The sequence below is a fragment of the Homalodisca vitripennis genome, chromosome 8 (assembly GCF_021130785.1).
Source record: "Homalodisca vitripennis isolate AUS2020 chromosome 8, UT_GWSS_2.1, whole genome shotgun sequence".
In the NCBI taxonomy this organism is placed as follows: Eukaryota; Metazoa; Arthropoda; class Insecta; order Hemiptera; family Cicadellidae; genus Homalodisca; species Homalodisca vitripennis.
Genome location: NC_060214.1, coordinates 120,074,618 through 120,218,796, shown reverse-complemented (window position 1 = coordinate 120,218,796; position 144,179 = coordinate 120,074,618).

Genomic DNA, 144,179 nt, shown 5'->3' with positions numbered 1-144,179 from the left:
GATCCACCACCAATGGCCGGACAGGCGGACTGCTTGCAAGGATCGCTCAGCGGTCACCCATCCAAGCAGCAGCCACGCTTTACGTTGCTTGATTCTGTTATCTTGAGATAACCACTGAAGATACCTGGCGGAGATATAGAATTGTAACCGTTATCCCATGAAAGGATGTTTGGTAATCTATCGATATCGATATAAGCCTCTTCACTATTAAACTCGTATTTGAGCACTCGTTTTTTTCGTGCGTGATTCAATGATACTGGATAGGACGCGGATACCGAAGCTTCTTCCAATGGTCTTCACTGGCTCTGGATGTTTAATCCCTTAATGGATTAATTATAAATTAATTATTTTTAATTAAATATCCAATCCTGTATCATCATCAATACACGAAGCCAATCGTCTATAGCGCGTCCATGGTACAATAAACTCTGTAAATAAAACCACAAAATACTCCAGTTTGAATGATAATACGCACTAGCTTCCTACAGTGTCTCTCGTGACAGGGGCGAAGTACTAACATCGAGTAGAAAACGCCGTAACTACTTTCGTGGTTGTCATAGAAATGATTCTTACGCAATATTACGGCATACAACGAAATAAAACAGTAACAGTATACCGATGCGTAATAATACGTCATCAACTCACTTTTACGCAATCGCTTTGGACGTAATATTACGTCAAGAACCGTGAAGTCAATATACGATGTTCCAGTTACCTATGGACCCCAAGACGATGCGTCTGGCCTATGGACATGATGATTTGGTGAGTCAAATGTCACCATTTAGGAATTTCCCATGACAGCTATTGTACTAGATGGACTCTTTCTTTCAGCGGTTTCTAGTGTTCATATAGGATCTTACCTGTATCTAAACTGACTAGAAAGTTTTGGTCACACTAAAATATAGAAAAGGATTACAGTGCGCCTATAACTAAGCCTTTTACACAAAATTGGCGGAGTTCTTAATAATTTCGTAATAGAATTACATCATGAACTATATAAGTTTTCCTTTATAAAATTATAATAGAAAACAATTTAAACTAATCAAGATTTAACAAAACCCACAATTCCTGTCGTTCTCTTCTAGCTCTGGTTCGGGCCACCCTATCGATCCATAAAATAGTACTGCAGTATGTACTATTCTCAGAGACAAAAAGAAAATACTCAGTGTGAGAGATACGTATTGGAGTGAACTCGAGGGTTGCTAAGTGAATATTGGTTTCCGATCTTCTCTTCATTATAAGGATCTGAGTGTGCGGCACGGAGATGTATTGCTGTCTGGTACAATGCACGTCTCTAGTATAATGGCTTGATCTGATCCTATAACCTTCTCCTAGCCTTTGTGACTTTAAATTAAGTTCAAACACTATCTCTTTAATCGATACTGTTACATTGTGATTTTTATATCCCAATATCAAAGAATAGTAATTGAAAATAAAATTAACAATAATAGCAAACCAAATTTATATTATCAGAAAACCTTTGCTCTTGATTTATTCTAATACCTTTTGTAATTATTCAGTTGATGAACTCGATTATATGATTCGTGATGATTTAAAACATTTGTATTCTTCTCATATTTCTGCAAGAATTGTTTGAAAAGGTTTAAAATTTAAAAAATGTTATCTTCAGAATCTTATATTTTAGTTTCTTAGTGCTAATGAATTATTGAATGCACTATTATATATTAACGCTAATGACTTATAATCATTCAGTATAAAGTTTTTAAGGGAAGATTTATGAAATTGGGTGAAACATTACATGTTTCAAGCAGAGTACAGTATCAACTGCAAGAACGGTAGCTAGTAAGGGTGTCCTTGTAAGTATAGGCTCTTAGTGAAATGTATATATTTAGGTTTATGCGTGTTTAAAGTATTTATTGGCATTTTAAATTTTCCCATATAAATTTCCTTTTTAAAAATAAAATATTTAAAAAATCCTTCAACCTATTTCAAAACGGCAGACTTTTAAATTATTCCATAAAAATAATTCAAAACCGACTAACGTCCGCCATTTTGAAACGGGTTAAAGGATTTTCTTAATATTTTATTTTCTTAAAGGTCTATCAAAGGTTAGTAAAATTCTCAAACTTTATCTTAACTGCGTCAATATATATTATTAAAACCCCATACAGAAAACTAATGGTTTTAGAATATACTTTCTGATGGGCTTTCTTGCTCAATTTTACGTGTTTAACAAAATCACAAAGTAACACTTTGGATCACTTTTATCGAACACTCTGTATAAGAATTGCAGTATTTCTTATTACATGACAATAGTCTACAAAAAATAAACTTTATTTTCCCATATAATATTCATAAAAAACAAAGGATTCAAGGAAGTTCTGAGGACATTTGCGTGATGTAAGCTTCGAGTCTCGACAACAAAACAAAGCAAGCTTCAAAGCCACTAATTTCCAGGCATCAACTTAAGCTGTGAACTTCTTCATGTAGACTGCATTTCCTTATTGTGAAATCTTCCTATATTTAGAAACTTTCTAAGATGCCAAAGTCAAAATATATTTCACATAATACTATAAAATATATTCAGCTATAAATTAGATGAAGCTATAATTAAAATTGTCACTAAGTCTATTTTTTCACCATTTAAAATACATAATATAAAAGTTCTAAGCTTACACAAAAAACGAATCAACCATACTTATATAGTGATTTGTTTTACTTGGGTTTCCACTACGTGAACTATACGGAACCATACTTATATAGTGATTTGTTTTACTTGGGTTTCCACCACGTGAACTATACGGAATTTTTGGTTCCCATTGTCATCAATATAAAAAGTTCAGTAAAACAGGGCACTTTATTTCGATTTGAGAAAAGAACCATTGTAATTCTAAAGTATTTATAAGTGTACAATAAGAACGTGTACATTAAGGAGATGATTTTATATTAAATCTAATTTAATTATCTTTTTTGAACATGAAATTATTGTCCATAATATTATTTTATCACTGTATGTATTTCTAAACATTTATGTTAATTTTAAATTTCTATTTTATTCTAATATATTCTTTCTTTGTATCTCAACAAATATGAGTGATCTGAGAACAGAAGAAGAATAGGCTTTAGTCGAATAGTATGGGTCATTTACTTTGAATATAGCTTAGTAAATCGTTCTATATACAGCATGAATTATATTTCAGTAAAAATATTTCAATAAGGCAGTAAAGAGTTTTAGAGAATGAAATTCCAAAAAAAAATCAGGACGAACAGATCCTGACTCAGAGGATAATAATACGCAGATTGAAGGGTCTGGGTTCGTAGTAATCATAATAAGGTAATTTAGCTGGAATTATGCAAACTCACCCACGTTGTTTCCGCTTCATGCCAGACACACGAGGTGGAAGAACTCGCTCGGGTCCTCAGGGCCTCCACGGGAGTCGACCGACGTCCATGGGTGACCGTCACTGCTATCACTGTACGGAACAGCTACTGGTATCGGGGTGGGTCACGTGGTTCATCTATCTATCGCACACTAACGGGTTATAACCTAGAGGACCTCAAAGCAACTCCGGTACACTGACAATGGGGGGACAATGTGGCGACATACCGTGTATCCGCTGCTAGTGGGATACAACATCTAAAAAGGGGGTGGAGGGGGTACAAGATACCCCACACCTGGATAGAAGAGAAAACGAGACCGAATACGCTAGGACATAACGAGGCGAGGACCAGAGCGATACTGGGGCCGGGCGTCTAACCGACGATTTTAGCAGACAGACCACGCCATATAAGTTCACAAGTTAGCAACGATCGCTTCATCGAACGATAGAACTCAAAGTGCATCACGGCAGTTTAATGATTTATGTAGTGGAATGCACCGAACTATTTAAAATGATAATAAAGAATCTTATTTTAAGTAATGAAGCTAAAACTTACTCTACCTAAACATACTGTAAATATTATACACAACAGTTAGTTGACCTTCATATATTTTTATCATTACCCCCATTATAGTACCTACACCAAATGTATTTTTATATCTATATCGGGTAAATATTTATAATAGGCATGTCACAACGAGAAAACCATTGTTTTTTTAAACCTGTTGTATCTTGTTATTGTGATGGTGGAGTAAGTTTTATTAAGGTCTATTAGTTAATAAATTGCACTTGTACCGTTTGTTTAAATTTTTTTATTAAAAAATGTCGATTTTTCATTTGTTTTTTCCAGAGTTACATAGTTTTTCCAGTATCTGTAAAAATAAATACGAGTAAAAACAATAAATTTAATCAAATTATTTATCGGAAAATACAAGGGTAATTTAAAGGTATAATATTAATCGAATCACATATGATAAATTTTGGTTTTTTAATATACTCTAAATGTAAGTATGTATACTTTTTTAACTCTTATGTTATATACTTTTTACTTTCAATATTTTTGTGTTTCTATTTCTTTTTATATTCCTATACTATTTAAAATTTAAAATTATGTTTTTGAAGTGGAAACAAAAACATTTTTTCGACCCCATCTTCAAATTCTTATACTAAGTATAAGAATTTCAAGATTTATATAAGTCTTACATAATGTACAACAAGTAGAATCAGTTAGCAGTGCGTTATAAATAGACCAGTATTTTACAAAATAAACTGTTGTACAAACATATTTCTTTCAACGTTCAGAGAATATACCAGAATTTATCAGAACATAAAAATATCTATAGGTCAAACTTGTTTCATAAAGCAAATAGATAACGGACAGGAATGTCGAAGCTGTCAAAGGAAAAGCTCAGCGGAAACCAAACTGGACTTTAATCTGGAAAACGAACGGAACGACTTTACCAGTCGTCTTTCTTAGTGAACCCTTGCTGTGGTGGCTTGTAGAAAGTTGCTCTTTAATAATATTTAAATATTAAAATAACTTTACCAGTTACTTTATACAGTGTGTTTTGTATAATGAGCCTAAAATATATTTCTAGAGAACGAACAAACTAAATGGTTTCTCCACGAAATCAATCTTCGAAATTAGTTTGAAAAAACTTACATGAAGTATAGAATGTGCGAAAATTAGTAGGTCTGGAGGTTGATTCTTGATATTTATAAATGTATCTATTTATAATACGCAAACTTTTAGAAAGATCTTTTTTATTAATCTTTAAATATTACGATAAGATTGCACGTTAATGTGAATCTTGAGTTTAGCTCCTGTTCACTTTCCTCTTATTGAAGCCTCTGGAGTTTGACGCTGTCATAGACTTGAGTCATGTTCGTCTAGAGAGTTCCAAATAAAGTAGGCGAGGAAGAAGCTCAAAATGTACTATCTACATCGTTTCAATATCGTTTACACTACAAAATATAGTGTAATGTAGATGAATAGGTATTCTCATTGTCTCATCAGATGCACAACATTCTCATTACACGTTAGTTTATACAAGGTGTTTCCAAACGATCGAATCCACGAATCGTAGTCCTACCTTGTTCATGTATAAGCTGGAAAATCGATATAGTTATCGTAAGCAATTTATCCATGGACTACTCAATTCTATAAAAGAATGATAAGTGACGTAATGAAGTCCAGACTGGCGATAATTGACCAAAACAATGTCTGCATAGACCACCAATACGCACACAATACATTAGCACAAGTGAATGTGGAAGACTGGTAGCTGAACTGAGATTTGACATCATTGTCACCATTTTGGACTAGTAATTTTATATATAATTTAACAAATATTTACAAGCCAAACAGTTTGGTGGAAGTAAAACTTAACTATCTTTATTCGTTTGTAAATGGTATCCGAATAATTGTGGATTGTATCACTTTACGTATTTGCAAACAAATGTGAAGTTGTCAAGTCAAAATTTTCTACATATTTACTTTCACGATAAGCTCTAATTCGGTATGCAAAATCGTAGTTTCCCCAAAATATTTTGCTTCAGGTCCAAAAACAAGTTTTGAAAAACTTAAATTATCACATCTCAAAATGTACAGGTGGAAATATTATAGACACATTACTGTTTTTGTTCTTAAACAACGCGTTCTAATTCTTATAACAGAGAACTTTCTAAGAAGCAATCCTTTTTTTAGTTTAAAAAATTCTATTTTATCAAAAAATTATATCTAAGGTACCCAGCCTCTGAGGTCTTTTTGAACTTTTAGAACTCCGAACCTTAAGCTTTTGGATGTTCTTGGCTTCTTAGAGGTTTTGCCAACTGAGTACCAACCACTAACAACCTCCCGTCTCTATTACCTTTCGATCTAGAGGTTTAAGGGAAAAGGGACCACACTTAAATTACTTCATCTACGAGATTCCGGCCTTTAGATGTTCCACGCGCATGTCAAGCTTCTCCTCTCCAACGGCTGTCAATTTATAAGATCTCGTGCCTAATGGAAATCTCTGGGAATTCCAGATCTTTGAGAATGCCCACCTTTGGAAGATACCACCAACCTTTTCCATCGTTAAGAAAAACACCACGTTTCATGGATTTAAATCTAGCCTCTTCTTCAGGTGTCAAAGTCAATATGTGGCGTTGAACTTTACAGAGTCTAACTTGACCAGAGAACAAGTTATACCTGAAATAATATACCAAGCGTGCACCTGTATGTCCAGGCTAGTGAAAATGAACCCAACCAATGTCAGTTCAATAACCAGTCTCTCACCATCTCTGGCGAGTGCGACAAGTACTGCTGCGCGATTATAACCAGTCTGGACTTACAACATGTAACTTATCATTCTAAACCGGTAACTCATGAATGAATTGCTGAAGATAACTGTACGAATTTGTCCTGTGTATATATGGACGAGGTATGAGTACGCCAGACTACATCTGTTATAACAGATTCGTAGAAAGTCCTTGCGAAATTGCAAACCCAGAATTCAATTCTTTTTTCACATATCCGGCAGAAAATAGACAGAGGGAAAGGAAAAAAAGATTAGAGAGAAAATTTTAAAAAGAAAAGTAACTTAAAAAACTTAAAAAGAAGGAAAAAAGGTTAGGTTTTGCTTCGCTAATCCACATTTAATTGATGAACATTTACAACAATATAACGTTATTTTCCAGATGTAGAAATTAATTTTCATGTAAAATTACAAAATCTACATCTCAATCATATTCCTAAATTATCGTGTGGATGGTTAGATAGACAGGGAAATTTTGCTAGATTCCTGAGTTCAATAACTGAAGTGCTAACTAACTATAGAATGACATGTTCTAGTAAACAAATAAAAGTTACTGGACCCGAAAAATATTATTTTTAGGAATTAAAAGTTTCCTTTTCATCGATTTCAGTATCACAATAATGAAACCGATACCTCTGCTCGGGATATTAAGCCTTCGTCTATTAGAAAGTCAATGAAGTGATCGGCGAGTCATCTGTTGGCCTTCGTCTCAGTCTCATTACTCGGTCGTTAATTTATGCGACTGTCTTTAATTATCTTTAATTGGAATTAGTGATATTGACTTTATTTTATTTGGCATAAAATTAGGTTTTAGTTGATGGCTTATACGTTTTCAGTAAGGAAATTCAGAAGTAAACATATTATTTACTTGCATAATTTGCCAAAGTAAACCGGTTTACAATACATTCAAGGCTTTCCATGTTTATTATAAAAATTAAAACGTAGGCTTAGTATTAGTAATAATATATAATTTCAGTTTTTTTATTTAGACTCCAGCTCTCTAGAAAAATATCAGTCAGGAGTTTGTAGTGGTGTGGATTTGGCGTATCTGTCAATATAATTTTATTAATGCTTAGGAAAAATAACAACATAACGATGACTTGGAAAACTATGATACATGCTGTTAAATACTGACATTCAACATTTTCTGATAAGGGATTAAAAAAATGTACAAGTGAAGTATATCATGTCAAAGTATATTTTTTGCGTGACAATTGGATTTCTAAGGTAAGAAGGTTTTGGACCTGACACTCCCCCTCCAGCACCTCCTCCAGCGGCAGCTAAGGATTACTGTAAGGTGCTTACTGTGACGTCATTCAAGGCGTATGACGTCATATCATCTCTGTTCTCCTCTTAAGCACCGTCATTAGCATTGGTCTTTCACTGAAATTAATGAAGGTGTTTAAACCTGATTATACTTAAATATGCCACTCAAGAGTCAGGGTTACATGTACAAAATCTTAAAATTTGTATTGTACATATACGTACAAAAAACAAGTTTATATTTTACTTCCTTATTCCTACAGTTCGTTAAGCAAGCACATATTTATAAATAGCGATAAACTCGTTTCATTTACAAGAATTAAGAACAGAATGAGTTTTATGATAAACAAATCTAAGCATAGAGCTTCGGTTCAAGAAGCACAAGGCTGCGTAATGCGTAAACGTAATAAGGTTTTTACATAGAGCTATCTGTACGCCAGTGGCGTTTTACACCAGACGTTTTTAGGAGGAAACCCGATCGCAAATATTTATATCCTCTCCGAAAATTGAACTTTATTACCTCTCTGTTATAAATTCACAACCTTACCATTAGGGTAGGCATGTTAATGGTCAATTAAGATTTTGAGAATACTGATAAAAAATATAATCTAAATATTACTACGTACTCACAACCTGTTCGGTGATTTAGGTGCTACCTTGGAGCAACCATTAAAACTAACCGACTTTATTATTGCTAATATTTAATATTATTTTAAACAATACTTATAAATGGAGTACTTAGTTTATTATCTTCAACTTTAAAAAAGTGTGTATTTCCAGATATGGAATTACCTTGTGTACTAATAATGATAAGGTTTACTGCTGACTATAGGGGCGATACAAAATGTCGTAGTTTTACTTATTTATTTAGACACCACACGTCTCGAGAAGTATCAAAGACATCATGATAAATTGCGGATAAATTATGTGTGCAGTTGTCAATATAAATTTATTGATCGATAGGGTAAACAATAAACAACTGCCCAGTGACCTGGAAACAGTAACACCAGCTGTTTAAAACTAATATTAAATATACAAAGTTTACAAGAAAATCTTTATATAGTAAACATGCAAGTTTTACAAGATACATCCCAGATATATTATTGTTATGTTATGTCAAAATATCGTTTAACTCGTTAAAGGGATTCCTAAAGTAAAAGGATTCTATACCTCACACCCTCACTCCACCCCTTCCTCCAGCGGCAGCTAAGGATTACTGTAAGGTGCTTACCGTGACGTCATTCAAGGCGTATGACGTCATCTCATCTCTGTTCTCCTCTTAAGCACCGTCATTAGCATTGGTCTTTCACTGAAATTAATGAAGGTGTTTAAACCTGATTATACTTAAATATGCCACTCAACAGTCAGATTATGTACAAAATCTTAATTTCATACGTACAACGAAAAAGTTTGCTTTTTTATTTCTTTATTTCTGGAGTTCGTTTGATCTACCTTTATCGCCAATAATGTCTTCAATTGGTTTTAAAGGCACTTTGGGAGATTTTATTTGAAATTTATCCTACGACTTTCATATTTCTCTTATATAAAAATATTTTATCTTAATTTATCTTGTCATTTCAATCATAGTTTGTCATAAGAGTTTCAGTATAATAATTGCATATTATGTAAGCTAAATATTTCAATGCACAGAAGTGATCTATAGAAGGTAGAGGCTGAGAGGTAGCGGACAACTGTAACACTAATGTGGGGTCGCTTTACACGTATCGATGTCCGAACGTCCAATCACCGGATGATCGGATTACACTCAGTGGTATAACACGGGTCCCCAACTGAGTGGTTGGGGTGAGAGGGGGAAGGTTTCGGTTTGTCGTTTCATCATTGTGAGCATAATCTTAGACCATTTATCATTTTCAAAGTCAGGCCTTTATATTTACGGTGCGTTAGGTAGATAGTTTTTTATAAATATTACTTAACTTAATTTTCCTATTCAGAAGGACATGCATATGAAAATTTTTAAAACTGTACCACAGCAGATAATGTAATCGTCCAATAGCAACGGAATTAGTGAAAATGTTCCACAATGTCGAAGTTGTCCTTTAGCACCGAAATATTAATTAAATGTCTCATAACTACGAAATAACTTGTGCAGTCCACATAAACTGTGAGATAATACTTTGTATCCCAAAAATTATAAATCTGGATACGCCTGAGCCTTTTTTATTTTAACTTCAAGGCTAGTGAGAACAAAGTGTTTTATAACAGTAACTAAACTTATTCACAAATATTACTTTATCTGTTATGGTTTTAACGCTTTTCCATTTATTACATTATAATATGATTAACAAAACATTGTATAGAACATCTAGAAAGGGTTGAGATAAAATCATATTTAATAAAATATTTTACTACTTAGTTGTCAGAAATTAATTTTACTCGCAATATCGCTATTTAGTTAACTTTTTATGTAGTACAGTAAATACACCTTATTTACATATCAATAGTAACAGAGAAACAGATATATCAGTTACACAGTACTTGTATATGCTCCTATAGGTCTCGATGATCACTGAAGGACTGTTGAAATGTCGTAAAGTCAGAACCTATTTACTTTACTCTTGATAAACTGAAATGTGCCAATTCAAGATTCGTTGAAGTGAAAATAGCTTAATAAATATTTCCTCTTAAGTCCAACTTGAGACAAAGCATTTACTTTAGCCTTTTTACTTGTTATTCAAGTTATTTTATATGCTATGTTAATGCAATAAATCTCAAATAAATCTAGTTATTCTAGTTATATCTACTACTCTAAAGAACTGTATAATTTTTCAATACATACAGAAATTCGTTTCGGAAGTGAACAATAGATTTCTGTGTTTATTTTATAACAAATGTGACTACATTTCTTTCTATCCTGTTCTGTAAACAGCTCGTATCTCCAACTCCTATTTGAAGGAAAACTACGTTTCTTTAACTCTGCTTTATATGGGAATATGAAAAACTTCTTTAGTATAGAATTATCAGTGATCAAAGTTACCTTTCTTTGAAAATGTACATCATGTATCATTGTATACATGAATATACACACTTGTTACTTTTTCTGGCATAGTAACAGCGACGATATACTTGCAAATCTAAGTAACCTCACATGGTGTCCCAACTATCCCAGCGGTCTGTGAAGACTCCCGGGGAAAATATCTTTCCGTCTTTATGTACAAGATTCAGGCTTCCAATACGGTTACTATGGGGAAAGCAATACGGATACTTTTTATCTAAGTTAGAGATAGAGCAGGTTCAAATCAGACTTGCGCCCATCCACCTTATATCATTACTGTCACACTTCTACTAGAGGTACTCTCCTCATTTCGTTTGGCCAATGGTCCAACACTACGGGCAGAAAACACTAAAAAAGGGACTAAAGGGGAGCCTTGACTTTACGCTCAATGTATTACAAGCACTTCTTGAGGCCTTTTCACACTGCAATCCACAGCGTCCATGGACGCCGTGGACGTGCCATTTCACACTGCATGTGGACATATTTGTAATAGATGTGTCATTTCCCCCGTCTACTCTTACAAACTTCAGTCTTTGACAAAGAGGGATGTCTTCAGACGTGCCGTGGTGTAGTGATGGGTTTTGTGACGTCGTACCGTGGCTTGATTGTGAAAGTAGCAGTAGTGACGAAGAAACAGTACTGTTGTACAGTCTTACAAATAGATCTAAATCTAATAGATCTAAGTGGTGGTCTTATAAAAGTAGTTCACCTTGCATACACAATGTTTAAATTGATATGAAATTCAAATTTCGTATAATATATTAACGTTATTATTTTCAAACCCCACTCTGAGGAAAGCGTTACCAATTTTCTTTATGATTTCGGATTCACATTAATAAAAATTTTATCTGAAGTTAAAAGCAATAATATAAAAATAACCGATGTTATTTAACGAACAACTGGTGTCCTGGAGTGCGCTTTAAACAATTAATAATCCTTTTTATACAAACCTTTCATGTAATTAGATTACTTGACTTTGTAATATCTATATTGAAATATAAAATAACAAATTCACAAAGAAATTTTCAATCACTATATATATATATATATATATATATATATATATATATATATATATATATACATACGTCTATTGGGTATGTTATATATCAGTCTTAAATAATTAAAAATGTAATCAAAATACTTGTCTAGTGACGAAATACTAATATATCTACAAAAAGAATTGAATTTTAAGCCGTAAACTTACACAACATTACATTACAAATCTCTATAGCTAAATCATGTCACCCTGATACATGCATTACCTAACAGCTAACACTGAGATTTACACAATAGAATGATTAAATTACTCCAGTACCTGTCTAATTTGTATGCAATTGTATCACAATAGAGACACAATAGTTTAGTTGATTAGGCAGCTCATTGTTTCATGTTTAAAAACTCATCATACCAATAAATTGTATTACAATCCATAATATGCTTAAATCGAGTCAAACTTTTGTTATACAATATTAAAGATGGTGTAGTGTACGAATCAAATCAAAGTTTAAGGCGTAATGTTTAACATAATCTAATTAAAATGTGATAACAAAAACGCGCTATCTCACATTCTTATTACCAAGCATAACGTGACTATTATACTGAATAGTTTTGTTATACAACTAGAGAACGTTTTGAACATTAATAAAAGGTTTTTAGGTTTTCCAGGTGGTATGATTTTGTCTCTGGCGTGAAGGTGTGGGCCTGGCTTTTTCTAGATATATTTCATACTTGTTTCTAATGTTAGGACAAACATTTTAACGAGTTTAAATACTATCTAGTAGAAAAATGAATGCACAATCTTAAAGGTAGGTACTATTGTATAGTCAAAACAAATGTTGCCCACGTCGTGTTATAATTAAGTAACTGTTATATTATAAATATAAGTTAGTGTCGTTACTATAAAATATATAGTGAGAAACTACTGAGACAATTTAATCTGTATTTGATCAAATAATTTCTAATTTTACGTTGTACTGCAATTTTAGCTCTGTGATTATCACGTATAAAAACATGAGGCTGTATACAATTAATTTTGTATTATTTAACACAATATTTAATAATACACCCTTATCACAAAATCAAGTCATCCTGATTATACGTACTATGTACTTAACACTATAATTACATGAGGAATACAATATAACAATCAATGGAGTACCTGCCTAATTGAAAGGCAATTATATTGCTACAGGGGAGGAATACATAATTAACAGTTGATTATTAGATAGTAAATAGTTTTATGTTTAAAACTATACAACCAATGGATTTTATTACGCTTCATGATCTTTTTATATCGTGTAAAACTGGGATAATATGTACGAACCCTATAAAATCAGAGGCGTGATGTTTATAAGAACTATTTAAAATGAAAGAATAAGAACAACACAATAATCTCACATATTTTGGTACATAACAATACGAGTATACTAAATGGTTTCATTTAAATTCTACAATAAATGTTGTAACAGCAATAGTTTTTTGTTAGCATTCTGTAAGGGTGAGCATGATAACAACTTTAGTTAAAAGTTTTTATTGGCAATGAAAGGTTTGAAAATATAATAAATTTCAGACATTTCCATCGCTATATGTTAAAAATTGTGCACCTTATGAGATAATGAGAGTACGTCTTCACCTACATTATGCTATATTTTTATATTTTGTAGTCTAGGTATCTTTGATGTCGAAATGATATAAAAAGTTCGTTTTAAGCTTCTTTGAGCATTTTTTACTTCTTCAGACGAACATTCCATAAGTCAAGTCGGACTCCAGATTCCAGAAGTCAAGTCTGACAGCGTCAGATTCCAGGCGTTGCACTGAGAGGAAGGTGAACTGGAACTAAACTCAACATTCACATTGAATCAACCCTTCCTACCATAGCTACTTAATGTATATAAAATGAATTTGATGAGAAAATTATGAAAAGAAAATTAACTTTTCTCACGTGATGAAGAAGATAGATTTCATCCTCGAAACGATGAGTTATACAGTTTGTAACATATAACGATGGCAAATGATATTAATTTTGTACTTTGTTCGTGATGTTATTAATTTCCCCAAATGACCAAGACACTTTTAGTTAGAAGTAGACTGACGCAAATGGTTGAGCAGAAGTGATGGCTTTTTTTCTATTTCAAAGACTCTTCTACCATTCTGCTCTATTATAGAGATACATAATAATAAGGGGATACTCACTCAGGAAACACTCTCTTCTCTAACTGTCTCAGTATCATCTTAGCTACATTTACACAATTAATTTAATTTTTTAAATAAATTGAAGAAGCCAACTAAAAAATGCAATAAAACTTTTGTAATTGGTTTGTAAAGACGCGATATAAAGCAGACAATTTACAGGAAGATTGCAGCCCTTAGAGAAAAGGAAAATACTGATCAGTTGTTCTACCCGTAAACAAAGGGTTAGGAGTTATATTTAACCTGTAACTGGCGAAGCTGAGAAGCAATCATACTTATGGGAACCATTGGAACGGATTAGTATGAAAAACCAGTATCGGGATATTTGACTCTGTTCAGACGCGTTTTTGAGAGCGTTTAAAGCGTTTTTTGTAGTATTATCTTCAGGCATTTCTGCATGGAAAATTGTTTAAGTAGGCAGCTCATTAATTTTGTTATAGTATAGAAAATATGATTCGTAAATTTAATAGCTTATTTAATTCCAGGCAATTCAAAACAAACTATTGATAATGGTAGAAACTCTTTACAATTTTGGAGAAACCTTGATTTAATGACGAAATTATTCATCAATATGAGAAAATATACCTTAAAAGGTTTGTTTAAATTGGACTGGGAGTTAATTAATTCAATCTTCATTGAAGGAAAGTGTTTTGGGATGGTATATAATATTAATAATAAAATTCTACGTCGGCCTAAATAACAAACCACGTAACTACAAAACATTCTATTATGGGGTTTTAATGATTTTGCATTTGTGTATGGTCTCTCCATATAGTTCTATTAAACCTTATAACTAAAATATTTAAATATTTTGCGGAATGATAAACCAACCACGTGTATTTCAAGTGGAAAATCTTTTATTGAAAAACCAAGTACAGTAGTTGCAACCTGTTCCCATGCTTGTGGCATAAGCAGTGGTGAATCAATTTCATATGGTTTTGAATAGATTAATTGAAAAGATCAGAATTGCACTCAACGTTTTTGAAGGTAAATTGTTCAGTAATTAATATTTGAACATGTTAGATTTTCATATTTAGTTATAATAATTAATCAAATTTTACGCATTAATATAGTCTTTTTACTAATAACCAGAATTGTATGTTATTTAGAACTGCTCTTTGCCCACCATTGTTCGATACCATTTTTATTATAAGCCATCTATTTCCACTTATCTTTGTACACACACACACACCCACCTGCATTCCAAATCTATAGTGGTCCGATTGTCACGTAGTATGAGGTGACTTCTGTCGACCAATCAGGCGTCCAGGATGCCGGACAAGAAAAGCTCCCCAAGGTATCTCTCCAGTTCTTCTAAAGACTCCGTCTCGCTAGGTTGTACGTCAACACAAGCTTTAACCAAGTTCGGGCCGTGCCCCCTTGTCTTGTCTCTTGTGAACCGTAAGCCGTTCTATGGCAATTAACAGTCCCCTTGCCGGACATTATTTGGTTAACGAGCCAAAAGTAACTTTGTCTCAACGTTCGTGAGTGAACCGAAAACAGTGTCAAGTGAAGGTGGAATCTTCATGGTGGAATCTTCATCCATCAACAAGGACTCCCCCTGCTCAACGTTCCTTGGTAGCAACCCAGGTCGAACTACAATCAACCCAACTTCATGTGTGTCGAGGTGTCAGACAATGGACGGTGCAAGGTAACAGTGTTTCATCATTCTTATCATGGTCCTTGGCAACTAAAGACAATTCTCTTCTCAACCAAGATTTAAAAATCCTCAACTAATTCGGACATTTTTGGACATTTCAATAGAAAACGAAAATCATTTTAACACCTGTATTTTTGCTTTAATTGTGTGCCTTTTTTCTAATACTATGTTTTGTGATCTCATTTCGTATTTTTATTTTTCCCATTCGACTAATAGTTACTCTTATAAAATCAACGTATGGGCTCCACCTGCTCAGCTATCGAAGTATGAGTTTTTAAATATTAGACATTTTTACTGGTCCTTCGAATATAATTGCGGTCCGCCAGACCGGATCTAAGAGAACATAATAAATTTGAGGATGACAAAAAAATTAATAATCTAGAAAGAGTAATGGAGTTCAATGTTTTATTTACAAACATATTATACGAGTGGGAGTAGGTTATCGTTGTGAAGGAGTTACGAGTTTTGGTTGTGTTTAATTTACAAGTTTATTTATTTGAAATTACTGTTATTTGAGTAAATTAAGTTTTCAACTATATCTTTAAGAATCTGGAATGACAAAAAATTGTTTGAACTGTGTTCCAACAGCTGGATTTTACTCTTTTAGGGTTATGGTTCTGTGTTATTTAATTTTAGTGGAGTTCCGTTTGTTTCAAAAGTTCCTCTGGAGTTACTTGGTTTGCATGATAAAAATATAGTTTGAAAAACGTTTCTGGGATTTAAGTGGTCTGTAAAATATGTTTTACTGACCACTAATTCCGTTCTTTGTCCTTTTTCAGTTCTGAAGTGGAGAACAAAATTTATAATGGATAATCCAAGAACATTAAAAATAATAAAACTAACTGAAAAAGCGAAAATTAATGAGATCTAATCAGATCCTAGTAATTTCCTAGTAAATTATAGTAGCGCTGTTGAAGGAAAGGTACGAGTAGTTCTGTCTAGGAAAAAAATATGACAATCAATAAACTCTCTTACACTAGTAAATACCTGAGCTATTTTTTTTCATGAAACTAAACAAAAAGTGATGATACCAAATTAGATATTTTATTCAAATCCGGTACATTCCTTGTAGATAAACACAGTGCTTTTTTGAGCTTTTTAAAAGAAAATTATCAACCTAGTTAATTTGAAATAGATATAGATGACTTTAATGTTGCTACAGGACAAAAATATCGAAAAAGCTATACTAATAATACACATGTTGAGGCAGAACTAAGAAACAGTTTTAAAATAAGTATTGTTACATTATGAAATATCAAAGAAAGGAAAATAGATCACCACCATTCACAAGACGGAGAGGAGGATAAAACACAATAAGTAACAAATTATGGACTTTGCAAACGTAAAAAAAGAAAGACACACAATGAAAACTATTGCAAATGTAAAGAAGCCAAGATTTTACGAGAACAGGGAAGTTAACATTGGGAGAAGATTGGCAAATGTAAAGGTTACAGGATATGTAAAAAGGCCTAAGAGAGCAATGACAGAAGTTAATGGTAAATATTAGGCAAAACCGTTGTAAAGCTTTATTGCAATCCTAAAGGGAAAATATATTTGATTTTAGGAAGTTGAGTTGGAAAGAAAACTGTACATCAAAAGCGCCATTGAAATAAATTTAACTCAGGGAACTAAAGGCAGAAGTAGTAACATTTCCTGACAAAAATTGTTTTTCAAATTTTATTTAACTTTGCTCTTGTATCAAACCAATATTGTATAGTAAATATTTAGTGTGATCATAACATAGTAATGTAACTGAAAATAATATTTTTGCAAATTAGAAACTCTTTTCAAGTTAAATGTGTTGATGGTGGAGTGAAGATAAAATAATTTTTTGTCAATTTAAATTCTTTTATTCATATACGAGTATGTAAGAATATACTTCATTCAAAATTGGCTTATAGCTAGCAAATTAATGATAATTTATTATTTAAATTAACAATATTCTAAAAATAATTGTCTTTCTTAAAATATCAATGTATTGATATAACAATAAATCCAAGGATGTAGAATCTCATAAATTCAATGTCATCCTGATTACACGTAGTGTGTACTTAACACTGTACTTACATAGGGGATGCATTTAACTCGAATAATTAATACAAACACTAATGAAACGCTTTGTCTCAAGTCGGGCTCAAGACAGATTAAATATTTCTTACGCTGTTTTCACTTCAACGGTGGAATTATGAATTGGAACGTTTCATTTCATCAAGAGTGAAGTAAATAAGTTTCAGCAGTCCTTCAGCGATCATCGAGAACCTATAGGAGCACATACGAGTACTGTGTAACTGTTATATCTGTTCCTCTGTTAGTATATTTACTGTACTACATAAAATAATTAAATAAGTAACGATATTACGAGTAAAATTAATTTCATACACCTAAGTAGTAAAATATTCTATTAAATATGGTTTTATCTAATCCTTTTCTAGATGTTCTATACAATGTTTATGTTAATCATATTATAATGTAAGAAATGGAAAAGCGTTGAAGCCATAACAGATAAAGTAGCACTTGTGAATTAGTTTAGTTACTGTTATACAAAACTTCGTTCTCACAAAGCTTGAAGTTAAATTGAAAACATAATAAAAACGCTCTGGCCTATCCAGAATTTGAACTTGTGGGGTAAGAAGTATTATCTCGTATTATCTCACACTTTATGTGGACTGTAAAAGTAAATTCGTAGTTATAAGACATTTTATTAATGTTTCGGTGATAAAGGACAATATAATTTCGACGTGTATAACATCCTCCGTCGATTACGCTATCTGGTAGAATATTTGAAATTATCATATGCATCTCCTTCTGAATATTATCTTGTAGTAATGTTGTAGAAAGTTAAAGGTAAGTCATTGTTATTTTTTAACTATCTATCTAACGTACCGTACAATTGAAAGCCTAGCCTACATTTTAAAATCGGTTCACAAATAACCTCGGTTACGTGCACAATTAATTATGAAATTATCGACACCACCCCCTCTCACCCCAACCACTCAGTTGCGGACTCGTGTTATACCACTGAGTGTAATCCGATCATCCGGTGATTGGACGTTCGGACATCGATACGTGTAAAGCGACCCCACATTAGTGTTACAGTTGTCCGCTACCGGTCAGCCTCTACCTTCTATACATCTCTTCTGTATTACATTTACTTTTTAACTTACAAAATATACAACAATTGTATCGAAACTCTTAAGGAATATAGCTTGAAATGACTAGGTAAATTAAGATAAACAATTTAATATAAGAGAAATGTGACGGTAGGTAGGTCAATTTGAAATACAATCTCCCAAAACGCATTTAAACCAATTGGAGAACCCACTGACGATTTAATCTAAATCAAACGAACTGTAGGAATAAGGAAGTAAAATATAAACTTGTTTTTTGTACGTTTGTGTAGAAATTGTAAGATTTTGTACATGTAACTCTGACTGTTGAGTGGCATATTTAAGTATAATTAGTTTTAGTAACCTTCATTCATTTCAGTGAAAGACCAATGCTAATGACGGTGCTTAAGAGGAGAACAGAGATGAGATGACGTCATACGCCTTGAATGACGTCACGGTAAGCACCTTACAGTAATCCTTAGCTGCCGCTGGAGGAAGGGGTGGAGGGAGGGTGTGAGGTATAGAATCCTTTTACTTTAGGAATCCCTTTAACTTATTTTTACATAACATAACAATAATATATCTGACGCACGCACTCGTTTTAGTGGTGCAAGGGATGTATCTTGTAAAACTTGCATGTTTACTGTATACAGATTTTTTGTAAACTTTGTATATCTAATATTAGTTTTAAACAGAAGGTGTTACTGTTTCCAGGTCACTGGGCAGTTGTTTATTGTTCACCCTATCGATCAATAAATTTATATTGACAACTGCACACATAATTTATCCACAATTTATCATGATGTCTTTGATACTTCTCGAGACGTCTGGAGTCTAAATAAATAAGTAAAACTACGACATTTTGTATCGCCCCCATATTCAGCAGTAAACATCATCATTATTAGTACACAAGGTAATTCCATATCTGGAAATACACACTTTTTTAAAGTTGAAGATAGTAAACTAAGTACTCCATTTATAAGTATTCGTTTTGAATAATATAAAATATTAGCAACAATAACGACAGTTTGTTTTAATGGTTGCCCTAAGGTAGCACCTAAACCACCGAACAGGTTGTGAGTACGTAGTAATATTTAGATTATATTTTTTATCAGTATTCTCAAAATCTTAATTGATCATTAACATGCCTACCCTAAGGGTAAGGTTGTGAATTTATAACAGAGAGGTAATAAAGTTTGAGTCTCGGAGAGGATATAAATATTTGCGATCGGATTTCCTCCTAAAAACGTCTGGTGTAAAACGCCACTGGCGTACAGATAGCTCTATGTAAAAACCTAATTATATTTACGCATTACGCAGCCTTGTGCTTCTTGAACCGAAGCTCTATGCTTAGATTTGTTTATCATAAAACTCATTCTGTTCTTAATTCTTGTAAATGAAACGAGTGTATCGCACGCTATTTATAAATATGTGCTTGCTTAAGGGGACTGTTACCGCCTATCTTAGTCCATATAAACTTAATGCAGGTTTCTAAAATAATGAGTCATGATAGAGCTTTGATTTTTTTTTTGTCTTTTAAAGCACACCTTTTTATACTTCATGACCAACCAAAATAACAATTTATCATCTTTTAGTATTAAAAAAACTAATTTTAAAAATTCACCTTTTTAAAACTAAAGAAATCACAAAAAATATTTTATTTCTAAGATAATACTTTTTATTTTGTAAAACCCTTTTTTTTCCTTTGGGATATTGGGGTGGATTCATAGATTCTCACACGTCAACCTGAGCTTATTGTGTGCCCCTTTGATGTTAGAGGGGTAAGCCTATCTTCGTGCCCTTAATTAGGCTAAGAAGCTTTTCCCCGATACTAGCATCTGGTTCGTCGCCTGGTTGTTTATCACCGAAAAGAGCCCTTCTCCTTGCTCCCAGTCTCTCACAGTCCAGTATTATGTGTTTTGCAGTCTCTTCAGACTTATTGCAGAGTCTACACTCCGAGTCCTCATTTCGTAAACCTAGAGTGTTTAGGTGTTTCCTGAAGTGGCCGTGTCCAGTGATCAAGGCAATCACTTGCTTAACCCGATCCCTGCCCAGCCCCATCAGCCATCTGGTGAATCCGGAGCTAGAATCGGCAAGCAGTCTTTTGCCGAGTGCTTGTCCTTGGTGACTCTGCCACCGCAAGCGGTGTGTCTTCCTGGACCATTTGTTTATACTTTGGTAAGCGGCTGACTTGCTTATACCACAACTCGGTTCTGGACCGGTGTATGGCATGCTTGCTCCGCTTTTGGCAAGCCTGTCGGCGCATTCGTTGCCACCTATGCCTGTGTGGCCCGGTACCCAACCAAGACGCACACAGTTGCGTGATCCAAGCTTGCAGAGAGTGTTAAAGCACTCCCACACAAGCCTGGATGAAATGCTGTTGGAGTCAAGAGCTTTAAGAGCTGCCTGACTGTCTGACATTATACAGATGTTCATTCCCTGGTACCTTCTGGTGAGGCCTAGGTTGGCACAGGCTAGGATACCATAGATTTCGGCTTGAAATATGGAGCAGTTCCGACCCAAACTGCCGCTAAGGGCAGTTCTAGGGGATTGACTAAACACTCCATATCCAGTTCTACCCTTAATAAGCGAGCCATCCGTGTACCAGACAAAGCTCTTTCTTATTGTTGGGATGTTATCTTGCGATTTCCACTCATCTCTGGAGTAGAAGTCAACAGAGAATGGCTTATTGAATACGAACTCCGTTCTCATTGTGTCGGAGACCATTTCGAGAATAGCGCTTGGGTTTACAGCTTCAGTGATGGCGCCATGGCTCGCGTTAGACGCGCCATTCCTCCACAAGCCAGCAACCATCAGCCGATAAGCTGACTTACGCGCTTCAGCTTTTATATGGACATCAAGAGGTAGAAGTCCTAAAGCCACCTCGAGGGTCGCTGAGGGACTGCTCCTGAATGCTCCGGTTACAAAGATTGTGCCAAGCCTTTGTAAGCTTTCAAGCTTGGCTTTGGCAGTTACCTGATTCACCTTTGTCCACCAGACTAATGAACCATAAGTGATTTGAGGCCTTACAACTGCTTTGTAAAGCCATAGTGCTATATGGGGTTTTACGCCCCATGAGATTCCTGCAAGTCTCCTGGACGTCATGAGCGCCCACTTTGCTTTGTGCAGGATATTATTAAGATGATCATTCCACGTAAGCTTATGGTCTAGAGTCAGTCCTAAATATTTGACTGTCTTTGACCACTCCAGCTGAGTGGATGCGAGTTTCAGCCTAGAAAGAGACTCTAGGTTCTTTTTTCTAGTGAATGGTACAACTACTGTCTTAGAGGGATTTACTTTCAGTCCCTCTCCCTGACACCAGTTGTGTACATGTTGAAGGTTGGTATTCATGATATCAACAACAACATTTGTATATTTTTCCTGTACCATAAGGACTATGTCGTCTGCATATCCTTGGACATAGATTCCGTTGTTAGTAAGGTCCTCAAGTAGACCATCTACCCCTTTGTAAAACCCTTTGGTCACGACCTAGATTATAGTACAAAGTACAAGTGGTAAAAATTTGAGAAGTAAGTTCATAAATGGCTGAGAAAACTTGCATCTACATAGAAAAAAAACCAACTTACGGGAATCTAAGAAAATGTCTTTAACTACAATAGCCTAGTAGTTTCCTGAGCTGTAGGATGGATTATCTGGGTCTTCACTTTGTGTAAACATGTCTTCAAGGCGTTTTCTTTTCAAAGCTCTCTTGTTCCTTATTTTCTTCTCTAGTTCTTGAACTTTCTTGTCCGCTTCCTTCACTCGCACTATCTCTAGGCGCTGCATCGCTTTTACAAAATTTTTCCCTGGACGTAGGTTTAATGCTTCCAAAACTTGTAATTTACTAGAAAAGCCGTCATTAAAGCTACAAACTGCAGAGTAAACACCAAATTTAAGGTTAGGCAGAGTTACAAAAGTTCTGTTTGGTATTAGGGACCAAATGACACTATTCAATGACTCATTTTGGTTTTGAGTTTTCCCTTTCAAACAACGCTCCAACAGTTTGGTTTCTGAAAGGTCTTTGAATATGGGTTTTATAAAACTCATAACACACTCAGGGATGTGAAAATGTTTATCATGGCCATCCATTTCATTGGTAAGTAAACTCAGGTTATATTTACACCATGTCTCATTGTCTTTAGGGCATAGCTTATGAGTAGGTTTATCATTTGATGACATCGTGTGAAAGTACACTGCCCATATTGCCTTTCTCATCTCTTCAACACTCTGCACATTTCGCCTTATGGCCAGGCCATAATAGGTCTGCAGTTTTTTAATATTAGGCTCACTTAGCCTACCCTGCCCACCTAATCCCTTACCATCCTCAAGTTTTACTTTACCCGAGACAGATTTTAATTTTAAAAGCCGCTTTCCCATCCTCTTTTGACAGTAGTAACAATAATAGTAACCTGAAATAAAGATGCTAGACAGTATAGCCAACATAAAAAGTTAAATACAGCAAAACAATGATGCGGGGTGAAATATATGAAAGTGTTAGTGGAACATGACTGATGTTCAGTTAGTGTCGAAAAATGACATGCAAGGGTTTCAATAATATTTTTTTACCAACTTATAGTAATCATAGGAAAAAACAAATTACTGCAATGAAATCAGTACATTCCAAAGAAAAGTAAGGAAAAATAAAAAAATGTATTATTTTATTTATTTTTTTGGTAACAGTCCCCTTAACCTAATTTATCAGGTTTTTTGACACTTTTTTTGAATAATTCGGTAGATTCTTGATACGTCGTGTTATATTCTTGTAACATATAACATTACTAAATAACTTAAATCCTATTATGTTGTCACATTCTTAGCAGTAATCTTGAAACATACTGAATTGCCAAATCCAGATTTTTCAATATATTTGTGAACTCTTTCTCGACTGTTGAATTCAAACAAGGAATGTTTCTAATTTTAAAATGAATGCCTACTATTAATTAATAAATTACTTTTTTATATGACCATATTTAAAGATTACATGTTCAGATATTTATTTTGAAGAAGCTGTTTTCCGTGACGTAAAATTATCAAAAACTATCAGCCCTTAAAAATCACCTTTGGCTCACGAATATCACGAAAGCTGAAAGGTAAGCAAACTGGCGAGAGAGGGTTTCTGCTAAGTTCAAGTTAAACGCCGGGACATAGATCTACAGTAGATCCGAGCACATTAGACTAATCTGTATGCGCAGCAGTCCTGCATTAACGAGGATTAAAGATGGAGGGAAAAGTTTACATTTTATCCCGGAAGGAATTTTTAATTCTTTGAATTTAGGGTAAACAGGTATGAAAATATCAGTTCTGTAATAATATTAAGTATTTATTGTATAGCCGCATTTATTGTCTTCCAAAGTTACCAATTTCGTATTTCAAGTTCGGACTTAAGCTCAGCTTGAGCTTTAAAAATAATGATTTTATTTTAAAGACTCACTTTCGAATAGCTGTTGAATTTTCGTATGGATTATATAATTGTAAATATTTAAATGGTATACCGACACAACTCTACTGCAGTTATCGGTTCTACGTTCTCTACAAGGACCTGAGAGATCGTAACGAAGGAGTTATCGCACAGACGGACAGACAGACCGGCCTAAAATCCTAAAATCAATAGTTCCTTCCAAGGAACCAAGTTCCTCCTAATCCATTAGGAGGAATGTACAGCTAACTTTTGTAAGAGACTTCTAAGCATTTTCTTTCAAAAGTTATCAATCAGACGGAAAACGACTTGATTTTAATAAGGCTTTGTGGGATCCTTAATAAATATTGCGGTTAATACATGATTTTGGAAAATATGAATTCAATTTTTATTCTTGTAATATAAAAATAATATTTACTTCAAAATGTTAACTTAGTGATCGAAGCAGAGTCATCCGACCGGAAAAAAAGTTTCCAAATTATAAATTCTTGACAAATTGTATGGGTTAATGGTCCAGTGAATTAAATATAATAACAATTGTTGTGATCTATTGATAAAAATAAATTCTACTATGTAAAATCTCATGAATAAAAAGGATACTGCCCATAATAATTATAGTTAGGTTCTTTTAACCTATTGACATTATAGGTTACAAGAAATGCGCACATGGTAATAAACTCACAAAAAGTCGTAAGTTATTTTTAGATGGTTCTAGAGTTATTTAAAAAAAATTAAGAAAATAAGAGATAAAAAACCTATGTTTATAGTACATCTGAATTAGACACAATAATTATAATCATCATAAATTTCAATAATAATAAACAATAAAATAATCCATCACTTATGGAAAGCTGACTGTGTTATTCGAGTCAGAGTGAAGTGCAACTTGCGGTAAATGGTATTCTTCTTATGATATGGCAAACCTAAAGATTCCAATATTTTTTCACTAATACTGACACATATACACCACATAATGCATTTTTTAAACCTTAAATTTACTTTTTTATTCACATAAAAAGGGTATTGAGAGAGAAACTATCGAAGTAAACGTAATGGTTTCAGTTGCGTAAATGAAGGAAAACATGAAGAAATGAAATACTAGCCAAGTATGGCATATCAATAAGTAATTAAATATGTTTAATTTCAAATCTCCTTATTACCACACCATGCAACCTTCAATTTTATAGAAGAAATAAAACTCTTTATAATAAATTTTAATTTAACATAATTAAAAAATATTAAAGAGATTGTAGTGAAGGAAAACAGATGGCTCGCCGATCACTTAATTGACTTACTAATTGAGAAGACTAAATATCCGAAGCAGAGGTATCAGTTTAATTATTTTGACACCGCAATTGAATTCTTATAAAAAAATTCAATTCTTACAATTAAGTTTGGTGGGAACAATAAAATTGCATGATCAAAATTATGCGCAATATAAATGCCTTTTTATAATTTTCTAGTCCTAAGTGGTTATCAAATTTGAGAAACCCCAAACAAGCTAATTGCATGACGTTAAATAGCCAACTTGTTTCACAATTTTTAACCAATCTATTTTTACATGATTGTAATGGCCCCACCTACTTACCATACTGAACTTGCGATTAGCACGTATTATTTCCTACTAGATTCTCGTAGAGCGGACCCTTGAGGACTGAGAGTGAATCCATAAGAAGTAAGAAGTACTTTCTGAATATTATACATCTCTATCGTAAAACAAAGCTGTATAAATGACCTGAAAACCCAATGAACCTGAACATAGCCCGAGAGCTATTGACCTCGTGGGCAGGCAGTTTTTTCCAGCGGATCTGTCTTAAGCGTGTCAAGTCTTTATAACAGTAACCGACCCCGCTACCCACACAAAACGTGTCACTCATGTGGAAACCTCGAAAGATCGGAAAACTCAGTGGTCCGGAACACGCAACACTTTACAAGAGTAGAAATTGATTTTGTAAATTGTGAGAGTAATTTGACACATAGCTCAAATGCGATGACTTGACTTTGTCTGTTCCCGAAAATCTGTCCCATCTTGGATCTAGCCTAATATGAGACACCAGGAGCTGCTCGAAATCTAGTCCAATGAGTAGTTTAACTGTATAACGCATAATTTCTGTTTCACCTTGGCTCACATCTTCAACATTCAAAAAGGAGCCAATAATATTAATTTTTAGTTTAATATTTAATTATAATTGTTTCGATAACTTTTAGGAAACCAAATCTGTGTATTTTCATATCTTTAAAAGGAAACCTGAGAATGACTTTGTTCAACTGTAAACGATTTTCCAAAACTTGATTTTGCAACACACGAATAAAACAGATGTAATTTTTAAAATCACTAAAATATAATCTGGAGCTTAAGATCAGTGCACTTTTCATCCTCCCGGAATTCTAGGTGATTTACGAGTAAAACTATAACATACCTTCTCTATAGAAATTTGTAAATATTTTATTTCTTTATTTATTTTTATTAATGCAAATTAAATAAGCTCAGTGTTTATTTGCAATGATTTACGATTTTTGTAATGAAAGAAAATTACTAAATGAGACAGGTACATTACAATTAAAACGATTTTTATGTATTTATTTATACTATATATTTTGATTGTATATGCGTAGATTCAAAGTAATACAATTATTTATGTATACTATGTATTTTGGTTGTAGCTATAAAATATTTTCCATGAGGATTCGCTCCAAATGTTAGGCAAATATTTGGCATTATATAGATGTTAAAAAATCTATATACAAAAACTTACCAATTTTGACTTTTGATGCATTTTTTTCTAAAAGTGCTAAAAATGAAGATAATAATTTATCTGTATGTCATAATATGACACAATAAATAATAGCATGGAGTTATTTAGATATGTAAAATCCTTTATTTGGATATATTAAACAAATACGTTATTGGACACATTAAATCAATAAAATATAAAATTAAAAAACACAATTAAAAAGTAAACCTATTAATTAATGACTACAAATTGAAAACTTGTAAAACTTATTATTTTGTTAACAGAGATGGCTACTTATAAAATAAGACAGCTAAAATTTGATTAATTTATTACACTAGTGCTAAATAATCTTTTAATTACAATTTTATTTAATTGTATCTGTAATTCTGAAGTGGAATGGGAATATTGTCCATATTTTCTTACGTAGCACTTTACAATTACTTAAAATATGTACAGCATAAACAAGGATAAATATTATATAGAATTCAAACTAGATACAAGTGCCGAGGGCGCTCTTTATAATAAGGGGTTTCAACTACAAACCTCTTTATTTTTACTGAACTACATTATTCTGCAAGTTTTAAGTGTTCAGTTTTTATTCAATCTAACAAACAGTCTTGACACAAATTGAGGCAATTTTAAGAGCTGGCACTTATTGCTTAAGTGTGACTCCAAATAAATTTCTCGACTTTAGGTTGTTGAAGGACAGAAAAACTGTTTCAATCGTTAAATTTCAAAATGCTAAAATAGCTAAAACCCAAATTGCAAAATTCATATATTAGTAAGGTGAACTTATTTCATTTAAGAGCATCTTAGAAATTCTGTACACTATCTAGTGAAATACAATTTAGTGTAATGGTAGTTTAAAGTTTAAACAGTTTTATGCTGGCTTTAAAATGTAGTTCATAAATTAGTAAAATAAAATCCAATATGGAATTTTTGGCTTTGCTTTTGAAATAAATCCAGCGATACAATAATAGGTGCATGCCTTGGAAATCAAGTCACTAATAATTGACTAAGCGTTGTAGTTAGGCCTTATTATCGAGGCGATGCCAGGTGTGGCGGAGGCTATTCTCAAGCCTACTTAGTTGAATTTCTAAAAAATAGGCATTAAGACTTTATATTTCTTTGTATTGAACTTGTACATATTAGACATATATTGACTAAGTTACTGCTACACAATTTCAAACTGGCAAGACGATTGGCACCAGAATTATGTCGGTTGTTTAATTAATGTGATCATAATGTTCTTTAACAGAACGTTTTATAAGTTTAATGTTGCAAACGTTCAAGGTTTGAGGAAACATTCAAAAAAATGTCTTTGTTTACACTTCTGATTTTGACCTGAAAGTGACCTTAAAGTTTACAACTTAATATTGTAAACTCGTGTCTGTTTTTATTGCTTTATGTTTAACTTAAGTTTTAGGGTTTCATACCTGAAAATTACACCAGATACCACATATCGAAACGTATTGGTTCTGTTGTAACATAAATACGCCAAATATCCGTCAGTAATGTCATTCTAATAGATCAATAACGGAGCACTTCATGTTATTATTTACTTGTTATTGTTAATAATTTAAGTACACATCATTATATGGGAACAGTATAACAGTAAATCATAGTGTTGCTATTCTTATAGGTTATTTGTTGTCGCTATAAATATATGTGAATTTAGAGTGTTATTTTATATAGGTTATTATAGGTTTGCAATGCTATACATACAAAAAAGAAAATTTTGTTGGAATGAAATGATATTCAGTATGAAGGGATGATGAAGGAGAATCCAATAACTCAGGATATAAAGGACGAGGGACAGCAGGAGGGTAGCGACTGGACTGATGTCATTTTGATGAGAAACCTTTACCTGTCCAGGACACTCTCTCCCTCTCTCTCACTCTCAACAAACACATTTTATAGAGAAACTCATCCTGCCCATCCCTTTTTAAACGGAACTTTTCTCATTTGAAACGCGCAATTCCATTTCAATGGACGGACATTACAAAAGAATCCAAATAGTCTTTTCAACAAAAGAGGATTTTTTTTTATTGCAGTGATGCAAACTATTCAATTACACTTTACAAATACGAGTAGAAGAGCTCCGATTTACATTAACACAATTTCGTTATAGACATTCGAATATGCAAAAAAAAAATAACTAGTTATCTCGCCAGTTGTTTTTATAATGTCTTGTACATTTTTATGAATGTTTATTTAATCTCAAAGTATGTTAAGATTGGTGACGCGTTGAGGTTAACATTAAGTTTCAACCTGGAATAAAGGAAAAAGTTTGAACAAACTTCCTTTGAATATTTCTGAATCATGTTTGCATGATTCAGAAATAGAGGATCAAAGATGATTGTCTAGGAAATACAAACTCATGAAGTTGTGATATGTTACGGAAAGTATATATTTCTTTACTAGAAGTGGCATGTGATAGGTCAGGCGAGGGATCCACCCTTCAGGTTTGCATGATTTAAGCAAGATGATTTCTGTGGAGATGCAAAGAAATAGTGACTGAGATGACTGGGATGATGATCGGTGTAAAATTGGGTGAAGACTATGAGAACATGATCCAGGGTATTTAGAAATCTTAGTGTGAAGAGGCGAAACGTGGCTTAGCTTGTGATTTACAGGTGGTGAAGCAGGAGCATAGTGGTTTTCTGTGTTGCAGGAAGTAGGTCATGGGTATTGAGATCAATGTGGGTTACTTCCACAAAGAGCTCTGAGATAGCTAAAACCAACCATTTGTGTTACCACCTATTTGGATTACAGACTGATATCTTATAAATCTTTTACGTTTATTATACTTTCCTCGTTATAGTTATGAATTTCATATCAAAGTTCAAGTTTGTTTAAATACTTTTAAAGGTTTAGTTCCATTCAATATTATTTATATACACTTGTTATACAATATAAATAAATCACAATGAGACCGGATGTTCAGTGAAATGGTGATTTAGTCTCAGTCTCACATAGTCTTGAAAATTGAGATAAAATACCGTCGATTTACACTACAAATGGCGTAACGAAGTGAATGTCACCACATGATTGTAACGTAATTCAACTTGAAATCTTTTATTTTCCACCACCTTATTCCTGTATAACTTTGATTGTAAACTCTGTATAACTAGTGAAAATGCAACTATTAGAGGTTATATGCTGGATTATATTACAAATTAATCTAAATTGATGCATTCTTACAGATGCATAAAACGTGTGTGACTATTAATTATTACTTATATATTTTTAAATTGTGCATGTGTATATTAATTAAATACAATATTTAAAGCCTAGACTTCCCTGTGGCTGGAAGTCAGGATAAAATTCAGGACTAGAGATGCATTCTAATTGGGGAGAAGACGCAGCTTCTAACTCTTAGAAAATAGATGAGAAAACTTTAGATTACCAGTAAAAGATGTCGTATTGATGATAAACCTATGTAATAATATACCAGTAAGTTATGTTGTAAAAGTTTGGATTACTGCAATGGTGCTGGAAAAAAAGTTTGCTATCTACAACGAGGGTCAAGCAGTAACTTGTGCAGAAACTATGGGAAATGACTAAACCTATGGTCTGTTGATAATTTAAATTTTAATAAATCGTGGAAATATCTAAATAGAATAGAATAGAAACATTTTTTATTTCCAAAAAACATGTACACCAAGATATTAGATTTATTTGCAGTTGATAAATTGTAAATTACCCTTGTCCTATACTTACTAAGTGGCGATAAAATAAAACAATTTAATTTTAAGTACAGTAGTTGGATAAATATTATTTATATAAGTATGAGTTATTAAACTATATATTACAGTTAACATATATTCTACAATGGAAATTAGCCTACATGGGCAAGCAGCCTGTGCGTAGGCTAAAATAAACGGCAGTTTGTTTTAATGGTTGCCCTAAGGTAAGCACCTAAACCACCGAACAGGTTGTGAGTACGTAGTAATATTTAGATTATATTTTTTTATCAGTATTCTCAAAATCTTAATTGATCATTAACATGCCTAACCCTAATGGTAAGGTTGTGAATTTATAACAGAGAGGTAATAAAGTTTGAGTCTCGGAAAAGATATAAATATTTGCGATCGGGTTTCCTCCTAAAAAAACGTTCTGGTGTAAAACGCCACTGGCGTACAGATAGCTCTATGTAAAAACCTTCTTACATTTACGCATTAAGCAGCCCTTGTGCTTCTTGAACCACTATGCTTAGATTTGTTTATCATAAAACTCATCTCTGTTTCTTAATTCTTGTAAATGAAACGAGTGTATCGCTATTTATAAATATGTGCTTGCTTAAGGGGACTGTTACCGCCTATCTTAGTCCATTATAAACTTAGTGCAGGTTTCTAAAATAATGAGTCATGATAGAGCTTTGATTTTTTTTTTTTTTTAAAGCACACCTTTTTATAGTTCATGACCAACCAAAATAACAATTTATTATCTTTTAGTATTAAAAAACTAATTTTTAAAAAATTCACCTTTTTAAAACTAAAGAAATCACAAAAAATATTTTATTTCTAAGATATACTTTTTATTTTGTAAAACCCTTTGGTCACGACCTAGATTATAGTACAAAGTACAAGTGGTAAAAATTTGAGAAGTCTAAGTTCATAAATGGCTGAGAAAACTTGCATCTAAATAGAAAAAAAACCAACCAACTTACGGGAATCTAAGAAAATGTCTTTAACTACAATAGCCTAGTAGTTTCCTGAGCTGTAGGATGGATTATCTGGGTCTTCACTTTGTGTAAACATGTCTTCAAGGCGTTTTCTTTTTTAAAGCTCTCTTGTTCCTTATTTTCTTCTCTAGTTCTTGAACTTTCTTGTCCGCTTCCTTCACTCGCACTATTTCTAGGCGCTGCATTGCTTTTACAAAATTTTTCCCTGGACGTAGGTTTAGTGCTTCCAAAACTTGTAATTTACTAGAAAAGCCGTCATTAAAGCTACAAACTGCAGAGTAAACACCAAATTTAAGGTTAGGCAGAGTTACAAAAGTTCTGTTTGATATTTAGGGACCAAATGACACTATTCAATGAGTCATTTTGGTTTTGAGTTTTCCCTTTCAAAACAACGCTCCAACAGTTTGGTTTCTGAAAGGTCTTTGAATATGGGTTTTATAAAATCATAACACACATCAGGGATGTGAAAATGTTTATCATGACCATACATTTCATTGGTAAGTAAACTCATTTGTGTTACCACCTATTTGGGTTACAGACTGATATCTTATAAATCTTTTACGTTTATTATACTTTCCTCGTTATAGTTATGAATTTCATATCAAAGTTCAAGTTTGTTTAAATACTTTTAAAGGTTTAGTTCCATTCAATATTATTTATATACACTTGTTATACAATATAAATAAATTCACAATGAGACCGGATGTTCAGTGAAATGGTGATTTAGTCTCAGTCTCACATAGTCTTGAAAATTGAGATAAAATACCGTCGATTTACACACACAATTCTTCGTTACAAATGGCGTAACGAAGTGAATGTCACCACATGATTGTAACGTAATTCAACTTGAAATCTTTTTATTTTCCACCACCTTATTCCTGTATAACTATGATTGTAAAACTCTGTATAACTAGTGAAATGCAACTATTAGAGGTTATATGCTGGATTATATATATTACAAATTAATCTAAATTGATGCATTCTTACAGATGCATAAAACGTGTGTGACTATTTAATTATTACTTTTTAAATTGCATGTATATTAATTAAATACAATATTTAAAGCCTAGACTTCCTGTGGCTGGAAGTCAGGATAAAATTCAGGACTAGAGATACATTCTAATGGGGAGAAGACGCAGCTTCTAACTCTTAGAAATAGATGAGAAAACTTTAGATTACCAGTAAAAGATGTCGTATTGATGATAAACCAATGTATAATATACAAGTAATGTTGTAAAAGTTTGGATTACTGCAATGGTGCTGGAAAAGTTTGCTATCTACAAACGAGGTTCAAGCAGTAACTTGTGCAGAAACTATGGGAAATGACTAACCTATGGTCTGTTGATAATTTTAAATTTTATAAATCGTGGAAATATCTAAATAGAATAGAATAGAAACATTTTTTTTATTTCCAAAAAACATGTACACCAAGATATTAGATTTATTTGCAGTTGATAAATTGTAAATTACCCTTGTCCTATACTTACTAAGTGGCGATAAAATAAAACAATTTAATTTTAAGTACAGTAGTTGGATAAATATTATTTATATAAGTATGAGTTATTAAACTATATATTTACAGAATTAACATATATTCTACAATGGAAATTAGCCTACATGGGCAAGCAGCCTGTGCGTAGGCTAAAATAACGGCAGTTTGTTTTAATGGTTGCCCTAAGGTAGCACCTAAACCACCGAACAGGTTGTGAGTACGTAGTAATATTTAGATTATATTTTTTTATCAGTATTCTCAAAATCTTAATTGATCATTAACATGCCTACCCTAATGGTAAAGGTTGTGATTTTATAACAGAGAGGTAATAAAGTTTGAGTCTCGGAAAAGATATAAATATTTCGCGATCGGGTTTCCTCCTAAAAACGTCTGGTGTAAAACGCCACTGGCGTACAGATAGCTCTATGTAAAAACCTTCTTACATTTACGCATTAAGCAGCCTTGTGCTTCTTGAACCACTATGCTTAGATTTGTTTATCATAAAAACTCATTCTGTTCTTAATTCTTGTAAATGAAAACGAGTGTATCGCTATTTTATAAATATGTGCTTGCTTAAGGGGACTGTTACCGCCTATCTTAGTCCATATAAACTTAGTGCAGGTTTCTAAAATAATGAGTCATGATAGAGCTTTGATTTTTTTTTTTTTCTTTTAAAGCACACCTTTTTATAGTTCATGACCAACCAAAATAACAATTTATTATCTTTTAGTATTAAAAAACTAATTTTAAAAAAATTCACCTTTTTAAAAACTAAAGAAATCACAAAAAATATTTTATTTCTAAGATAATACTTTTTATTTTGTTAAAAACCCTTTGGTCACGACCTAGATTATAGTACAAAGTACAAGTGGTAAAAATTTGAGAAGTCTAAGTTCATAAATGGCTGAGAAAACTTGCATCTAAATAGAAAAAAAAACCAACTTACGGGAATCTAAGAAAATGTCTTTAACTACAATAGCCTAGTAGTTTCCTGGCTGTAGGATGGATTATCTGGGTCTTCACTTTGTGTAAACATGTCTTCAAGGCGTTTTCTTTTTAAAGCTCTCTTGTTCCTTATTTTCTTCTCTAGTTCTTGAACTTTCTTGTCCGCTTCCTTCACTCGCACTATTTCTAGGCGCTGCATTGCTTTTACAAAATTTTTCCCTGGACGTAGGTTTAGTGCTTCCAAAACTTGTAATTTACTAGAAAAGCCGTCATTAAAGCTACAAACTGCAGAGTAAACACCAAATTTAAGGTTAGGCAGAGTTACAAAAGTTCTGTTTGATATTAGGGACCAAATGACACTATTCAATGAGTCATTTTGGTTTTGAGTTTTCCCTTTCAAACAACGCTCCAACAGTTTGGTTTCTGAAAGGTCTTTGAATATGGGTTTTATAAAACTCATAACACACTCAGGGATGTGAAAATGTTTATCATGACCATACTTTCATTTGGTAAGTAAACTCATTTGTGTTACCACCTATTTGGATTACAGACTGGATATCTTATAAATCTTTTACGTTTATTATACTTTCCTCGTTATAGTTATGAATTTCATATCAAAGTTCAAGTTTGTTTAAATACTTTTAAAGGTTTAGTTCCATTCAATATTATTTATATACACTTGTTATACAATATAAATAAATCACAATGAGACCGGATGTTCAGTGAAATGGTGATTTAGTCTCAGTCTCACATAGTCTTGAAAATTGAGATAAAATACCGTCGATTTACACACACAATTCTTCGTTACAAATGGCGTAACGAAGTGAATGTCACCACATGATTGTAACGTAATTCAACTTGAAATCTTTTATTTTCCATCCACCTTATTCCTGTATAACTTTGATTGTAAACTCTGTATAACTAGTGAAATGCAACTATTAGAGGTTATATGCTGGATTATATTACAAATTAATCTAAATTGATGCATTCTTACAGATGCATAAAACGTGTGTGACTATTAATTATTACTTTTAAATTGCATGTATATTAATTAAATACAATATTTAAAGCCTAGACTTCCCTATGGTGACTCCAGTCAGGATAAAATTCAGGACTAGAGATACATTCTAATGGGGAGAAGACGCAGCTTCTAACTCTTAGAAATAGATGAGAAAACTTTAGATTACCAGTAAAAGATGTCGTATTGATGATAAACCAATGTATAATATACAAGTAATGTTGTAAAAGTTTGGATTACTGCAATGGTGCTGGAAAAGTTTGCTATCTACAACGAGGTCAAGCAGTAACTTGTGCAGAAACTATGGGAAATGACTAACCCCCATAATCTGTGATCTGTGTGTGTGATCACCTGTGTCTGTTGATAATTTTAAATTTTATAAATCGTGGAAATATCTAAATAGAATAGAATAGAAACATTTTTTATTTCCAAAAACATGTACACCAAGATATTAGATTTATTTGCAGTTGATAAATTGTAAATTACCCTTGTCCTATACTTACTAAGTGGCGATAAAATAAAACAATTTAATTTTAAGTATAGTAGTTGGATAAATATTATTTATATACGTATGAGTTATTAAACTATATATTACAGATTAACATATATTCTACAATGGAAACTAGCCTACATGGGCAAGCAGCCTGTGCGTAGGCTAGAGTCGTACTAAAAAGCTTTGTTATCTAGATGTCGAAAAAAAGTGTTACTGTTACGTGTCGGTGTGTTTTAAGGCATAAAATGTAGAAATTTAGTTGTGTGACGAAGGAGATAAGAGATAATATTGTCGTATTAGACAAAATCATCGGTAGAATTAAGACCACATACACAAGACCGTGATATGACGAGCGCCGGGGGATGAGGAGGGATCAAGGTCAGGTTGGTCCCCAGTCTGAGTGAATGAAAGTCTCGGATCCTTGGACTCCAATTTGTATCAACAGTTCTGCGACATTATATTAAAATGGGGTTGTATCAGTTTTAAATTCGCGGTTTACATTTTAGTCCAGTTAGTGCAGTTCTTCCGGTTAACTCTAGGCTTACTGCGATTTATAATATAAATGAAAGAATTATAAAGAATTAAGTAAGGGCACGAAAAGTATTTCCTAACAAGAAACACAAAATTTGGTTTTTGAAAATTTACTTACAGGAAACGTACATCATCCTATGTATGGTGCAAGTGATTTAATTGTTGAGATCCATTCTCAAAAGTCTGTACCTAGATCATGTAACTTATCGTACTGTGTCCATGGATAACGGCTGAAGGTAACTGTATGAACTTTTCCTATTTATTCATGAACAAGGTAGGAGTATGCCAGACCAGACAGGAGTCGCTCAACAGGATTTCAAACACCTTGTACAAACTAACCGTGATTCAATGTGAATGTTTAGTTTAGCTCCAGTTCTGAGTGTCCATTGTAAGGTGTCTCTTATGACGAGGCGATGTAAAGAGTTTTTTTTTGAGCTCCTTCGTCGTCGACACTTTTGTATTTCTTAAGAGAAAACATGCCTCCAGGTTCTAGGAGTCACATCTATGACAGCGTCAGATTCCAGAGAGAGAAGAATTGTAACTAAACTCCTGATTATATAATCTTACACAAACCATTGTGGCAATCAAATTAATCGGAAACATTATCCCTTAATTGCGATTGTTACTTCCTAATATCGAAGGGAACGTAATTGAAAATAAAGTTAATACTAATGCCAAACTGTACTAATATTACCAGAAAATCGTTTGATTTTTTAAATTTAATCGAATGATGGTTGAAAGGAGTTGTGTTTTCCTCATCTTTCTGATAGAACTGATTGATAATTGTGTTAAATCCTTAAATATTTAACTTCGTACACTGATTTTTGTTTCTCAATGCTAAAAAACTGCTAAAAACGATTGTTTTTTAACACTAATGGTTTATCATTTAGTACAAAGTTTATATGGGACAATGTGCAAATTTAGGTAAAATATTAATAAATATGAGGAGTGTCCGTATTGATAACTGAATTTAAACCTTAGCTCCATGTCAAAAGCAGAGTCTCAAATTCAAGCCCGGTAGTTAGTCAGATTCAAGCTTTTCTATTGTCCCTCCTGCGAGAAATGTTTATTTTGAGGTTTGAGTGTTTAAGTATTAATTGGCATTTATTGATAATGTGTCATAGAAATTTCTGCAAGATGTGTAATTTTTACGTTTTAATTGCCAGGTTTTAATCAATGGAAGATATTTTCGATTAGGCAGAAATTGGCGGATGAAGTAACTGTAGGTTATATTCACATAGGCAGGAACGTCAAACGAATACAAGCAGTAAACGCCAGTACAGATAGTTTTGAATACCAATCGAATTAAATTATATTTTTGTAAACTAAAATTATTGTATGTATAAAGTGTTCGTATGTTCTTGTGCATTTTCTTCCATGCAGTTAAAATATGCATTAAAAATACACATTGAGAAAGGCAATATTGCAGCTTATTTACCATAAGTTTACTTTTTTATCAAATTACTTAACAATTTCCAGGATCAATAATGTAAACGTTCATATAATGTATATCCTGTATAACTCTTCAAACGCGACTGTGATTCCACTGTACAAGTTCGTTCATGTTATTGGATTCCTGTAATTGTGAGCTGTGAATTCGTTAAAAAATTCGTCGTACAAGTTACTGAAAATAAGATCTTCTAACTTTCAATATCACCAAAGGTTTGTGTATTGTGGCCCCACCAACTAATAAAGAGAATTAAAAGAAAACTCTTAGTAGAAAAGGTTAGTTCAATCACAGTAAGCAAACATATCAGAATTCTAGTATATGTTATTATAGATGATAGTCTACAAAATAAACTTTACTTATTCCAAATAAAGCTGATAAACAATAATAAAGGATTCAGGAAAGTTCTAAGGATCAACATTCGTCTGATGTGAGCTTTGAGTCTCAACAGCAAAACAAAGCAAGTTTTCAAAGCTAGTAGTTTCCTGACGTCAACTTGATCTGTAAACTTCATGCAGACTTTGTTTTTGTTTTTTTGTTTTTTTTTGTAACTGCATAAAAAGATATTTCTGAGCTTACACGGATAATGAAGAACCGTACTTTTTGGGAATTGTTTACTTAGGTTTCAATCTAGTGAACAATAGATAATTATTTGTACACACTGTTATAAATATAAAGTTCGATAAAACCAGAGATGGTATTTCGATTTCATAAAAAGAAAAATTTTGAATTATGTCTTAATCTAAAAAATATATAATAAGCATGTGTGCTTTAAGATTTTATATGTATAATATATTAAGTAAAATTATTACTTTTAAAAATAAAACAATGCGTTTTTAAAGTATATACTACAGTATCAAAATATAATTAGTTAACAGTACCTTATAAATATACCTGCATTTTACAAAATAGACTTTTGTACGAACGTATTTCTTTTACAACGGTTCAGAAAATATACCAGAATGTATCATAACATTAAAATATCTATAGAGAGAGGTCAACCGTATTTCATAAAGCAAATAGATAACGGACAGGAATGTCGAAACTGTCAAAGGAAAAGCTCAGCGGAAAACAAACTGGATTTTAATATAGAAAACGAACGGAATGGCTTTACCAGTCGTCTTTCTCAGAGAACCCTTGCTGTGGTGGCTTGTAGAAAGTTGCTCTTTTTTAAATATTAAAATAACATTACAAATTTATAGTGTTTTTCGTATAAGGAGACTAAAATTAATTGCGAGACAAGGAATTTTCGAAAAATTATTAACTATTTATATGGTTTCCCGCAAAATCGCCCTTTGAATTCAGGAAATACTTTCATTAAGTACAAAATGTGCCAAGACTAGTAGGCTCATTTATTGACGTTTCCAAATGAAAGCAAACATGTAGGAAGTTGTTATAATTAATATTTAAATATAAGATTATACGTTAATGTGAATTGTCAAATATTGTATAAAAATAAGTTATATCTGGTACATCAAACAGCCTTAACTTTCTCGATAGGTGGTCCTACTTTTAGCAGTACACCGAGAAATATATGTTTTATGTATCAACGGTTATTTTCTAGGAAAATGTTTATCTACTTTTCCTGGCAACCAGTTTTGCATGAACAACGTTTATTTTTTTCAGTATAAAGAATTCTATTTTTGCTTTGTTTCTTAATTATTTGTTTTATTGCTTTGTAATGTATTATATTACATTGTAAAATCAAAGAAACCTAGAGGGAAATGTATTGAAATTTAAAACGCGAATTTAAATCTCCTAGCAATTCTCTCAACCGTATTGAAATGTTTCATAAAACGTAGGCCCATATTCTATGTTCACTTCTTCTATGTTTTCCACACAAGTTAATGCCTGACCTCGTTGAAGACAGCATCAGTGTAGGAATCCAAAATTGTAATACTCTGCATAATACACAGCGGTTACTATCAATATAACATTTTGCAGAACAAAATATTGTATTTACTCACAATCCAAAGTCTTGTAAATTATTTAATAAAAGGCACTCATAAGTAAAGCCAAGCAATACAGTAAATAAATAAAATATTAAGACTTTCATATAAACTGAAACCTAATATTCAGAGTTGAAATATAAATCTCTAAATTACCTCTACGTAGATAAGGTACAGGAATGAGACCAGGAAAAGCTACCCCGCTGGTTCTTCTATTAAAGTCCAGTTTGGTTTCCGCTATGCTTGCTTACACAACTTCAACAGTCTTATTCGTTCCGCCATTGCTTTGTGAATCTCTTTTCAACTCTGACTGTACTTATTTTTATGGTGAGATGAATTTCTGACCAATTCGCTGTAGACCTTACTGAAAGTACTAAGGGAAATGTAGAAAGGGATACTTTTATAACATGCGAAGCAAGTGGTGGATTTCCACTGAGATTAACCTGTGAACCAAGACTAAAATATAACTTAAAAGTAATAAATATGAACGAAAACTTTTTATTGTATATCTAAGAAACACATCCTCTCGAATGACTTCGATTGACAATAATTCTTGTTTATAAACCGTAATTTACAACAAACACTAAATTGCTACAGTAATATAAGTCAGTATCTTCAGTGGTTTCATTATTTCACGCGTTAAACAGTATTCCCCGACTCAGCTTTAAATTGAAGTAAAGCGATTAAAACTAAAATTTTTCTAAATGAATTACGTTACTTACAGCTTTTAGTGGTATTATTCAGTAGTGCCAACCAACGGGTTTTCTCCAGTTTTCGGGTCTATGAGACGAAATCAATATCTCACTGATCATCTAGTCTCAATTTGATTTATTAAAGCGTAAACCGAGTAAGAATAAATACATTTTACAGTAAACAAAACTTTAATATGGAAAAGTATTGAAACAAACTTAAACTTTAATACTGAAAAGTTTGGCGACAAAAATTAGAAAAATATAATAAATGTTCAAAATTTATACGATATCAATAGCCCATAATCCCAAACACTTTACACATAAAGGTTGGCCTTAGCTATATTAATGCTCTGAAAAAGTATACCACATTGACCTCAATACACATGACCTCCTTCCTGCACGTTCCTTCTTAGAAACAATCTTTCATCCTCACCTATATTTAAAAACTTTTCAGCTATAAAAAGGCATTGTTTCCGTTCTTTCTTTCTTCAAACTTGAAGACTCAACTCGCCACATCATTAAACTCGGAATTTTAAGTATTTGTAAGCCTAGCACTTGAAACATGCCACTATAGTTAATGACATGAGCACAGAGATGGGTTTAAAAATTGAGAGGTGTTTATAATTTTAGAATATAGCCTATGTAATCTAAACTTAAAAACCATTCAAACAAATTTAATAGAACTATATATTCAATAGATCATTGTGGCCTGAACTTAATCTACATAACATTTGTGCACAAATATAAACAACTGACCTAGAATATTAATTGGTGGAGATAGTTTACAAAATATTTCAAAGGAATATCGTCAAGTAACATTTAATAGATTAGGAATTATGGCAGTTTTTGGTTACTGATATATTTATTCTTCTTCCAATTTTAGCAGACTAAGATTATTGAAACCTTACTGATATCGAAAAACTACGTGTACAAGTTTTACATAACTGACGATAAGAAATCAAATAACTTGTTATAAAATATCTGGAAAATTATAAAAAATATGTCTAAAATTCCTCTTTACATATTCAAATATCTGTGAAGACATCTTAGCTCGGCTACTATTATTTGTAAGATTTAATGGAATTTTTAACATTACTACAATTAAATCCTTTTTATAACAGTGTTTGTTAAAAAGTTCTTTTACTCTTTTGTAACTGTCAGTTGAAATGGAATTGAATGTTTCAAAATAGAAAAGATTTCGTTTAAATCGAGATGGGCAGGACGAGTTTCTCTATAAAATGTTTTTGTTGAGAGCGAGAGAGAGGGAGAGAGTGTCCTGAAAAGGTAAAGGTTTCTCATCAAAACGACATCAGTCCAGTCGCTACCCTCCTGCTGTCCCTCGTCCTTTATATCCTGAGTTATTGGATCCTCCTTCAACATCCCTTCAATCTGAATAAAATTTGCTTCCAACAGGATTTTCTTCTGTACAAATAGCAATGTAAAATAACCCTCTACTATACTGTTCCACTGTTATCACACAACTTTTCACTTACATTTACACCAATAAAGAATTTACGAAATTCGACACTTTTATTCACCGTTTTCATTTAACGGTTGACTGATTTTTAATCAATAACGTGATAAGGATAACAGTCACCGTTCCTGTTAAAACGTTACCATTCATGAATTCACGTATAAATAATAAATAACAACAACACTCTTCGTTATTGTTCCAATTAAAGTAAAACAGTATTATGGATATTACATTACAAACGCAACGTTTCGATGGTGGTGTCTACCCTCTTCTTCAGATATTAAGACCTAAAGCTTGAGGTTAAGGATGAAAAATGTAAATAATAAATACACTCCAGAGCGAGTTGTCAAGGTAAAGTTGCAAATCCAAAACCTTGAATTCATGGCAGTTGTGTTATGGGCAGTTAGACTTCAAGAGTTACTATGTTACATTTTATTGTGGCAGTTTAAAAAATGTTATCGTTGAAACCATGGATTATCTCGTCATCACCCAAAAGACTAATGTAAAAAAGTTCTCTGACGCGAATTTGATATTACTCATACAGAAATAAAGCTTAATGAAACATGTTAAGTGTATAAGTATTTTCACTCTGATGATACCATCAGACAGACAGACAATTATATTTTCCAGCCCCTCCGAAGATAGGCTTCGCTAACGTTCAAGTAATTATTAGCGTCTTGATTTCCAAGACATGCATCTAATGTAGATGGCTCAATTTATTCCAAAACCAATCTCTGCAATTCAATATTGAGTTTTATGATATTTAATTTTGGGATCTTTTCTAATATGTCCCCGCATTCACAAAGATCGGTTAATTCATTGTCAATTGAAAAGCGGGAAATCCTGAAACTCTGCTTGGTCACTTTTAACCGACGGATCACGAGTTTGGCCACCTCCTACCTATATAAGGTGCGTTTTCCACTCACCTCAATATATACTATCTCCACGCACATGCTCAAAGAGGAAATTTCTACAGATGGACCAATCGGAATACAGAAACGATAGGATTTATCGGGAAATTGGCGAGAAAAATACATAAATGAAACTTGAAGAAGAAATAAAGTGCTTTATTTTTTACGGGGATACGGTATTATTTTAAGGATAAATAGGAATTGTGTTTGAAAGAAATTTGGGGTAGTGCATTTAATCGTTTTTTTTTTGGGTGTTCCTAGGGCAGTAGTCCAGGTACTACTTCTAGTATAAACTCGTCTTATCTTATCAGTGATAAACGCGCGCCGCTTGATCTGAGCTTGGACTTTGCAAGCTCGAGTTAATTTTTTTCCTAAAAGAGCAAGCAGCGCCAAGCGCTGCGCAACAGGCAAGCATCGCATGATCTAACCCATTCTGAAAATGTTGTTGATCCTACAACAGGAGCACACACAGAGAGAATCGAATCGCTCTGGGCGTCGGCAAAACGGCGTAATAGGAACAAATGCGGTACAAGTCGCAACTTGCTAGACTCATACTTGTGTGAGTTTCTGTGGAAACATCGCCACCAAAAACACAGATTTGTTCGAACAAATCCTGGAGGAAATTAAAGCGTTCTGGCCACCAGAATAGTATATTATTTTAAAAATCTTTCATTACTAATTTGTGTTTTTTCGTACAAATTAATAAACTCGTTTTTAAATTGTTTTTGCAAATTATTGTCAAACATCTAGCTTAACCTAACCTCAATTACCTTTAGAAATTACATTTGTAGCTCTAGTAACGTAATCTAACTTATAGAAATTACAATAGAGAATGCGGGGACATACTAGAAAAGACCCTATTTTTTAATTAAATCTGAAGCCAATACAAAACTGTTTTCGGTTTAAAACAACTGTGACAGTAAACTGTACGTCACTAGAAAATATACTACATCATTTCTACAGTGTTTGCGTAAAATAAATTCTAACAACTAATACATATCACATCTATAATTATAGTAGCGTGAATGTTGAGTTTAGACCCAGTTTATCTTTCTCTTAGTACAGCGTCTAGAACCTTGTGCTATCACAAACTTGACTCTTTTAAGTCATGTACGTCTGAAAAAAATCTAAAAAAATGTTCAAAATAACTTCTTGCATCATTTCTACATCAGAGACACCTAGACCACAAAGCAAAGTGTAAACTAGGTTAAGTGGTATTCTCATTGCATCTATCAGAATAACAGGAAGTTGAACTCGTGCTTAATACAAATTTCACATTGATTTAACCCTGACCACCATAGCTACATTAAGTATAGTCGTGTGATACCATTCTGTAAATGGGTAATCGCTATTTTCTCATGTTAATATACAGTGATTGAAGCACTTTTTCTCAGAACAACCTAAAGACAGGAAAGTTATTTTAAATCACACTCTGACGTATGTCAACTTGTAAACTTGCTTCGCCTTGTTGTCAGGACTGAGTGTCAGATTTAACAAAAGCTGAACTCTTCAAGTTTACGGAATATATTAGTCCAGCAAATAAACAGAGATGTATGATAGAAAATCTCTTTAAATGTAGCGTCTTCGAAATTTGATAATAGCTTACCTACAGCTTTAATTAATACAGTAATCAATAATGTTAAAAAATCAAAATAATAATTATGAGTTTTTCATTTCCGTATATACACTATAGGTTGGCTACTTACAAAGCCATATAGTACAAAGTCTTTGACGAAATGAATTATAGATTTAACTTATCACAGAGTTAGCAGTTTTTATGATTTTTCACGAGACAGGCACTTGGTGTTAGCCCCACGGCCAGTAGCTTCTTGTACACCGGTACATATATTATTAGGCTCCCTGAATATTTATAGCAATTTATAATAGTTTTCCTCAAGGGGAACAGGGAATAACCGATCCCCTTTTATGCCTTATTCTGCCCGTCCTCATCGGTCACTGGTCTGTGCGAGGATCGTATCAAGCAGAATAAGGGGTAGAATGGATACAGTACAAGGTCGATGGTACTGATAAATAGTGCAAGGGTCACAGACAGGATTCGAACCTGCGCTCTAACTCATAATCAAAGTCCAACGTCTTAGACCGCTGGGAAATTGACACTCCCCTCAGTGACATTATAAAGTTGGTAAGGTTATTCATTGTTCATATAAGAGTATCGGTTAGGGTCAATCGTGTGCACCGTGATAGGATTGACAGGATCCATCAACCGTTACCGTATAACAGGATCGGCAGCTCTATTCTTTTACCATTTAAAAGGATCAGTATTACCATGTATTTACCATATTAGAGAAACAGCAGAATTATTTAGTAAGAAACGATAGGGCACTTGATTTGGTTTTAATTCCATACTACAAAGTTGATACTAAAAAAACTTAGAATGTGTTTGCATCAGTATTTCAAATTGCACAACTAGTAATTCATACTTTTAATTCTACAAGATATATTTATACCTTTGTTTCCATTCCATGACCAAGATAAAAACACAAATAAAATATAATTAATAGATAAAAATCTACTCTTAGTGTATAAAAACTAAGCTAGCCACAGTTAATTGTCATATTTCCATCTGCTAACAAAAAAGAAGAACTTCATTTGTTTTTGTTTTTTTTCATTTAGTTTATAATATAATACTTTTTATTCATTTCCTGAATATTAAAAAAAATTATTGATTATTGTAATCGTATAACATACGGAAAACCCCTTTTTAAGAATAAGTGCACCAAAAAGTAAAGAAAGGTAATTTTGGAAAACGCTTATCTAACGTAAAATGTTTTATTTTATGCAGGACATTTAAACAATAAAGTATAAAGAAGCGTATGACTAAATTAAGCTATTTTTAAATTTTGGTATATCTGTAATCAGAAAATTAAGAAACATTAAGGACAGTTATGAAATTAGTATATAAAAATTATTTCATTTTCACCCATCAATGTGATTTCTTTTATCGGTAAAATTACAATCTTAAATTGTTCCAAGTAAAAACTGAGATTATAATTTACACTAATTATCACATTTCTGTAGACAAGATAATAATATAGTTGTTGCCTTTCTAAAACACCAAAATCCGGTGAAGTCAAAAGTATGCCTATCTTAAGTTTCAGAAAATTGTTGAGGGTTTCAAAAAATTATATACAATTTATTAGCTCTTCTTCGGTTAACCAATGACATTCTTTAGTTTCATTAAATATTTAAATTGTAGTAATGTTGTGCTCTTAAAATTTGAGAAATTGAATGTTAAACAGAAACAAAAAGTAACTATTGGCTCCATATGTTGTCGATGTGTTCCGATTTAAAAATGAATTATTTGTTATACAGTTTTAGAATTTGTCGGAATAAATTTCGAGCAGTTTCCTGATTTTGAAATTTAGCCCACTATATTAGGTAACATTGCAAATGGTGAGCCACACAGATTTTTTGGGAATGGGTAAATTTCGTGAATGCATTTGAGCTATGTGTCAAATTACTCTCAAAATTTACAAAATCAATTTCTACTCTTGTAAAGTGTTGCGTGTTCCGGACCACTGAGTTTTCCGATCTGCCGAGGTTTCCACATGAGGCACCGTTTTGTGTGGGTAGCGGGGTCGGTTACTGTTATAAAGACTTGACACGCTTAAGACAGATCCGCTGGAAAAATTGCCTGCCCAATAAACCACGAGGTCAATAGCTCTCGGGTTCATAGCCATGTTCAGGTTCATTGACTTTATAGGTTATTTATAGCGCATTTTTTGAAGGTGTAGATGTTCGTTTATAAAGTGTTCAGGAATTTTTACAATTTTATTTGTTTTTTTATGTGTCAAGTTTAGTCCTCAAGGGCCCTACAAGAATGTATAGGAAACTATATAACGAAGAAAAGGAAATTATGTCGAATTTAAAGTGCGATATTAGCATATTCAGTATGTACAGTAAGGGGAGCGAGTACAGTGGTATACAAATATCCATTTGAAATTAATATTAAATGCGTTGGCTATTTAACGTTGTGTAATCCGCTGTTACATATTTTATTTTTATATTGATGTACTCACTGAGGGTTGGAAATATAGAAAAGAAGTATGTCAATCAGAAAATAAGTTTTTGTAGCAATAATTTAGACCATATTGAAATCAAACTTTCGAAAAATTGTTGGAGATAAGAAAATGCTACTTTTTACACAATTAATATGAAAGAAATTACCATTTTAATATGAAAATACTATTTTCTGTAACTTATATTATAATGATATCGTGTAATTTACAATGGAGATTTATTAGCATTTACGTTAATTTATCCAAACTAATTAATAATTATGATTGGTATTTTTTTATTGATAACATTCTGAATCCTAGGATTTATTTTTATGTCAATAAATTAGGTATTTTAATGACAGAATACTACCCTAAATTTACATTCCTTCTTAATTCGATAGCTGGGCAAATTCTAATAAAGTGACTCTGTTGTCTTTAAATAAAGAATTAAAATAAATCAAATAATTTTAATATAATCCACCGTAAATCTATGCAGCATGAGAAAAATTTATAATTTGAAAAAAATATATTTCAGTTACATTGCTATGTTATGACCACACTAAATATTTACTATTCTGCATTCAGTATGATTGTTTAATACAAGAACATACGTTAAATTAATATTTTTCAAATTCATGTACTAACCGCAATAACTTTAAAGGATTCGAGATGACGTTATTAAAACCGTGTCCCTGTCCATCTGTCTAACCGTCTGAGCTACACTCAACAGAAACTAGGAATTCTCTCTTCCAAAAAAAGGACGTACGTTCCCTTTAATCCAAGGAAGAGAGAGCTCTATTGATTTTAGGAAAAAAATGTAAAAAAGCAGTCTGTCTGTCCGTCTGTATGATAACTCTTTTGTTACGATATGTAGTGTCCTTGTAAAAAATGTAGAACCGATAACCGCCGTAGAGTTGTATCGGTATATTATTTAAGTATTTACACCTTATATAACACGTAACAAAGTTCCAACAACTATTTGGAAGTGAGTCTTCAGAACGTAAGAATTATTTTTGAAGATAAAAACGAGAAAATTCGTCTCAACTTGAAAAAAAACAAATCTTAAATCCGGAAGACGGTAAATGCTCTAATACAGTTGCCTTATGAATACTTAGCAAAAAAGTTGATAATTTCTGACAAGAGGAGTATATTATTAAATCATTACAGACCTGACATTTCCATACATGTTACCGTAAATTCATGGATTAAAACTTCCTTCTGGGATTAAATGTCCATCCTTCCAGTTTAAACCCTCGTTAATTCAGGACTGCTGTGCATACAGATTAGTCTAATGTGCTCGGATCTACTGTAGATAAACGTCCCGGCGTTTAACTTGAACTTAGTAGAAACCCTCTCTCGCAAAGTTTGCCTTATAGATTTCGTGATATTTATGATAATTTAGTGTAAATCGAAGGTAATGTTTTTACTGACAGATTAATAAATGTATAGTTTTTATTGTTGAAAAGTTATTTGTAGAAGGAATTATCAACAAAGCTCGATCAGTAATGAATAAATAGTATTGATTATAAAATGAAAGCTACTTATCAACCGCGTACATATTTACTTAAAACGTACTAATCAATTTTAATAATTACTAGCGTAAAAAATATGACTATCAAGTATTAAAAGCGAACGGAATTTCTTTCAGGATTGCATGTAAGAAGGAATTTCAGATGAACAAATTTCACTAGTTGTTACCAAAGTCAAGATATAGGACAAAACTCAACTAATCGTTTGGTTCGAACTAATCCCTCTTGCTGTTGTGTGAATTAATATGTAATTAAATCTGAACTCTGCAGTGCCAACGAGAGACAAGCTGGGATGCTGAGATTTTATAAACCAAGGCAAATCAGTTATACTTGGCTACCAAGTTTTCTTTGCATTGTGAAAAGAGAGCCGATGGTCACAATTTAATTAAATAGCAGAAATTCCACAACAAAGAGTCCACAAGTATGTTACAACAATTTGGAATTGAATTTTTATCTATTTTAGAACTATTTAAACTAATAAACGATGTCAAAGGATTTAGTTTTATATTTGCAACTATTATGGGTTACAAGAATAGAGTACCACATTTGGAGGATTAGAATCTATCATCTTCTTCTGGTACCAAAAAATCCTTATACAAGATGTTAAGCAGGCACAAATCAATAAATGTCAAAGAACTGGCCAAAGTTACAAAGGTTGACAAAACAACAAACGCACGTCAACCATAAGACAACACAATACACACGTACTACACAACACGTGTTGTGCAAACCAGAGAAGATGGGAGACTAACGATATGCCCAGGATCGTAAAACAAAACTGTTAATACTGTTTGTGCTAAGTGTGCTCTTATCCAGTATTTTCTTTACTAAATCCCGCTAACTACATTCTCTAGTAAGATGTTGCCGGTTATCAAAGTCACACAAAATATTTAAAAATTGTATGAAAAGTCTTAAGGCTATTTTGCCGAATCATCTAAATTTTTACAAAATAAAAGTGGAACGTAAACCCATATGCAAGTACGAGTATTTTATGAAGTAACAGAGGATTGAACCCATGATTTCTGTTTAGGAAATGAGGTGGAAGTCAATTCACACAACCTCAATCGTGACTGAGCATGTAATCTCCAGATTCTAGATAGGAGCAACCGTTAAAGATCATACATTTTTTTCCATTTTCTTGAATGCGCGATATTATTATATTATTTATTATTTGAAAGTAATACTTAGGAATTGAGTACAGCATAGAAGCGTAACTTAATATATTCAGTCGTTAAAGAACTCTCTATCTAAAGTATCCAATCAGCTGAACTCCTCTGTAACTTAATAATTACATGGGATTTAACCCTGAAATGGGGAGTGGGTCCTAAATTTTCTACCTCACAAAGTATGTTCTTCTTATTTTATTGAAGTCTTACAAAATGTGATACCTTGGGTTTGGAATTATTGTAGGTATTAATACAGTTGCTTTCATTCCTAAGAATAAGTAATAAAATAGGTGTTCAAACGATAAACTTGCTATTTAAAATGGATGTGTTACTCATTTTCTAACAGCGCAGCGTGTAAATTATCGCGGTAGAGAAGTGCGTTGTTACAAAATATCCTTTCTAAAGTTAAGTTTATCTCTACGGTAAGAAGGATTTGTACCTCACAATCTCCCTCCTCCTGCTAAAGCTTAGGATTACTATAAGGAGATTAGCGTGACGTCATTCACGGCCTATGACGTCATCGCACTTCTGTCCTTGTCTTCTACACAATCATTAGCATTGGACTTTAAAAATGCCTTAAAATTAATTAATGCCTTTATATATAGACTCGTTTGGTAAAACAAGGGCAGTATTTTGATTTTTTTATACGAAATAATATTGATTTCAATTATATATAATTACGAGGTGTGATCAAAAAGTTCTTCCCGAAGCTCAAGAGACCCCTGAAAGGACGAAGATTTTAAACAGTTGAACGAAATTAAAAGAAAAAAAAAAAACGACGCAGCTGCTAAACACCTTTACAAAAGAAGAGTTTTCTGGGGCCTTTGATCAGTGGGAAACACCAATGGGAAAAGTGTGTAGCTTCCCAAGGGGAGTACTTTGAAGGAGGCAAATTCGAATAAACCTGTATGTTGTATGAATAAATGTATAAAAATTCAGTCCTGGAACTTTTTGATCACACCTCGTACATCATGAAATCCACACTGTGTGACATATTACAAATATAACCATGTTATATAAGACGCATAACTCATATTAGGAATTGAACATTCCCGCTGGAAATGTGGAAAGTGAGCAATCATTGTACCGGTTCGGTATTCTGCTAGTTGACTGCGGACGCAAGAGCTTTGTTATTGTCTACTGTGGTTTTGACCACAGCAATCTAGCGGTCCTGCTGTTATTTGGGTCGACCCGGGATTATGTGGCAGTGATTGAATTTCCATAGACTAGGCCTATTTTTCTTTTTTTTATTGTGTTAGTTACCTCAGTTTTCTGTTTTATCCTTATTCTTTCTAATTGGTTCCTACGTATTATTATAATATTATAAGACAATAATCTAAGAGTGAAATGTGGTAGATGCACTGAGATTAGTAACGCGAATTTAAATTTCTCGTTAACTCCATTATGATATGGGCTATGATTAATTTATATGATGCGATTTACAAGCCGTTAAAATATGATACTCTTATACAAGTTTCTGCCAGGTCTCGTTGTTAGATAGCAAACTTTTCCAGTACTAGTGCAGCAATCCAAACTTTTGCAATTTGTACAACCACGGTTAACATGGAAATGACATCTTGCAGAACAACATCTTTTATTTACTCGCAATTTAAAGTTTTCACATATGTTTCCCGGCGTGAGAAGCTAGTTCTTCCCATTTGAGTTTATCCCCAGTTCTCGATTATAGTAGCCTGGTTTCAGTTGCCATAGAGAAGTGCAGACTTTAAATACTTTATTTTATTATATACATGCAATTTTAGCTTTCAATTAATTCCATTACAAGCAATAAGGTCATTTGATAAAACAGCCCCCTAAAGCAATGCTAGATACTATAGTTAGTAATTATATAAAGTATTACGACTTTTATGTAATCTGTGTGTCTGCCCTCTTCTTCAGATATTAAGACCGAAAACTTGAGGTTAAGGATGCAAAATGTAAATAATAAATACACTCCAGAGCGAGTTGTCAAGGAAAGTTGCAAATCCAAAACCTTGAATTCATGGCAGTTGTGTTATGGGCAGTTAGAGTTCAAAAGTTACTATGTTACGTCTTATTGTGCCAATTAAAAAACTTTTATCGTTGAAACCATGGATTATCTTGTCACCACCCATAAAATGTTGTATGACCAATGTAAAAATGTTGAACACGATATTACTCATACAGAAATAAAGCTTAATGAAACATGTTAAGTGTATAAGTAACTTTCACTCTGTTGATACCATCAGACAGACAGACAATTATATTTTCCAGCCCCTCCGAAGATAGGCTTCGCTAACGTTCAAGTAATTATTACCGTCTTGATTTCCAAGACATGCATCTAATATAGATGGCTCAATTTATTCCAAAACCAATCTCTGCAATTCAATATTGACTTTTATGATATTTAATTTTGAATTAAATCTGAAGCCAATATAAAAGTGTTTTCGGTTTAAAACAAGTGTGGCAGTAAATTGTATGTCACTAGAAAATATACTACATCATTTCTTACAGTGTTTGCGTAAAATAAATTCTAACAACTAATACATATATTATATAGTAGCGTGAATGTTGAGTTTAGACCCAGTTTATCTTTCTCTTAGTACAGCGTCTAGAATCTTGCGCTATCACAAACTTGACTCTTAAAAGTCATGTACGTCTGAAAAAATCTAAAAAAATGTTCAAAATAACTTCTTGCATCATTTCGACGTCAGAGACACCTAGACCACAAGGCAAAGTGTAATCTAGGTTAAGAGGTATTCTCATTGCATCTATCAGAATAACAGGAAGTTGAACTCGTGCTTAATACAAATTTCACATTGATTTAACCCTGACCACCATAGCTACATTAAGTATAGTCGTGTGATACCATTCTGTAAATGGGTAATCGCTATTTTCTCATGTTAATATACAATGATTGAAGCATTTTTTCCCAGAACAACGTAAACACAGGAAAGTTATTTGAAATCACACTCTGACATTTGTCAATTTGTAAAACTTGCTTCGCCTTGTTCTCAGGAACTGAGTGTCAGATTTAATAAAAGCTGAACTCTTCAAGTTTACGGAATATATTAGTCCAGCAAATAAACAGAGATGTATGATAGAAAATCTCTTTAAATGTAGCGTCTTCGAAATTTGATAATAGCTTACCTACAGCTTTAATTAATACAGTAATCAATAATGTTAAAAAATCAAAATAATAATTATGAGTTTTTCATTTCCGTATATACACTATAGGTTGGCTACTTACAAAGCCATATAGTACAAGGTCTTTGGCAAAATGAGTTATAGATTTAACTTGTCACAGAGTTAGCAGTTTTTATGATTTTTCACGAGACAGGCATTTGGTGTTAGCCCCACGGCCAATAGTTCTTGTACACCGGTACATACAGGGTGGCGCAAAAGTCAATGGGACACTTGGTTGAAAGAAGAAAAAAATAACAGCAAGACGTAGTACAATAGTTTTCGTCCGTGATATTGGTATTACTAAATGTTGGTAATTATGCCTTTTTAAGTTGGCAATACAATGCAATAAACACAACAATCGAACTAGTGAGTTCATATGTGACACGTGTTTAAAGCTGACACGTGTCAAAAACTTTCAACACGATGGTGCTCCACCACATTACGCCACTGCCGTTCGCGATTATTTAAACGAACGTTCCCAAAGAAAAGTTATTGGTCGAAGGGCAGATATTGACATGCCCCCACGTTCACCAGATATCACACTAATAGATTTTTTCCTATGGGGAGTAGTCAAGGACTCTGTTTATTCTCGAAAGCCTCATACTAATGACGAACTGAAAGACTACATACATGACGCATTTTATGATTTAGACAATGATCCCGCACTATGCCGTACAATATGTAACAGTATTCCAGAAAGACTTCAAAGATGTATTAATGAAGACGGAAAACAATTTGAATATAAAAAAATAATTGTAAGTATTGTTTGTAATAAAAAATAATTTCAAATAAATCTAGTCTTGTTTTAACCAACTGTCCCAGTGACTTTTGCGCCACCCTGTATATTATTAGGCTCCACTGAATATTTATAGCAATTTATAATAGTTTTCCTCATGGGGAACAGGGAATAACCGATCCCCTTTTATGCCTTATTCTGCCCGTCCTCATCGGCCACTGGCATGTGCGAGAATCTGATCAAACAGAATAAGGGGGAGAGTGGAAATAGTGCAAGGGTCACAGACAGGATTCAAACCTGCGTATATAACTCACAATCAAAGACTAACGTCTTAGACCGCTCGGCAAGTGACACTCTCCTCGGTGGACATTAGAAAGTTGGTAAGGTTATTCATTGTCCATATAAGAGTATCGGTTTAGGGACAATCGTGTGCATTGTGATAGGATCGACAGGATCCATCAATTACCGTATAACAGGATCGGCAGCTCTATTCTTTTACCATATACAAGGACCAGTATTACCATTTATTTACCATATTAGTGAAACAGCAGAAATTATAGTAACAAACGATAGGGCACTTGATTTGGTTTTAATTCCATACTACAAAGTTGATGCTACAAAAACTTAGAATGTGTTTTGCATCAGTATTTCAAATTGCACAACTAGTAAGTTATACTTTTAATTCTATAAGATATATTTATACCTTTGTTTCAATTCCATGACCAAGATAAAAACACAAATAAAATATAATTAATAGGTAAAAATCTACTTTTAGTGTATAAAAACTAAGCTAGCCACAGTTAATTGTCATATTTCCATCTGCTACACAAAAAAGAAAAACTTCATTTGGTTTTTTTTTTTCATTTAGTTTAATATAATAATTTTTTATTCATTTCCTGAATTATTAAAAAAAATTATTGATGATTGTAATCTTATGATATACGGAAACCCCCCTTTTTAAGAATAAGTGGGACCAAAAGTAAAGAAAGGTAATTTTGGAAAACGCTTATCTAACGTTTTTGTAAAATGTTTTACTTTATGCAGGACATTTAAACAACAAATAAAGTATAAAGAAGCGTATGACTAAATTAATCTATTTTTAAATTTTTGTATATCTTTAATCAGGAAATTAAGAAACATTAAGGACAGTTATGAAATTAGTATATCAAAATTATTTCATTTTCACCCATCAATATTGATTTCTTTTATCGGTAAACGTTTACAATCTTAAAATTGTTCCAAGTAAAAACTGAGATTAAATTTACACTAATTATGAATAGTAAACTATTATCACATTTCTGTAGACAAGATAAAAATATAGTTGTTGTCTTTCTAAAACACCAAAATCCGGTGAAGTCAAAAAATATGCCTATCTTAAGTTTCAGAAAATTGTTGAGGGATTCCAACAAAAATTATATACAATTTGTTAGCTCTTCTTCGGTTGACCAGTGACATTCTTTAGTTTCATTAAATATTTAAATTGTACTAATGTTGTGCTCTTAAAATTTGAGAAATTGAATGTTAAACAGACAAAAAATAATTATTGGCTCCATATTATATGTTGCCGGATTTAAAAATAAATTATTTGTTATAGAGTTTAAGAATTTGTCGGAATAAATTTCGAGCAGTTTCCTGATTTTGAAATTTAGCCCACTATATTAGGTGCATTGCAAATGGTGAGCCACACAGATTTTTTTGGGAATTGGGTAAATTACGTGAATGCATTTGAGCTATGTGTGAAATTACTCTCACAATTTACAAAATCAATTTCTACTCTTGTAAAGTGTTGCGTGTTTCCGGACCACTGAGTTTTCCGATCTGTCGAGGTTTCCACATGAGGGACCGTTTTGTGTGGGTTAGCGGGGGTCGGTTTACTGTTATAAAGACTTGACACGCTTTAAGGACAGATCCGCTGGAAAAATTGCCTGCCCCAATAAACCACGAGGTCAATAGCTCTCGGGTTCATAGCCATGTTCAGGTTCATTGACTTTATAGGTTATTTATATCGCTTTTTGAAGGTGTAGATGTTCGTTTATAAAGTGTTCAGGAATGTTGACAATTGAATTTGTTTTTTTTATGTGTCAAGTTTTAGTCCTCAAGGGTCCTACAAGAATGTTATAGGAAACTATATAACGAAGAAAAGGAGTTATGTCGAATTTAAAGTGCGATAATAGCATATACAGTATATACAGTTTTTTTTTTTTTCCAATAGGAAAATGCATTATGCACTGTCAGGGGACAGGTGTTCGCCCTGGTGTGTGGGACTCTCACCCACTAAAAACCTACCGGTCCAGGCATTGGAAACCCTCTCGGGAACGCATCTCTGCAACTACTTCAAGAAGGTGCCCATCGTTCGCCCAATGGGCATTACTTCATTCTAAAATCCACCAGCATGAGCTATTCTGGTGCTTTATAGCTGCTATTCTTTTTTGCCTTAGCACCCTCTTGCAGAACGCAGCGACAGCGTTCCACGATTCGGGACTGGACAACATCTTCTTCTATAAGAGTCTCCGGCGAAAAACATGCCCGATAGCTGCCTCCAGCTCCCTTCTCTCCGTTTCCCACCTTCTACATTTGAAGAAGGTGTGCAGGGCATCGTCCGCATCCGAATCCCCGTACTGGCATTGGGGGGTGGGGGGGGGGGGGGGTGGGGGGGGGGGGGGGTGGGGGGGGGGGGGGGTGGGGGGGGGGGGGGGTGGGGGGGGGGGGGGGTGGGGGGGGGGGGGAATAATTTCCATTACCATTGCTTATTTTTTACAACACTGGTACTATATATTGCATTGTCAGATGTAAAGGTATTTAATCATTATTTATTCATTAACCACTCGGAATCTAAATACTACTAAACATTACACAAAAATATAAAAAAATTGTAATTCATAAAAAAGGTTTCCAGAGCGATAAGGGTGCAGCTGGTCGAGTGTGCCGCGCTCACCGTGCTGTTTATTTCTCCATTTTACGGGAAACAGCCAGGAGCCACGTTAAGCCGGCAATAGCGCAAGCGAATACATCGGGAGTCCTTCTTGGCTCCATTTTTAGCCCTTTCTTTTTTCTGAAAATAATTTTTCTAATCTACATGTTGTATCCTATTTTACCAGTGAATGTTCGTAGTGTACGTAATAAGTTTCTCGTGTTTCCATGGCAGCCATGACAACACAGGCAATAATGTTATCTCAATAAACAATTAATAAAGCAGTTCAGCTAAGTAGTTACAAAGCAATTACTGATCATCTCGGTGAAATATAAGTTCCACACAAGACCAAGTTTCTCTTGTATTGACGACTTAATTACCCCTCACTCATCAGTCTCTAAAACGTGGTCTCCTTTATTACTCGCATTTTAAACTATTATTTCTCCCACTACGTAAGTACCAAATTAAAACAATTTTAATTGATTATACTTGTTTTTGTTTAATTAAAACAATCGCAATGATGAATTTACTATTTAATTATTCAGAAAATTCCCACCACTATTTTTCTTGCTGTGTAAAAGACGCATAGCTATCGTTACGTATAGCTACACCTATAGAACTAATATACAATACTAGCAGTTTATCACGGCTAAGCGCAAAATTTCATACTGAAAACAGTGACATCGTGGGCATATTCCTTTTAAATGACAATATAAACATTCATAAGATGAGTGATAGTTATTGAAAGATGTAAAATCTTATACATTTTATATTTTTAAAGAAGGTTTATTAAAGAGCATATATTTAAGACCATGAAGTCAAAGAGTGAACCAGTTTTACAAGTACCTGTGAAAACTAGAATTTTCTCTCCAACATTCTCTGATTATAGATTGAATAGCGACAAAGATTTCAGACATAATTGATCTATTTTAGGCTATTGAAGAGGAATCCTAAAATTTAATTCCTTGGTGTTTCTGGTAACGGACATATGATGAATTAATAACAGAACTCTACGTAGTTTTGAAGTAGAAGTATGTATTTTTTGGTACATATCATTACGGTTTTCATAATAAAGAGCTTTAGATGTTAAACAAAATATCGACTGGTTTTTATTTTAGGCTATAAGCACGTGCACTTCTGATAGACATGAATTATATTTTTCGAAACCATAGGTGTGTTTTTATTTGTTGAATCAGGACCAGTCTGAAAAAACCTACATAGGTCTACAACATAATTTACGACCCTTCAAAATTACTTCTGACCTAAGGTATTTAGAGAGCCACAGCTGTCTGCCTTTTTTCACCGATCAAGAAAATATATATTTACATACATAGGTCTTAGAAACCTACTTTGTTCATAAAGCGTATACTTTTGTCCATTGTAATTTACTTCCGGTATGCGGCATTGACGGTGCCATAGTTGAGTTTGCTTTGATGCTCTAATCAAGAAAATGTTACGTATTTTTTGTCGAAGAGAAACTAAAATGGGTTTATAACGTTCTTAAAAACTTTTAGTCAAAATTAAACAGTAACTTAGTATTTTATCTCTTCGGTACATTACACTACTAACCAAGTAAAACGTAAATGTATGGTACAATTTACTGTTAAATGTATATTTTTATTAAAAGTTTACTTGCTACTATCTAAAAAGGTTGTATTAGTAAGAAGGGCTTATTAATTACTTATTATTAGTTACTTCAAAGCTTGCTCTTCGTTTGAAGAGACAAAAATGGACACTATTGTTTGCTCTTTGGTTTTAAATGGACACAAATTTAAAGTTGAAATTAATTAATTGAACATATTATAATTTTGTGATAATACATACAATGTTCACATAGAACAGCTGATTAAGTTTATAATACTCTTTCAATAAATTACTAGCTTGCTATTGCACCGATACATTTCTTATGAGAATTTCGGAAATTTAGAGATCAGAGTCTTACATAATGTTGTCTCTATATTTCATGGTGTAAGCAAATTTTTAATATTTTATATGGATGAGTGTATTTTTTAAGTTGGATGAAAATGCGCAACTACGACGTGTGGAGCTAAGTGCTTCTCACCCCCCTTGCGCATTGTCTTGCGGAATTACATTCCTTATCTCGGTGACTATCTGTCGTGCAACTCAGCAAAACACTCACTCCCCTAAGTGTTGGGAGGGGGGAGGGTGTTACCTTCCTTCTGGTCATGTATAACATGTAATCACAGTAAAATGAGAAATAAATTTAAAAAACAACTAATGAAACGTCAATATCAAAAAGCGTTATTAGTAATAAAAGAATAAACTCTTTACGCGTTGTAAGAAAAAATTTGATTTATTTTAATTATATTGTCTATTAAATCAAAGCTTATTATAATAAACAATTTTTTGAGCCTTTGATATTTCATAATAAATATTTAAATAATATTATTAATTTAACATCATTATTACATAAATTTGCATAGAGGGTGAAATAAATTTATATTTGGCCAGTAAAGTTTATTTATTTAACACCTTAAAGGTCTCCAAGCCACTCTCGTATTTTAAGGATCTTGGGTAAATCTTGGCATCCAGATAAGGGCTTTTATTAGATCTCGCCCTAATGTAAAACAGCCGCGTGTGTACAACAATTGCTAGCGTATAAAGTTTAAATCCCTTATTTATCTGTAACAGTGCATTGATTAGAGATAAATACAACGAACTAAGAGTAATTTGTGTTTATAAATTAACTTAAAACGTCAGTTTATAACCAGTATTTTTTATTAATTAATTAAATTTATTTTCATTACTTTGTTAAGGTTGAGGTGAATAACAATATACCTTAGAAAGTATAATACAAACAGTTTAGTAGTACGGGTGGGTAGATGGATTCCAACACGAAGTTTAGAGCAATGTCTTACCTTATAGTTTTGAGAACGAGAGGCGATTCTCATTTTATAATATCGCAACCTGTTTTCTTCCTGAAATCTTTAGAGGGAGTTTTCCTACGAAAGTAAAACGATATTCTGCCTCGCTAATTTTGATGCATGTCAAAATAGGAGTGTTTGGTTTTAATTACATTTAGTAATATTTTTATTTAATTAAGGATATTTATTTTTAGCTGTTTTCCAGTTCTAAGTTTATCACGGTCAATCCACCACCGCCCGCTTCCCTCGGCTGGCAGTGGGATTGAATCTCTTAACGACACAACCTAATCCCCCTATTATTACTCCCGTGTATCTTTTTCACACATTCACTTGCTCGTTATTCCATCTCACCCTCTCTATCTCACCATTCTTCTGTATTGTTTTACCTATTTTTTTTTTACACCTTTTATGTGCCCCGTTGTGCGTTCTAAAGTATATGTTCTCCTCCGCGAACGTGTGTTATAAACTGCGCCATTGTGGACCTCTGGAGCCCCCCCCCCCCCTTGGACCTCTCTTTGGTCTTGCCTACCTCTGATATTGTGCGCCTTTTCCAGGGACTCCTATTGTGGTGGAAGCTGGAAAAAGACAATTTCTCTTGGTGAGTAATCTTTTTGGCACATTCCATTATCCAACTCTGACATTGTCTCTTTTAAAATTGTCAACAGCTGGAGTTTCCGACAGGTCTTCCGGACATTTCATGAAAAATATTAATTAACAAATAACTGATTGATTTATTTGGTTTATTTTCTCTCATACGACTTTGTTTGGTCCCCGGACCGGATGTCCGTATTTCTTGAACTTAACATTATTTGGTCCTCCGGGCCGGATGCTTCTCTTTCTTGAACTTAAGATTGTTTGGTCCTCCGAGCCGAATGTCCGTCATTCTTGAACTTAACATTGTTTGGTCCCCGGGCCGGATGTCCATCTTTCTTGAACTTAACATTGTTTGGTCCTCCGGGCTGGATGCTTCTCTTTCTTGAACTTAAGATTGTTTGGTCCCCGGGCCGGATGTCCGTCTTTCTTGAACTTAAGATTGTTTGGTCCTCCGGGCCGAATGTCCGTCATTCTTGAACTTAACATTGCTTGGTCCTCCGGGTCGAATGTCCGTGTTTCTTGAACTTAACATTGTTTGGTCCTCCAGGCCGGACGTCCGTCTTTCTTGAACTTAACATTGTTTGGTCCTCTGGGCCGGATGCTTTTCTTTCTTGAACGTAACAAGGGGAGTATTGAAAGAGTTAGAATGTTTATGAATCGAATACCTATCATTTATGTTATTTTCCTCTGTTCGATACACTCTACATAAACTGTCATATAGGTATATACAGGCCAGATAACTAAATAAACACGCTGAAGGTCGCCACGGTCAAAGTCTGTTTATGGTTGATTTACGCTGATTTAAACGGTTTATTTACGCGTCGGGCGGTTGGTATCTGAGTGTGGCAAGCAAAAATAACTTAATGTGAGAAAGATTAATCAGTAGTTTGCTTTATTTATAATACCTAATAAAAGAGTTTGACTAAAATTATAGCACTAAATCTACACCTGAAATGTCCCACATACTTACGGTACTGTGTCATTTCGCATTGAGGATAAGTAATATAGCATTCTGAAACAAGATTTCAAAATTAATAATCAAAACATAATAAGTATACCTTCTACACCGCAACTGTTGAATAAAAATCTTGTTGAGATGATATTCTCATTGCGCCGAATGCAATCTCTGTGGTCTGCAAATTCGTTCCTTTTTGGCAGATGGCCTTGCAGCCAATTCCACAATAATTAATAAAAAAAACATAAAGGTGTCTTTAAAAAGGTGTTTTAAATTTCTTTCAGATCAAGTGTCAGATTGCTTTGTTTTTATAATTGGCTGAATTCGTTTGTAACGTGATAACGTGTCACTTTCCTTTAAATTGATTGATTGATTCATTTTTATAGAAGAACTTTTACAATACATTGTCCCTTTTGCAAAAAAATGGATAGAACGGCAGAATAAAACAACTACTTGTCCCAGTTGCACTAAAAAAGTTTTAAGATGTGACGAATGTTTGACAATAACCGTTGATACTTTCAACTTTTGTATCAAGTGCTGTCACAATTTGAGCCGCATAATAAGAATTAACAGGGCCAAGAAACAAAAACATCAAGTGAAACAACAGTTTTTATCAAAACCCAAGTTCTTCTCAACAATGCTATCATCATCTTCATCTGAATGAATAACATTTCCAGAACTTAATTTAACTGGTGAAGAACTAAGATATCTGAGACACTTTGTCATTTGTATTTGTTACAGCCTTTTATATATTTAACCCTTTTGGTGCATTACCATTTCAACCTCCATAACTAGCGTGGTTGATAATAGATTCTTTGTTAGGGTCTCTATGGGTTCCAAGACAAAAATAGATTGTATGCTTATACAGTGCAAATTTTTTCAGCTCCAAGACTGTTACTGTACTTACTTGTAAAAGTAAACCCAGCTGAGGTATGCCGAGTCACGTACAGACAGCAAGGTTCTCTAATATACGTTGTAGTTGACTAAGGTAAATGTTCTTTGTAGAAACTCATTAACAGCAGAAATTGCGAATTGAGCATTGTGGCCCAAAGTTGGGATAGCAATTACCAACTTTGTCGTTCCAAATACTCTTACAACTTCAGTTGTACCAACTTTTAGTTGTTACATTTTCCACTGGTTTTTTAAGTATTAAGTGGCAAGTAAAGTAGAAGATTTGTGATTGAATTAAGTTATTGTCAACATTTACAATTTTTTGCACTTACGGTATTTTTCTCGTAAATTCCAGTAAGATACTTGAAGTGAGTGGAAGAAAGAGCGTTAAAATCAAATATTTATCTTTATTTACTGGTACCAAATCATAAGTATTATGAAGATCTTTCGTTAAGGTTTTCTGATAAAAGTAGATATAATTATACGAGATATTGTCCATAAGCCGAGGGCCAAATTGCATCATAAAGCACATAAATCGATTTTTCTTGAAATGGATAAAGAAATTTACTCTCAGAAAGGAATCGATCATAATCGTTGCAGTTTTCTTGGAGGTATAAATGGGATATGTAAACTATAGGCCTAAAGAAGCCTTTAATTTGCGACTTTCAGTTTGTTTATTTAGACGATACATTATCATAGATTTTCTAACACACACTCATATATATATATATATATATATATATATATATATATATATTTATTTATTTATTTATTTATGTGTGTGTGTATGTGTGTATACTTTAGATATTATATATAATGTATACAGTGTTATTTATGTGCCTGACGGTTGGGTTTAAGTGTATCATGTAAGGGAATATATAATCCTAGAACAAAATTATTGTTTCATATTTATTAACCTTTTGATACCCTCTAATTCCCTTTCAACCAAAATTATCGCGGCGGGCTTTCGGTTTCTTTCTTAAGAAAATACTTTCATCTATTTCAAGAAAATCCAGGTTGCGCTCTCATATTTTTTAAATTGGCTGATGTTTCCTAGGCTATTAGATTTTTTAGGAAAAATCAAATATTTATGTATTAAATTATTATATTTTATATATGTAAATGTTTATATATTATTATTATATTTATTTATGTCAAAGTTATTTAAATATTTATTTATTTTCATAATATAAATATTTATTTAGTTATGATAAATTTAATATATTTTGTGTAATTTATGAACAACTTAATTTTAGTATTAGAGTTTGAAGACAATTTAATATCTCTATAATTTTGAAATATTATAAGAAAAATCATTATTTTACTAATTATTTTGAGAAATCCAATAACCCAATTATGAAGGATTACTTGTGTTACAATTACATATGGATAAATTTACTGAACTCTTACAACTAAATTTACTTTACAAATAACGTTGAAGAACCTTACAATGATAGAACAAAATCAAGAGAATGTAGCCTAAAACCACTTAAGCTGTGTTTTCTCAGAAGTCATAAATACGCCAACTTTACGCAGAGGCAGTAAAATATCAATGAAAAATGAGTTGGAGCGGTTTATGGCTTTCCAGGGCGCAGCTGGGCCAGTTCCAGCAGTCTGCGAGAATACAGTGTTCGGTTAGCTGATTAGTTCCCTGCGAAATGTTACACAAAATATTGTTTCTTCATTAACAACGCTGTGTTAAAATTGCTTAGATTGTGTAAACTGCCCAACTAAATTAGTAATGAACTATAACTAACCTTCACATTTTCGTACGGTATTTAGGCGTAAAGATTTATTAAAACAAGTTATTATATAAAAATTGCACTTTTCAAACTTGCAGTATTTGTTTAAGTTTGCAAACATACAAAAATCAGGGTATTTCTATTTTTTTATGTAAACCCACATCTAATTAGAGAGAATCACAATTTAGTTAAAAGACTGCTTAGTTAATAAACCATTTTCATTCCAAAACCCATTGAAAGTAATATTTATCTTATTATAAATTATGTAGTAATTATTTTTATTTTACTCTAATCCATTCCTTTGGCCTCTCGTTTATTTATAGCATTGTCAATTTTATCTGCATAAAGAAACACCTTGTTTAAAAATGTGATTATATAGTAGAAACGAAACAAACTTCAGCCTCTAACAAAATCATTTGCATTTAAACTTGCATTTATACATTTTAATTGTAAATTAGAAAACACATACACGCATTGTACCGTTAGAATTATTTATCTTTGATATTCTTGGAACTAAATTCTAGGCGGAATAATAATTAACTTGGCACGAACAGTAATATTTTCTCTCTTGAACTTCATAGCCGACCAATAACCTACCCTGTTAGTACTTGTGTCCAGTGACCGTAAGAAACATTATCTTTTTTCGTATTATAAATTATCCGAATGAGTCTTTGATTTGATCATCGTTTGTGCGACCGCAGCAACAACGTCAAGCCAAGAATGTTAAACCGTATTGTTTTAGTCGACGTCAACGTTAAGGGAAAATTTTAAAATTTCATAAATAATTACGTTCAGTAGGAAGCTTTTTAAAGAACGTTAGGACCACTAGGCCCACCCCTTGATATAATTTCATTATTTCTCTATTTTTGGCAACTTAGCAAAGTTATATTTTTCACATCTAGAAGTGGTGCTTATAAGTTTTATTTGCCACAATTAACCATTCGTGTAAGCTTTGATATCGGATTCAATTACTACGACCTCAGAGTTATCCACCCCCATATGTTTCATCCATTCGGTAGAGGTTTCTACTACAAGTCACTTACTTGTTCGGAGAATCACGTCATTTGATGATAGCGGTGCATTAATAAATCATTTCAAACTAAAATACTCTGGTGAGGGGATTCGTTATGATTTATGTGTAATGCAACGGGCCTTATTCATTTTTTCTTCATCAGTCGCATTTAGTTTATTAACAAAGGAAGCCAATTTTCATTAAAGCCCATTGCTTAACGCAACAATTTGTCCATTTTACATGTTTTTAAGTCTAGAGTTCTATAACTTAAGAACTTAAAATAAAACATTGTGAAATCTAGAATATCCAACTACATTATTCGCAAATTTAACATTTTTTAATTCAGAAAATTGCCCACATTATTTCTTTTGCCACTTAAATAACACATTGAAATAATTATATTGAAAACCATCTCAATGATTTCGCATTGAATTTATGATATTATATTATTAAGTTTAAACATTCCTACCTTGAAAAATAATGTATTTTCTATATGAGTGACGCTAAACTCATTAAACTGATATAAAATATTAGTATTTTCTATATTTTATATGGATAAGTGCATTTTTAAGGAGGTTGCGTGAAGTCGAATGAAAATGTGCATCTACGACGTGTGCGGCTAAATGCTTCTCACCCCTTGCGCATTGTCTTGTGGAATTACTTTCCTTATCTCGGTGGCTATCTGTCGTGCAACTCAGCAGCAAAACACTTGCCTTCCTCGAGGTGGGAGGAGAAGTTCGTTACCTCCCTAGTGGCAAAGGACCTATATAACAAAAGTTGTGTTAGAATTACACATAGTGCCATGCTAAAACCACATTGTGTTTACTGCAAAGTAAACAAGTGCTAAAAACGCAAATTCATAAAATGAATATTCATTAAATTTGTATAAACAGCAGTGGCCTGATTTAGTTTTGATGAACATTTAATCACAAAAGGATGCTCGGTTTAATCTATGCTGGGTTAACAAAAATGTTAGTTTACAAGATATAACTTTTGGATTACTTCGTTAAGGGGAAGGTAAATAAAAACATTACTCATACTGTTGTTTAACACAAAATAGGTTCAGTCATCCATCATTGTTTTGAGCAGTATAATCTATCCTACCTTATAGTTCAGGAACCAAGAGCCACCTTGTTCTATATTAGGACAGAACCTAGATAGAGGAATTATTCCGAAGCAAGAAATCTATTGCTAGTCACGCTAGCGTTGGTGGCGGACCAGGCGGTACGGTTATCACGGTAAAATAACTTGACAAAGACGCTGAATTTAGTCGTTTTAGTTGTCTGTCGTTAGGTGTCGCTGATTTAAAATTTATTTACGTACCCCCGTTTGGTTTTGAAGTAATAATAATAATTTATTCCATCATAACTTACAAAGTATAACTCACAAAACATTCTTTGGAATTTACTGTCCACTATTACTATTATCAGCATTGTGGACCCTTAATCTAGAGTCTAGAAACTTAAATATTTATATAAAATTGGGTATCCAATTGTGGTGTTTTTTTTTTTCTTTTTTTATTGACCTATTATTGACGTGAACCATAACTAATAGGTTTGTATGAATATCAAAATGTTTTTGAAAAACGCCGGCTAACAGTGATTTTATTTCCATTGGTTGCCCAACCTGTTCAGAGAGCAAAGTTCAGTTTTGCCTTTTAACAGGGGTTTGTCCAAACTATACAGGACTCAGTCGTGCATTAGCCGGTATCATTCTGGATACTCAGTGACACAATTCATCAGAAATAAATACTAAACTATCCATTTACAATTTGCTATCCTATACACATTGTGTTTTCCTATATTTTGTTGAAACTGCCGCAAGCGGCTGTGTTGTGAAAACTAATAATTGTAATTGTGTTGTGTTTTGGAAACTAAATACAAGTGTTGTGTTGTGTGTTAACAATAACTAACCTCTAACTGGGTACGCTAAGAAAAATACGATCTGAAAAAATTACTCTTTGGTAACTTCAACCCTTTCGATAATCTCCCATTTAGAATTCCACAATAACTAAAGGGACTGACGATAGGGTTCCTCGAAGGGTCAATGTCTAGATCGACTTAAAGACAGCTAGGTTATGTAATTATGCTGCCTGCTCATGAATTGGCGGTTTGGACTGTTACTGTACTTACTTGTAAAAGTAAACCCAGCTGAGGTATGCCGAGTCACGTACAGACAGCAGGGTTCTCTAATATACGTTGTAGTTGACTAAGGTAAATGTTCTTTGTAGAAACTCATTAACAGCAGAAACTGCGAGTTGAGGCATAGTGGCCCGAAGTTGGGTTAGCAATTACCAACTTTGTCGCTCCAAATACTCTTGCAACTTCAGTTGTACCAACTTTCAATTGTTACATTTTTGACACTGGTTTTGTTCAAATTTGAAGTGTCAAATAAATGCTTGATTGTCACCCAAAGAAAATTTATGTTCTCGGTGATATTTTAACATTTTGAACTTAGCGTAGCGTTATTCTTGCCGATAAAGTAAGTTGTATCTCACATTTTGAGTGAGTGGACGAAATATAGTATACCTAAAATAATACTCTTAAAAACAAATATTTATCTTTCTTTTCTAGACTGTATTTTCGAAACTGTAATGAAATAGGACTTTTGAAGGTTTTTCATACAGGTTTTCTGATGAAAGTAGATATAATTGAGGGGGTCCAAGGGTTCCGCACCCCTACATTTTAAATAGCTTAAGTTACATTTTTAAGAATTATATTATTATTAATGCTGAAAGGTTGTACTCAACATTGAAATAGGTCAAGAACTCTTTAAGAAACAGAATTAGGAATGAGCTGACTAAACTTGCCTTACTTTCTAACCACTACGGAAAAAATACCAGTCGTCTTGACACCCCTCCCCAAAATTTTGTCCTGGCTATGTACTTTCATGAGCGGATCCGGGAAACCAATTTTCATTATATAAGTATAACCACGTCACCTGGTTTATATTGAAACGATACAGAAATTTCACCTCATAAATAAATAGATCGTCAGCCTCGCTAGTTTTGATGGAATTCAGAATGGGTAAATTTAAACCATATACAGATTGTTAAAGTGGCGAGTTTAAATTTCTGTATGTAATGAACTCACGATGGTTTAAGCCGTCAACATTTTGTGTTTCTGAAATTCGGTTTTAAGAGTATCAAGCTGAAAAATGTGCCTGGCACAGACATGAACGATGTCAATTCCGAAATTATACTGATTATGAATCGCAACATAAAAACAAATATCATCTCTACCACGAGGATCTGTCTTAAAGAGAACTATAATACAACAAATATAATAACATGTTATGTATTTTTATTATTTTTCTCTGAAAATACCATTTTAAGAGGCATTTTTATAAGGATGTTAACTGCATTTACATGGTTTGCAATCAAGCTCCATTATATTTAAACGTTTGTCAGTTGTATAAATATTTTTATTAACATATGTAACAAGCAATCCATAATTTGATAAATTATTTATGTTACTAAAACTCAATAGGTTTCTTGTAAGGAAAAAATAAAATTATGAGTTTTAAACTGTGATGTCTACGCCAATACGTATTGGTATTGGATGAATTATAAAATAATTTTAAGAAAATAGTTCTACCTTTACAACAACTAATAATTTTTAGGATTCTCTCGTGAATGGAATTTTGTTGTAGTTCATCCATGTTTCATACTGTTAATTTGTTATATCAATTTATAGTCTAGATTTAGTAATAGAAAGAAATATTTTGTTCTTTAATGCACTTTTGTAACGCTATCCGTGGGATCAGATGCAGTGAATACATCACAGCATAATCAATGTTCTAATAACTATCTTGTATTAGTTGAAAATGCAAAGGTTTTGTACAAATTTTGAAAAACCCCAATTTAAGGTCTATCGAAAAGTTTGAGAATTCAACATTTTGAAATAATTGGCTGTGGCTTGGCAAAGCATGTTATTCGAGGGACTATAAAAATGTTCTGTCTGTCTGTTTAACTGTCTGTCTTTCTACACGATATTCCAAAAATAAACTGACTAATCTATAGACTTCGGTGATGGTGCATGAAATTTTGTAATATTTGGTTGAGTGGTAGTGATTTTTTACTTTGGCCTTATGGGTAACCAAGATGAAAATTAAAAAACTCAATACACACAGAAAAAAACATTTAACATATTAAGACATGTACATCACTCATATAGTATAACCAAAAAATAGTAGAGTGAATAGAAAGTCAATATTAAAACTAGGTGGCAAGATTTATTTTCAGTGCGTATTTGCATTGCAGTGCCTTCCCTACCCACAAGAACTTTTATTATTTAAACACAGCTCTAAAAAATAACTCTGTAAACAGAAACATGAACGTTTCATGTGGCAAGATATCTTGATAAAGATAAATCAGAATTAAACTTTAAATTTTGCATGAAACTATATGGAACTCGTTTCCATACAGAAAGGAATGAGTTCTATGAACTCGTGAAATTTGGCTGACCGTCATTATAGATAGTAGGTGGACACAATTTATCTTTTTGTCTGCTGGAGGGATGTAAAATTTGTTTTCTGTATCATGTCTGTCTATATACAGGACATCTCAAGAATGAAGTTGCCTATAGGCTAGAAACGTTGCATGCAACCTGAGTGAAGTCCGTTACACAACACGTGGTGTTACGTACTCCTATCTACTAATTTACTGGGATAAATTTGTTTTCTGTACCATGTCTGTCTATATACAGGACACCTCAAGAATGAAGTTGCCTATAGGCTAGAAACGTTGCATGCAACCTGAGTGAAGTCCGTTACACAACACGTGGTGTTACGTACTCCTATCTACTAATTTACTGGGATAAATTTGTTTTCTGTACCATGTCTGTCTATATACAGGACACCTCAATAATGAAGTTGCCTATAGGCTAGAAACGTTGCATGCAACCTGAGTGAAGTCCGTTACACAAGACGTGGTGTTACGTACTCCTATCTACTAATTTACTGGGATAAATTTGTTTTCTGTATCATGTCTGTCTATATACAGGACACCTCAATAATGAAGTTGCCTATAGGCTAGAAACGTTGCATGCAACCTGAGTGAAGTCCGTTACACAAGACGTGGTGTTACGTACTCCTATCTACTAATTTACTGGGATAAATTTGTTTTCTGTATCATGTCTGTCTATATACAGGACACCTCAATAATGAAGTTGCCTATAGGCTAGAAACGTTGCATGCAACCTGAGTGAAGTCCGTTACACAAGACGTGGTGTTACGTACTCCTATCTACTAATTTACTGGGATAAATTTGTTTTCTGTATCATGTCTGTCTATATACAGGACACCTCAATAATGAAGTTGCCTATAGGCTAGAAACGTTGCATGCAACCTGAGTGAAGTCCGTTACACAAGACGTGGTGTTACGTACTCCTACCTACTAATTTACTGGGATAAATTTGTTTTCTGTATCATGTCTGTCTATATACAGGACACCTCAAGAATGAAGTTGCCTATAGGCTAGAAACGTTGCATGCAACCTGAGTGAAGTCCGTTACACAACATGTGGTGTTACGTACTCCTACCTACTAATTTACTGGGATAAATTTGTTTTCTGTATCATGTCTGTCTATATACAGGACACCTCAATAATGAAGTTGCCTATAGGCTAGAAACGTTGCATGCAACCTGAGTGAAGTCCGTTACACAACACGTGGTGTTACGTACTCCTACCTACTAATTTACTGGGATAAATTTGTTTTCTGTATCATGTCTGTCTATATACAGGACATCTCAATAATGAAGTTGCCTATAGGCTAGAAACGTTGCATGCAACCTGATTGAAGTCCGTTACACAACACGTGGTGTTACGTACTCCTACCTACTAATTTACTGGGATAAATTTGTTTTAAGCCAACTTTAAATGATACAAATCGTAAAATGTAACCTTATACATCCAATATAATGTAATAAAACATACAAAATCAGAAAACACGCTTACATAATTTATGTTGACAATTACAGATATTGCTTCCATTACACCTCATTAAATATGTAGTATAATGATTTCAAAGCATTATCATAGCATTCATGATCATCCATTAAATCATAATTAAATAATAACTTAACACCAATTTTCTTTCTGATAATATAGAGAAAATATTAAAATTGTTTTTTTATTTATTGTTTGAGATTTTATCTGTGTTATCTCTATTCTTTGTAGTGTAAGAGAATGAGTACATGTATGTTTTGTAATAAAATTATTAATATTTTATATATACTAATAAATATCTAATGCCATTTTCTAGTCTACATTTACTAAGAAAATTATTTAAAAATAAGTTGTCTAATAATATAGTTAAATATTATTATAAGCCAACTAATTTAAATAATTATTATCTTATAAGTAGTTCTGATTTCTTATAAGTGATTTTGTAAATAAAATTATATTCTGTAAGTAGGAAAAATTGACAAATGATTTAAGATCAAGCAAAAGAAAAATGTTGTGTAGTTAACTGACGTACACATTGTAATAAACATGGAAGGGGTACGCCACACTACGTGTCACTGAGGTTTCCTGCAATATTTCAAGTTTGTAGCTCATTTTAATCTGATAGTTTGGCTACACTTATTGTTTTCCTCAGTTTGCAGTAAATAATATACGGTATTTATTTTTTATTTTCTGCTCAGTTTGCAGTACATAATATATTTTATTTTTTATTTTTATTTTCAGTTTGCAGTACATAATATATTTCCTTTTTTATTTTCTTCCTCAGTTTGCAGTAAATAATATATTTCTTTTTTTTATTTCTTCTCAGTTTGCAGTACAAAATGTATTTCTTTTTTATTTTCTTCCTCACTTTGCAGTACATAATGTATTTCTTTTTATTTTCTTCTTAGTTTGCAATACATAATGTATTTCTTTTTTTATTTTCTCATTACAATTAAGGTTATCTATATGACCAATATGAAACTGTTTACTATCACTTAATGATGCTAAGTCAAATTATATGAAATGAAATGCATCAACGAACTGCAGATATTGCGAGATATTCTTGAGATATTGCTCAGACAGACTGGCAGACGTAAATATATGTTTTCCAGTCTTTCGAGAGATAGACTTGAGATTAAACCAGAAAGACTTTATAATCTATATGCATTTAATAGATATTGAACTATTGCTACCATAAAGGAAGAGATAGATAAAAACTTTGACCAAATATATTGCTCACTGTATTACTGTGATTCTGAATGGGCACTATTATATTTATTTCATTTAAATTATTGCTAACTTCTATTTAAATTCTACGTATATTTTTATGCAAAGAGATAAACTTTTTTCCCAAAAACATGAGAGAAAACTTTTGTTAACACAAGTGTGAGCAGATAAAACCTCTTTTTTGGGACGAAAACGTGAGAAAACATTTCAATAAATTCGGTTAAAAAAGAAATGTACCCCATTTCCTGGGTGATAGGGAGAAATGAAATGCCTCCCTCTTTTGATATCTCGTGTCATATCCTCCAAAAAGAGGTAAAAGTGTCCTTCATTATCTCAGTCTCATTTAGGGTTAAGGAAATTATATATCTGTTTTAGCCTCTATTCTTCTTGGATAAGAACGAAAATTAATAAGAAATTTAAAGTTAATTCTAAAAGCTGAGACGTAATTTACACTGTAAAGGCTCCCAATCTGGTTTTTCTTGAAATCGATATAGACATTTTTTCCTAAGAAACAATTATATTGTCATCGACGCTAGTTTTGGTACAAATTGAACTTATAGGATATTAAATGATGGTTGTTTTCTTACTTTAATTTTGTTCTAACATCATACATATAAAGGCAACCGTTAGATACATAAATAATTATTATAATACCCTTCAAGGTCACCACTGTGAGGATCTGTATACGATTAGCTGACGGTGATTTAAAGTTAATTTACATTTCTGATAATTGTTTTGGGTGTCTGAAGCATAAAAGGTATTCTCAGAGTAAAATGATCAATTTCATAGTTTTAACCCTTTTTGTATGCCCTACCATTTCGACCTCCACCAAACGATTCTTGCTCGACTGTTGATCGTTGTACTGGATTATAATGTTTAAACTTGTTAAATACAATTCAAAAGTAAGGGAAGCTCCACACTCCAATAGTAAACAATCCAATTTAAAACTAGAAAAGCTATAGGTACTAAGTGCAAACACTAAAACTTTTGCAGCAATAAAAGAATTTCGTTAATTAAAAAATCAATAAAATTTATAAGATGTAAAAAAGCAATATTATTTTATAGCTTGGCAGTAAAATTATGAGGTGGGTGATATTCTACAAAGATCCAAGTCGGACATATAACTGACATCTATAAACTAAAAGTAAAGTAAAATCCAGTTTTCCTATTATACCACGCGATGTGAGTGCTAAGAAGCCCTCTCTAATACTTAACCTGGGGACCAACGGCTTAAAGATGACTTCCGAAACACCACCAATGGCTGGGCAGGCGGGCTGCTTGCACGGACGTAATCGCTCAGTGATCACCTATCGAAGCAGCAGCCACGCTGACGTTCTAACCGCTACACTACGCCAACTTTACATTAATTAACTGTTCAGATCATTAATAATGTAGTAATTTTATAAGTAAATTATTAACATTATCTTTCATCAAAAGATATGTGTATACATCAGTATAAAAAAACTGTCAGTAATCTCAGATAATAACGGGGTGATTTGATGGGAAAGCGTATTTGGACTGGGTATTGACTGCTAGACATCATGAACTTCAAATGCATTCTGCTGGAGAAAGTAATAACCATATTAAACAGTTCAGGCCAATATCACTATACTACGCCTTAACACTGCATTGGAGCTTGGAAATATATTATTAAATTTAGTAACAAAATTAAACAAAAGTTAAAATTAAATAAAAGTAATCTTTTTTTTTATTTATTTAATTTTTTAAATTAAAAAATTAAAAATGTTATTTATGACACTTAGTAGCTTAGCTTCTCCATTTCGGTAGAGATGATTAAATCATATTTTTAATGTTCCAACAATCACAGTTCAAATAAGTGTTCCTATTTATTGAAGGCCATTTCTTATGTAAGTTTTATTGTACATACACATCTGACTGAAGGGCATTATTTTAAGAAACTTATTTATAATTTTAATTCATCCTAACGCTTATTTAAAATACATCGAGTAATTTTGTAGTAAATAAATTAATAACTAACAATCAAAACAAGAGTAGAATGCTTAAAACTAAAATTTCAACAACATATTAATTTAAATATGACATGCAATACTGGAGTGAATAACTACAATCAGCCTTTCATAGATTTAAGATGAAGTAAACATAATAAAAGTAATAAAACAAAAGCCGTGCGTTCACTGTTCGAAATTTAATTAAATACGGCGTCAGCCCTCGATTCAGCTTTGATTGCATACGATGTTTAGTTGGTTTCATAATTGAAATCAAGAATTTAATTTCACAATAACGGTAGGAAAAAAAAACCTTCCTGAGATTTTAGTACTAATCCATTGTTTTACAAACAGTTGTCTCCAGCGTGTGATTATAATTTATTGTTCAAATTATAGACAAATGTTTTGATTTTACAAATTTTCTGCAACGGGTTGAAAACCGGTAGAATTTTTCTGAACTGATATAAGTGTTTAAGTAAATAAGTACAATTCAATTCAAATGATTAAAAACTGTTCAGACATAAATGTTTTCATTGAATTGTTTGTTTTTTTAACAGATAAACCTCGGTAAACGGACAATTTGAACATCTAAAATGTAAGTCATTATTTGTTATAAGGCACATCACGAGAAGTGTATAATTTTTCAACAGCTTTCTAATCAAACTTTGTAAAGCGTAATGTATAAATACTGAAATTGTCCCTATTTGCTTTTTACGTCAAATATAATAAACCTATTCCATTATGTTTGGGTAGCAGGTATATTAAAACGTATTATTTTATATAATTATAAACCTTTTAACACTTTTTTAAAACTTTTATTTTCATACTATGTACATTTAGAATTCTGGAAATTCATCTCCAGGTACTAAGTTTAAGTTAAATTATGAAAATAAATAATTAAAACCAAATTGTCATGTGTCTTTTCACTACCTTGGTGGCTAAATTTGTTGTATTTAATTTTATAAGTGATCAATGTATATTGTTTAAAAGTCCATCGAATAATATTTTTTTTTTTTTTTTTTAGAAAATCTTTGTCATTTAATAACACATTATGATTAATTTTTGCATTTCTGTAAATTTCAAAATGTTCTAAAGTAAATAATCTAAAGATAATAGGCGACTTTTCTTGCTTGTGTGTAAAATTTCAAGATTGTTTTCGATGTTAGTGTATGTATGGCCGGTGTTATTTATTAATTATTATTAATTCACAGAATTCGAAATGTACATAGTATTAAATAAAAGTAAAAAAGTTTTAAAGGATTTATAATTATATAAATATTTATCAAACCCTTTTCAAGGCTACATCTCTAATATAAAACGTGTTATTTTCGCTACGTCCGTACTTCAAAAGAATGTTTCTTAATGAACATTTTAAGAGTACATTTGGACTGATCAAGTTGATTGTTTACAATCGGAACGATACATGGTGAAGTTTGCATCAAAGTTCATTGTCCATACACCTACTTTAAGCAAAAAACGGCAACCTTTGATATAGAAGCTATATTGATACTGTCGGTCATATTAATCGTTCATTGGTTAAGATTCGGCCAATCACGTAATAGCTCCGCTCCTTTCAACTCACCTGTACAGACGGATGTTTATTATAGGCATTTTTGTCTTAATTTATTGAAAATAACTCTCCACAGTGAGGGCGACATTTTCAGCAACGTATTGGTGAGAACAATGTTTTGACGAGGTGTGGACGAGAAATTTTAGACGTTAGCTATTCTAACGGCTCTTAAAACTAAAAACGGAGAAGTATGTATTCCTTACCTAGGTACATACAAGAAAGAAAGAAATCCTTATCCATGCATGCAGTTTTTAGATTTTATAAAAACCAAATTTGAATTTTATTGTAACATTCAAATATAAAGATAATAGCTAAAGGTTTATGTTTTTCAAATTATTTGAAGTCTGGACCTATCGTAAGATTTAATTACCTTGCCTTTAGAGGTAGACTTCTTCTTCGAAAACCCGCGAACGTTCAAAAGCAAAGTCACGATATCTCTTTCAACTCATTAAACATGCCTCATTCCACGAACATTCACTCTATCAGAAACATACACGCACGCACGCACCTTACACAAACACTGGCTCGCGCACGCGCGCATGCAAGCCCAACACTGAAAACAAATTAAACGATGCGATGTTCAATCAGTTTATCATTAGTTATAGTTGCTTTCTCTGTGATTTGTTCTTGTAAGTTATTGTTATTGTTAATGTATTGTTATACTTTGTCATAGTTAATTCTTGTTATAGGCCTTTTATATATATGTTTTTCAAATTATTTGAAGTCTGGACATATCGTAAGATTTAATTACCTTTCCTTTAGAGGTAGACTTCTTCTTCGACAACCCGCGAACGTTCAAAAAGCAAAGTCACGATATCTCTTTCAACTCATTAAACATGCCTCATTCCACGAACATTCACTCTATCAGAAACATACATGCACGCACGCACGCACGCACCTTACACAAACACTGGCTCGCGCACGCGCGCATGCAAGCCCAACACTGAAAACAAATTAAATGATGCGATGTTCAATCAGTTTATCATTAGTTATAGTTGCTTTCTCTGTGATTTTTTCTTGTAAGTTATTGTTATTGTTAATGTATTGTTATACTTTGTCATAGTTAATTCTTGTTATAGGCCTTTTATAGTAAATTATCTATTTGCTCTACTAACTCTTTTGTTGTTATGTCTATGAGATGTATATGGCAACAATCTGCTTGTACACTGTTATAATATGCTGTAGATGGAGCTTGTATTGGTCACTGTTAAATTACATTAAAATACAAAACCAATATTTAATACATTTTATTGTGAGGCCTTTCGATATCCAAGATACCTTCATCAGACTGATGAAGGTATCTTGGATATCGAAAGGCCTCACAATAAAATGTATTAAATATTGGTTTTGTATTTTAATGTAATTTAACTGTTATAATAGTTTATAATCTTTAAGTTATCTCAAATTCCAAATGTTTAACATAGTTACTGTACCATCTATTTATATTATCATACACGTATTGGCATTCCTGTTGGAAATAAAATAAAATATATTTAATAATTTAACCTCCTAACATTGAATCCACAGGAACTTAGGTCTTTTTGAATTAATACTGTAAATAGCTTTAAACATTACATTAATTTGTCAAAGATGCCAAAATCACTCTTCGTTAGAGAACGAAGACAGGCAGAGGTCAGCTACTTATTACACTACAAACGGTAATAATACTTTGAAGGTTTCAAAACATACGCTTTAATTACTCTTACGCCCATGATTATTAAATGACGTATATTATTGTTGACATATATATATTCCAAATCAGCATGGCGTAATCAAGTGTATTGCTTCCAATCGGAACAGAAGATTATGATGCCTTAAGGGTCCAAAATAAGTTTGCAACCTTTGATAATGAATCTCTACTGTTCACTGTTAGTCATACTGGTCCTTCACCAATCACGATACAGCTTCACTCCCTTTCAAATCATCTGTAGAGGCAGATGTTTATTATTGCCATTTTCTATTTAGTAAATTTTAACTGAAAACGGTTCTCCATAATAAGGGTATCGAAATATTTAAAGAGTTACTTGGTAAGAACAGTGTTTTTCCGCGTCGGTGTGAATCTTAAAACTTGATATGTTAGTTAGACCTAGTAAGTCTAAGAACTGATAATAATATATTAACTACGCACTTCAATGAATACTTGTGTAAACAGAGTTTAGGTTTATCTGTAGCTCATTGACAAAAACAATGTGAACAGCAACATATTGATTTGGTGAACTGCAAATTTAACTTTTACTATAACATCTAAGCAAAAATTTAAGTGTTAAACTAAAAATAAACATTAAAATAAAAGTTAAACTAAAAATAAACGCTTATTTCATCTCTCATACAATTTAATCTCTTCACAGTTAATCCACTAACAGCGAAGAAAATGAGGTCTGTAAGACTGAAAATAACTTGTAATTTCGGTGTGATTTGCATTTTATTTCAGAGCAATATTGCTGGCCCTCCAATTTCATCACAATGTTATTAATAAAAATGGATAAACTTTAATAAATGGTATTTAGTGTTTCTAAGTATACTATTAGAGACTGACATGTAAAAACTTAGAATAAAGGTATTTTGGTTTCATCATTTAAATATAATAAATAAAACACATTAATTCTTCAGTACTGGCTGGAATACTCTGTAATATTTTTCAGTCACGTGACGTATCAACTTAAAATGTTATATTCAATTAATTTGCATGAACAGAAGCAGCCTAAATAGTCTTAAATGACAGATTATTAGAAAAAGGTTCTTGCTTCGCCAAAATATAATCGAAACTCCCGCATAGTATGTCAACCAACCCTTTCGTTTATCAAGTTTGATTGAAAACACAAGCATACGTAGAGCCTACTAATATAGTCTACCAAAATGTTATGGAATATCTGTTAAAAATAAGTTAGAGTAATAATGAAAACTTTTATTTTTAACAATACCTTCAATTATTACTATGAAATAGGATTTAGATTTCGGTATTGCTTGTAAATTGAACTTATTAAGTATGCATACACAAATTACTTTTAATGTTAAAATTAGCTGAAAATATAAATACGGACAGTATAACAAAACATATGAAATCTTATAAATAAAAATGAATCGAAAAATGTGTTACCAAGCGCTAATGTCGGGAATGGTTACCAATTCAGCTAACTCTTTATGTAAAATATTCCTTGAAATCCGAGGAAGGATTATATGGAGAGAAAGATCTGAAAAGTTACCAGAAAAATGTTTTAATCTGATAAAACATTTATGTTTTATAATCAAATTTTGACTGACACTATACAGCTGTTCACACTTAAAACCAGCGAGACTCAACATAGCTACGTTATGTGTAGAAAACTCGGTTGCTCCACCGTGCTTAGAGATGTCTATCACACCGTAGTGCATTCAACTGTGCACCTGATGAGACAACGAGACTGCCACTTCACCTAGATTGCACTATAATATCGTATTTTGTAGTCTAGATGTGTCCGATGTTGAAACGGCATATAGGTTTGTTTTGAGATTCTCCGTCACCAATTATTTTCGGATTTCTTTAGACAAACTCCAGATACCAGACGCTGTAATAAGAGGAAAGTGAACTGGAGTAATACAATGTTTAATGAAATTTAATTAGCCTATTGTTACTGATAAAAATCTAATGGATTTGTATATATACTAGCTGTTACCCGCGGCTTCGCACACAATCTTTAGAAAAGTCCTTATATTACTTAGTATAAGCAATTATGCGCGATTAGCCGCGGGTAACAGCTAGTTCGTCAATACATTCGTAGTATTTTATAACGAAAACTCTTGATTTTCAATAAAATACCAATTACAACCAGATACCCAGTTACCCACGGCTTCGCACGCGATTTCCTGCAGAAAGATTGGGACATAGGAGGCATATTTCTTTTGAACGTCCTTATTACCCTTCTGAGATAAATAGTCACTGAAAGATACTCCAAGCTCATGAACTATTTAAGATTTAAATTTTAAAACAGTCTCAATATGCACTTGTGAAATAACTGGAATTTGTCTCTAATATTCTATGATTTTTGTATACAATCGAACTATATTAGCCCAGCGTGGACAGGAGTCAAAAGTCGAATTCATTTGCACACATACGATGTAATAAATGATGGCGCTCAATGTAATTTTGAAACGAAAATAGGCATATATTAGGTACATATTATTACAGTCTAATGATTATGAGCTCCAGATGTTAAACGAAATTGCGTATGGTTTTTATTTTAGGCTTTGCGCGTGTATCACTTCTGGATCGAATTATTTATACTCATATATCCGATGCCATTATTGAGCTTGCTTTGTTGTCTCGATCGAGAAAATATGTATGCACGGAGTTCTGAGAACCATACTTCTGTAAAAAAAAAAACTAAGGTAGGTTTTATAAGATTCTTTATATTTGTAGCCAACGTAAGATAGTAATTTTGATATCTGCATTGCTCTTCTGATCAATCACGAGCATGGTTTATATTAGAAAAATATTGCAGTTAAAGGTGAATTTTTACGTAAGATTTGAATTGTATTATCTGGATAGTAAAGTCTATGCTTAACAGTGATTGCAGAAACAGTTGAAACAAAATTTGCTGATTCTCTTAAGCTTACTTTATGCTTTCAAACTATAAATGTAAAGAAATTTAAAATCGTAATTAAATTATTTAAACATATTTGTTTGTCGCATTATATATATTTACAAAGAACAGCTGATTAAATTTGAACAGGCTCTTTCACTTAATAACATATGTTTGCTGCAATGCATTTCTTACGGGTATTTCCGTAACTTTTAGAGACCAGTGGGGCGGAATCCTGAATCGGGAACGTGATAAAAAGTATCCTATGTCCTTCTCCCAGTCCTTAGCTACCTCCCTACCAATTTTCAGCCAAATCGGTTTAGCCGTTCTTGAGTTATAAATAGTGTAACTAACACGACTTTCTTTTATATATATAGATATACCGTCTCCGAGAATATATATACAAATCCATTAGATTTTTGATATATATATATATATATATATATATATATATAATTTTCGCTTTTTCAAGGCAATAAGACAACCTCTACTATGGCAACGGTTTGACCGAAGTAGGCTTGTTAAGTCCTACTTATGTATATTGTAAGTTCTTCAGTACAAACTAAACTCACTAGAAATTTCTCAGACCGGAAGTATATGACAAGGGCTAGAAATAAACAAAGTATGTTTCCGAGGCTTATGGACTTGGGCCAACAAGGTAAACACAGCTGTGACTTCGGATATACTGCATAATTAATGCTTCTATGAATGCAAACATTATTGTAAGGGTCATAGTAAACTCTGATCCTCTTAATCATGAACACTGCAACAATATGTACCATGTGTGTACTTCTTTGCGTTTGGAGAATTTCATAGGATTCGATCATATGACGTCCATGACTGCTTTTATGAAATAGTGCAAGGAAGTTAATTTCAAAAAATAGCGTTTAAAGTTGTGGATAACAGCTAGTGTAATATAAAACGTGAATTATGATAATACAATAAATTTTTCTGACAGTTATTGTAAAGATTCTGATGTTCTGTTTTTAGCGAAACTCAAAAACAAAGATCGTATTACTGTGGACACAAACAACAATCACCACAGTTTAGTTATCGTGCGGAGAGGGCGGAGTGAAGCGGGGCTGGAAATTAATTAATTTCCGCTCTTCCCACACGGGACCCTACGTTATATTGCGTTATTGTTGTAGGGCTGGCTCTGCATGGGAAATAGCTTTCATGCTCACTTTTGCAAGGCTTTTATCCAAATGAGAGTTTTTTCAAGTAGTATTTATGAATTTCTCAATAACAATTTTATTATTGCTACAGATTAAAGAACGTGCATTTGATTTAAATTGTGGAGATGGATGATAAGGTCCAAAGATGATATTTGCTGCTGCACACATAGAGTTAGTTATATTTTGTTATGAAATATAGTAACATGATAAATTTCATATAGCTATAACTGGCTGAGCGTTAGCGAAGCACGAAGACTGGAAATATTTAATTTTATCTGTCTGTCTATCCACACTATATCTCGAAAACGAATTATTTTTTAGAGGAAATTATTAATGAAGCTTCAGTTCTACATTAGCAACACTGAGTTCGACGGAGTGTCACTTCACTGGACTTACCTGTGCGGTAGCGAACGTATTTACATTAGTCTCACGATTGTAATCGTGATAGGAATGAAAACATAGTAGTAGAAATAATAGCTTAGTACACAAACTTGATACATATTTCAACCTTCCTAATACTCACAGATAGAATCTTCGCATCTCCAGATCTTTAGTATACCAAAGCTCAAAACTTCATTTTTAAATACATATTTACAACTCTGCAATTAAATTATTTAATGCCCTTCTTCCACAGCATAGGTCGGAGTCGGATGTGGTTTAATTTCGGAAGAGGCTTAAAGCATTTTTAGTCCGTTCGAAGTGTTACAATGTCCAAGAGTATAATGCCCAACTGTCCAATCTGTAAAATAGTGATACTATAGTAACATATTTAATACATAATTATTATATCTGGTATTTAATGTAGTTACACTCTAAGCACGTGCTTTATAGTTTAATTCTTATATCAACTATTGTTATAGATAAATAATTCTGAATACACTTTGTCAATGCTGTGTATATAGTCGGATGACAAAGAAGGATTTTTATTTTAACTTTGGCATTCATGTTATATTTTATAATGTGACTTTTGGAGTAATTACTGGACTATCCATGGAGTAAAAAGAAAAAAAGGGATGAGTGTAAAGTTAAGATTTGATTTCAGGTCACTCTAGCGTTGTAGTACACCCCTTAGGTAATATAAATTTTATTATTATTGTTATTATTTGAATGCTGCCATTAAAACTAACGTAATAAACAAAACTGTTAATGTATCATTTGACAAGATATTTGGAGAAAGGTTTCATCTGCAGACGATAACTTTTGCATGAAACTTTATTTCATCATAGGTAATAATGAGTTCTATAATGTTTGACTGAACGTCATCTAAACTTATTACTCAGTAGGCTGAGTCAATTTCTGTTCTTTGTGTTAGAAGATATTTTAACATATCTGTCCGCAGAACATATTAGCAATGAGATGAGCTTCGATTTGAATTCACATGCAAATTCACCGAAGCTTTTTACGAGATGTTGTGACTTACGCATACCATGTAAATAACATTATACTATTTTATGTATTCTGTTTAGAACACTAAAAGGACACATATAATAGTGAACCTATAGAGGTTATATTGTTTGAAAAAGCTGCCTTAAACATCGATTACCACTGTAAGATTATATAATAAATTCTGGTTGAGTTACATAAATGATTCTCTACGTTGAGAATATGACTCTAATATGAATACGTTAAATATTACTCTACAATAAAATAGTAATGCAAAGTAATACAAGCTAAGTATAAACATTGTTTAAGTTTTCTGATCACGCATTGGTTCGCTTGTTAAATCAACAATGTATGTAATAAAATCTACGTAACCACAAGTAGTTCAGAGTAATATTATACATAATACATTTTACTTTAGGGCTCTACCCCACTTCTCAATGGGTACTGAATTAACGGCCTTGACTAAAATTATTATATTATATAGAAAGTTCGTGCAAATGTTGGTTAAAATGCATCCAATTGCAACGTTTATGGTGGTTGTGCGAAAACCATTTTGACCCGGGGTTCCACCTTCTGGACTCCATAACTTGTTATGAGCTATCTTTAGATATTATTAGTCTTATAGAAGATATCTGTCGTTTTGGCCAATAACCATCTATAACTACAATGTTTCTACCCTCGGCATAATCAAGATAATAAGTTAAAATTGAGTAAAATTGGGTATCATAACCACTTTTGTCGTTGGAAATTATAGAATCATTATTTTTGCAAGAGGACTAAATACCACTCAATACCAAGGCGTTGGAAGTTAGTGATTAATGTGAGAGACTCAAGAGACCAATAAGCGACTAAAGCCAAACGACCTGACATTAAGCTAGGTCTGGCATGTCCTCAGTGAATTGGAAACTGATAAAATACATTGTATAATTGTGGATCATGAAAGAATGGTCCATAGGTAGATATTTGAGATATAATAGAAGATAACTAAATAAGAATATACGAAAATGTCAGGAATACTGTTTCTTTTAATAGTCACTTTGATGTTGTGACACTGACACATAGTATTAATCTACGTGATTTAACTATATCGATATTTCTAATTAACTTAATGAGACCATAGTTTCAGTAGTTGGTTAAGAGCAATATTTTCGTGTATAAAATTTAAAGCATTTGTTTAAACTCGCTGATCACGAGATTAATAACTATGACCTTCGTAGTTAGAGTGAGACGTTGCTCTCCAAAAAAGCTACATTTATCCTTACGTTAGTCAAAAAACATTAGATCTGAAACTCAAAATTCACTGTAAATTAACATTATTATTGACATGTGGTGTCCGAGGCCAGCAGCATAAATGGTTTTCGTCATACCTCAGTGGCAGAGAGCAGATTGTGCAGATCGCGAACGCCTATCAGGCAAAGTAAAAATGCCATATGGTATCCCCCAGGGTTCAATTCTGGGGCTCATACTTTTTCTTATTTACGTCAACAGATTGAATTCATCAATTTAAAGTGGAGAGATGATTCAATACTCGGAAGATACAACTCTTTGCATAAGATAAAAAACGAAAGAGATCTTGATTTAAAACCTTTATTGAATTAACTCATGAATCGAGCACTGTTCAAAGGTAAATCTGAAAACTAACTGTGCAAAAACTAACGTTGTCTCCCTCAACAATAAGACGAATACCGATAAATTGAGATGGCGGTGAAGCTATCCTAGATGAAAAGGAATCTCCAAGTTTCTGCGGATGTACCTGGACCGGGGACTGACCTGGAGCGATCAAATTGACTGAGTTTGCTCAAAGGTTGCCTCAGGCGTTTATGTCTTACGCAATCTAGCAAAATTCTGCTCGTTGGATGTACTGAAAACAGCCTACTCTGGCATATTACAATCACATTTGACCTATGGTTTGAGACTATAGAGCAGCTGTTGTAAATACAAATTCGATAGATTATTTAGAATACAAAAGAAAGCTCTCAGAATAATTTTGAAATTAAAACAATGAGGGTCGTGTAAAATTGCCTTCGGGGAACTTGGATTTTGACTTTACCCAGCCTCTATATTGTAGATGTCACACCCTTTAATGCCGATTCAAATGCGAACTGGTTCAGGGCAGTGACGTCCATCAGTGCGAGACCAGAGGCAGGGACAACTTCAGAACCAAACGGCATAGAACGACTATGTTCGAACATTTGCCATCTAAAGTGGGTCTCAAAATAATCAATAAGCTCCCTGGATATCTCAAACGAATTCATGAACCCAAACAATTCAAAACTCGATTAAGACACTTTTTGTTGTCAAAGGCATTTTTTTACTCTGTTGATGAGTTTACGATGGGCCGCTGGATGAATATTTGCATTTTATTACTATTCTGTTTCTCCTTTTCTGATATCTAAAACGTGCAAAATACAAATGTATTGTTAGGTTCACACATTAATATGTGAAAATGACTGTGCCTATGATAATTTAAGATAAGTTTAGTTTATAGATTTTTTAACCAACATTATAAAATGACGTTTTTATACGATTTTGTTAATCTTTTTACTACAATAATAAATCATAATTGTTTTTACAACTTCAAAGAATACATTATATCTTTTGATTAAATGCATAGTTTTATTTTTACAATTTTTGGTTTCTCAGGTATGCATTATCTCATTTAAAGAGGACATTTTTTTAAACAGACATGTGAACCTATCATTGAACTCGGAGACTGAAAGGAAGTAATTGAGCAACTATATAAAGCCCCAGACCGAACACATGAAAGGCGGAATAATTACACTTCTGTGTGGGCTTTGACAATTAGTGACTCCATAGAGACATTCATTCACCTAAATCCATTCATCCTCTATTTCACCAACGTCAGTTTATTCCATGAACAAACTATTTACCACTTAACAGTTGGTCAATTATATGTAAAACAATTATACGTAATACCTTAACTGGGAGACCCTTGTCCACCAACTCCGGCTCAATGTACTCGTGAACTTGTTTACCATCAATCAAAATTTAAACATTTTGTTTACAAAGAGTGGTTTGCACGTGTAAAAAGAATACTGAAGAACGATGTGTATTTTTCAGATTTGTCGCTAACTGATATACGCTGTTACATTACGTTAAGTAATAAAAAAATACTCAATTTCTTATAGGTTGATGTTACAGTAAATGCTGTGACTAAACAACTTTATATTGTATTGTAGGATTTGTTTTGCTTTTTCGTACTCATATTGATTTTATAATATGCAGATTGGTGTTCTATAAAATATACTTTGATACAGAGAAAACTTTATGTTTTAGTTTAATTATGCAATCGCCTACATTTTCAGTCGACTTCTCGAAACTGACCTAATCTAACATACTCTAACGTAAATTAATCTAAGCCAACTTTGTATAAGTAGTTTGTGTGAGGTCTTCAGGGCATAATTAGGGTATAAAAACAAAGATGGAGACATACTCTTAAAGATTTAAATAAATAATAATAATGATGATTATGCTGTTGCTTTTTAACAGTAATATATTGTTCTTGCAACGTTAGGAATTAAAAAGTCAAATTCTAATCTCAATCAATAACTACATATCTCAAGTTTAAACACATGCACAATCATTCAATTGCGTACGACAACATATCCAAAACTTGCTGATTGGCTGATTGATTTTAAATAAAATGTACAGTAACAATTTTGATTCCATTATATTACTTGATTGAAATTTCCTACTCTTTTAGACGGTTTGGAATGACCAGAAAGGGCAAAGAGAAATGGAAACAGAAAGATGCAAAGCTCGACTAGGGTATATTTTCACAGTTTTGTGTTCGATGAAGTTTGCAATCAGATGAAAAACTTTGGTCGATGTTTTCTGCGATCACCGAAAGATAAACGAGAGCATCTGGGGAGTTCTCACAATTGCAGGTTTCCATTACTGTTGTTACACTGTTTCAGGTCTGTCTCGTTTCACTGTTCATCGTACTGCACTTTTAAAAAGGTTGTCATTGCCTGTTTCCAGACAGTTTTTTAATACCAATTAGCCCTACATTTTCATTTGAAACTTTTTTTAATGTTTTAAAGTATCAGATGAAGAAGATAATTGATAAGCTACCCATATCAATACCCACAAATGGTTGGAAATAATGGGTAGGTTTCATTATGTTCTTAGCTCGTTTTTGAACCAACTCAAGTCGTCCAAAATGGATAAGTACAGCTCAACTTATCATCAACCCATCTTAATCTAGACACTTCGCTTCAAGGTCTTATCCTGCCTAAACACCGGGATTGATAGAATGGCTACGTCAAGAAGTTACCTCGGATAAATAAACCACAAGCCGCATAATGTAGGTGATTTTAAGAAATACTACTTAACCAAAATCAGGAGTTTGAGTTCCGTTATAACCTTGAATCGCTTTGTTTATATAGAAACAGTGTTTTTATATTTGAATTATTTCATTTTTATGGGATTTTAATACTGCAATGACTATTTTTAGAAATGTTAATAACCCAAACAAATATTTCTGAAATATTATATAATATTATTAAATTATTAATATTATTTAATATTGATGAAAATTATATATCACAACAAGCTCAGGACAATATTTCGTACTATTTAATAACTTACTGTACTTAATTCAGTTTCTGCATAAAAATAATAAGATACTCAATATCACAAGTCGTTTAACAGGCCTAGGTGAAGTTTTATACAATGTTTCAAATCCCGGTACAGTCCTTTCTCAAGACAGGTGAGACCAAAAGTCCCATGAACGTAAATGGACCACTATAAAATTCGATTTTGCCTATATTAAAAAACGTGAAACATAATTTTCAATCTGCAATTAAATTCTTATCAATATATTCTGCGGACACACTAAAGAACGGCAGTATAACGACTTCGATTGTAGATATTAATATTCCAGAGTATTAATATTTAAATTATCAATGTGACATCCAAGACGATATAAAATATTTTTTGATTAGTAAGCTCCTAGTGAATATTCAGTACAATTTATTACTAAATTGTTTAACTATTAAATATTATCTGGTTTGTCTAAAATAAAAATCACAGTTCTAAATAAAAACAATGGATTTATTATAAACTGGCAAATTAATAAGTTCAACGTTTCAGAATTTTTATCACTCTATTTTCCACAAAGAATTGACAAACCTTTTAGTAAATTTAAAAATTCCTTTGGCAAGAAATAAAAATATTAATAAAATATAGGCTATCCAAACTAAAAATCAGAGCTCTATTCTAAAATAAAATAATAAAGTTTTAAAATAAAAATCAAATACCACTTTGAAATAATTAAAATAAAAATGTTCACTTCTAAGTTCACTCAAAATTCAAAATGAAAATTTAAACTTATCTTTTCACTATTTGAACCTTAACTTTCAAGTCTCTGCAATTCAGATTTCCAATTAATAATTCACACTAAGACAGTTCCAGTTAAATTAAAAATTACTACTTTTCCAAATCTCAATTAAAGTTTTTAACAAAGTTCAATTTTAATTCACTTCTCTTGCAAGCATGAACAAAATGTAACTTGTATGATTCTATTATGCTCTATTGTTCCTCGAGAATAAATTATTCAGATTGCTCTGTAGTTTCTATGAATTTAATTTTTTCCAATAAAAAAGACAACAGAATTAATTTAATATCAGATCAGGAAGACTATTTCAATAAAACGTACAATAAATTTGGTGCTTACCTCAAAATCACTCGCGGAAAAAAAATTAAGAAACACGGCGCACTGTAATCAACTTAATCACGAAAATAACCAAAAGAAGTGCGAAAATTATGAGCGGGCGCTTAAATACTTCCCTTTCCAACCAACCTTTCAGGACATCCGCGGTGTTCTCTCATTGGTCCAGCTGTATCAAACCAGGAGAACAATTATAACTTGTCACAACAAGACAAGTTATAATCAATTCAAAGCAGTCAACCTGCCTTCCTAACAATTTAAAACTACCAGTACTAACTTGCCAAAGGATTACATGTTCGTTTTTTACCCTGACATTTCACAATCTAATCTAAAATTAAATCCCAATATATCGATCCCAAAATTTTTATTTAATTTAAGTTTTAATTCAAAAAAATAAATCAATGTAGCTTACAAGCAGTTGTTTGGAAAGGAGTTGTTCCGAGTGATAAACTGGAAAGTTAGAAAATGCTATTTGTCATTATTATATGCAGCACTCAACTACAAATAATATCTATTCTTGTAACAAAAAGTAAGGTGACATTACTTGTCTGCGACCTTTTAAGCTATCTAAAATATTATTTATCTTTTCAGTAAATAAATTACCTTTAAATTACTTAACAGTATTTGTGAACGGAATTTCGGAATAAAATATGCCTATGTTAGATTCCTATATCTTAGTAATGTACACGCAAAATTTTGTCCAAATCCGTTCACAATGTTTTTTGTGGTTGAGTGTCAAACATCCAAACGCCCTACTATCATAACAAACCTTATTTCGAATTTATAATGTACTCGTATATAATTCTCAACTTGGCCTGACTCCCGAATCACCTCTGCCAAATTAGGCACAAATCCTCTAATTTCCAATAGGCCAACTTCTTTGTCTCAAGTACACTATTGTGTTTCAACTATTCTCAGTATTCACTTGTTCATCACAATGAATAAAGTTAGAGAATTCATTTATTTATCTTGTAGTAAAACAGTTCAGACACTTATACGATAAACTACGACTGCATTAAAATGAACAGTGTTTACATTTTTACAAACAGAATAATGATGTAAAATAATATCATAGTTTGGAATGAAAATAGAGATGTTATTATTTTTCACATTATTTGAGAGAGCTACAACTGTACTAGCTTTTAAAACCTGTTAGGTCTAATGTGTTTGGTAAATTAATACCTCACATTAAGATTGAAAAATAAATTAAACAAATTATGGACGCCCTGAATGTTGAAAAAGCATAGAGATTTCATAAACATTTCAATATATTTTTATTTACTACTACTTTTAACACAATATTTCTTTAAGAATAAGTAAAACAGTTTTTCAGGGACAAAATATTAAATCTGAATTAATATATAAAGGCAAATTAAGTATACTACATCTGTATTGAAAAGTTTTTAGTTTTGAAAATATCGGTATGGCAAAAGCAGTATTATTGTAAAATACACTGGATACGCAATAAATTAAACTACTTAGAAGTTTTAACAAATTATTATGTTCGGATCACAATCGATTGTCATCGAGTTTAAGAAGCATTTAAAGGAAACAAGTTTTCTACTAAGCAATAAATTTATCTTTATATTGCTTAATTACCTATATGGAAGGAATATCGTTCCATGTATTTGTATTGAATACTATTTCGTTTTAGCTCTTCACTGTGCAATCACAAGATACAATAAAACCATATTTATAAAACGAATGTTGGTCATCGCTGCCATGGGCATGTACAGAAAATTATTTTGGAGGGAGACTAATACACTGGGTGGTTTAGGAAATACAAAACATCCTCCAAAACAAGGGGTTGAGAATCTTTCCCTAGAACATTTTCGAGCTTTAAGACCTCGCAAGTGTGTTCAAACTTAAAAAAAAAAACTAAATGAAATGAAATGAAATGAAAATTCCTTTATTTAAACAGGCAAAATTTAGGGCCTCATGGGCCTTTCTTACACTTAACCTGTCTGATCAATAATTATTAACCAAATATTAACCAAATTAATACTAACACACTAATCTACCTTACTAAATACATTAAATTAAACAAAAACACTAAAAAAATTATAAATATGATACTTCTAAATATAAAATAAATAAAAATATAATTATACAATCATAACACAAAATAATATTAAAACTTCCATTTTTAATATAAGAACCAAAACTATTAATTAATACCTAATAACAATAATTTATAAATATATAATAAGAATATTTTTGAAATAAATAATATATATATGCAGTTTTGACTCACTCACACTCCTCACACACAATGCCAGCATCACACCCACAGACCCATAGGACGGATCTCCCCGACCAACCGTTCATGGTACAAACGTCTCTCAGTGCCGCCACAAAACCGCCGATCTCCCTCAATGGAAGTGATTTCTGGGGGGGAGGGAGTTCCACAGACGACAACCCATCACTTGAAAAGATCTATCAAATACTACAGTCCTGTGTTGGGGCATTCTTAAGGTACGAGAACCAGATCGAGTGCTTCTTTACACTATCATGAGATATTAAATTGGAAATAGTTTGAAAAATATTTTGGAAAATCCAGATTGTAAAATTGAATGAACTAAATTTAGTATTTTGATTGATCGTTGTTCTTTTTAATTTCAAAATATTTCCCTGAATATAGTACGGTGTAATGTGTTGGTCTCGTCTCACATCATAAACGTAAACGTAAACAGTCGTTTTCAGTCCTTTGCAGCTTCTCACTAAGTGCTACCGTCATGTCATTCATCACAGAGTTGCAGTAATTGAAGTTTGGAGGAGTACTAGTGATTTTTTTCAACAGTAGTTTGATCCGTTCAGGTAGAAATATTTGTAAGCGTTTCAGTGAGTAGACAGATGCAAAGACTTTTTTACATATATCCTCACCGCTTCAGTCCAAGTCAAATTCGAGTTAAATGTCAAACCAAGATTTTTCACTGTTTCGTAGTATGGTAGAGTAGTTCCGTCAATAATTAAGGATTCAATAGTGTTCGGGTCCAGAAAGTTCCGTAAACGTGTGTGGCATATAAGTATTGGTTTGGTTTTTGCATGGTTTAGTGTAAGCCCATGGTTTCCACACCATAAAACAATATTTTTAATGTCGTCATTGATCCTGTTGATGCAGTCATTAATGGAGGTTAACGTCAAGTGCAAGTAGATTTGTAGGTCATCAGCGTACATGTGATACCTGCAGTATTTGAGAACTCTGTGAATGTCATTTACATACAGTACAAAGAGTAGGGGACCCAGGATAGAACCCTGAGGCACCCCCACAAGTAACACACCCCCAGTCCGAAGTCATGTCAGCAACCTTGACACACTGCCTTCTTTCTGACAGATATGATCTCAGCCAATTAAGAACATGATCAGAAAACCCTACTACCCTTAATTTAGCTAACAGTAACTTGTGGTTTACGCTGTCGAAAGCTTTAGAAAAAATCAAAGAGAGTAAGAATTGTGCCCTGCCTATGGTCCATGGCGAGTCGTATGTCATCAGTTACCTTTAGCAGTGCAGTTTCAGTACTGTGGTTTGTGCGAAAAACCAGATTGGTAGTCACTTAATACGTTATAGTTAGTCAGATATTCAGTAATTTGACAGTGCACAATTCTCTCAAGGCCTTTAGATAGTGCAGGTAGAATACTTATCGGCCTGTAATCCGAGCATGACACTGGAGCTGAGATCTTGTTGAGGGGGAGGACAAGGGCAGACTTCCATTGAAAAGGAATGTTGTTAATGACATGTTGAAGATTAAAGTAATAATAGGGAGGACAGCAAAGAGGATATTTTAATGAGGCGTATTGGAATACCGTCATACCCCACAGCATTGCTGCGGATACGGCGTATAGCCCTCAACACGTCACCGCACAAAAAACTACTGGGTGCGATTGAAACATTTGTCTTTAAAATTTCGAGGGGGGGGGTAGAGCACCCTGAGCACCCGCGTTTTACACGCTCCTGATCGTTGCAGCTAATCAGAGTAAAGAACATTCATTCTCATCACACGTTCTTGTGTAGTTCTTCTTTGACGGTTTGCCATAATAAATAGAATTGTTTAGTTGCCTTGTTCGAGAAGAGGCCTTAATGCTATTGAACCCTTTACTTTGTCTGGTAAGGCAGTCTTTGAATAGTACAGCCTGAAGTGGATTAACGTTATTAAACTGTAATAGGAATTGTAGGAAGGATGGTGAACCATTATAGGATACAGAATCGCTGACATACCCCAATCTCATATTCCCTATTACACTATGTTAATCTGTCTCCAGTAAATAGCCAGCTCAAATTATGTACCATTTAGGGGGTTTCATTTCGTATGTGATGTTTGTGAACTTCCTATAAGGAAGACGTGCTTTAGGTTATTATGGATAATACTCTATAAACTAATGCATAATGCTTAATCTTATCAGTAATTACAAAATAGTTGTCTCTTTGAAAAATACCGTTCTTTGGATATAATCTTGAGTTTTAGATTTCTGCTATATTACTACTATAATGGTAATAGAGGGATTTAATAGGATCGAATCGACTTTCGCTTAAGAAATTTTTTAATCATGAAGAAAAATGTTGCTATACACACTTAAAATATCCTTTCTGACATTAAGAATAGGAATATCATTTTTTAATTATCTAATTTAGGGGCATATTCTTATTTTTACAATATCTAGATCATGTCTTAAGGGTTGTAACGTGTTTTTGATTATAAAAATATAAATTAATTAAGGAAATTTCAAAGCCTAATTTATTAAATTACGTTCGATTAAAAATATGAATTCATTAAGTCACTACGAGAAATACATATTTACAGTATTTACATTCTTCAGTCATTCTTAATGGTACTAAATTCAAAATTCTGAATTATGAATGTGGTCTGAATATTCTGCTCTAAATGCCTTTAATGCCTCATGGAGTTACCAAAAACTATATTGAATTTTTTATTTCTTTAGGGAAGTTAAGTCAAAGGGCTATAAATATAAATTAAAAACCAAAACTCAATTGCACCACCTTGGTGTGGGATTAACTTAAAGCCTTTACATTGTAAAACCATAGGCAGTGGAATAAGCGACAAATATAACAACTCTTGAGACCTACAAAGTTTCGTCAACTTACAAGTTCAAATCGTCCCCATTGAACATTCCAAGTTACGAAAGTCTATGCTAATACCGAACTTGGCTGACTCCGAGTTTTCTCTTGCTTTTCCAAAGTCACAATCGTATGCCACAATAGGGACTTCTGGCTATCAGCAACTCGCTGCAGCTCGGCTTTGTGGCTTTGGAAGTGGTTTTGTTGCAAAGTTTGAACCGCGGCTTTGAGATAAGTGCTTGCGGCTTCTGCCCACCTCTTAGATGTTTGGTGTAACTTGGTTTCGGTTCAGGCGGTCACAAGTTTCAGTAGATAAAACCAGCTCGCGAGGATTTAGATAAGATATTGTTAGGAAAATTACGTAATTTAATTCCTGTTAAAATAATGTAACTCAGATACTGGAATTCATAATACAGTAATCATGAGTTTTATAGACCTTCGCACAAATTACGACGAATTAATAAACTGATATATTTAATTTAAGTCGAACAATCGTAATTATTTGAAACACGCACCCTTACAAAATACTCTAAAATAACAAATTTGACCTACTTTCAGAAAATAACATTGACAAGGGTTAACCGTCTTTTACATACCATCAGTGGCTTAGAAAACATTACAGCATTAAAATTTCAAAAGTTCTTATGTAAATACTGTAATTATTGATGGAGTAGGAGCTGCTCTTTTTGAGAAGACCATCATTGTTGTAAAAATAAAATACACAATTTTCCATTAATTTTTAATTTATTAGACAATCGTTCATTTTCTTTTACAGCAATAATATGTTGTAATTGGTTTGTGTAAAATAATTATTTAACGTTAGTGATATGTACCATACTAAAAATATCTTATTTTCATAAAAGCATATGCATTAAATGTACTATTATTCTATAACATGAATCTTAAACTCCATTTCATCGTATTTGTGAAGTTTTTTACATAAAAATTTAGAAACTCAAACAACCAAGTTAACGAATACTTTATAATTGTATTGTTTCTGCTTCAATAAATGAATATGAAGGAACCGCGTGTGACAGCTAACTCCTTAAAATATTATATCCAGGCTACGCGGCCTATCCTTAACTTCGAATTTCCTTTACAGGTATTAAAATTGAACGTTTTGAGATTGAAAAGAAACGAATTGCGAGTAGTCAATTGAGCGTCCGGATTCAAGCGTCGAGCACCACCAATCTCAAGATTTCCCATCGGGCAGATAAACCTGTAGTGCGGTGAGTAAGATAAGACTCTACAGATTTTGTGATCGGGCAATCACTTCCAAACGCGAGTTTTCTCGTTGCCATCATCGTTACCCATAAGACCGATATAATAATATTATATAAAATCCATGGAGGGACAGACATCGTACTCGAATTCGATTTTGCCTAAACGTATGATAAATGGTTATGTCGATTCTATCCGAGTTTTCTCGTTGTCATCATGGTTACTCAATTTATGTCGAATGTAAGAATATAAACCAAAAAGCCATAGAGTGACAGACATCGTAATTGAACTTGGGTTTGCCTATATAGAATTGAAGCTTTGTGAAAAATTTCATGCCAAGTCAGTTTTTTTCTCGAGACATCATGCGTATAGAGAAGCATAAAGAAATTAAATCTTTAAAGCCCCTCTAGAGATAGTCTTCGCTAATGCTCAGAAAATTACCATGGACGTCAAATAAGTCGATTGGCTTTAACGTAAATAGTCATTAGCTTTTTAAGAAATAGATTTTAATCATACAGTTTGACCTAACAGCTCACGCCTTGACTCATATTTGAACAGTATGCTTTCTAAAATAAACTGATATATTGCTTAGAAACGACAACGTGAAAAACATGAAAAATAAATCACCATAATTTGAAATGAATCTAATGTATTTTGGTAGGACAGGTAGGAGAATACAGCTTTATCACCTTTGTGACAAATATATTTCGTTAAGAGAACTATAATACAATAACAACATTAAAATTTTATGTATTTTTGTGATTTCTCTGTAAATATACTTTTTAAGAAGCATTTTCGTAAGGCTATTGACTGTATAGACATGAGTTTGCAAACAATATCCATTTCAAAGTTTTAAAATCAAACCTTTTAAGTTTTTATATGCAGCAAAAATGTAGAATTCAAAAACGTGATGAAATCATTTCTGTTACCATAATTCATTAGGTTTCCTGTAAGAACACAACATAGTGTTTTTCAAATTACGAAAATTCTACGTCACTACGAATTTGCTTTGCATGAACTATCCTTTAATAACATTAGGAAACTTTTTATTTAATATTCCGAAGTTTTAGCACACCTTTACTTTTCTTGCGACAATTGTGGAATATCATTTTTATTTTAGTGTATAAATTAAGCCAACAGTACTACTGTTGCCGTTATTTTAGCAATAATAGTGAATGTAATCATAAAGGAACGTCTATACATAAAAATAATACGAGTTTAGATACTGAACCCAGGATATGGTTTAAAACATTGTTGGCTAACAAACGACATGATTATTGTAGACGAATGTCAGATACAAAGCGTAAAAACGAAGTTTGGTAACAATCATCGCGGCCATTTCGAATAATGTGCTTTGTACGTTTCATTAAAACTTCGTACCATAACGTATTCATTAAATGGATTAATCTGAACTAGAAATCTAAATGTTTTGTTGGATATAAATGTTTTGCTGGGTAAATTACGATTATAGGTAAACATTTACCTCTGAATATAGAGTTTTCACCAGGAGGTTTCACTTCTTGGTGGTTTGTACTTAGACCACTTCTTTAAAGTTTTTAGAAGAGTACTGAAGCCGATTGGCATTACAGAAGATGTGTGTGTGTGTGTGTGTGTGTGTGTGTGTGTGCGTGTGCGTGCGTGCGTGCGTGCGTGTGCGTGCGTGTGTGCGTGCGTGCGTGTGCGCGTGTACATGTGCGCGCGCGCGCGCGCGTGTGTGTGTGTCACTTTGCGCTAGCTAATCAATAAATAAATAAATAAATGTTTTATTGCGTTAGACAATATAACACTGTATGGCAATCGTCATTATATTTGTTTAAACTAAAAATTTTCCACTCATTCTTACATCTCAATCCCTTTTAGAGTGTCGGAAACCCACCATAAGTGTGTTTCTCGACTTATCCAAAGCATTCGACTGTGTTGACCATAATACACTTCTTGACAAACTTGAATCTCATGGCATTCGAGGTGTGCCCCTGCTATGGATTAAATCATTTCTAAGTCGTAGAACACAGACTGTCCAAATTACAAATCACCTTTCAAGTCCATTGGATTTGAGATATGGAGTTCCCCAAGGCTCCATCCTCAGTCCAATCCTTTTTCTGGTCTATGTCAATGACATCGAGTCATCACTTCTGTACGGGAATCTCGTGCAGTATGCTGATGACACGACTCTCTGTTTTAACGAAAAATCAAAAGAAGTTTTGGAACAAAAAGCTTTTGTTGACCTTAACAACTGCGTTCAACACTTTCATAGCCTCAACCTGACAACAAATTCCACAAAATCTAATTTTCTGAATTTTCGCCCTGCGGTCAATGGACGTTGGGTGTGGACCTTCCGTCATGCTGGGAGACTCCACATTAGAAGAAGTTTACTCCTCCAAATTCCTTGGTATATACCTTGATCGAGGTTTGACATGGAATGTTCACATTGATTCAGTTTGTTCAAAATTAGCATCTGGCGTTTATGTTTTAAGATCTTTAGCCAAATACTGCCCAAGTCAGGTGCTGATGGCGGCGTATTACGGCCTGATTTACCCACACCTTTCCTACGGAGTGATTTTGTGGGGATTGTTCAAACAATCAAATTTTGAGAGTTTTCAGGCTTCAAAAGAAAGCGATCAGAACAATCGCCAACATGAACTTCAGAGAGTCGTGCAGACCTGCTTTCAAAAAATTGCAGCTGTTGACTCTGCCATGTCTCTATATCTTGGAGGCAGTTTTATTCTGTAAGTCAAAATGTGCCCTGACTAGGGGCCGTGACGTGCATGAATATGAAACGAGAGGCAGAGACAAACTACCGTTCTGGGCGACACAAGAACGGTGGTTTATGAACACCTGCCCTCGCAGGCAGGTGTCCGTTTCATCAACAGTTTGCCTGATTCCATGAAAAACGTACAAACGCCCAAGGCGTTAAAAACTCGTCTGAAGCGCTTTTTAGCATCTAAAGCATTCTATAGCGTCGACGAGTTTTTTTAATTATAGTTGGGAGACCTCCAATTGAGAAGACTGACACTGGCGTTGGCGGTGGAGAGAATTGGCGAGTAAGTGGTATGGATGAATGTAACGATTGTATGTCTGAATGTGGTATTGTGAACGAATGTAAAAAATTTAGATTTATTCGGTATGACCTTTGCCACATAATTGTATTATTATCAACGGCAATAAAAGACTTGACTTTGACTTTGACATACATTGTCAACATTTATTCATTCCCAATCATTCGAATTGTCCCACTCTTTCACCTAATCAGTCTTCAAATTCGGTGGTCTCCCAATGGTGTGCCATGAACTCGTCTGTGCTGTAGAATGCTTTTGCAATCAACGCAGTTTTCAGACGGGTTTTTAATGCTTTGAGCATTGGGGCATTTTTGATTGAATTTAGCAATTTGTTGACGAATTGAACTCCCGCCTGTGACGGTAAACGTTCATGAACTGCCGTTCTGTGTCTCCCAGTTCGGTAGTTCTCCCTGTCCCTTGTTGCGTAAGAGTGTATGTTACTACCTCTTATGGGTTCGCATTTTGACATGAAGAAAAGGCATGTCTGTAATACGTAGAGGCAGGGTAGTGTCAACAGTTTCAGATTTTTGAATGCTGGCTTACACGACTCTCTCCTTTGCAGCTTGGCAATGATTCTGACTGCTCTTTTTTGCAGTATGAAGATTCTGGAAACATTTGTTTTTGAGCAACCCCCCCACAAAACCAATCCATAGGAGAGGTGTGGGTAGATTAGTCCATAGTACGCCGTCATCAGCACCTGAGTCGGGCAATACTCGGACAGTCTCCTCAAAACATAAATGCCTGAGGATACCTTGGAACAAACGCTGTCTACATGAAAATCCCATGTCAACCCTTGATCGAGGTGTATTCCAAGGAATTTTGTTGAGTAGACTTCTTCGATCTCAGTCTCATTCAACATGACAGTGGGACTAGAGCCTGAGTTCGTTTGTCTCCGGCAAAATTGAATGAATGTTGATTTCGTTGGGTTTGTTCTGAGGTTGAGTTCATTGAAATGCTGGATCGCATTGTTGAGTTCAATGAATGTAATCTCTTCGAGTTCTGTTTTTGAATTCGCTTTGAAGCATAGAGTCGTGTCATCGGCATACTGGACGAGTTGTCCGCGGCTTACCGATGAACCAACATCATTGACGTAGATCAAAAAGAGTAGAGGACTCAGGATGGAGCCCTGGGGAACTCCATAATAAAGCCCTCTCCCTTCAGATCGGACGTCTGAAATTCCAACAAATTGTTTTCTATCACTAAGGTACGATTCGAGCCACTTGAGTGGCACTCCTCGCACCCCGTAATGTCCCAATTTGAGAATGAGGGAATGGTGGTCAACACAGTCAAATGCTTTCGATAGGTCGAGAAATACACTCAACGTGTCTCCTCGATCTTCCATTCCTTCTACTATCATGTCGACCAGACGAACGACTGCGTCAGTTGTTGACTTTCCACTTCGGAACCCGAATTGGTTTGCTGATAGTAGGTTGTGTTTTTCAAAAAAATTCACACATCGAGTGAAGAAAGCTTTTTCAAAAATTTTGCTGAAGACCGGCAGCATTGAAATTGGGCGATAATTTTGAGTTGAAAGGGGGTCGCCCTTCTTAAAAATTGGGGTAACTTTCGCAATTTTGAGAGAGGGTGGAAACGTTCCCGAGTGAAAAGAGAGATTAATCAAATGCTCCAGTGGCCTCAACAAATGCTTGGAGCACAGTTTTAGAAGCCACGTTGAGACATAGTTTGAATCATTCGATTTTTTCGAAGAGAGTTCTCTTATCACTCTGGCGATCTCCTCCTCTGTGACCGGGGTCAGAGCCATTGAGGCTGCTGGACTTGGTATCAATGATGGGGATTTTTGGTTCTGATGCGGACTAAGTCCTTGGTCAGTCCCAACCGAGGCAAAAAATTTGTTGAACTCCTTAGCGATCCTCATTGGGTCACTAATATGTTCATTTTCAATTTGGAGATCGATTTTCTTGTCGATCAGTGAGGATTTATTGTTTATTATGGCCCATGCGGTTTTTGAGACATTTTTGGACGTGAGCAATGCTTTGTTTACATCATAAGCTTTCGCAGCTCTGATAACCTTTCTGTAGATTCTTTTGTAATTTTGAAAAAAGATTTTGAACTCTTCATCTAATGAGTGCTTATTAATTTCTGAGAGAAACAATAATTTTTCTCTCGAAATTAGAAATACCTTTGGTGATCCATGTGCACTTTTGTTGCCTCGTTTTTTGTTGAATTTTTTATCAGGGGACAGCTCACGTTTAAGTGGTAGTTAAAGGTCGATTCAAAAACTACTGAATTGTGTTTCAAGGGGATCTCCAAAATTTAGAAAGCTCCAATTTTCTTGAGCGAGAAAAAAATTTAAGAGCTTAATATTTGCGGGCCTTGTGTTTCTGATTGTTTTTTTGTTGACTGGATCCCTTGCTGGTTCATGACCATTGATTGTGACTTGTTGGCCATAGTGATCTGAAATGGCTGTGTTGACCACTAAAGCCTCGGTGTCTGACAAATTTGTGACGACATTGTCAATCGCAGTCGCCGAAGTGGTCGTAACTCTCGTGGGAGAGGTGATCGACCAGTTAAGGCCAAACGACCCCAACAAGTCAGCGAGTTTTCTAGTCATTGGACTGTTATCATCTAAAAATGTCGATGTTAAAGTCCCCCATGACAATGAAATTGCGCTTTTTCTTCGTCACGTCAGACAAAATTTGTTCGAAATTTGAAAAAAGAGATTCATCGTTTCCGTTGGGAGACCTGTACAAGCCAATCACATCAAATTGTGATTGACTTGTTCTTATCTTTACCCCTGTAACTTCAAAATGTTTGTCTACGGATGTGCCAAACGTGCGAGGGGTAAAGGAAAAGTTGTTTCTCAAAAAAATTGCTACACCTCCTCCTTTGGAGGAGTTGCGGCAGAAAGAGTTTGCCAATTGGTAATTTTGAATTTTGAAACTGTCAATGTTGCTGTTGTTGAAACCGTGTTCGGTTACAATCAGCAGGTCGGGATTGAGTTCTTCACACATGAGTGACAGTTCGTCTCCCTTATTTGTAGCCACTTGTGCGTTTTGATGCACCAGAGTGACCTTCTTTGAGGATAATTGGCTTTTCAGATTGGATTTTTTGATTTTTTTGTTTTTTCCTGTCAATATTGATTAGGTTGTTTAACAACCTGAAGAAGAAAATATATTTAACCGACGAAACGCACTGTTCTATTCTTGTCATATTTAACCATGAAAAGTGTCCTAAATCGTTCTTTCAAATCTATTTTAATAGAGAACAATAGAAATGGAACAGTTATTCTAAAAATGAGTAATTCTAGAGATTTTATTGAAATATATAGCAAAAATGTATTAAACACAACATTGGAAAATTGCTATGTATCCCAACTCAGATCAGTCACACACATTTTTGAGTTTCTGCTTTCGAATCACATTAATCTTTTACATTCATGAAATAAAAATATAAGTGATTAAATAGAAACCCATTCTATTCTAATAACACATAATTAATTGTTCGAATGCTTACACAAAAGAAGTGGAATAATTTCACATTTACAACTACAATTATTTTGAGGGATTATATCGCGAACGGAATATTTTGTGGGTCAAACCACGCTTCATACTTTTAACTCGTTATTTTAAATATTCAAGAGTAACCAAAGGGGAAATGTTTCTGGTATAGGAATATTGATTACACTTTTCACCGTTATTCGTGGAATCACATACTCGGAAAACATCATAGCAATATCAATGTTCTAATATTGTTGTAGTGTTCAGTTGATTATACTATTTAGTTTTTGTACCAATTTTGTAAAACTGTTTCGAGATGTGTCTCTCGTTAGGTCTACTTATACTCGTATATTTTACAGATATTTATCTCAGCTGCTTTTCTACGTATACAATAAGTTATAAAGCTGTAGGAAGTTACCTACTTTATACCACCGACCAGCTGCTAGACTGCTGCGGGAACTAATTGTTCCAACCGACAGGCAAGCCATTGAGCTTAAATTGCTCAGATACTGCCCACAGACCAGGAGGAGCGCCCAGAGGCCATCCTAGTGACCAGACTTGGATTGGACTACTTTATAGCGCCATCCTAGTGACCAGACTTGGATTGGACTACTTTATAGCGCCATCCTAGTGACCAGACTTGGATTGGACTACTTTATAGCTCGGCAGTAACATTATGAGGTAGCACATATTGTAGGAAGATCATCTAAGTCAATCTAATATACCTGAGTGTCATTGTACACTTTACTTAAACTAACCGTTCAGATAATTTATAATGTAGTAAATTAATAACAATCTTATCTTTCATCATAAGCAATGTGTATGAATCAGTATCAGTTAAAATTAACAATGATGGAACTTAACAATGGACTGGGAACTCACTTCTATACCTTATGGACTTCAAGCGCATTCTGTTGAAGACAGTAAAAACTGTATTAAGCAGTGTTATCACATAGGTCTCTCAGCACTGCAGCAAAGCTTACACATAGAATATTTAGCAGCGAAAATTTTAAATTTTAAATATGGCACTTAATACCTTTAGCTTATCCATTCTATAAAAGGGTGATTACATCATATTTTTAACGACTCTACAGTTGTAAGTCAAATCAGAAAACTTAATGGTGAAGGTCGTTTGTCATATTAATTTAATTATAGTTACTTACAAATTACCGGAATAGCTCTCTAATTTCTAATAAGTAATTAGAACATAATGAATCTATCTTTTGGTATGAGAGTGAGAAGCAGAAGTAGTTAGAATTTTTATTTGATCATACTTTGTTCAATTATATAAGATTCTATAAATGTATAGACTGTTTCTACAATAATCCAATAACCAACTGTGTGTGTAAGTTACTCAACAAACTTTTTCTTGAAATCGATATAATAATTGTCCCTGCAAAGTAAATTGACCAACTTCAGCGCATGTTTTTTACACGTCGAAATGGAAAGGTACCAGAAGGGTTAAAAATACGTGATTGAATATTTTCTTTCATCATATGTTTCTTAACTTAGTATACTTAAAACTAACCGTCAGGCACAGAAATAAATATTACATCAGTTTCAGCTAACTATAAACAGAACTTTAAAGCGACGACTCTTCGCCACTTTATCTAGTTTACTACCGATGGTATAACTATATTTTTTATGGGTCTGACAGTAGGTTTTCATTGTATAAAGCTAGTAGAAATATAAACTGAGAAAAATATTTTTGTTCCATGTTTTAATATTTTTACAGCCTTCCATTCGATCTTCAAAACATTAGCGCGGAAGGCAATGTATTTGTTTCTTAAGAAATATTCCTTTTTTATTTCAATATAAACCAGAGTGTGTGTTTATGCAGTGCAAACCTGGTCTCGGCTCCTAGGTTATATGAAGGGACTAAGATATTCAAGTTGTAATTGGTAATTAGCGAAGCTTTTCTCCTACTCGAGGTTATAACTGCTTGTTGTTCTATTTTAAGTAATTTATTTATAATTTGAATTTATCCTAAAATTTATTTTAAAAAAACTACGACTAGTTTGGTGATAAATAAATGAATAGCTAAAAATTCAAAACACGAGTAGAATGCTTGAAATTAAAAATTTCAACAACATATTAATATTAAAATATGATTAAATATTTAATTAAATTTCTACATTCACTTTTTATACATTTAATATGAATTAAACATAATAAAAGTAGTAAAACAGAAGCCGTGAGAGCGCTATTTGATATTTAATTAAATATGGCGTCAGCCATCAATTCAGCTTTGATTGCATACGATGTTTATTGGTTTCATGATTGAAATCAAGAATTTCAATTCAAAATATCAGGAGGCAACGACACCTTTTCTGAGATTTTAGCAAAAATTAATTATTTAATAAACAGTCAGTCAATTAATATTTTTCAAAATCTCAAAATGTCCTATTGAATCAGTATTCATATAGTGGATCTATAAAAATGGTGTGTACCATAAATAAACAAAACCTACGCTTTTTGACAAATTTTCCAGCTCAACATTGCCATCGCAAATATTATTTACTTGAACCAGAAGTGCTGATAACTTGAAAAACCTACGAAATTGCATGCTCAGCCGCGGGTAACTGCTAGTGTGGATTGGGAATATTGTGAAGAAACAATATGAGTGGTTTAAATGAGTTTTTACACTGGCCAGCTCATTCAGTGATAACAATGATGTAACGGTTACTTATTTTAACAAGGATATTAGCATTAAGTATAAATTAATTCATAAACGATTACTTCAGCAATGTATCCAACTATTTGTTATCCTTTTATCTAATAGTCCAGTCGTGTTACCTGATTGAAAAAATAAATGTTTTCTTACAGCAAACTAATGGCACAATTTAGTCAAATACATCATAAATAAATATAAAAAAACATTCTGAACCAAAATCGTCTATTAGGGGGTATAGGAGGGGTGGTTTTAGGGGTGAAAACGTTTTTTTGAAATTTGTGACTAAACAATGCATCCTATTGAAAAAAAGTAAAATATAAAAGTTGTTGGAAATAAAAAAAATCTACAAGTTATGTAGTAATCATTTTTGCCCTAACCTCAAAAATTTCCAAAAAAAATCCAAAAACCGTTTTTTTGGTTTTTAATTTTTTTCTTTTACAAAAATGGTTCGATTGAGCTGAAAGTTTGATCGAATATACTTTGTTCTATTCTAAAAATACTGTATTTTTGCATTAAGAAATACTACGACGTTATAATAAAATTTCGCTTGAAAAAAATTTTTTTATAATTTTCAATCACCATTTTGAAACATTTTTTCTATCAAAAAAGGTTCTCTGACTGCTCATTTTTTTTCGTTTTTTTGTCTATTTTGAAGAAATTAAATAAAAATATGTAGTTTAATTGAAAAAAACTGCAGAAAATTGAAAATATAAACAAAATATTGACATTTTTTATTATACATTGTAATATTTACGTGGAAAAAATTGTTATTATTTATTTAAATTATAAATTATTTTTCTTCACAGTGCGTCGTACTTCTAAGTTTTGGTCTGGAATATGGTCTGGCATGACTATTGAGCAGGTTTTGATGAGGAGTATGCAAAGTCAAGGCGGGCTTACTCATGGCCGCGGATTGCCAGATAGTGTTTTGACAAAATTTATTGCTACAATGATTGTATTAATAGATATATGTAATGAAGTAGAAGAATTTTGTAACTCATCGTTCAACACGTCTGAGCAGCACGTTGATGCAAGAGAATTTCGCATAGCTCGTGATAATAGTGATTTAAAGAAGTTATCTGCATTTTTGGAAAAACATAATCCGTTTCCTGAATTCACCCATGTCATGTCGTTCTTTTCCACAATTGTTGGGGAATCTTCCATTAACTGTCACAAAGCTTATGAAGTAGGTATGGGGTCAGCTAAATCCATTATTGGCAAAAACTTTGGAACCGTTAAATTTCAACGAAAAACTAAAGTTTTGTCTCTTAAAACTGTGAATCTTCTTCCATTAAAGTGAATGGTGAAAAAATAAAAAATTAATCCACTGTTATTATTTCAAAGAATTTCTTTGCAAATAAAGAATATAGACGATATGAGAGATAATCTCAAATATGAGCTTGCTCCATATCCATTAGCTTTATTCACGGATAATGGATTTTAAAAAAATTGCAAATCTGACTTTTATAAATGTTTTATACATACCAACGAATTGCCAAATTCAAATAAGACCATTGTTAATGTTATTGATGGCGGCTTCCTACTTCATAAAGTGATTTGGCAAAAAAATGATTCCGTTGAAGTCATAAAAAAATATACCACATATGTAGCTAGCCACTTCACTGCAAATAGTTACATAGTTTTTTATGGTTATTCAAATATCAATGACAATTCTACAGCAACTTCAAGTGTTACAAAAAACTATGGAACGATTACGGCGACAAAAATCTGCGATGATACCAGACATTAATGAATTAGAAAATCATACCGTAATTCCATATTTACAAGAAAAATGTTATCAAACGACAACAATAAAAACATACTCATTAAAATATTGATGGAAGAACTTGGAAATTTTGGATTCACTTGCAAGCAAGCTGTAGAAGATGCCGATGCGCTCATAATAATGACAGCCATTTCAATCGCCGCAGAAGATAAAAACAATATTATTGTTGTCGGCCAAGATATAGATCTGCTCGTACTGCTAAATCAACTTAATGAAAAGAACTTGGATATACTTTTCCAGAAGCCCTTAACTGGTAATACACCAAATTGTTTTTATTCATCAAAACAGCTATGAAGATGAACCAAAGCGTAAATATTTTGCTTTCATCCACTGTTTTACTGGCTGTGATACAACATCAGGTTGTACTGGAAAAGTAACCACCGAAAAATTAATTACCGGATAATCTTTTAAAAGCAATTTTTTTGCAGCTGTGAGAAAGGCTGCCTTTATACCAAGTGTAGTTATAGGAAACATGGGCTACGATGCACAGATTTATGTTCTAATTGTAACGAGTTGGGCAACTGTACTAATTTAGAAGTTCAGCCAGTTATAATCGACGATTGCGACTCAGAAGAAGTAGAAGAACGTCACACTGCTCATGAAGATAATGAATATGAAGAAATCGATAAAGAAACTGTCGGTTCACCTAAAATTGAATCTGATGAAGAAGAATCATCAAACTCCGCCAAATGAGCAAGGTTTGAAATCATTTAAACATGATTTTCAACATTAATTGAAAAATCTTTTTTATATATATATTTTTAAGTTCACTGAAAAATAAATAAAATGTACATAAAATATTTTAAACAAATTATAAAAAAATAACGGTTTCTTGATTCAATTTCAATAAGAATTGTAAAAAATCTTGTAAAGAAATAAAAAAATATATGATAAAAAATACAAATTAAAAAACAAAATTTACTAGGACTCGATTCTGTTTTTTTGATTTATTAAAAAATTTCCAGGTAATAGTTAAATATGCATGATTCATTATTATTTTACTTAATGCTTACAAATAGCACTCGTATAAAAAATTATAATTTAAATAAATAATAACAATTTTTCCACGTAAATAATTCAATGTATAATGAAAAAATGTCAATATTTTGTTTATTTTCAATTTTTCTGCAGTTTTTTTTCAAAAAACTACATTTTTTATTTCATTTCTTCAAAATAGACAAAAAAAAAGAAAAAATGAGCCGTCAGAGAACCTTTTTTTGATTAAAAAAATGTTTCTAAATGGTGATTGAAAATTATCAAAAAATTATTTTTCAAGTGAAATTTTATTATAACGGCTGAGTATTTCTTAATGAAAAATACGGTATTCTTAGAATAGCACAAAGTATATTTGATCAAACTTTCTGCTCAATTGAACCATGTTTGTATAAGAAAAAAATTAAAAACAAAAAAAAACGGTTTTTTGGATTTTTTTGAAATTTTTTAGGTTAGGGCAAAAATGATTACTACATAACTTGTTGATTTTTTTATTACCAACAACTTTTATATTTGACTTTTTTCAATAGTCAAATTAGTCACAAATTTTGGTTCGGAATGTTTTTTTTTATTTATTTATGATGTATTTGACTAAATTGTGCCATTAGTTTGCTGTAAGAAAACATTTATTTATTTGACCATTTTAACTGCTATTTCTCCTGGACTATAATGTTCTTTATTATCTACTGTGTTAAACAATGATTTATTTTTCATATCTACAATTATAGTGTAAATAACGAACAAATAATTATTGAATTATTTATGTTGTGGAAAATATAAATACGGATAATGTAAGAAAAGACATGTAACGTAATATAAAACAAGAAAAAAAATTATATCAAAATGTATTGGTCCTAACAGTAGGAGTAAAGATTCTGAGATTGTGTTTTTAGCGAAACTTAAAAACAAAGATCGGTTTACTCTAGGCACAAACAACAATAACCACACTCTAAGTATTTTGTGTAGAGGGTGGAGTGAAGCGGGGCTGGAAATTAATTAATTTCCGCTCTTCCCACACGGGACCCTACGTTAAATTGCGTTTATTGTTGTAGGGCTGGCTCTGTATAGAAAATAGCTTTCATGCTCATTTTTGCAAGGCTTTTATACTTTTATCCAAAAGAGAGCTTTTATTATTATTATTTACAAATATCTCAGTAATAATTTTTTAATTTTTACTGATTAAAGAACTTATATTTAATTTAAATTGTCGTGTGAAAAATTAAATTTCCCGCGGCTCACACGCTTTTCGTAAGCTTTGCCCGTGTATGAACTTCCGGTTCAAGTGAACTACTGTATATTTCCAACGCCGATGTAGAGGTTGCCTTGTTGCCACAATCAAGAAAATCTGTCAAAATTATATGTTTATAGCCATTGTACACGTACATGCACTTTATTATAAAGTGGTCTAACACTCAAGCTTTAGTTCAACTAGAAATTTACCTGAAAGACAAATAATTACAACTTAGCGCCTTCAAATAGTGTTTGGCTATTTAATAACTGTCTCATAATTGCAGTTTGTAATGTGCAGGCGCTTTGAAAACATCTTTTACACCGCCGTCTGGTGGCGAGTTACATCAATGGGCATAGCATATAGATCTTCTCCGTGGAAAAACACATATTCATACAAATAATTATCATAATGATCAGTCAAATCATTTATAATTCTATAAAGGATATACAGACAATAATTTATTTTATATATTTATATATTTTATAAAGTCGTCTGAAGATCTATCAGTTGTTACTATTTTTAAGAAGTGTTATGTTTTGTTGTTAAACATATTAATATGTCTAAATATAATTTAAAATATCTATGTTTGGTTGAGCTTTAGCGAAGCCTATTACTCGAGAGCTGGACATTTTGTTATTTCTTGTTAAAGGTATTAATATGTCTGAATATAATTTAAAATATCTATGTTTGGCTGAGCTTTAGCGAAGCCTATTACTCGAGAGCTGGTCATTTTGTTATTTTTACCTGTTTGCCTATCCACACGGTATATTGAAAACGAACTAACTTATAGACTTTAAGTTTTGCAAAAAGCTTTCTACATAGGCAAACACTGAATTTGATTATGGTGAATGTCACACTATTGAATTTTGCTGAGCAGTAGAGAATATATTTATTTACATTGGTATCATGATATGAACCATGATGAGAACCAAAAAGTAGTATTATAAATCAAGCTGTAAACAAAATGAAGTCACATGAGATTGTAATATATAACTTCTTATTCGTGGAGTAAAATGTAAAAATATTTTTTTCAAATCAAATACTAAATTGGCACATTTTAAAGCGAAATAATAACGGTTACATTTTTTGGTAATGCTTTTTCAAACACTGAGTACTTCTGAGTACAATGTGATAAAATTAATTCTCGATTGAGTTAATAGTCTATTAGTCGAATAGTCTATTCGATGTAATATTATTACGAAGTATTAAAAGGGAAATAGCATAAAGTTAAGTTGTCTGACCGTAAATTGGTTCGCTTGTTACTTAAACAAGTTATACAATATAATTAACCCAACTATAACGTGTTCACAGTAATATTAAAATTTGATCCTAGAGCTCCACCCTAATTCTCAATGAGCGCAGAAAACCCGTCCTTAGTTCCAATAACAAAACTTATATAGTAGTTCTACTAGTAGAGCTATTTTAGCTACTATTTGCTCTATAAAAGGTACCTGTAATTTTTTTGTTAAAATGCATCCAACTACAATGTGTATAAGTCCTCCTCCGTAGACTAATGGATATAGTCTCGGCTCTCTAACTGAGAGATCACGGGTTCAAATCCCGGGGAGGGCTAATCAGGAATAGACATGATAGCCAGTGTTCAATGAAGCCGTCATAGCTTAAAGCTGAGGCTTACAAAAGAGGAAAAAATACAATGTGTGTACTCTAACTGTTTATGAAATGGTGTTAAGCTTAAGACTCTGCCCCTTTTTCTCACATGTGCGATGAAATCCCGTCCTGGATTAACATCTATTACATAGTATGTCCATTCCAATTTTAATTACAAAATATGACCAACCGCAAGGTATCTGGGGAAGTTGTGAAGAAAAAGGTTGTGTTTCTGACTTCGCCCCTATCAGACCAATTGGCGCCAAAAACAAACTTGACCTTGAACTTACTTATATAACCTCCAAATCAAACTTGGAAGAATTGTGGCCGTAATTAAAATTATAAATTATAAATCTACTTAAAATTGAGTATTATAACTAAAAATATAGATTCCTTAATCTGGAAGAGGGTTTTTGCTCTTGGTGTTGGAAGTTCTTGATCAATATAAGAGACACAAGAAGCCAATAAGCGATTAGCGATTAGAGCTAAACGATCCGGCACCCCGCCAGGTTCTGGGTCCTCAGTGAATCTGAACCTGATCATAGACAGTAAATAATTATACACAATGAAAAACAGGCCATTGGACAGATATGTGGAGTACGGTATAATATAAGATAACTCGAAAAGGAGAAATAAGGGTTGTATATCGATTAGTACAATCATCGATTCTTAATATTCATTTATCGAATACGCATTTATAAATCATATCAACATATATAGTCATAATCACAATCATATTTTAAATTAAAATGATTAATATAATCTTATAAATAATTAATGAGCTCTAACAATCAAACAAACAATTATAACTGGAAATAGGAAAAATTCATAAATACTGTAAATATAACATGAAAAACATGTATAACAGGAAATACGAAATATTCGTAATGATTTATGTTTCCTCCTAGATAGCAATGATTAACCGCTTTAGAGAAGTTGTTGCAGCATCCTCTCTGGAAAACTGTACTTCTCTTCTGTACAAATACTCACAGAGACGATCTGCAAGCAGGTCGGCTGATATTCCACTTTTTAAACTTTGTTTCACTGCCCTCCACGAGCTTACGACTGTATGTTATTATCTATAAAAGAAAATACTTTTATTATATGAAAACATGTTTATAGTTGATAAAAGTTAGTTATTGTTCAGAAATCAGAATCTGTTGGTTATATCGAAAGTTATAATTAAGTAATATCGTTTGTCAATATCGATATTAAAAATCAGGTCCGTTTATTGTACCCTACCTCAAATAGTATTAAACTACGTAATAAACTATACCGATATGTTTAATGAAAACTGAGACAATAGTTTTCGTGCTTGGTTAAATGCACTATTGCTTATATAAAATTTAAAATATTTTCTTAAACTCATAGGAAAAGAGATAAATAAATATGACTGCGGTAATTGTTGTGAGGTCTCTAAAAAGCTATATTTTTCACTTACCTACATGATACATTATTTGTTTGACAGCTATGATGGTCATTAATCATACTAAGATTTGATTATTGAACGTTCCAAAATACTATCCTTTTATAATACTTATGGAATTACTCACACAACGGTTGAATATATGTCAAAGCGTATGATTTCCTCAACATAATATAGGCTCTTATTCTTACACAAATAAGATTTTTTTATATAAGAATAAAACCTTTCACATTTTTTTGTATAAGAAAGTTGCAATGATATATAGAATTGTCAATAGTAATTTTAAAGTTGGCCGTCTTACATAATTTTTATTTTGACTGAAAAGTAAGTGAAATTCTCTTTTTACACTTCTCTGTATATTTAGTTGTTTTGAACACTCCCATTGTGACACAGATAAAATGGACACCCTTTATATTCCGTCAGCGATCGTAATAGTACAATGAATAGTTACAGTTATTATTTTTTTTTAACTTAAACTATTAAATTTCATTCATATTTCCTTTAGAAATGGTTCATTTCCGGAACTTTAAAGAAATACATATAATAATATAATAAGAATATATTATATCTCCTAATACTAAAGTGCTTACTCGATGTTTACAATGTTTTCTCTGTCAAAGATGTTCATTAAGTCTAGAATATCTCATTTAAACAGAACATATTTAAAAAAATAGAGTAAAAGTAAAGTAAATACGTCTTATTTTACCAGGCGAAGTGAGAGCTACGCAGTCCTCTCTAACACTAAATAAATACAAACTTTATACAGTACGCTTATCATTGCTTCTAATTCTATGAACCCTAAACGTATTATTGAACCCGGGACTGAAAGGGAGTAATCGAGCAATTATACGAAGCCCCAGACTGAACACATGAAAGGCGGAATAATTACACTTCTGTGTGGGCTTTGACAATTACAATTACCGACTCCATAGAGACATTTATTCATCCAATCTATTCATCCGCCGTTTCGCCAACGTCAATTTATCACGTCAATTCACTCCGTGAGCAAACTGTTTAATTGGCCACTTATATGTAAAACTCCCTGTTTTGTATATTTGGTCAATGATCGCCTAGGGGCCACCCATGTATACCAACTCCGGCTAAGTTTACTCGCGTAAACATTTTCCTGATGTTAAAATTATAAAATTATGTTGGCAAAATGTGGTATGCATATGTACATGAGTATTGAAGAATTATATTTATTTTGCAGATTTATCACTAACTACGTTAATAGTTAGTAAGCAAACAAAACAAAAACAGTCTTTAAAAATATTAATTTATAACATGCAATGATGATTATTCTGGATCTTACTGCGGTACATTGAAATGAAGCATGAAACTACCTATTCAGATTTTATTCGCAGTGTTTTAGTAAATATAAGTTTATGTTTTAGTTTAAATGTGCAATGGCATATATGTTCAGAGGCTTTCTCGAATTTCAGCGCAAATTGCCTTACAAATTTATCCTTACATTACCTAATTTAAACTTATCCAATCTAACCCGGTATATATGGTTTTTGTTTGAGGCCTTCAGGCAAGTTAAGGTAGAAAAATAAAGATGAGAACTTGCTCTTAATAAATTGAAAATAAAATAACACTAGTAGTTAACTGCTTTTTAAAAAACAATACATTGGTTTTGGCAACGTTAGGTTTTATAAGCTAATCCTAATTTAAGATCTACATCCATTTATAACTACAAGGATCACAAATACGCACAATCTCTTAATTACGTAAGACACAATATCGGAAATTTGGCTGATGTCTTTTTAATACAATATACAGTCTCACAATAAAATATTTTATTCCGTTATCTTACTGTATTGCAATTTATTACTCTTTCAATTGATCACAAAGAGCAAAGATAAAATGAAATGGAAGTATATAAAGCTGCCTTCTTTTCCCTCTAGGATATATTTTCATAGTTTGGTTCCGATAAAGTTTGCGATCAGTTGGTAAACTTTGCTCAATGTTTTCCCAGCACGAGATCACCGAAGGTGTACGAGTACATCTGGGGAGTTCTCACACTTGCGGGGTTCCGTTTTCATTCGTTTCTCTGTTACAGATTTGTCCTCATCAGACTTAAAATGTTAAAATGTCACCACTCCCTGTTGACTTTCAGCAGAATGAGCCAACAAAATATTTCTCCATACACTTCGTTAGCAGATTGGTATATCTTCCAATGCCCAATAGTTATTTTCATGATTGATTGTGATTCCATTTAAAAACGATAAGCCGATTACGTGCCTGGTTTCTATTAGAAAATTGATTACAAAGCCACAGGTAATTACTAGTGTAAATAAAAATGATAAATTACGGAGGCCTTACGATTAAAATTTGACTTCTGAAAAGGGGCACAGAATCTTTAATGTCATATGTAGTAAATGGGTGTGAGAGCTTACCCTGAGTTTTTTTTTTATTTTATTGCAGATACACGAAAAGAGTCCAATGACAATCTGAATTTTAATCATTATCAAAAGATGTTATTTATTCTGCCTATGGTCCATATAATTCTCAGAATTTGGAGGCAAAAAACTCTGGATCTAAGAAGCTTTGTTAATCGATTTGTAAATGCGTTTATTATCACAATACACTTTACAATTAATTTTATTACTACATAATGATACAGTACGGCGATTAAAGTGCTTTAACAACATAAGAGAGACGGAGGGAGGGAGAGAGAGTGAGAGAGGGAGGGAGGGTGAGAGAGAGAGAGAGAGAGAGAGAGAGAGAGAGAGAGAGAGAGAGAGAGAGAGAGAGAGAGAGAGACTTTGTACATTACCAATTCTTCCCTTAATTATATTTGATAACATCCTCGTACAGGCCAGTGGCCCGTGAGGACGGGCAGACAGCTGTTCAAAAGAAGATCAGCCCGTCCTAAAAAAAGTTTGACTAAATTTAATTTACCATTTAATATTTTTACCATTATATTAAGCAATATAGCTTTCTATTAAATAACAGACCACTATATTAAACAATAACGAAATCTATTAAACAATATATGGCTAAACGCTCTGGGAACGAGTGAGGTTCAAATAAAACCTGGTATGTGAGAGTCAAGAGATGATATGTGTATACGCGTAAAGGCCATGTAACTGGATACTAGTTGTTTGATTCTAAATATTCTAAATCTGCAAATGTGCCGTTTAACAGCTTTACAAACTAATTTTTATAAATTATAAACTGTCGTATTGTATAACAGGTATATTTCCATATAAATGAAAATCCATGTAAGGACGATGAATCTTAGAGCGTTGGAAAATTTTTAATTTTATATCACTACTAAATGACTACACATTTTCCAATATTAATTTTATTTTTGTGAAGTCTTTTAGAATCAATTATTCCATAATCAGGCAACTTGTCTAGATTGTGTAAGACCTCACAAGAAACAAATGAATATTAATTTAGAGAATGTTGTATTCATTTACTAGTGATATCAAATCATTTTAATTGAAAAGACATTTTTCATACTTCCACAATAAAGTTATTTTAAAAGCGCTTTCGCCGGTTAATATGAAAAATGTCTTTTCAATTAAAACCAACTCACTTCCACCAAGAATACAAAGCAGAAAATATCAAATCATGTAAGGAGTTTACTCATATTCACGTAAATATATGTTGTAAAATAAAAAAACCTCATATCCGGCTTTGGCATAACTGATTCCACGGAATATCCGGTCTACAGTCCGACCGTCAGCTTGTTTCCGGTATCAGGCGATAACGTCAAGCGCTTCTGAATTTTTCGGACTTCCTGCATACAGTAGGTATATAATTTCATTCTTATCTAAATATTATTTCACTAATACTGCATACATTTCATAAATTACTGCATGAGTATTGATTGTCAATTTGTGTCATACTTTGCTTAGAAATTGGTTTTTCACTCCTCGGGTTATCTAAATTATTTCCGTTTTGACCACAGTTTGGTACCATAGATAAAGGATATAATCATTTCTTTTGTTGACTTTCAAAAACAGAAATTAGGCAATAATCTTTGGCCACTCTGTAGAACATATAGTCAGTTACTTTTCGCCAAACCTATAGTACTAGGTAGGATACAGGCGTACAAGTCTCGTCTCTATATTTTGCAGAACAACAGTACCATCATCAAATCATTAAAATATATATAAAACCACCATTAACGTCATCTATTAAAAATTTGATACCGGTAGTTTTTTTAGTTTTAAAATCTTTCATAAGTTTACATTTTAATAAATGAACATTATTTTTTTAATTATTTGCTATTTAGATTCAATCAGCCCTGTAAAGGGCGTTTTATTTCCACGAACCAGGAGACCAGAGATGAATAGAGCAACTATTTCACCTCCCGTAGTAAAGTTCGAGGACTTTAGCTGTGCGCGTGACCTGGAGTGTGTGGTGATGGGCGGGAGGGGTGGCGGGGTAGCATTATGCGCTGCGTCCCGAAAACATTTCCTTTGACTCATGGTTAAAACCCTCCTTTCAGGAATCGTATTGGCCCAAATAACTCATCGCACTCGCCACAATTAGTATGTTTTGTGACAGTGCTGAGTGTAGCTTGTGCTTCGCTTTTACCGATAATGTCTGTTGAGTTAAAGTCAAAAGTCAAAAGCCAATTCATAGTCAGGCTCGCGAAATTGTGAGTAATGTTTATAAATTTATGAAAGAAGAGGCAGACCATCAAACTGTTAAAATTCCGTTGTCAAAGGCTCGCCAAAGAACTGCTGCAGCAACTGGAGTGTCAGAGCGAGTTGTGACTAAAATAAACAGTTAACTTAACAAGTTGAAGGTTAGTAACATGTGTGAGGCAAGTTTTACTACACCAAACAAAAACCGTCAACGACGTAGAATAGTTGACAATTTCCATGTTGAAGAACATCGAATACCGACTGCAAAACTTTTGAGGGAGGCGCTAAGGGACAAAATATATTTCCAGGGTTGTGAGAAAAGTTTTAGGTGGGTATTAAAAGACCTGGAATTTACTTGGAGAAGGACGGCAAATAATAGGAAATTATTAATTGAAAAGCCAGAAATCCGAGAGAAGAGGATAACATACTTGAGAGCGTTGAAAAATTACAGGGAGCAAGGACGCCCCATAATTTATTTAGACGAATCTTATATACTGTCGTCTCACGTATCTAACCAAACTTGGTCAAATGGCTCAAATGAAGGGTTACACGTGCCGATTTCCAAAGGCGAGAGACTAATAATTATCCATACAGATGGAGAGAAAGGGTTCTTGCACAATGCTTTTACATGTTGGAAAGCAAGCAACCATAGTGGAGACTACCACGACAACGTGAATGGGGACATTTTTATGAAGTAGATAAAGGAAAAAGTGTTACCGAATTTGGAACCAAATTCAGTACTGTTATTCGATAACGCGCCCTGCCATAACATACAAATTGATAAAGCTCCTACTTCTGAAAGTAGGAAGCAAGATATGAAGTTGTGGCTTTCAAAAAACGGAATACCATTCTGCGACGATATCCTTTTATCCTGAACTCTACAAACTTGTGCAGCTATATAAACCAAGGCATGTCCGGTACGCCTTGGACGAAACTGTTCAACTACAGGGTCATGACATCTTACGACTTCCGCCCTACCACCCAGACCTCAATCCCATTGAGTTAATTTGGGCCGAAGTCAACATCATGTGGTTATGAGAAATACATCTTTCACTATGTATCAAGCTAAAGCTCTATGCGAAGACAAGATATCAAGTATGGGCGCAGAAGAGTGGTCAGTAAAGTGCAAGCACGTAGAGAAAATCGAAAGGGACTATGCAGCCGCAGAACCCCAGATTGACAATATTATAGAATCCCTTATTATATCAGTTGGTTCGGATACAGACAGCAGTGACAGTGACCCAGAAGAGGAGGACAACTTGAGTGGAATTGAAGAACTCCAATGAAAAAACAATCATTGTAAGTAACATTTGTTATTAGAAAATTATATTATAGCATTTAAATTAATTGAATATTATTGAAGTGATTGTAAATTAAATAATAAGAGAATACCAAATAATAACAATAATAGTACTTATCCTTGTTTTTCAGTTGTTATATTGTTGTTTAACGTGTTTTTGAAAATAACGTATGTGTGAATAATAATCGGCAAATCGAAATCGTGAGTTTAAAGTCGTTAAGAGATTCTTGCGCCTTCATCTCAGCGGCTAGCACGTAAACGCAACCCGCCACACAGATAGCGTTCGTTTTTTGAAAGGGTAGTATTAGGGCTGCACGAGCACAGCTAAATTCCTCCAACTGTACTCCGGCACAACCGCCGTTTGTCTGATAAATACGTGAAATTGAGCCTTTTGTCAGACAACTCGCTATTCACCCGAAACTGTGCGCTCCACTGGCTTCTCTCTGGCTTTTGCTCCAGGCTTTTACTAAGTCTGAGTAATTTTTGATACACTCATACAATCAGAAAGATGTTAGACATGTTCAATTTCATACAATTGCAAGGGATTTTACCTACACATCATTCTACCCGAAAAATCTAGACAACGTTTGTGGCTATTTGTAAATACCATAGTATTAAAATTCTAGTAGGAGAATCTTCTTTACCAATATTTCAAAATTATCACAACCAATTTCTAAAAACAGCGTGCTCTATTATTGGCTATTGCTTGTTTAGTATTTTTTTTTTTTATTATTTTAATAGCAATCCTCTTGAAGTTACTAAAGACGTCGGAACTTTGGTGCAATTTATTAAACCTAAATGACCATCATCTAAGTTTCACACCTAAATATTTCAAAAATTTTAACATCGCAATTTTTTCACATGGTATGAACTTATACACACACCAACGCCGTTAACGCTTGTCACTACGTAACTTGTTAGTTCAATATCGAACTGAGTTTTCTTTTATGCAGTATCACTTGGTGCTTTCCCGTCTAGACAAGACGCTGAAAATTCGGACTCTTCTTATATTCTATAGCGGACACCACCAAGTTTTGTCTCAAAAATCACAGTAACATTATTTGAATGTTGGGTGTCGAAGGAAATAACATTACCTCAATTATATTTGGATACTCTTCCGTTCGATCATCTCGCGTTTTGTGCTTATCAGAATGCTTGAAGTATATAGGGTTGTCACCTACTGCCGCTGAACAAATTTAAATACTAAAAAGTTACTTGGTGCCAAAGTTGGGGTTTAATTTGTTGAAATTTGATGTTTTTAACTATAAGTGGTAGTTGGCTTAAACCACACAATGTCACCTTTGAACTGTGATATAAATTCATCTAACATCGTTTTATTTATTCATGCTGATAGTTATATTTCAATTACTGATGTATATATGAATCTGGTATTGAGTGAATTATTTGCAATATTGTTATGTTATAAGTGCATAATATGAGGGAAATGTCATAATTCGTCAACTTCTACTTTTTTATCACGTACCACTTGGAAATACTTAGCTTTGAAAAAAATAAATAGCGACCTAGTAAACTGACAGTAAGTGAAGCAAATGCCAGTAAGAGATACGCATATCAAACTGGTATTATTGCCAGGATTTTAGAAACCTTTGGCAGAATATTTCCCTCAAGATAAGGCTACTTTTCAGTTTTTTTAATTCTCCAAAAATTTCAGATGTTACATATATTGAAAGGTAAAGTCAGGAGTAGATGTAACAAAATATAAAATACATGAAACAAAACTTTACGTCGTTTACTTAATATAAAACTTATTTTGTCGAGTAAGGTTGCACTCGACGTAACTCCAAAAGTTACATAATTATAACAACTTACGTTTCCGACTACGTATTGAAATATTTTTAAATTTATAATTTAGGATTTTTACTTTTTTTCTAAAACAGCTATTAACCAAGCAACTTAAGATGCTTTTGATGTAAAAACAAAACTTGGAACTAATATGTAATCCGTCAAGCATCAGTTTTTAATAAACATTCAGAATTAAAATATACAGGGTGTCCAGGAACTCCCTACTAACTCTTTAAGGTGTTGTTTCTGAATCAAAGACAAACCAAAATAGCATATTCATAATCCAGTGCACAGTCCATGCTACTAGGTGCTGTAACGTTGGCCACAACCAGAGCGTGCTGTACCATGCGAGGGTGAAGCCTTCCTTCCTGTTAGTGCAGGAACAGCTTCCTCTGTTTATAATTTCATAATTTATTTTATCCCTTTGTGATCCAGCCCGTTTTGAATAACATTTTAATAAGTGGTTTGTGACGATTCGCTTAAGCCTGGTTTAACTCAGCACATTCATTAATTTGTCAATTTAGCTATTCCAATATCTCCCAGTATAACGTGTTATAGTAATATATTTTAAAGGTCATAATTTACTTATTTGTAACACTAGAACTATAAAAGTGTGTTACATGATCTGTGATTTGTTTGAATTAAACATTTACAAGTTTAACGTATTTTCTTTAAATTCAAGTCCTTATTACAAATTATCAATAAACTATTTGGAGTCATTAGCTATAAAGTTGTAGACGTTTTGTGCTAAATTCAGATTTACTAAAACATTTTCTGAATAAACGTTTTATTCCTGGGAAACTTTCAAGCAGACCTGCTAATGTTGTCAGACGAGTATAAGACAGTGGCAAAACTAATATGGTCCAGATTGCACGCTCGGGGGCGTACGACACATAAATAAGAAAACATTTTGGGACGACGAATGTCAGTGTTAACTTAAAAACGTATTTTCTTAAAATTATTTCTCGTAAATACATCTGTTTTAATTTTAAATTTAAAGGTTTCTATGTCTTAATATAAATGTTTTGTTAAAAACACGATCCATTACTGTATTTTCTTTATTAAATAGATAGATGTCGTATATGTGAAGTAATTATGCACCACTAGTAAAACGTTTGAGTTTTTCACACTGACAGGTCTCAGCAATGATTAAACTTGTAAATGTAACTTTCCAACTCCGGTCGCATTTCGCGAACTGCTAACGTACACTGGTATGACGTCAGTCACTAGACGGTGAGCCCGTTTAAACAAGTAATATTTAATGACGCAGTAGTTCAATCTTAAACGATTTCTTGCCAGTGCACACTTTACATTTTCTGGTATATAGAATTTACAAAAGGTGTAACAATTATGTGTTATTTTGTCCATTTAGAAATGAAGGTTTCAAGTCTACAAACTATATCTTTCCCGGAATTCCTTTCCCCATTAACATTTTAGTCCATTAAATTGGGTTTCATATCGGTGCATGGTAAAAGTCTACTACACATCAAGTCACCATAAAATGGTGTTGGATGTTGTGTTGGCTATTATTAGACTACATGTTTCAGTGACGTGTTAAAATCTCTTACGATTATACTGAGTTTGTTTAAAAGACCACTTAAAAAATATTCGATAACGCTCAGACAAATTCTATGGAGTTACATGCACCATGGACAACTCAATTTTTTACGTATAAATATGAAGTTTCATGCAAAATTTCAAGTCTATAGAGTAGTTCGTTTTTGAAATATCGTTCGAACAGACATAAAGATCACAGAAAAGGAATTTGTCGGCCTTAAGAGTAATAGCCTTCGCTTACGCTCATCCAATAAGACAATTACACATATTTCATACTTCATTGTACCAAGAAATAAGAAAAAGCCCTATAATAATGACTCGCAGGTTTTTCATTCGAAGATACTCGAAATTGCTTAGTAATATAAATGTTAATAACTCTTATATGCTTTCTGTGCTTTATAGGCAGCCGATTTCAACACTATGTACAGTGAAAAATCAGTCAAGTTTAACAAACATATGAATAGTATCATAAAAACTTCCTTAAACAATCATGCAGCAAACTGTTTTTTATTAGTTGTTTTTTTTATTTATTATTATTAATTAACACACAAAGAAAGTACGGCATATAAATTATTTTTGAAAACAGTGTCGTTGCATTAAAATGATTGAACCCTAAATAATCCGCTTACTGGTCTTTAAAAGTATTCATTATACTATTTAGAAACTATCAAGAATTTCATACAGGTTCGTACAAAAATCGTTTTATTGTTGCTATTAATAAAAGAACTGTGACAGTTTGAGTATGTTTACCCAAACAGTTTTTGAGCGCAGCGAGCGAGTGAACGACGCAACCAATAATTAATCTAACCACGTTGATTTACTGGTTTTTTATAGTTTCCAAAATCCTTACAATGTGCATAACATTTTGAACAAAGTGTATATTGTTTATAAGTTTAAGATTTGATAATTGCAAAAATCACGAATTTTATTCTTATAAATCTACATGAATATTAAAAAGTTATAATCTTTAAAATAAAATTATACATATACATATCCACCATACACTAAGTAATCTTTCTGAATATCAAATTAATACAATCTCCACTAAGTTTACAGAATTTTTACAGTAATTTTTTTTTCCTATATACTTGAAATTTTCCAGAAATTTTCAATTTTATATAGACGCCATATGTCCCTCCATGAGATATGTGTGTCCGTAGGATATATCGAGATTGAATTGAGCATGTATACTTTAAGTACTATGTAATTAATACTCTTGTGGCTGCCAAATGTCTCTTGTCTGTTAGCTCTCTTAGTGTCTCTGCCTTCTGCAGGATATTTCTAGAATCCACTGAACTATAGAATTTACATTTATCATAAAACTCCAACGAAGCTTGTTACGCTAAATGCGGTGTACCTTAGTACCACAGTTTTTTTTCTCTTTTAGGACAAGAAGCTTAGAAAATTCCACCTATAAGAAACCTATGCGCTGCTTCCGGAGTGACAGGATATTTTTGATGGGTAAGTTTGAGAGTAGGGGCCAACTCCTATTCATGAGGAAAAGTTTAGGGCACTCATCTTAAGTCATGTCCCCTAGGAAGAATGAAAAGCCAGCTCTGAACCAGCCTCTCCAGTCAAAGCAGGCAGGGGGCGGCACACCCTTATGTCTAGGCTAATAAGAACCTTTGACTCTTATTGAACCCCACCAAATCCAACAGCCTTCTCTCGCAGTAGACTAGACCTATCGAATTGCCCTTGCGCCCCAGAATCTCGACATTTTCGGTTAGTGATGTACCGGTCCTGGACATCCGTAAGATTTCCCAGATTTAAGTGACATCGGTTTTTACTGTACCCACAGTGGGTCCAACTGGAAGGTATAAACCTGCCAGAAGTGAGCCTTCCTAGGGAATTGGTACCCAAGTTGTACTCGTACAGTGTAACTGTATAGCTGTGACAGACGTCTTAGGGCGTTCTTTTTGAATGGAGTACTCAAGATCACTCAGTATAGACCAGCAGTGAATGTGTAATTCCACTACCTTTGGTTGGTTGACAAAAAAACTTTAAGGTTATTCACAACCTTGAAGGCTAAAATGTACAATCAACAAATTTCCGCATTTTGAATTTATCTTTAGGTAGTGTAATAATAAAAGAACAGAAAATATAATACAGAAAACAAGTGAGTTATGTTTTATATACTCCAGTAACTCCAACCATATTTAGATATCATTTATCACAGCCTGTTCGGCTGTTATCTGTCAGAGGAAATGGCTCCTTTTACAGCCCATAATCTGCACCTATACTGCTTATCTCTCTCTACCTTAGAGTTTCAGGACTAGACAGAATAACAGATAAGAAACTCGTGAAAAGGGTTCGGGTAGTGAGGTTTGTTATTAAATATAATAATTAATTAACAAAACTATTGTAGAAATTTGTGCAGATTGATTGTATGGTTGACGCTTGCAAACTTATTCTAGCAGTTGAGAGTTTAGGCAGAAAGAAACTTTTTCAGATAGTTTATGTTAGATTTATTAACAGTAATAAACATGAGACAATACGATGTACTTCTCAATAACACTGTTTTATTGTACAGTTTTAACATGTAGACCATATTTTGCTAACAATAAATTTCCATAAATATGATAAATAAAAATTATGGTGGGTATGTTTGTACGTGTGCTTCACCCTCTTAAAGTTTTATAATGATGCCAAGTTTCGGCACATACAAATATATAAATTGTATCAAATATTATAACAAATATATCAGGAATTACATACATACAGTAAAATTAAAACTGTTTCAGAATAATTACGTTTACAAGATCGCCTACAAAAAACTGTATACTCATCTGGCAACGTTTAAAAATGGGAGACGACAAATTTTAAGTTGGTTTTTACAGTGAGGAAAGTGTATTTTTTCGACAATTAAAAAATTTAGATGTCAAAATACTGAGCATCATGGTTTGCGCTATAGTGATGTAGTATTGTAAAATAATCTCTGATTCGTTTTTTAAAATATCGCAAATTGTTTAAGATTGGCTAAGATTCAGATGAATCTTTAGAGTGGTTATTGTAAAAATTTTATATCGGCTATATGAAACATTGAGGTTTAACAAAGCATTGTTTAGTAACGTCCCCTTTACAGGTAGTGGGAGTGATAATGTTAGCAGGGGGGGGTGAAATATAAATTTCATAATCGTGCCATGCGAGGTATTATTGGACAGGTCTAATGAGCTCTGTAATTAACACTGATTTGCTTATTATACCAAATAGAAATTGCTATTAAAAAATACACAAACTAAAATATAATATGCTATATATTGCATACCAGTATTGTTTTGTTACCATTATTTTAAGAAACCAAATTTATACATAAATGCCACAGTTTTCAATTGAAAGCGAGATGTCCTAACTTTCATTCATGTCACTTTCATTTCAGTACAAAAATTGCTAAAGTTCTTATGTAAAAAGGTCCCTGCTATTTTCAAATTCCACCACTAGGAAGTGTTATAAATTGTTGTATTTAATAGCTGATTTAAAATTAAAAAAATTATTAAATAACAAAAATAAATTAATTATGGTAAACAAATAAGTTAAGAAAAGCACAAGAAAAATGTATGATAAATATAATTTTGATCTGTATTTTTGTCAGAAAATTAGCTACAAATATTTGTTTTCGTTCAATTCACTTAGTACATAATACAAATTACAATTAGAACACTAAAATTAAATGAACGTAACTTTAGCAAATTTCCTTATTAAAAATATGCAATTCTAATAAAAATGTACAATAAATAATTACAAAAATGTGTAATAATGAACTAGTGTGTTGTAGATGGAGCTTATATTGGTACTGATAACTTATTTACATTAAAACATTAAACCAATATTTAACACTTATTATTTTGTGAGGCCTTTCGATATCAAAGATATCTTCTTCAGACACATCACAAAAGAAGAATCTTTGATATCGGAAGGCCTCACAAAACAATAAAAGTGTTAAATATTGGTTTAATGTTTTAATGTAAATAAGTAAACTAGTGTGTGTCTAATTAGATCTACTAGTTATGTAAAAGCAATTCAAACATATTTACATTATTGACAAAATACTTTATATTTTACCAAACCTAATTTAAATCTAACTTTTTATTTGTGTAATGTTAAAAAGTGAGCCTGATTCTCAAACAACATACTGCGTAAAATATACAGTACAAAGCAATTAATGAATAATTCATTTTGTTTTAGTCAATATACTTGCCTCACACATAATAATTAATATTTTAATTAACTTTCAAGTGAACCAATGTTTGATTTAGTAAATTTCTGTCAAATTGGTTTTGTATGTAAATATTTATAACCACGTACTAATATGCAATGTGTCCGAATACAATTATTAGCAATCATATTTATTCTTTTATTTATTTTAACCTTTATTTTACCATATTTTAATTATAAATTATTATAAATAAAAATTGATTCAATGTGTCATAGTTGACTTAAATTCCATAGTATATTTAAAAATTCGACCTCGTTACATTTTTAATTAGCTCAGTATTATAGCGAAGCCTATCACACAAGGGGCTAGAAAACATCTCAGCCTGACGTCTCAGGTCCGCCTAACGAAAAAAAAAAACAAACAAACAAACAAACGTTCTCTTTCCATTGTTTCGTCAGCAAAGAATAAAAAAAAGGCTCTGACTGGGTTACTCAGCAGTCTTACAGTGTAATGTAGATGAATCGGCAGAACAGAGTTCATTACGATATGTCAGACCCTGCCTATGTATTCTTACGGAGGTGGACTCCAAATTACAGAAATATGACAGCGTCGGATTTCAGACGCTTCTCTAAGTGGAAAGTGAACTGGACCTAAACTTAACATTCGGAAGAGGTTTATGTTAAGAGCTGTGTAATTTTATGTCGTTTTGGTTTTTGTTTATTGCGTAGAGTTCTGGAAAACTATTGTAAAACGATTTAAAAAAATATGTTTTATTACTAAAATATGAAGGGGTCCAATTCTCTATTATAGTATTATTTGATTATAATAACAAAAGTTTCTAAGACGCTTATAAAACGAATTTGAGAATAGAGGATGAAAATAATTTAGTAAACAATGGATATTTTAAAAAATCACTGTTACTAGTGTGTTTTAAATTACACATTAAATATATTTTCATTTGAAAAATATACTTCCTAGTAATTTTTAATTATGCGTCTCTATTTATTTACATATATGACTTTGCTTGTGTTAATAATCTACGTCACCCATTCTGTGTTTAGTTATGTAGATCTGATTGTCGGTGTTTGAGAGCAAAAGGCTAAAAAATTAAATAAACAATATTAGGCCAGGTTTAATTTTTTTAATTAATAAATAAAAATAAAATTAAAACACACATGTATCTCGCTTTTTTCCTCCATATGTCTGTTTTTTTACCTCAAATTTATTTAGAACTTTAGTTAAATTATTCTGAACTTTCAGAAATAGGGACGGTTTCGTTTTTAATTACGCAAATAATAATACTATACAATTTATTTGTAGTTTTTAACTCTCGCATTTAATAATAGATATTATGTACACATTTACGTACATTACGTACCAAAACACATTGTCATTCATGCCTCAGATATACCGGATGTAGGACAAATTTAACTTTACGAGTGACTACTTACTTCCAAGGCGATATTGCCAAAGTTTGAAATGAACGCTCTCCACGGCTTGTGCCAAGTGCCAAACACACATGAAACCCAGCCGATATAAACATTCTATATTGACTTGCTGCCAAGCATAAGTACATAAGTAATCCAACAACTTTCTAGCAAGATAATAGCATTAATAAAATTAATATTGGAAAATTTGTATTCATTTACCAGTAATAGTAAATTAAATCTTTTTCCAATGCTCAAAGATTCTTCATTCAAGATAATTCCGGTTCACTCTGTACATTTCTAACTTTATGGAGTTTTCAAACACAAATTGGGGAGAGTCAAAAGATTAAGGTTCGGATCTTAAGTTTAACACGGGCACCTAACGTTCATCACAACCGAAAATAAATAACTTTATCGAACTTTTTTATCGTCTGGTATACGTGAACCCAAGTTTTCGTGAGTGGAAGCTTTGCCTTAAATATAGTTTTTGAAATTTTAAGCAATGGACAACGGAGTACAGGCACACTCTAAAAATTAATAATCATTCAAGTCAAGACAAATTTTAAGGTCAGATAATGATATTGATCATTTATAATATTAGTCAGAATTAGCAACTGATCAGTAACTGAATAGACGATTATACTCTGTTATTCCAATCTGTTTTTAAATCTTTCCATTTTTTTCTTTAATATAGTACTTTTAATCATGATTACTAGTTCACCATGTTTACTACACAATTATTTCAACTTCAGTGTTAACGCACGTACAAGAGGCTTAATCTAAAATAGGCCAGGAACTAAAAGCCATTTTGCATTGAAAAGAACACAAACTAGTTTTCCTTGTAATCGATAACGACATTTTCCGTAGGGAAGAAGTTGATCGTGAGTCATCTGTTTTGGTTTTGGTTGAGGCCGAAATTGTAAGGTATCGAAAGGGTTAAAATATGAAATAATGTTTTTAAGTTTAGGTAATGTTTATTTGAAATAATATTTTTCTTGGCACGCTTAAAAGTTATCATTGGACACTTAATTAAGTGTTAAATAAACACTACTAACCATATACAAACCCAAGTGGAAACTTTCAATCTTTTTTATTTAATTGTTTGTCAACGGATAATAATGTTTATTGCCTGACGACTCATTTTAAGCGTATCATACTAGGAAAATTATTTCGCTAATTTTAATTACATTTTTAAAATAATACATTTATTTCTTGATAGTATAATTTTCATTCGAAATATAAATTGTATATATGAAAGGCGTGTATTATCCAAAGCATAATGTAAATGAAAAGAGCTTTAGAAAGTTCTGACTTAAACAAGCACGTGAGTCTGAAAAGAGAAATAATTTGTTTCAAATTAGTACCTCCGTCGCTGCAGACAGGATCAAACTTTCTCAATTAAAACTTTTTTGTCTAATCAGGATGCAAGAGTAATCCAGTAAATTTGTGTTCATCATTTATTAATTAATAGACACCCTCATAAGGACATGGTTAACGTAACGACTTAACTTTCATTTATGTCAATCCCGTTTAAAATATAAAAAAAAATGGTAGTTAGCTACCTGATTACTAGACTGTATGAATAATTTATTTTAAACGCCGTAGTATTTATAATATAATATTTTAATGTTACGTAAAATATATATTGAATAAACTGAACAGCTATCTAGTGTTAGTTAATTTGATGAGGAACCACTCTTGGAAATTATCCATATAGGATTCTGTATTTTATGATCTAATGCATACTTCAGTTCGATCGAACGTTTTTATTTATCAACAAGGTAGAAGTACGCCATACCATATATCCTAGCAGGCTTCGGTGAAATTAAATAAACAATTTCAAATGTATAGTTCATTTCATTCTGTAAATGTCCTGCGGAAAGATAGACAGAAATACAATCATAAAACAATTTACACGAAAATGACACATCATATAACACGTTCTCTAAGACTTGCATAGATTGTGCAAGACTACATATGAAATCTTTCTCAACACTCCTTGCCATATACCACATTCAAATTTTTAATCGTTGAATTGCGTGTTCAAATAATAAATGTCTATAAGCCTATAAAGTCTACTATACACTTTTTGTATGCATTGGGCTAGTTAGGCTACATGCGTTATTATATCACTTGTTTAAATCTCTTATGGTTGTATTGCTTGTTTACAAATTTATTTATTCTATGATTTTTCCTTTGTCATCATATCTACCCATAAGACCAATGCAAAAATATTCAATAACGCTCAGCCAAATCTCATGGAGTGACATGCACCCTAATTAAACTTAGTGTTCCTCATAAAGAAATGAAGCCTCATACACAGTTTGTCTATAGTTCAGTTCGTTTTCGAGATACCATGTGTACAGAACACATACAGACAGATAGACAGACAGAAATGAAAATTCAGCCCCACGATTTATAGACGTCAGCCAATTCGATAAACGTCAGTCAATTAGACATATTTAGTATGAAGATATTCAGGTACCTGAGTCTCCGTTAAGAGGATCATTATAAGTCGTTGCAGCTGAACTTCCTGTGCAATCAAGGATCGATCATTAAGTCCTAGACATTTTGGGACTCTGAAGGCCTAAAAGCTCCAAGATGCTTGTATAGGAATTGTCTTGTCCTTCAAGTAAGATACTAAGGTAAATCCACCCGCAACTGTACTAGGAGTGTTAGATATCCCGTTACTCTCCTTAGGGTTGAAGGATCTGTTCGTCTGAAACTGAAGAGCGTGTCCTCAACCTCAAGGATCGGTTTAATTCCCGCCATTTTCTGGTTTAACACCGCCGTTATGGCATCATAGGTTAGTACTTATCATATCCTGTCAAAAATTTATAATCCAAAAACATCTGTCAAAAGTGTATGTTTATAGCCAATATACACGTACATGTACTTTATTTTAAAGTGGCCTAACACTCAAGCTTTAAGTTCAACCAGAAATTTATTTTAAAGACAAAATATACACAATAAATTAGCGCCTTCAAATAGTGTTTGGCTATTTAATGTTCCTAACTGTCGCGTATTTTTGCAGTTTATAATGTGCAGGCGCTTTGAAAAGTATCTATTGCAGCGCCACTTGGTAGTAAGTTACATCAATGGGCATAGTATATAAACCTTATCCGTAAAAAAAATACATAAATCAAAATTCAAAATTTTCACAATGATCGGTCTGATAGTTTTCGATTCTATAAAGGGCATGAAGAAAAACATTCACTTATATATAATCCAATTTAGGTTGAAATGCATGGATCTCTAGGGCATACAGAGTATTTCTGTAACGGTATTGAATTAAAATAAATCCTATAATAAAATAAAAATAACGTATCGTTTTAGTAAACCTCTTACTAATATAATCACAATTATAAACCTATTTTCAAGGTAATAAAATTCGAAACATTTTATCTCTGCGTCTGAAAAAATTAAAAAAGGAATTTATATACATAACTCGACGTTTTAAGTAACTTATTATTTCTTTTAAATATCCTCAAATATGTCCAAAAAGAAGGTTAAAACAAATTTGTACTTTCCAAATTTGAATATAAAGGTCCATTTGTATATTCCAATATAAGTATAAGTATCTTCAATATTATATTTTCCTAGTAAATCTATTTCACTTGTGTTTTTATAAATCCTCGTCTCTTTCGAAATAAATTTCTGAGATAATTAGATCGTTACAACTTGAAACTTATTGTTACTCTCAAAATAATCAAAAGTAATTAATAATCTCTGCAGTTAATTACAACGTTATTTACCAGCTCCGGCAATTTTATTAATGCTGAGAACAGGCCCTAAAGAACAAATATCACCAACTAAGTGCCCTCTTAAGTATTTCCGGCCTCTTCAAGCGAAACTTCGTTATTAAACTTCGTTGTCGAGATTGTTCTTTATTGCGCTGACAGTTCTAAACTTAATAACTCTCGAGACATTTCAGATATTGCTGAGTTGGTGGAGTCATTTTGCCAGGAAGAGGTCAATCGTTTTTAGAAATACTAACAGTTTTTAGTTGTTGTGTTTTTTAAGTAACTAGCAGTTTATCTGGTGTTGCCCCGGTTACTTCTTAGTAAAGGATGTAGACCAAAGTGGATCTATACACTGGAATTGCATTGTAGTATTAATTTGATATAAAAATCTGTAAAATATTTTGAGAAATAATAGTATTAAATAATTTAAGATCATTTTTCCGGGTTAGGGATGGAGTTGCATCCTGTGCGAAAAGAGGAAGTCAATATATCCAATTGCACTAAACTGTACATACTGAAGTTTTAATTAATTAATTATCTAATATTTAATATTTCTAAATGATCACTATGTATGTAATTTGAGTGTGGGTTCGATTCTCATTCCGTGGATGTAGAAAAAATAAATATGAATAAACAGCAGATTTCAAATGACATAAAACTATTCCAAAGCTCTTTAATATTCAAAAGTAGGAAAGCATTTGGAATCTACGTTTAGAAACATTTATTAAAGGACCTTCGGAAGACAAAGAACGCATAAGTAAAATAAATAACCTGACACTGACGCAAAACAAATTGTCAGGATCTGCTTAGCTTCCAACGTTGCCCTACTTCGTACAGTTCTCTTGGTGATGTAGTAGATACGTGGTTTATTGTAACTGACACAAATAGCGGAGCTATACAAGAATATTTATTTATTTATTCTTCCAACGGAATTAAACCAGTAGTACAATTTAATAAGTTCAAAAGAATGTAAACTAATCGCATTAATAATATTTACTTATTTCATTATATAAATAACCGTGTGAAAAATAAATAATAAAAAAGCAGTGAATAAGTCAGAAATATATGCTATTTAACAAACAATTAACAAGAAGGTAAAAAGTTAAACCTGTAATAGCCTAAATATCAAACTAGCGACATTAATAAATTTGTGATGTGATAAGAAACAAAACGAAGTGATACAACAATTTGACAAATAAACATATAAAAATTACAACATTTAACCTGCAACATGCAAGAAAAAATAAATAGTCAGAAATATGCGTAAACATAACAATTAATTTAAATAAACACGAACCCTTGTGAATACGCTATTACATCCGCTATAGGCATATTACAGAGGTGTTTTGCATTAGTCGTTGAAACAAATGAAATGAAGATTAGAAGGAAATTAATTCATCGCAATAGATTGCTTTAATGTTTAATTGTCATTATTACACGCAGGACATAAATAATTAATATGGACAATGTATGTTGAAATCTGGTGGATTAGTTCAGTTAGTTCTGAGGTCCGACGCTAGGGCTGCGCTACGATCCTGCCCTTCATGCCTGGTCGATCATGCGTCCGGTGAATCAGGCAGTATAAATATTGTACATTGATTTTCATAATAAAAACAAATCATTTTTGTAATTTGAAGGGGGAAATCACTTTTACCACATAACTTCACCCTTATTGATCTAGATTCATGTACAATTCATAATGAATATTCTCTGGATATATACCATTATAAAATACGAAGAGGGTTTACTTCTGATGGTTGATACACTCCAGCAATGGCCTACAGCAAAGACCGATGTGTCTCTTAAATATGGAAAACCATATAGATGTCCAGAAGCAACACTAACTGCAAATGTGTAGATATTGGAATAAAAAGGATTAATCGATAGGTATAGTTTACTGTGGAGGATTACTGTTGGAGTTGGAGATCTCCACTAATCTTTTTAAAATATAAACATTAGAACAATAAGTATTTTCAAAACAATTCTTCTATTCATAAAGTTATTTTTTTATTGTAACAATATAGTTGTTATAGATTGTTTATTGTTATTCATTGTTTCGACAGTTTTTCTATACAGAAAGAAATGAGGAAACTTGGCTTTTTGTTCTGACTTGTCTAAAGCACCATTAACTCCTGAAATTTCAGAGAATAAAGGCCAATTGTATCAACAAAGTTTAATGATAAAGTTTCCAAACTTGTAGAAATTGAAAAGAAATTCAGGGGAAATACTTATTGAAAGTGTTATTGGTTCTTCATGCCTTGCTTAGAAATATTTCTGTAAATTAATTAAAATATAAAATAATTATCTTTTCAGCTCAATCGTAAATAAGGTAGATTTCACATGTTGACGTCATCTCTAAATGTCAAATGCATTATTAGTTTAAATGTTAATTATTACAACACTGATAGAACAACAACCAGCCATATTCAAATATTGCCGTTGTATCAAGTTTGGTCTGAGTCTATTAGGAACTATGGTAATTCGCGCAATATTATATATTGATTTAAATGTTGTACATCTAATATCTGGAAATCTTAAAAGAAATAAAAATAAATTATTGAAAATATTAGAATTCGAAAGGAAGATTTACACTAAAACGCATAATAGCTTATACATAACCATTCCTTTTCCAAACTTTTGAATGGCCACCATCTTGAAACCTTAGGAGGCATCGAAAATTTTAAGCGATAAATGTTTTTTATAATTACTTAATAAATGTTAAAAAATTTAGCGTTTAGCTCTATGTTTGAATTACTATTTTTGATCGAATGTGATTGGCCGAAACATATTAATCTTCGGATAAAGGTGGTTTTAGATTATGGTTGACACTATCGGAGATAATTCAAAGAATCTTCCAAAAGTTCGGTTGTGAGGGCGATTGTGATGTGCTCACTTCCATGAAATCTATCTAAAAATCTCTCTGCTACGTGTTGGAAAAAGATTTGTTTTACATAAAAGTTTTACAATTCAAAACAACGTGTGATTAATTTAAAACTTATCAACAAATGGATTACAAGTTATATAAAATTATCAAAGGAAAGAATGACTATCAAATTACGGATAAAATACATTGAGATTGGTCAACAGCTATACAGACCTTTGTCACACATTTTGAAAATAAATTAGCTGATGAAATGAATTGTAATTAAAAGTTAATCCGGATTACAATAATTTCAATTAGCTGAGACTCGCGGCTTGGTTCATAACACAATTGTGACAACTAGCTTTTGTTTTTAAATTATTTTATGTTTATTTATGTCTGCTAAATTTAAATAACCAAAGTAACATTATATTGGAAGCCCAAATACCACTAAAACGACTGTTATAACATTTGTATAGGTGTCAACAACATAATATTTTGTAAATAAAAGTTAAATCATCATTACAATTTAAAATATCAATATCGCGTGCCACATTTTGTCTTTACTGATATTAAATTTGACTTTTGCCACACAATATTAATGTATTTATGTTATATGAATTCTTAATTTTAAATTCAAGACATTACATTGTGCACTCGTTTAACTTTAAATACAACATGACGTGTATCTTATTTATACCTCAATCAATACATAATATGATTATGTTCAAAAAAAATTATATATATATATATATATACAATTTTAATAAACTGTGTATTCAACTGGGTAAGTGTGCTACCACTACACCACAGGGCCCTTACTTGTTACTATTCAATTTTTTTGTATTTGGGAATTTCTATCACATATATGTTTAAATAACCAAATTAACATATGATTGGAAGCATAAAACCTACACCTTGTAGTAGGTAAAACACAAAAAATGACAGACAGAAGAGACAAATTGATATTGCGATGGCAGTAAATTGCTGGCCAGTGGATTAATTTCCATGGCGTTAGTACGATGCCTTTCATGTGTTCAGTCTGGGGCTTGATATGATTGCTAAATTACTATTGTAACGCTATATTGATGATTATAGCAGATAAATGTCACCATGTAGGTGGTACAGAGTTTTAATTATTCCACCTTTTATTTCTTCAGTCTTGGAACTGATATAGTCTCTCAATTACTTCCCTATTTCTGTAGCAGTAAATTATTGGATATAGTGAATAAATCTTTCCACGGAGTCAGTACAGAGCTGTTTTTGTTTCGCCTTTCATGCGAACAGTTTGGGGCTTCATATAGTTACTCAATTACTTCCTTTCATAACGTTTAAATACACACACATATAATTTTACCTTCTATTTCTAACATAAATAACAGCACAGGAGTTGTAAGACACCAGTGTTGAAGTTAATGAACGTACCGTGTTACCTTATTTGTACGCACGTTCCAAAGTTACTAACCGAATGTAAATTTCCCACAAGTAGAGCTCAGTTACATGTTTGCTGGAAGCACCATGATATACTAATTGCCACCCCTTATGAGAATTTCGTTCTCAAGTTAGTTAAATTGGTTACGCAACGAATTCCAAGATGTAACTGGATATAAATTACATTAAAGGGAGTCGACCTCCAAATTTTTAATTTTAATTTGTCATATTTGAGTAGCTTAACTCTTCTAGTTAATGGCAATATACAACACTATAGATGTTTTATTTAGTTTAGGCCATGAAAAAATGTGTTAACACATGCTTGCACAATGTTATGAGTAAAATTTATTGTCGCGCCGCCCAGCTCTGAGCCTATTACAGTACTTATAGTTTTGATTATTTTAGCTATGATCTTTGTATTTAGATGTCTTTGGAAATACTACTTTTTATTCCCAGCTTTTGACGTGACAACGTCTTAAATTAGGTTGCGGCTCGGAGTCACTCATGAAAAAGTGTAACGCCCGGTAACGTTACGATGCCCGTCCAGTGGGTCCTCCGCACGGGATAAAGCAGATAACTGTGGGTCCGCCGCACGGGATAAAGCAGATAACTATGTTTATTCGTGAAAATGTGGAGTGCTTAGATTCGTCATTTACAACAACTACAACAATAAAGGTAAATAATTGTACACTGATATTTCATTATCGTAAACTATGATTGATTGATTAATTGTTAGATTGACACAAAAGTTGAGAAACTGAGTTTATAGGTTATGTCATACTATTGACAAATGTTGATAGTGTTAAGTAAATTATTAGTTTAAATCACTCTGCAATCAATCGTAATTCAGTCGATTGAGAAGAAACAGCGCGTATTGCTAGTCAAACATTTAAAATAACAAATTATAACCTCTAACCTGTCATAACAGTGCGACCAAACAAACGAACTAAACCGACCAATCACCACGCGCGGAGTTATAATTTAACTGTGTTTAGCAAGAATTTCAAATTCCAATTTTAGTAAATGTTTTATTCAACTTTACCATTTACAATAACAAATTTTAATTAATTTCAAATTATGTACAATGTTTTAGTAAACAAAATATATTTCTATAGTTAAAATTTGTGCAATTATTATTTTCATTCAATTCCTTGTTCCTATTGTGCAATTTAATAATATTCATATCAATAAATATTCTACCGAGAAAAAGACGTTGTCACGTAAAATCTTCGCCCGTAAAACCGACTTTACAGGCAACCATAATTTATTTTTTTTTAGTATTGGTATTACTGCAAATAAACATCATATGTCCGGTTTAGTTGTCTGTGTTTTGATGAATTGTTGTTTGTGAGTGTTCAAGAGGTTTTATCTGATAAATATTTTTGTTAGGTATTCTTTAGGTATTTTTGACAATGCCTAGAATAGGAAGAGTGTTTAAAAAGAGAAAGAACTTTGGCTGGCACCATGTTACATATGGGCACCATGCTAGCATCAACGAACAAACCCCAAGTACGAGTGGAACTAGGCCTATTTCTTCATGTAAGTTCATCCCTAAGGCTGAAAGTGCATCAAAAAGGAAATTGACAAGGCACTCAGTTGAGTACAATCAGTTCATGGACAGTTCATTTCAATATGATGTAGTAGATTTTGCAGTTTGAGCCAATTGATCCTAGCAGTGTGTAAGGAATGTGGTGGTTCACTGAAATTGATAATATCTAACCGAGTAGGCCTAGCCTACACAATGAGTTTTGAGTAGGACAACTTCAAATGTGAGGCCAAAATAAGCCAGGAAAACAGTGCTAAAACAAACCACTATAGAAAATAGTGACAGGATTTATTACGACGTAAATCTCCGGTTTGTTTACGCACTTCGAGCAATCGGTATCGGACAAGATACTGGGCGAACCTTTTGCAGGCATAATGAATTCCAACCAACCTTCAAAGTTTGCTTTCTAAAACAAAGTTTTTCTGTCAGCTTCTCAAAAGGTCTGTGTTGAGTCTATGAAAGAGGCTGTTGAAGAAGCGGTGGATGAAAATGATGGTTGTCGTGACATTGCAGCTGCGTTCGATGGCAGTTGGCAAAGGCGTGGGTTTTCCTCGCTGAATGGTGTTTTGACAGCGACCAGTATATCAACTGGCCAAGTTCTTTATTGTGCTATTTTCTCTAAATATTGTACCTGCAAATTAAGGTTTGAAGGCAAACACAATAAGATCTGTATAGCCAACTACGCAGGAACTAGCCGTGGGATGGAGGTAGAGGGCGTGCGGCAGATCTTCAACCGATCGGAAGAGAACTACAGTATACGCTACAAGTATTACCTCGGGGACGGAGACTCAAAGGGATTTAGTGTTATCTGTGCAGAAAAACTCTATGGTGACCAGCTTGAAGTCGAAAAGTTGGAATGCTTAGCCCATGTTCAAAAAAGAATTTGCTCACGTCTTCGAGCCTTCAAACAAAAAAATTCGAAGGTCGTGTTGTCCGATGGTAAAGGTAGGCTAACCCAGGCTGCAATAAATACCATCCAGCTATACTACGGGCTAGCTATAAGAAGAAACAAGGGCCAAGGTGTAGAACAAATGCAAATGTGAAAGCCATATGGGCCACTTACTTCCACCTCTGTTCTACAAACGACAAACCGCAACACAATTTGTGTCCCAAAGTAGAAAATACCTGGTGCAAGTATCAGAAGTCGGTCCTGGAAGGTTCTCCATACGATCATGAAGAGCACACTCACCTGCCAGAAGTTGTGATGATGCAAATAAAACACCATTTCAAAGACCTATCAAATCCGTTGCTCTTAGCAAAGTGCACGCATGGCGGTACCCAAAACGATAGTGAATCGTTGAACAGTATAATATGGAGCCGAATCCCTAGGAAAGTGTTTGTTCGGGTTGATACTCTGAAAATCGGTGTTTATGAAGCGGTGTCCAGCTACAACAAGGGAAATGTGTCCAAGTGTCTTGTGTTTAAAGTGCTAGGCCTAGAACCGGGCCAAAGTTGCGTCACGGTACCAAAGAAAAGTGACGCGGTACGAATTCAAAAAGCCGTCAACGAAATAGCAAAGAAATGCCGAAAAGACTCAACATTGAAAAGGATGCTATTAGAGGAAGGTGAGGAAGAAGGTGAAGACCCTGACAGCCAATCCTATGCTCCAGGACAGTACTAAAATGTAAAATTCCTACAAACTTCAATTACATTTATTTTCATTGGCGATTTTGAAAATTATGTGTTTTTTCCCTTCAGGTACATTTTTTCGGAAAGTATAATAGATAGAGGCCTGACACTTTTTAAACATACTTTTAAAAATACATTGAGTATTTAGATGAGAGATTATTAACAAAGTACTATTAAAAACCATATTAAACCATATTACCATATAGAACCATATTAAAAAAAAAATCAAAAATCTGAAACTTTTAAAAGTTATGAAAGCTTTTTTAAAAAAAATCATAAAACTGTTGCCAATCTACTTAGAACAAAACAAGCTCATACAAGTACAAGTGTGTACTAAATACCGTAAAATAAGTATACAAAGTTTCAGCCTTGTATCTCTGCAGGGTTTCGTGTAAAGTGTACCTAAGTTAACATTGAGAAGTATAGGAGGGTGACTCCCCTTAAGAAATTTTTCCATTTTACTAAGTTTTGGATATATTTTTATCCCCATTTAACTGTGTACTATCAACCCATCTCTATCATCGTATCAACCTAATAATGCAGGGAATTTTTCAACCGATGTATATGAAAATTGGCTTGGACATATTACAATTAGATTATAACGTTCGTCATAGGGATCAATCAGACCAAATCCAAATCAGAACACAATTACAACGAGAGTGCATCAAAGAAGACACTTGAGAGCGTGGCCCAAAGGTCCTAGGATCTTTAAATCTGAAACAAGGGTTCCTATTGGGCCACACATGAAGCCTATTTATTTTTAAATAATAAGGTCAAAGGGTGTTACGTCTGTCTATATGTCTATCCGTTAACCTGTAAGGTCAATACTTCTTTATTAACTCAGTAAAATAAGGCTATATAAGGATGCAACCTCGGAATGAAAGATAACAAGCTAAAAATTTGCATACGACTTTATTTTGATGGTATAAAACTTACCTCAAAAGTCTCATATAATTACGTGTGTACGCGATTTAAGATATTTCAGGTCAAAGGTCACAAAAATCATCTAATATTATATGTTTGGTAAACATAAAATAAGTATTATTTAGAGAATATATCATTTATAATTAATATCTACAAATATGGTATATTAAATATTAAATAATAATAAAAATTTAATAATAAAAATAATAATAGTAAGTGAATAATTAACAATATAACTCATTTATTTATTGTATTCTACTGGCTGATCTCGCATTATCGTATATACAGGTAGGCGGTCCCCTACTCTTGGCGCTGTATCTCAAAAAGTGTTGAACGTACATAAAATTACTTCAGACAAAAGTTGAAGAGAATTTTCCTTTCTACAATTTCTCTAACCACCTTCAAAGTGATTTAGCGTAAGGAAAACGAGATATTTGCAAAAAAACTGATTTTCGTGACCTTTGACCTTAAATATCTTAAGTTTTTTTATACTACCAAAATAAAGAAGTATGCAAATGTTTAGCTTATTATCTTTCATTCCGAGGTTGCATCCTTATTTTACCGGACTATATAGAAAGGTCCTAGGATCTTAAAATCTGAAACAAGGGTTTCTATTGGGCCACACAAGAAGCCTATTGATGTTGAGGTAAAAAGGTCAAAGGTTATTCTGTCTGTCTCTCTGTGTATCTGTCTACCTGTCTGTGTGATAACTCAGAGAAACGGTTCAGGAGACTTCAAATTTTTGTACATACTCGTGTGTATTTATTGTCCCAAGGGCTCTATTGATTCTAAGAATGAAAATTAAAGGGACAGTCCCTTCGTTCGCTTGTTCACTGCTCGCTACGTTTTGAATCCTCCCTCGATACTCTGTTGTATCAGTGTTTTCTGACATACAATTTCTTAAATATTTTATTTTATTTCATCGTCCCCATTTTTAATAGGAATAGAATCAATTGCTTTCTAGTCTGAATATAATCTGATAAAGAATTATTTAAGGCTAATCAAAAATAGTTTAACAACAAGATACATAAAGAGTGAAAGTAAGCCGGGTGTATATTACATAGAAAGTTTCACGCTGCAACAGTTTAACCAAGAAAGTCTCTCAAAGAACGAAATTTCATTTGTAACAAGGAGATGCAATTGTCTCGCATCTCACATACCTTGACGTGAGACTGTTTTATTGGATAAAACTGCCACACCGACACACCTCCACTTTGTCTGTCTCCAGTTGCACATGTGAGCCCCTTAATCCGAATATATTAAACTTCTTTGCATATTGAAGACTCTTGTAGCAATTGTCTCGCATCTCCCATAGCTTGACGTGATACTGTTTTATTGGATAAAACTGCCACACCGACACACCTCCACTTTGTCTGTCTCCAGTTGCACATGTGAGGCCCTTAATCCGAATATATTAAACTTCTTTACATATTGAAGACTCTTGTAGCAATTGTCTCGCATCTCACATAGCTTGACGTGAGACTGTTTTAATGGATAAAACTGCCACACCGACACACCTCCACTTTGTCTGTCTCCAGTTGCACATGTAAAACCCTTAATCCGAATATATTAAACTTCTTTATATATTGAAGACTCTTGTAGCAATTGTCTCGCATCTCCCATAGCTTGACGTGAGATTGTTTTATTAAAATAAAACTGCCACACCGACACACCTCAACTTTGTTTGTCTCCAGTTGCACATGTGAGCCCCTTAATCCGAATATATTAAACTTCTTTGCATATTGAAGACTCTTGGAACAATTGTCTTGCATCTCACATAGCTTGACGTGAGACTGTTTTATTGGATAAAACTGCCACACACCGACACACCTCCACTTTGTCTGTCTCCAGTTGCACATGTGAGCCCCTTAATCCGAATATATTAAACTTCTTTGCATATTGAAGACTCTTGTAGCAATTGTCTCGCATCTCACATAGCTTGACGTGAGATTGATTTATTGGATAAAACTGCCACACCGACACACCTCCACTTTGTCTGTCTCCAGTTGCACATGTGAGCCCCTTAATCCGAATATATTAAACTTCTTTGCATATTGAAGACTCTTGTAGCAATTGTCTCGCATCTCACATAGCTTGACGTGAGACTGATTTATTGGATAAAACTGCCACACCGACACACCTCCACTTTGTCTGTCTCCAGTTGCACATGTGAGCCCCTTAATCCGAATATATTAAACTTCTTTATATATTGAAGACTCTTGGAGCAATTGTCTCGCATCTCTCGTAGCTTGACGTGAGACTGATTTATTGGATAAAACTGCCACACCGACACACCTCCACTTTGTCTGTCTCCAGTTGCACATGTGAGCCCCTTAATCCGAATATATTAAACTTCTTTATATATTGAAGACTCTTGGAGCAATTGTCTCGCATCTCTCGTAGCTTGACGTGAGACTGTTTTATTGGATAAAACTGCCATACCGACACACTTCCACTTTGTCTGTCTCCAGTTGTACATGTGAGCCCCTTAATCCGAATATATTAAACTTCTTTATATATTGAAGACTCTTGGAGCAATTGTCTCGCATCTCTCGTAGCTTGACGTGAGACTGTTTTATTGGATAAAACTGCCACACACACCGACACACCTCCACTTTGTCTGTCTCCAGTTGCACATGTGAGCCCCTTAATCCGAATATATTAAACTTCTTTATATATTGAAGACTCTTGGAGCAATTGTCTCGCATCTCTCGTAGCTTGACGTGAGACTGTTTTATTGGATAAAACTGCCATACCGACACACTTCCACTTTGTCTGTCTCCAGTTGTACATGTGAGCCCCTTAATCCGAATATATTAAACTTCTTTGCATATTGATGACTCTTGGAGCAATTGTCTCGCATCTCTCGTAGCTTGACGTGAGACTGTTTTATTGGATAAAACTGCCACACCGACACACCTCCACTTTGTCTGTCTTCAGTTGCACATGTGAGCCCCTTAATCCGATATATTAAACTTCTTTACATATTGAAGACTCTTGGAACAATTGCCTCGCATCTCACATAGCTTGACGTGAGACTGTTTTATTGGATAAAACTGCCACACCGACACACCTCCACTTTGTCTGTCTCCAGTTGTACATGTGAGCCCCTTAATCCGAATATATTAAACTTCTTTGCATATTGAAGACTCTTGGAGCAATTGTCTCGCATCTCACATAGCTTGACGTGAGACTGTTTTATTGGATAAAACTGCCACACCGACACACCTCCACTTTGTCTGTCTCCAGTTGTACATGTGAGCCCCTTAATCCGATATATTAAACTTCTTTACATATTGAAGACTCTTGGAACAATTGCCTCGCATCTCACATAGCTTGACGTGAGACTGTTTTATTGGATAAAACTGCCACACCGACACACCTCTACTTTTTCTGTCTCCAGTTGCACATGTGAGGCCCTTAATCCGATATATATTAAACTTCTTTGCATATTGAAGACTCTTGGAGCAATTGCCTCGCATCTCCCATAGCTTGACGTGAGACTGTTTTATTGGATAAAACTGCCACACCGACACACCTCCACTTTATCTGTCTCCAGTTGTACATGTGAGCCCCTTAATCCGATATATTAAACTTCTTTACATATTGAAGACTCTTGGAACAATTGCCTCGCATCTCACATACCTTGACGTGAGACTGTTTTATTGGATAAAACTGCCACACCGACACACCTCCACTTTGTCTGTCTCCAGTTGTACATGTGAGCCCCTTAATCCGATATATTAAACTTCTTTACATATTGAAGACTCTTGGAACAATTGCCTCGCATCTCACATAGCTTGACGTGAGACTGTTTTATTGGATAAAACTGCCACACACCGACACACCTCCACTTTGTCTGTCTCCAGTTGTACATGTGAGCCCCTTAATCCGATATATTAAACTTCTTTACATATTGAAGACTCTTGGAACAATTACCTTCGCATCTCACATAGCTTGACGTGAGACTGTTTTATTGGATAAAACTGCCACACCGACACACCTCCACTTTGTCTGTCTCCAGTTGTACATGTGAGCCCCTTAATCCGATATATTAAACTTCTTTAAATATTGAAGACTTTTGGAGCAATTGGAAAAAACGTATAATAATACTAAATGTAAGTAATACAAATCTTGGCGAAAAACATAATTCGCTTACGAAACCGGTTAAACAATGGATTAGAAATATCGTTATTGCAAAAGAAACGATCATAAATTTAATGCCGATACTACAAATTGTCTTTATAGTAAATACTAGAACCTACTGTCCTAATATAAGAAGAAAAGTGATGGAAAATCGAATTTAACTGTTAACAAACGTTTCTTACGCGATAATATGAAAAGCAAGTGTGGAAGATGATATGGTCATGGAAATATATGCGGGGAACTATAATTAGTTATAAAGCAGTTGTGATTTAAATAGCTTTTATTTTTTTAAAGTCGATATTTTATGGATTATATTATAATGACCTTTAACGGAATCATCCCTTACAAATATTGTATCAATTAAATTAAATTACAGTTTACCATGATTCTCCACGAATGTGAAATGTAACACAGTATTGTAAAACACGTACTCTTCCCCAAGTATATTTCTGCCCACGCTAATCGTGGTACACATTCTAGCTGGAACTTAGATAAATGCCCCAGCAAGACAAAACGCAGTCGGCAGCCCTCCAAACGTCGTGTGGGAATGATTTACGCGTCTGCCCCTGACATCGCCAAATTAGGTTTGAGGACTGAGGCACTTTATTTAAATCTTCTATATTTGTCATTGATATTACAGCTCAGACCAAGGGTTACATCTTACGTTATCGCACTTCTAATGTGGCATTCACACGTTTTAATTTGTCAAAGAGTTTATTATTGAACAATTTTAATTAATAGTAAATTAAAAAATTTTAATTCTGTTCCCCATAAGAATTGCTGTAAGTATAATATTTTCACCGTCCTCTAGTCTCGACATAAGGTATAAATTTTAGTAAAATTGCGATAATTTTTATAAAGTATATTGTGTTTTAAAGTACTTTGAAATAAAACACATATACCTTTTTATTTTAGAGGACAATTAAAACCGTAGTACTAAACATGCACCGAAAAATATTTTATTTCTGTTGCCGTCTAGAATAAGAAGCTGAGAAATATCACTCAATCCTAAAAGAACATTTGTGCTGCTTCCTGAGTGAAAATGAAAAATGAAATGAAAAATTGTTTATTTAAACAGGAAAAGTTAGGGCCTCATTGCCCTTTCTTACACTTAACCTGCTTCCGGAGTGACAGGATATTCTGGATGGGTAAGGTTGGGGGTAGGAGGCACCTCCTGTCAACATCCACGGGGAAGGATTTTGGGCATTAATCTCTGGCGTGTCTCCTCGGAAAAAGATAAATCCATCTGTGTGCCAGCTCCTTAGTTAAATCAGGTAGACGATAAATAATGAACATCCATAAAGTTGCCCATATTTAAGTGACACGTCGGTTTTTGCTGTGCCCTGTGTAGGTTCAACTGGAAGGTATAAACCAGCTAGCAGTGAACCTTCTTGGCTAAAGTTTTTCTCACCCCGTTGATAACTGTGTCATCTGTTTTCTCTCTCAAAGGAAACAATGAAGCTCCCTTGGAAAACTCCTACTTTGCAGACCTTTAAAACTGTAATAGTTAGACTAATACTAGACTACTAATAGATTAATACTATAAAAGACTTAGATTAGTGATATGCTTGTGGTGATTAGTGTTTACATAAACCTCCTTAGAGTTTCCCAACTTGTGTCACTGTTTGCAGATGCCACGTGCTAGATAATGTGAAAGAATTAGTTCAAACAAATTTAATTTAATATTATGTTATTTTTAATCAATTTCAAGACTTATTTACTTTAATACCATATAAATAAGTATAATTTTCTGGAATCTCTTGCTTGTATATTCCAAAATATGTCGTTAAATTCAAGATTCAAGATCGTTATTCGTAAATACAAAATACATTTTTATAATACACGTCAAATACTAAGAAATAAATCTAACCTAACAAATCTTTTGCACAGTAATAGCATTTATCAAGAAAGTGTGTCTTTAGTTTTTGTGTAAATAAACATAAATTTACTCATTTTTAATATCCAATCGTAATTTATTGTACGCTTTTGCACCCAAGTGGTATGAATCCCTCTCAAATGCGCTGGTACTATGTGCAGCCACAGATATCAGCCCTCTTGATCTGGTCGGATACTGATGGTAGTATCCATTGTTTACAAAAAGATTTGGATTGGCCTTAAGAAAAGTGCATAGCTCGAATCCCACCAGACCCGCCAGAGTAAGGATTTTCAATTCACCGAAAAGAGGTTTAAAATTCTCGAACCTCCTACGTCCTGAGATGATTCGCACACACCACTTCGGGAGGACAAGCACTATTGAAATTGACCACTCTGCATGGATCCCATAACATCAACACGTACCTCAAAATCGATTCAACGTGAGAAATATTATATATATATATATATATATATATATATATATATATATATATATATATAATTCGATATAGTCAAATGTTGGGATTTATTAGATACAAGGAAAGAACAATCGGTAAACACCGCAACTTTGAGGTCTGCTGAAAGTTTTAGAAAATCATTTACATAAATGAGAATAATAATACAGCACCGAGAATAGAGCCTTGAGGAACACCTCAAGTAATGGCTCTATACGATGAGGAAACTTTATTTTGGCCATCGTGGATTTAGACGGTTTGATTCTATCAGAGAAATACGATTTTACGAATTGAAGAGTGACCTCTAACTCCATATGTATGTAGTTTTTCAAGGAGAATAATGTGATCAACGGAATCAAACGCTTTGCCTCCGTAAATTAAAAAAATACTTTATTTCAAACATATGCTT